This window comes from Clavelina lepadiformis, chromosome 8, assembly GCF_947623445.1.
Source record: "Clavelina lepadiformis chromosome 8, kaClaLepa1.1, whole genome shotgun sequence".
NCBI classification, from domain to species: domain Eukaryota; kingdom Metazoa; phylum Chordata; class Ascidiacea; order Aplousobranchia; family Clavelinidae; genus Clavelina; species Clavelina lepadiformis.
The window spans coordinates 13,504,975-13,626,503 of record NC_135247.1 but is presented as its reverse complement, the minus strand read 5'-3'; the positions used below and the strand labels follow the sequence as shown (position 1 = coordinate 13,626,503).

The window sequence follows — 121,529 nt, the reverse complement described above, 5'->3', positions numbered from 1 at the left end:
AAGCGGGTGAAAAGCTGATAGCACGATTGAGTTGCAGCAGTAATTGCAGTATGTCTTCAATAAATTGCCGCACTCAACCGATGTAATGTACGTATTTTTTTGCGACCGCGGAAGCGTTGTTTGTTACTGTTGATGAACAATTTATTTTTTCGTTTCTAAAATACTGTACAGTATTTCATAGTATGACTAAAAAGCTGTGCGGCTAAAATTTTTTACAAAGCGCAATGCTGTACACTGTACAGTACACTGTAATGTACTTTTTAATCAATAAAGACCGCAACGTTATTATGCGTAGATAATCGGCTATTGTTTCGTCAATTAACTACCCAGTGTACATAGTGTATTAGGACAATCGTGAATCATTTTCGCTTAACTGTTAATAATCCAGTTTATCGGATTTTATTGCTATTGATTTAGCACATTTGTTCCAAAACTTTTGTGTCGGAGTCGGACAACGGGGTTTCCGGATTAAAGGGGTAAAATGCATGGGAAGAAATCCGTTCCCGGCAGTTTTGTGTCGGATAGCGGGGAGTCCGGTTGTTCGGGATCCGGATTAACGAGGTCCCACTTGTATACGCATTCTGGGTTTGGTGGCTGTGCTAACCCTCCATTGTTGTAGCCCCACTGTAATTTTCATATTGCACGTCTCAATCCCTTAAGACTTTTTCTCTTTTTTCCGTTCGTTGGTTTCTTGTGAGCGTATTTCTTGTTTGACAAGTCTATAACGAGGTTAATATCATACGTACTTTTCCCTCGCCACAGTCAATACCGAAAAATAAACAATACAATACAATAGAGAAGATGTCTATGATACAATATAAGCTTATGGACTGTCTATGTTTACATCTTATTGTCATAGATATATTATGAACATCTATCTATTTTGCTTACTGACTGTACAGTACTTTATGTTCATGTACAGTCATACAGTTATATTATGGTCAGTTATAATACGAATCCATGAATAGATGCGGGTTAATACCGATAATACGGGTAAACATAATGTTGGCTACGTAATTAGTTTAAAAATAGTTGTTACAGTGGTAGCCAAACACTATGTTGTATGGACTAGGCCTAGTCAGGCCAAAAGGCCCTTTCCTAGTTACGGGAGCAAGATTATTTCGATCGCCTATACTTATACTGTGATCTTTATATCCTACTGTGATTGCAAACGCAAACGTTTTGAAAATTGTTTGCAATAATTTGCAAACAAATTGCAAACGTTCTGGGCATCGGCTTGCAAAGGTTTTGCTCAGATGGATATCATATGAATTTATTTACATGGTAAAGAATCAATATCGAAGAAACGTTTCTAGTTTTTATTTTACAGCTCTTTAAATGCTACGCATTGATTTTGTTCGACTTGAGATCACGTTCCGTGTTCAGCATAGCAGTACGTGATATACGTAAAAGTTTGCGTGGTATCTGTGGCACGTTACACATGTAATTCTGCCGTGTATTTCTAGCAAAGTTTAAAAAATAGACTAGCAGTAACACAAAACTGAATTACTTTCATACCTCACAAACTTTTTACACATTTCACGCCACATGCTTAGCTGACCACATATCTAGACGTCATATTGAACAAATCCCGTTCAAACCGCTGTAAAAAAACTAGGCAATATATTTTCAATGTTTCTTCTTTATCGAGTAAAGAAATTCATATGCTATTTACCTGAGCGAAATCTTTACAATCTGGTGCCTACAAAGTTTGTAATTTAAAAAGAATTAAATTTGGTTGGCAATTCTTCATTGCTAAGTGTAGGCGATTGAAAAAATCTTGCCACCCAGACGGTAACTTGGAAAGGGTCTAGCCTATCTACTCTATCATCAATCCAAATTACTTAGAATAATTAGACTTGTTTATATAGACTTCAGTTGCACACCCGGTTCTTTGCTCCTGGTTAGGCTATAGATTATCACACAAGCAAGAACCCTAGCTGTAGAAAAGATTTTCTTAACGTAGTAGTCTACCAGCTTTTACTTGGAGGTTCAGTTCTGTGGCAGTGTTAGCACTGTTCAACTTACTTGACTACTTCTGCACTCCATGCTTTGTTCTAGTTGTGTGAAAATGGTGAAATGCTTCAAGAAGCTTATTCAATAGAAGGTAAGAAGAGTAATTGTCGATTATTGCCGTCAGTCTGGAACATTATACCAAAAGGGCATAAACTTCCTTTTGAGGCAGTAACTTTCCAAAAAAGAAGCATATTGCGAATGATTTCATTTAAAACAATTAAAGAATTTGTGAAAAATCATTTCTTTCAACAGGATACACTTTTTTGTCCCGGTAATTGATGCAATGGATTCCTTGCCAAACGGAACGAATGAAAATGTTTCCTTTAATATTCCAAATTTCTAGCTGTTAAATTATTTCTCACATAAGACACTTATTGCTAGGTTAGGAAGAAATTTTGACCCAAAAGTTTTTTTGGAATAAACGTCTTGCCCTCTTCTCCACTTACCCTACCTTCGAAAGCATTGAAACTTTAACAGATCTGCATGACAATTCTGATAGGAATCAATGGTTAAGAAACGACAATTAGCATACTGTCTTATCCTTTGGGGTTTTCAAAAATATGAAAGGTTGATTGCTCATGGTAATGTCACATGTGACAACACTGTGGGCATGTCGTTAAATCGTAAACTTTTATGTAATACCCGATTGGTTATTTTAAAAATGTGTATGGAATAATAGTGGATTATATTATGTGTGGTTCCAGCTTTCACTGCTAGCTTAAATTCAAGGTCAAGTCCAAAAACAAGTTAGCCATAAATTATTAATTGCCTATCAATATACCGGAGAAAGGTTTTTTAGTATTTTGTGATGGTTAAGTAGCTCTTGCCCAAAACGTGTTGCAAATTTCAAATTTGGTATCTTATATAACAGAGATGGCGGCTCTCATAACTTAGCCATGTAAAAACTAAATGCTTGATGACTGAGGTTTTAATTAGGTATGGGAGTATAGGTTGGTGCTAGTGAATAATTAGTATTGGTGCTTGATGAATAAAACTGAGATGGTTAGTGGTACTGCATTTTGCTAAAACTAGTTTATGTGGTCGTGTTTCTTTTTTAAGATAATTCCCCTGAAGAAGATATTGCATCATTTGTTTTTGACGAAATACCAAGATATCAGCTGCGAGCAAACAAGGTAAATCTTATGATAGTAGGACACTGGCTATCCTTTTGTAGTAGTTAATATTGGTTCACCAGGAAATGCTACCATCTTGTTAACAAAAGTAGTACATGGTTTTTGTTGTATAAAGTTGCTGATAAAACTAATTAGAAGAAATTATTTAATGACAAATTGTATAAACAAATAAATGAATTAGAGAGAAAGAATTGCATGTTTTGTAATTTGCAGAAACTTCACGCCCTGCCCGTTTAAAGTAAAATCAGTCTTATCTCTTTTCAGATTGCATTTTGTAAGTTGGATGGATAAAGCACTAAAATCATAAATAAAACAAACATAAATCAACTTTCATAAAGACAGACACATAGATACATACTCTTTTATCACAACAAGAATTTCATTTGGATATCTTTTTTGTTAGTATGCTTTATGAGTGAGGGCTTAATATTAACTAAGACAGAAAATGAGTTACTTAAATATTGGTGCTTTGATGTGGTCCATGTTCAAATGGTCAAGAACATTAAGTATATACTGATCCTGTATGGAAAGCTTGAATGGTACACTGTACACAAGAGATTTCCGGTGTGGTGAAGAAGCAAATATCGTTATGCCGCTGGTGTAAATATCAACTTTGACCTTTCTGGCGTGGTGTCATCGTGCTACAACAAACTCACATACTAACATTGCAAGTGCAATGAAATTCATCTTTTGACTGTTATAGACTGTGGCAGTGGAACGGATAAACAGGGTCAAGCCAACGGCCTTAGAATCATCGCATTTAATAAAATAAAAATTAGTTATTATTAGCGGAAAATAATTTAATACTGGCGTGGCGTAAAACATAGACCCCAATTTTTGGCTTAAATCTCCCTGTGCAAGCTTTCCATAAAGGGTACTGATATGCTAGAAACGTGTGTAATCTCTAATAAATAGTACCTGTTAATATATGAGTACTTGTAAATGTATTTTCATTGTTTTTTGACAATCATTATTATAGCCCAACTTTCCCATGTATACTTGTTATGTGTAAACACGTTGTTTTGCATAGTGTACTTGATGGAGAGGTAGATTTAATTGCTACTCGGTTTATTGTTGTGGGCGGAGACATAGTACTACCATGTTTGTTGACCTGCGCACTGGATTAATTATAATTCCTTTTAAGGTTAAATCACAATTTTTTCCAGCAGTTAATTTTATTTCATTAGTTAAATGATTTGTAAATAAATCTTTTATTTCCATTTAGAACATTGAATGTAGTCAGTCATCGTGGATTGAAACTCCGGTTCTTTCCCCAAGTGTTAATACAGACTTGTCTCCTGAGCAGTGTGAAGAAACTTTTAAATTTTTTTGTGAGCTCCTTTATTTTTCCCTGATATTTTATATTTATATATGTGTATGTAACATTTTACTACCTCCAATATTTTATGCCCAGTCTGATCTAATGAAAATAAACGGAACTTATAAAATGAGTACATACATAAATTTCATATGTGTGCAGTTTTAGGTGGGCGCAATTCCAAGCGAACCATTTTGCTGGAAAAATTTTCTTTTAAACTTGACTAAACTAATAAATTCATCTTTGATTAATTCTCGCTTTAACTGAAGTAGTGAGTCATAAAAACCTAATCACTTTAATGTAAAGTGTTTTGAGGCACGGAATGTGTTTGCATAGAACTTTCATTATATAGAAGAAAGCAATTACTAGGTTACAATTCACAATATTTTATAGTACTAAGTGGAAAGCGTCTTAGTCAAATGACTCGGACATACCATGATATAGAAGCGGTTGTGCAATTGTTAGAAGAAAAAGAAAAGGATTTGGAACTGGCTGCACGTATTGGCCAAACCCTCCTGACTAAAAACAAGGAGGTAGCATTTCAAAATGACCTTCTGGAAGAGAAGTTAACCCATGCATTGGAAGAGGTAATTTACTTGTATGGCTAGTACCATCGTTTTTCTACATTTTAATCAAGAGATATTATATTTAATATATATATGCACAGATAAGTACATGTATTGCAGATGTAATACAAGTATATGCTGTTACTAAATTTTTGTTTTATTTACCAGTACACTTGTTTATAATGTTTGCTATAATTCTCATCTGCTCGTACTGTAGCAGGACATTTTTTGTTACAAATTTTTTTTCCAGCAGAAGTAGCATTAAACTGAAAACTAGACTTTGGCTTTAAAAATTTCTCATTCTATGCCAAATTTTGTACGGGAGTGAAATCTTTTTGCAATTTACTTTAATGCACTGTTGTACAGAGAATATGCTCCTTTTTGTTAGCGTAGTTTTTAAAATTGGTTTTCTTATTTCTACAGCTACAGCAGCTAGCATAGTAATAGATGTCATAAAGTACAGTGAAAGAAAGTTAACTTAAGTTTAAAGGGGTTGATTACTTCAAGAGTTATCTGAAGATAGTACAATTAGCAGCAAATAACCACAAAAGTATGGTTGTGGGATAATGGATTCACCTTTACACTTTTAGCAATCAATTAACTTGTATATTTATTGCGGATCCTTTTTGACAACTAACTGTTTCATCTGGCTTAGTTTAGTTGACTTAATCGTTCTCATAAAACTTTGTTTCTTTTTACTGTTGCCAGTATGTCTTTAACTTTCTTAATTACTGAGAGGTTCGGTTTGAACACCTGAAAAGCAATTTTATTTCTTTCTGTGTATGAGCCTAGAGAGGGTGCAACGTGCCAGTTATTAAGATTTTTTTCCATGAAGTGGAAAGTGGAAAATGGTGAAGTTCAGCTTAAATACCATGTGTCCTTGCAGTTAACATTTCAAGAACTGCTGAAGAAATTGAGTTGGTTATGACATTTATCTTTCAGTTTAATAGGAAAACCTTTGTTCTTGCTGCATACCTACATATAATTGCAGCGTAAACTTGAGCAAAAAATAAAACGTTTGCAAAATAACGGGAATGATTAATGTAATACATCAATACCGGTTAAATTAATACACCACCGTTGCTATAAATGATTTTTGGACTGGTGTTAAGATAAGTGGCACTAGTTACCTCCTGGGGACCAAAATACACTCCAAATTAAACGGAATTTTCTATTGAAAAGTTTGAGTTATCATTAATTGGTTATTTGCATTATAATAGGTGGTTTTCTAGCACTATTGAAGTTGCTCCAGTTTTTCAAAATTTTGAACTAGTCAAAATCGAGTTAATTAGGTTTGACTGTACTTAATCATTTTATTTGTTTTAGGCATCTCAGTTGCGTCATGAAGTGAGCAGAAAAGAAGATCTGCTCCATATATATGCTGATGATGAAACAGACTCCAGTGGCGCCACTTCACCCAGCAAAGGTTGGATTTATTTTGGATTTATGTAACTTGACAAATCAGACAAACGTTTATGTGTGTAATTGAAATTACAGCTTACTAGTAGTAGTTAATGATGTCAGTGAGTTCAAATGTTTCAGATTTAAGTGTACTTAATACATGAAAAACTGCTTGTTTGAATGTCTTTGTTTTTTTATGTTTTTAACTCATTATTGTATCGATCATTAGTGTCAGTTGTGTTGTAATTAGAACAACCCAAAAGCCAAATTTAAAATAAATTTAAATGAGTAGCAAGTTAGTTTGAATTATGGTGAAAATGTTACTAAGCTATTTACTTGAATTTTTTGTTAGATTTATTTAAGTTAACTGCCATTTTAAAAGTTTTTAACCTTCTAACTGCCCAATAGATTTTAATTTCATCCATTTTACATCCATGATGTCTTGATATCATATTAAATTCTTAAAAACGTTAAAAATTGTTTGCCCAAACTCATTTTGACAAATTTGGATCGTCTTGTAATACCATTAGCTTACTCAAAAAAGTAAAACATATGGATATGGGAGAAAATGATGGAAAACAAACTTATTAGCAAACAGTTTGGTTCAAACCATCACAATTCCCCGTGGTATGTTTTGGTGTTGCACATGAGGTATACTTCTAGGGGTTTTCTCCTCAAATTTGTGTATTGTTTCATGTCATTGTTTCATGTGCACCTATTGGATATTTTATGTTTTGGTTAGATTTGAAAGTGTATGGTCGATTGCAAACTCATGTTGACGGCTTGCACCACAAAATTCAGCTGCTTGAAAAAGATAAGGCTAGTTTATTGGAAGAGGTATGTGGTCAAAGATTAATTTCTGTACATAGATTGCGGTATTTATTGACACGGTTGTTTATTCATTTTGACCGAGGTAGAATTGTTGAAAACGGATAAAAATGCAGTTAGTATAAGTTAGTTAATTTTTAACCATAGGTGATTAAGTTACCAAGGTCACTTGTATGACTTGGAGGGGTTTGTTTATCTAGTCTTACCTGCTAAATGGTATTTAGCACAACCAAAAGTCACGTTAAACAATTGATTGGATATCTGTTTTGATAAATTAAAATCACTTTTCATAAGATTGAAATATTCTGTACTTTTTGCTTTCAGCGTTCTCTTCTTTTCGACAACTCTGGTGATAGAGAAACCAAGGAGCATGAGATGGTATCCGACACAGTTCGTCAACTCGGCTTTCTGCAGAGTGACTTGCGTAAGTTTTTGTCTAGAAGTATCTTAACTACTGTATTAATAATGTCACAGTCATACATTGCCAGAACATTTGCAATCAATGCTCTTGTATTATTATTATTATCATAGAAAAGGCCAATTCGCAAATTCTTGCTGTAACTGAAGAACTAACTCGGCGAAATGATGAAGCAGACAGACAGCAAGATGAAATATCTGGATTACTTGCCCACATTATGGATTTGCAACATAAACATAAGGAGGTAATTGTAAAAAATACATTTGGAGTTTCTCAAACACAAACATGCTGTCAGTGCCGACTAACAGTTTAACCTTAGCATTTTGTCACCATTGAAAACCTGTAAAATGTCATGTCAAAATAAAATGTCGTATATATATTTGGTATTTTTTCAGCAGAAATTTGTCGTAATGGAACATATTAAACCTCACCATGTCATTGTTTTTGTTTGCAGCTAGCTAATGAACACGAAGACCTTCAGCTGCATTTATCTGCTGCTAATAAGTCACAATACGAGTTGTCACAAGAGGTGATAAAGGACTGTCTTTCGATAATCCTCGGATAATGAGCAATTTTTAATTTATCTGAAATGTGATAGAATCTTTTAATGTTATTTAAAGAACTAAATTTTGCATTTTATGTCATATTATGACTTCGTGATTTTTTGTCATTTCATGGACATCATATATTTTTTACAGGTACAAAGCCTCGAAGAGCGTTATTGTAAAGTTTTGAACTCATTAGATGAAACTCGAGAAGAAAGTCGCCTAATGCGTGACTCTACCAGTGACAACATTTTTGATTATGACAACATGTTTGGGCCACAGATACCTTTCCAGCATTCACTGGCTGCAGAGTTAGAGATCAGTGATATTACATTTGATATAAATGAGGGTGTGAGGAAATCCCCGGAAGATTTGAAGTCTTGTTTTTCCAACAAGTTTGTAAAAGTTTATTTTTATTCCTGCAGTATGTTATTACAGTAATTTTCCAGTTTGTAATTTGTGCAAACTTAGCCAATTTTAAAACAATTATTGTTCTGTTTAACTTCACCAAAGCTACAGCCATACTTGAAAGGCTCCCTACCATAATCCAAACGCCGGAGTAATCCAAACACTGTTAAGAAAAATGTTATATAGCATTTTCCTACAATTGTACCGAAAATGCCTTAACTGCTATTACTGGTAAACCCATATAAAAATAAAATACTGTACAGCAAAAATGCAAATATTTATTGTATGTTAAGCTGCAAGATAATGTACTGTATAAGCTAATAAATCCTTAAACAACACAGAATGCGCTACAAAACTTGAAATTATTTCAAAATCAAAAGGTTTCTTTTCATGCTTGGTGTGTTCATTTCAAAATTTTAGTTTGTATGACACTACAATAACTGTGATGACAGAATTGTGAAGAGTTACAATTTTACATTAAGCACATACAGTAGTTTACTCTTCCAAATGGGCGTAATTCACTCAGTGTAAATAATACACGAGCGCACTTTAATAAGACTGGTTTTCCTTGTGATAAAATTGGTGTTGTGGTGAAGGTAACCATGCAAGATGTTTAAACTTGTGATTTTTTCCATTGGTATTTTACTAAAATGCATCTTATGTGCACTGCGCTTTTTATGAAACTTTCATAATATGGTTCTCTTGATATATGGTAATTGTAAATGATGTTTCAATTATTAGTAGAAGGTGGCAGCAATTGTGGTAGAGTTAAATTTAAATTAAAAAAGTGTACACTTCTTTGAAAGAAGGGAGGTAACAGACAGAACAAATTTTATTTTGTTGGTCATATATGGATGAGAATTGTCCCACCTGTCACCAATTGCTTTTTTAGGCTATGGCATTACCTGCAGTAACGAGTGCAAATTATAGAAAATTTAATAGATCCGCATCCTAAGAATTTAAACGAACCAGTCACCTTTCTCCAAATTTTCAGAACCATTCTTCCGTCACACATGGTGACAGATCAGCATAATTAAATTTTCTGTTTTTGTGCTCTGTAACACATACGTATGTAGTTGATCAAGTAATATCACATAGTATGAATTTAGTTGTATCATGTCAATATTACAATTCTTACCTTTCTGAAAGCACCAATAACTTCATAGTTTTGTTTTAGATGTGAAAAATAAGTAGCCTATTTGTAGGGTTTGCACAATTTTTGTTTAAACTATATAACAATAGGATTAAAAGTTTTTGTTTTGAAGAAACTATTCTGGAGTAATTAACTGTTCCGTAATATACCCAGCTGCAATGAAATGTAAATACATTTTGCTCTTTTTTTATTTAAACTGGGTATAACCAATTATAGTCTTGGTTTTCTGATTTAATGTTTTATTTTAGATACTCAGATGTAAGACCTCACAAACTAGAGGAGCGAGTGTTGCAGACGGCCCGATATGCAAACAAACATCTCACTAACTTTGCAAACAATGCAGTACAGGTATTGTTATGAAGTTCTTATTGTGTTTTAAATTTTGCTAAGGCTAATATATTTTGTTTAAAGTTAACCATACAAAGGATGTTGCACCAAAAATATTTAAATAACATTTATCGACTGATTGATTTTGGTATAAAATCCTTGTCAGAAAACTGAGTTAGAATCAATCTGTCATTGTTTAAAGTCGGAAAATCCATCACCTGCAGTGAATGTTTCGGTCTCGAAAGTTGCAAGAAATACAAGTACTCATAGTTCTGGGTATGAAATTAATTTAAAAAAGATCAGTAATACCTTGTCGATTTAATATGGAAAAAAATACAACATTGAAGAATTTGGAGTATTGTTTACTTTATGTCAAAGTTGTTTGGTTGAAAGCGCACTGGTTTAGTTCATTGTTATATTTAGATATTTGTTTGGATGTGAGCTTGCTCAATTATGCAGCTGCCAGAGTGTTGCAATTCACGTTAACCAATTTCTGAAGCTTTTCATTTCCACTTGTTCAAGCTTGCTTATGCTTTTTCCCTGTTAAAATTTCAGTCTTCTTTCTCCAAGCATGGGTAAGCCAGGGATTCCAGGCACAAGTGATTTGCAACAGGCATTAGAGAAGCTTGCAACTGTTGGTCGGGAAGGCTTGAAGGTTTTGCAAAAAGCTAAATCAAATGTTATGGTAATTGCTAGAATTAGTATAAGATCGCTTTTTGATAGCATCATGGACATGTTCAGTACTACTGCAATTTCACTTCATTCTGACTACACTGTTTTTGCTTTATCTAGCATAATATAAACAGGCCACTAAGTATGTGTTTTGTATGTATGTAAATATTGCATGATATGTTTTTTGCCTTTCATATTTCACAATCATGTAATCTGCGAGTATGATATGTCAGATTACATTTATATTTGAAACATGTATTCTTTTCATGTTTGTTTGTTAGAAAAATTCAAGTTAAATATCAGTAATTACTTTCTATCAGTTTATGGTATTTGATTTGAAAACTAGTTTAATTTCGAAGGATTTTCTGAGAAACAGGTTGTACTGTTGCATACAAATTGTTTTTGTCGATTCCATCCCTTTGTGGGGTGGGAATTTGCAGTTAATAGTAGTCTGGAGTCAGTTATGAAAGGAGTATAGACTACAATTGCATATCAAATGTGTCCTGCAACACTTATTTAAATTACTATGATATGATATTATATTTCCTATATGGCTCCTTAGTCTGTCAATAAGAAGTCGAAGTTACACAGATCAGATGTTAAACATCCAATCTTCTAAAGTGGTGATTTTATATTCTTATGTTTAGAGCCAGATGTGTGGAAGTAGGTTGGATGCAGATGAAAGTTCAACATCTGAGACATCATTTGAAATAAGATTGCCATCAAGTCTAAGGAAGAAATGCATGTCTGCACCAAAGTTACGTATTGTGAAATCTTTAGAAGGTAAATGTCTTCACTTGGCTGCTGAAACTTTTCTAAACTACACTAGTTCAAATTGCTTTTTATGCTCACTGTGATTAAAGGTTTTGCATTTTATTGTTTTGTGGTGGAGATTTTACTGTAGTTTATGTTAGTTGGTAAACCATTAATTTAATTTTTAATGAAGGGTCAACTACTTTGCACCAATGGAAAAAACTAGCAGACAAACGAAAACAATTTCAAAATGTAGACGATGTTGCAGATGATATGCCTGGAATTATCATAAGATGTAATGCAGCGGAGTTATTAAAGCCTAGACATGCAACTGATATTGAAAACCTGCATCCAACACGAACTGATTCAAAACAATATGATATTTTTAGTCGGTAACAATATTTTGTTTTAAATTTTTTATTCAACGTTTCACCCCGGTGACAACATGAGATAAATTATGTGCTTTTTCACCTGGTACTATGCAATATAGCATTGTGTTCATGTTATTTATAAACAGGTAGTTATGTTTACCTCTGAAATTTATCTATACTAATATTATTTTAATTCAGTGACTCCAGATCTTTGTATTTTCCTTTAAATGAAGACAGCATTCCTGTATCTTCGCTACCACAAAGTGGAAGTTCTGGTACTTTCATAACATCAGATTGTTTCTCACATAAGGTATATGCTCAGGGAAAACTTAATTTATCATGACATTTGTTAACTTTTCTGTTTGAAAAATCATTGCAAGATTACATGCTTAAAAATTAAGGCTGTCTGGATAATGGATATATACTGTATCAAGTATTTTCATGTATGTTAACATTGCAAATGTATTGACTTTTTATTAGTCAAATATTGACAATTTTTGGTAATAATCCTAATTTTTGAATAATTTTTATGGTATATATACTTTGTGGTAAATATTAATCATGTCTGCTAGATGCGGTGTTGCTTTTGCATGTGTTCTTTAATGTTAAACAAGCTCAGCAAACCATGCATTGTGGCAGTTAACATCATGCTGTTTTGTTACATGATTGAGCACAGCATAGATTTACGCAACCAAGTTGCCAACTATAATTTTATATGCTTTTTACCTGTTTTCTCTGTAGCCATATTATAATGACACAAGTTCAACGGTAAAAGTTCCTTTTTGTAATTCATCGTCTTTCAAAAGCAAGTGTTTGTATTCGAGAAGATCCTTCGAAGATTCTCCACTTGGGTAAGGCGATGTCATTGTCATTTGCTACAGCTGCAGTTTTAGGTCATTTTTTATAAACTACTTGTAGTATGACTAACACAACGGTCTACTCACTCATCTGGTTTTGCAGATATTCCGGTGTGCAGAGTTATCAAACAAGAGCTGGTTCTCCAGCTGCTTCATCGCAAAAGGTATTCAAATTCTGTTAAATATACGGATCACAATTTTCATCAGATTTCAAACCTTAATTTCTTACCTTGTTCAAGTATCTTTGCACAGGTTTCATATTTTGTTTCATATCTTTGCATAGGTTTTATTTTCCCATTTAAGTACATTACATCATGCCCCGCAGTCAATTGCTTTAAGCAAGCCATCACTGAGGTCTGTGAAGAGCAGTCCCCACTTACAGAGCCTTGCAATCGGTGAGACGATTTAATTAAATCTTATTATTGGAAGTAATATTACCTTTGCGCATTAAACCCAACGTAACCAGATTAATTTTGGACAAACAACTCTGAAATATGCTTTTGTTGGCATCTTGAATAAACTCAATCAGAATTGTTTTGAATGGTCACCAGATAATTAAGGGACCATTTATGAAATGTTCACAACCATGCTACAACTTCATATCGCATTTTTTCGTAAAATGGATCCAATATTTTTATTATTGTGCACTAACGTTCAATAGTCGTGGAGGATGGATGCCCTAAGAACACTTCTGACAGATATTTTGTGTTATTTGAAATGGTTGTAAAATTGCCATCCAACCATGTAATCAAACTTCAACTAATTATATATTTGAAATAATCAGCAGTCGATTCACGTAAAATTCTTTTAGTCTTGTTTGATGGTAAGTGCACTTGTATTAGTGCCAACTGTCAACTCAGCGTCTCACAGACCATGGTTGGGAGTATGTTTTGTTCAAAAACAGCCATAGTTGTTGTACTTGTTAAACAGTTTTATAGCAATTTGTGGTTACTATTCTTTGTATTGCCTTCATTCTCTCTGACTGTTTTACAGCGATTTTTGATAGCAAAAACGTTGATTTAGGAAACGCTAACTTTCATTATACTAGAACTGTCCTTGTGACATAGTGAGCGTTGCCTTCGAAAAACTTCTACATGATAAATATTGTCCAAACAGAGTCCGCATTAGCATATGGCAATACAATTAAGGAGTAATAACGCTTACTGAACTTCCAGCTCCTTCCAAAGAATGTTTTGACGGTCATACAAGTTCAACCACCGAAGCGCCCTGTCACTCCAGGAAAACGTCGGTGGATTTCGCCCATTTGCATGGACGCAACAACCGCTTCTCTAAACAATAAGAAATGTGAATGTGTTTAAGTGTATACTGCATCATGCAGTACGTTTGTTTGCATTGCATGTTTCACTTTTTGCGGCTATGTGATAGTGCAATTACCTATTAGGTTATTATTTACTGTTGCAGTGTTAATTTGTAATACGATGAGAGGTTTGAGGTATGTGCGCGCAGTTTTTTTTGCAGTAGTTGATGCGTATGAAATCGTGCGAATTTTTACAGTGTTTTTGTGCAGTCACTTCGGTAGCTAATTTTGTAAATCTCATTGCGTGCTACAAAAGTCATACAATAAAATGCATGTGGTTTAAATAGTGTGAGGAAATTTATATACCGTGTTTACCTCAATCAGTGGCGGTTCCAATGTAACGGTTTTTACTCATTAACTACTCATTGTCGTGTGGTCAGTAATCAGCGTGACCTTCAAAGTGTAATGAAAACCGATTACGTTGATACAAAAGTAGATATACTGTATGGTGAATAATATATACTTTCAGTTTATGACACATTTCCCCTGCTCGGAGCCACAGGAACGCTATTATTTTTTATTTTTAACAATGTTCAAAAATATAGCCTACAATACACTTCAATAAAGATAGGTTCAAATATTGAAATATAAAAATCAGTAAAAGTTCAAGGATTTTTGAGGCAATTCGCTACTAAGAGTTCGGTGTAGTTTTTCAATCCAACTCAACAACAGTATTTATTAACAAACCATATTTACCTATTTGTGAAAGTAGTAAACGAATTAAAGTGTTGTAAAGAAATTACAATAGGATGTACAAATGTAGCCAAATTTTTTTTTTGTTGGAATTGCAGTACACATATTCCACACAACGATGTGACCAATGGCTTGAATGTTCAATTTTTGCATTTTTCTATAAAAAGAGAACTTTTGAAAGCTAAGAAAAAGAAACTTTTTCGTAACCGAATAAGAGACAGCTAATGTTTAAAAATCCTACAAGAAACAAAAATAGATTTGGTAGTAGAGTAAAACTTATATGGGTTACTTTGGACAACAATCTTTGTCCTAGAATTGAGTAAAGTCATTAATTGCACAACTTGTACCCAACGATGCTCTAGACCCGGCTAACGAGCTAACCTCGGTGCAAGTTCCGACTGATACGTACAATTTTATTTTTTACAACTTACAATATTACCTCAGTTCTGAACTGTTCATTAGGACCACTGAATTGGAACAAGCGTCGTTAATGCCTTGCCGGACCACTTTACAATGTAGAGCCACTGGATGAAGAACACGGGCCGCATTATGCCAAACCTAGGTTATATATAGCGCCCTAACCCCTCGTCTATCAAACCGACAAGCATAATTAGTTTTAATCAAACTAATGATGTAACAATTAAGTGTAGCCAACTACAAGAACACATACATAAAAATAAAGTTTCTCTCTTTGTAAATTAAGATATTTATTACATGCTTAACCAAATTTTCTCCTCTTTTATCATTTTATGTGATGTTTAACTGTTGGCTTACCATAGGTGGGCAGTACCGCGGTATTATAGTAACGAATTACTGCACCGCGGTGCTTTTCCAGCACCGATACCCGTACCGTCGGTACTTTTGATAAAAAGGACTGAATCCCTGTACCGAATTACTTATTTCAACAAATTTCCGTCAGTCCTGGTACTCGATACTTTTCCCGTGAGTAGTTCAAAAATTTAACAAGTTGGCCAATGTGTTCAAAAACACATGTTAATTAATTCTTGATACCAATTTTAGCATCTGTTGATCTTTTTTAATCTAGAAATGTCAAGTAAAATTGCGCATGACTAACGTCACGTATGTTTTAATCTGGAGTTACCTTTACCGGGGCATAATAACGGCAAATATTGCATTCGCAGCAGCATCTTTACATGAAAAGTACCGGTACCGATTACTGATAAAGTACCGAACTACTTTTTTTAAATAGTACCGAATACCGGAACCGTCGGTACATTTTTTGCCAAGTACCGTTACCAACGGTACTTTCAAAGTATACCGACTTTACTCAATTAAAGCAGCACTGATTGGCTGTAATACGCACCATACACACTTACGCACCCCATTTATTCATTAAGGTTTTGGTGCCTGCTGGCGCTACATATCTTAGTACCATCAAAATGCTTTCAAAGACAAACTATTTTTGTAAAAATAACACAATTATTTTAGCAAAAAATATGATGGGTGTAAGAGATATATTAGGAGCATGAAAAACATTTTGAGAGAAGCAAAAATGTTTTTGCAGCGCAAAATTACTTTGTTGTTTTTTAAATAAAAATGGTGCACCGCATAGTTGTTTTGGGGTTTAAAATATATTTGCCGGTTTTCTTAAAATACTTTGCCCCTAAGAAAAGAAATTTGAGTGAGTCGAAGGATCCCTGGTACTTGGCGAAACGTGACTTGGCGAAACGTGGCTTGGCGATCCTAGCAAATCTATATATTTTGTTGGCACCCTGCTTGAACCAGGTGATTCGAGCCGGCAGTGCGGCATTTTACGCTTCATGTGTGGAATACATTTGCGTTTGATGTGTTAGTTCATTAAGCATTTCATTATCAATTGGCGTATAGTACTCTAGTGCAGAAGTGCACAACCAAATCATGTAACAATTTGGGTAGTAAGGGTTTAGTCTAATATAAAAATGCACAACAAATAAATGGTTAAAGAAAACCACACAAGAGAAACTCCATCCTAGGGACCGGAATTCCTAAGATGGAGATATAATATTGCCATTAGGAAATCATGCCTCTACATTCTCTTCAACTACGGTATTTGTGATGAATAGTGAATACACCGACTATGGCGTATACACACTACCGATTACGATAACTATGCTACAATAACATATTACGATACACAATAAACAGAAAAAAGCAATGGTTGTGCGCTTGTGCATTTGCAAACCAAAGGTTAAAGACCGTGAGACTGCTTTACATCGTCTTTCCCTGCTACTACGTTATAGCTCACTAGTATGGCCTCTGCTCGTGGCCCCTGGTTGAAAAAAACCTGCACTAGACCCTAAATTGTGTTGTAGGTAACTATGTCTATACGCAGTTATGTCTGTTATAGTTGACTCTATATGTACAGATATACACCTGTATAACTTATATTTGGCAAGAATCGAAGATTTTCCTTGTCTGTCAGTTGACCAGCAGAGTCGTAATGACTCGAGTCATTTTTTCCAAATACTTTACTTGACTTGAATGCCTTTCTAAAAAAGGACATAAGTGACTTAAGTTGATTCAATCTTTGAAATGACTCAACTTGGCGCGAGTCAGTTCATTTAGCGTTAAAATAAAACAAATCTCTATTTACTGGTCAGAAAACGTTAAAGGACAACTTAAAATGAATATAATTGTCTATGCATGCGTAGGGTCCCCGGACTGCTGAGTATGGCACATTTCGCCGAGATTTCAGATGTGCAGAAGCAAAATGCTGGTGACCCATGGCTACTCGGCATTTGTACAGACAAGCTATATATTTGTGCCCTATATGATAGAAATCGGGGAAAAAATCAGTGTTTCCTTTTTTTCATGGGAACACCCGTTTGCCCTGGTGTGCAATGCCATTTTAGAAAAAAAAATTGGGTGTGCTCGTACTGTACTCTGCAGCCTGGTATGGTGCAAATTTTGTAATAAACCTCACCATTTCTGGTTGGCAGAAATAGTATTTTTGCTTTTTGTTTGCTTGGTTTTGAGTATCAATTGATTTGACTTTACTTGAGTCTTATTTAACAAATGACTTAGTTACTGAGTCTTAAAAAGAGATATAACTTGACTTGGAAGCCAGCCTGGTTGTACATACCGATCTGGTCGTACCTTGTTATCAGGCTGTAGGGTATGGTTGTTTTCAGCAAGATCTTGGGTGCGCCAAACAACCAAAAATGCCAAGTGCGGTGGGAAAAAATTGCTCAGGCACAATGGAAGTGCACAATTACACAGTTATGTACACAGTTTGACTTATTCAATCTTTATATCAATTAAAAATTGAGTGCACAGAAGTTCTATCCAAACCGTAAGTGCAAAATAATGCACCTTAACTGTGGCACTGAATGAAAAGCAGTATTGAGTGGCTAAATGCGCCTATGATGCCAAACTCTGCAATCTGGCCCTGTTAGGTTGTTACCATAGTGGGAAGCATGGCAGCTGCAACCTTGACATTTTGAAGATTGTGTTTATTGCACCCGAACGTTGTACATTTTCCTCTGAAAAATCGAGCCCCATGGGCTCCGAATTTTGCCTAACAAACTGCAAAATGTACCTGGTGCACCATTTTGTAACCAGTGCTCCCCAATTTTAGCCATCATGGACCCAGTCACCCAGATTTTGGCCTGCGCCCCCGAGATCTCGTCGAAAAGTGCTATGCTTGCCGGTCTGTCCATGTTAGAGATCGAGAAAAAGTGCTATGCTACGACAGTACGTTGACCATTCTTTCAGCCATTGTTAACAACTTGTCTTTTATTTAATTTGCTTTGATGTGAAAAATAAGAATATATGCAGTATGTTCTGTTTAATGGTTGTGGTGTTGTGTATATAGCAAAAATATCTTAAACTTCTCACGCTCTTAATGAGTTACTAACAATGACATAACGGTCGGCACCCGTGGCGCTGTGCTTTTTCGATCTTTAACAGGATATGACCAGGCTGGCATCCACTAGATTTGACTTGTGACTCATGTTTCATGACATGGTTAAATCTGGGCCCCAGGAAAGTGGCCGTCGAAATTTCAAAAAAGGGTTATTATATCCATATACGTGACAATAAACCCTTTCTGATTTACTGTCTGAGTGGCAAGATTTTTTTGATCACTTATACTTAACAATGGAAATTGTCAACCCACTTTATTTCTTTTTTGAATTGCAAACATTGATTGTTGGTGTGGTACATAGGCTGATTTTGTTTGGCATGTCAAGCAAAGTTTAAAATAATCAACTACAAGTAATAACTAACTGAATTACTACATTCAAACATGCCGCAGGTACCACTTAAACTCTACTGTTACACAATATCGAGAAAAAGAAACTTGTCTGTTATTGTATTGTTGAACTATGAGTGCAATTGTGAAAAAACATGCTCAAACACTGTGGAGACTGTTTCGTCATGCATTTAGATGGGGATGGATTCCATTGATAATAACACTTGGTAGGTTTGTGATATTTAAGGGAAACTTGTATTTGGTATAGGCTACAACTGTTTTTTTGAGGATTTTTATGTCTTGCTCATGTGTCAGGTCAAAACAAAAGCTTGACATATCAGTAATGTGGTTTATTAGCTTGTTGTGAACTTGTGATGGATTGATAGCAACAATGTATTTTCAACAAGACCAGCCATTTTAACCCACTTGCAGTTACGTATAACTGATCAGTATGGCAGTGTTCACTAAGATCGCAGGTTTGCAAAATCAAAATTCTTTCATAGTAGGTGTGCACCCAACCAGCTGATATGCACCTTTGCCAAAGCACAGTCGGCAGCCGGTGGTCAGGGTGGCTTAAAACTGATGCCAGGCGATGTTGCGATTTTTAAGAAAGTTTTAACAGAAAAAGAACAGAAACTTTATTTTTGTTAGATAGACAGCTCATTTTAGCCAGTTATTGGTATCAGTGATTTCGCTTCATAGTGATATCGGTACGCTTTTTCAACATTGGTTTATGTTTTTCTCTCTCTCGTTTCCATTTTCGCTTGTATCTTTTTTTCCTCATGCACATTGTATGTAAAGTTGCTTTACTGTATAAATTTCCAAAGGTATTGCATATTGCTAGAACAGCAACGTATTGTGAAATTAACATTCCCATCAATCTGCAGTGAACGTAAAGAAATATGCAGTGGTTTTTGAGGAAACAAAACAATTAAGATAAAAAGAAAGAAATCTTGTACTGAAACCACTGTTAAAAAAGCATGCTGATATTACTATGCACTGATATCTCGCGTAACTGCTTCAGCCAGCTAGCATGTCAGTTTTCAATACTGTTTTGATAAAAAATTCTTGTGTGTGCTCCTGCTATACTTTACAGTCTAGCGGTCTAGCCTTTGTTTAACGTGTGATCAGTGAGAGGCATTGTCACTTCAGCAAGAACAAGAATTTCTATCAAAGAAAGCAAAGCAACATGTGTCGGTATTTTTTGTGTGGTGATTCTAGTAAGAGGTTGCCAAGTTAGGACACCGATTGCAACCTATGAATAAACATTGCTTTTTGGCGCCTGAAATGCTGACCAGCTGACCTATAACTGTCGCCCAAGTAAGGAAACAGAAATGTCTTTTAGCTTCGTGAACAACATGTTGCGCTACGCCGTCACTTGTACCACAAGATTGTCTCCATGCACTAATATCACAAGTGGACTAATGACGCTGCTCATCTGTGGAGGAAATAATAATATTAATATTTTGCTTGCCATGGTGAGGAAAACTGTTGTCAGCTCGACAAAAGCTACTATTTTAATCATTTCTCAAATTAACCTGGAAAATATGATTAACCATTTACCTGAGATTACAGTTTTTTTCTTGGGCATGCATTGGGATACGAGAGTCATTGACAGTGAGTGGTTTATGTTCCAAAAATAAAAGTTGTCTCTAGTTAGTTTTCTGGTGTCCTGTAGGAAAATTTAAAAAATGCAGAATATAACCTAATAAATACAATAGGTTAAGTGCTTATACCATAACTTACACTAACAATACTGTGTTCTCTATAAATCAAACTAGGTTTATCAGTTTTTGGTTCATAAACAGTCCTCTTCAGGGCCTATTCTTGGGTGGTGGCTCCAAATGCAGTTTTGTATATTCAATTGCAGATGCATTCATTTATTTATTGCAGAAGAATGGCATTTACTTCTTATAATACAATCATATTAACTTGCCCTTTGGTTTGTGGACAAATTTGAAAATTATTTGTAGTCAATGTACTTTGAAGTTCATATTCTTGAATAATTTCAACTTAGCATTTATAACAGAAATTGAGAAAGATTGAATTGCATGCGCATTTAGAATGACCCAGTACCATATAGATGTTTTAAAATGTTTTTATTTTAGCAAACAAGTTTTAATGTTATCGTTTAAAAGCTGAATCTCTGAAAATCGGATGGAAGGCACCATATTGGCAGGCTTCTGCCTTCCATCCTGTTATGAGGTTAGGATTTTATTTGAAAAAAAGCGCAGAAAGCCTGTTGTTTTTGGAGAACCACAGCAGTTAAAGTTGGTAGTTTAATCCAATGTTAATTAAATTATGTTTTTTAACTGATTTTTTTAGGCATGAGACGGGGAGCAGATCCTGGAATGCCTAATCCAAGTCTGATGGCGTGAGTTAACTTCATTAGCTTTTCTAAATTATACTAAAACTTAAGCTATTACATAAATTATAGGTTTAGTGTTGGCTATTCTGTTGTAACTTTTAATTAGGTTAAATGGATATCATGAAAAACAGCTTTGTACAATTTTCCAGAGAAACAGTAGCACTGTGACAGACTTATTTATTTGTTTTTCGTTTTTGACATGAACGTTGGAGACACAAGTAGCATTAGTTAAGAAAGTATCATGCACTAATACATGGAAAAAGTGTGGCCGTCCCTGTCGATTGACGTAGTTTACCGAAAAAAACTAGTCATCTGACTTTTCTCGAGGTTGCGTGCCGTTCTCGGTAGCACCTACGCGGAAACAGATCGGCCAACATGTAGAAAAATAAAACTGTATTGAATAGCCCATGAGCTTAACAAAAAATTACCATATGAATAAAATGTGACACAGTGGACAGAAGTAAAAGGCAATATAATTAATGCTAATTAACGAAAAAGAATTTTAAAAACCCGGCAAAGAAATTAAAGTGACTGTTCCATGGCGTTGTGGTAACATGGTACCAACCACCACAAAAAAAACGGAATAGGTGGTTCTGGTCTGCTAACCCTTCAATGCAGTATGGCGAAGGTAGCGCTAGCACGTTGTTGCGTTGCTATCACGATGCTGCGTTGTTGATCTGTTGCTGACTCCTGCTTCAGAAGGCTGCTACTCCGTTGTCTGTTACCTTCGCTCATATATTAAAGAAAAAACAAGCACGACCTTCTTACTTCAAGTCTTTAATCGAACTGATGTCCTGCGCTCAGACAGTGCAAAACGAAAAAGGAGGTCGGTAAACGAACTAACAGTGGTTAAATAAACATGTGCTGGGAGCATTGTGAGAGCGCCATCCAGCGACAAACAAACAAAACACCCAACGGCCGCTACAGCAGCATTTCTCAAAATGGGCTTCATGAGAGATCTCCTGGGTTTCTTCCTGCCTTTCTCTTTACCCACTAAAATGTTTTCTTTAGTTTATTACAATTTATAACTTTTTAATAACAATACGTTAGTAGTAATGTATTAATGAAATGCACACCTTTTATAATTAATGAATCAAAATTGAAATCTAAAAGATTCTAATCTGCAGAAATCTCTTGTGTAATAAGTTTGAAAAATAAACATTTAGGATGCAACAATGCTATGATGCACCATTCATTGTTCATTAGGAAGCTTAGCCTGAGTATGACCTTAGGAAAACGCAATATTTGAGGGAACTGTAATTGTTTCCAGTAAGTTCAATGGGATTTTTGTGAATTAAATTCTTTAAGCTGCTCAAAACATATTTTTTCATGGGCTTCATAACTTTGAGAAACATCGCTGTAAGGCATGAAGTATTTGATCAACATTTGTGCATGAAATGGGTTGGGTTAGTTTGCGTTGAAACAACTGCATTAGCTAAATTAAGTTTTGAAAAAAGTGCCATTTGTATGTAAGAGTGGCAGCAAATAAGATGGGTTCCGGGGACCCTGCTGGTAGTCACATGATAGAAGGCTGTCTAAGTTCATTTTTTGAATAAGTTCCAGGGCTAGAATATTATGATACCATACAGCATCTTTTGTCTGTGCAGTAAAAATAATTACAAGCAAACAAAGTGGTGGTGCTGTAAGAAAACTCATTCGTTGCTTTCCTCATTTGGAATTGTTTAACTCTTGGAGAAAGCTGTGCATGCAAGAATGATCTTCCTGGCTTCTGTATGAAAGTTCCTTACTCTATTCATATAGGCTTTTCAATTCTCTGATATTTTAGAAACTTGTTTATTCCACTACATGTGGACTTATGTACATGTTTTGTTGATGTTTTCATGCAAATTTGCTAAAATATTTTAAGAATAGAATTCAAAAAGCATTCTTACCAAGTCTAATAGAATACCAAATTGTTGCCACGCAAAACGGCTCAACCCAACAATCACCGTTAAGAATGCAATTTAAACTCACCCCAGTTAACACTAGAAAGACCGCCGCTATAAAACGACTTTTAATAGCAATGTACCAACTTATCTGCTGTAATTAGTTTCACAACATTTCCTGGCAGACCTCATTATGACATAATAAAGTAAAGTTTTGAGACAAAAGGGAGTAAAACAGTATTCTGCTACCTCACTAGCATTGTTTTGATAACGTCTGGTTGCCTGACACAGAGAAAGACAATATTGTCTTTCCATTATTGACCAGCAGTCAAAAATGACGGACTGGTCTTTCTTGTATTAGGTCTAATAAAAATTTCAGAATCAAACTAAACTTGGCACTATGGTTTTTAGTTATTACGCAGTAAAGTACATTCAGCAAGTGCCATATAACTAGCTAGATTGTTGTGCAGAAGAACAAGATTACATTAATTTGTCAGACTTTTATGCTACAGTTTGATTACACAGATTGTGCCATTTGGCTGCTACTAACCAATTATAAGCACTAAATGTGCAGCTCATTCAGAGCTTTTGCTTTTTTGAGCTATCATCCTCATCGTATACTGTATACCTGGGTAGTCCAAGACTGCAAGCATGAAGGGCCGCATTAAGGTTTGAAGAAAACATTGTGAGCAGCAAATAGGGAAACTCTATAGTCTAATGTAAGCAAAGGACTGAGTTTACTGATCTTAATAATCTAATGTTTTGCCCCACGACTAACAACACACTTCTTGATACTTCTACTTGTTTGTTACTGTGCTGCAACAAAGAGCAGAAATCATCATGTGTGTGTCGTCACACAATACTTTGACATGAGCTGTAAAGAAGCATTATTATTCCATAATAATCACATATTGACTTGCACTTCAATGGTGTACAACTTATCTCGGGCTGTGGGCTAATGTAATGCATTTATATAAAACGCAGTTGTATTTTAACATCTGCTGATTTTGCACTGGGAAATACGGTATGCTGAAAGTGTCCACGGGCTGCACAAAACCTGTCTATGGGCTGATGCAGCCCAGCGTGCCAGGGTTTGGACCACCCTGCTGTATAATAACAATTAGATAGCTTCGAAAGTATGGATTTTTGCAATTTACTGTATTTTCCTTAATTTTTATTGTGTTTTTGTAGGTTATTCTGGGGTTGAAGAATGCAGACATGATTTGTCAACATTTTTGTGAATATGCATTAACTGTCTTCAATATAACTTTGTTAAATGAAGTCAAGTTGCAATTAAATTCTTAGCTTTTGATTTATTGCTTCTAATTAAATTGAACTTTCAGTAATATTTTAGCATGACAGATTTCTTTGTACTGTATATCAACATATCTGAGTGCAAAACACAACTTATGACAAAAAACAACATGAAGTAAATCTTGTCACATAATTTTGTAATGTTGCAATGATGAGGTATCAATTAAAGCTGTTTCATGTAGGATGTTATTTTCCATCATTTATCAAACTAAGGGCATCAAGTGTGTGTAGTGATTTTCCTTGCTAAACCTATAACTATTTTCGATAAGTTATTTTATGGTTCCTTGTTAAACACCTGTTGATGGCGCTAAAGAGTTGTGTCTGTAAGTGAAATTTAAGAATAATCAAAATCAAATGTTTATATGTTTTTAAATGTTTATATCTTTTCAACCCTTACAAACCCCGTTTTTATATTGCAACTGTAACACATTTTCATACTGTGTTCCTTCAGAACTTTTATGCATTTCGTATCAATTTAAACCAAGGATATGTAAACAGTAGGTAGTCAAAACAAATGCGCAACGTCTAGTTACCATTGCTATATTACCTCTGCAGCAATGGACGGTATGTGTGAGGACAAGATCTTTTGCATGGTAACAAAAACTTCGCCTAACGGTTGCTTCCAAATTTCAGTATCATTCCCGACGTTATGCAAACCTTTAATCTTGTGGTTCTGTCGACGCTTATTTAGCCTACATTGTTCAACCGAAGTAGGCCTATCAGTGCCTACACTTGTCAAGCCCACGTCTATCTAAATGACGAAATATGACAACTTTTGTCCGGAAAACCGGAAAATGTTCGTTACTTTACTAAGTGCTGGAGAAAACTGGAATTTGATATGAGAGGATCTGGATAGCAATGCATAAAGTAATTCCCCGCTACCCTTGCTGGTAGTTGCATGTTTTTGAAGGTTCATATATAATTGCAAAGTTGGAGAATCCTTTAGCCCAAATAATATATGTTAATAACATTGACATGACACCGGCATAGTTTATCGACGTATGATAGAGAAAGATAGGCTGTATAAAAGCTATCGTTTACTGAGATTTTGTAAAGAAATTTATACCACTTTAGCATGACTAATCACAATGCAAATTTTGCAAAAAAAAAATTAAAATCCATGATAAATAAAATAATTTATTATCGGCTGGTGTTAAGTCCCTTACTTTACATGAAACTGTTCTGAACTAAGCAATTTTTTGAAGTTTTGTAATGCTCATACCAAGGCTTATAGATGCTTGTAAAACACACTTGAGACTTGTAAGCTGTCCAATTCTAACGCGTGAGGATTGCGGGGTTGGTCTACCGGCATCAGTTTTGCACAATTGAAAATGATATGTGATAACATTCTTTCAACACGATTTTTCAATCTCAGAAGATGTTTGAATTTAGTGAATAAATAGCAAATATTGTTATCAGTTAATTACCGTAACAACATCACCATTTCGTGCACGTTTTAAGCCTTCTTAGTTTCATCACTTTTTTTCGCTAGTTACGAATTAGCGCTGTTTTTCGAGGACGCCCCAACAATACCAAAAAATAAAGAAATAAATGCATTGATGGAATCATCCTCATTCGTGTAGTGTAAAACTTGTTACTTTTAATGTGCAGTAAAATAGTTTGCATTAGGTTAGAACAGGTTTTACAAGCACGTCAATTAAATAATTATATGTGAATTAAATGTATGCCTTAATTTACTGAATAACAATGCTATGCTAATGTTCAGATAATGTGCGCGGTAATTGTGGCAATCAGTTTATACTTTTGTACTCTATTGCACCTTATAATTTAGCAAATGCCTTAGGTTCTTCTTGACGCTTATTAAGCATTTGGTGCAAAATAACTAGCAAACTGCTGACTGAGTTTTGCTGAATATACTGCAGTTGAGCTTTACAACGAATTTGTGATTTCGCAATATTACTTTGCTGTTTTCATGAGTTGTGAGTGTTGGCCACAAAGATAGATCCGCTTGGAGGCCATTTTGATTTTTCTTGTCGGTATTACCCTATGCCAGGGCTTCCCAAACTTTTTTGCTCGCGACCCCTTTCAAACTTCTGAAGTTTTCCACGACCCTTCACGTTTAAATTGATTAAATTAGCAGTGCGAAACATACATTAGTCATTAGTGAAATTTATTGAGATGCAAAGAATAAAGACTGAATTCAAGAAACCAGTACTCAAAGTCTACTTACTACTTTACACATATATAGGCTACTGGAAACAAAAAAGCACACACATTTATTCAGTGTGATTGATGCGACTGGTTTCTGCTACAAAGCAAGTCCAGCCGTGGCTCAATATCTGTTAATGCTGGTCTCAAGGCGGTTTCAATGTTGATTAGGCTGGAACGATATTTTTTTTCGATTGTATTTTGTACTTCGTGTAAAATTGGTATACGCTCTGCGACCCCTGAAGTTCGTTACGCGACCCCCAGTTTGGGAAGCTCTGCCCTATGCCATTGTTAAAATACGGCCTATGTGTGAATAGACAAATTGGCGATTCAGGTGTACAAAAATTTTGTAAAGATGATGATTCCAATGACTAATGTATTTCAAAGGCTATTTGCTGCAGAAAAACCTAATGTAAATCTAGGTTAAAAGGCTATATGTACAATACCCCAACTCATAGTATTTCATTCCGCTTGGTCACAACGCGAAACGACTTTCCAGAGAAGTGTAGTTAATTATAAACAAGTTAATTACAATTATTGGATAAAAGTCACATAAAAAATTGTTGACGCAAATATGATTATGCAAAAATATTTACTGGATGTCTAAAATCTGTAGGAGTTAATATAGAAAATTGTTGTATATAGCTTACTTAGATAAACTTTTTAGAGAATTTCTAATAAAAAATAAGCCTATTAAAATTTCTATTATTCTTCTTTTTCCCGTTATTGCACTAGTAATCGTTAAATTGTTGAAAACCTTCTTTAATTACAGTAAATTGAGAATTTAATAACATAGATGAGGTGACGCGTATAGGCTACATTACCGCCTACAAAATCTGGAACAGAATAATACCACTACCAAATCTGTAAGAGGTAGTAACGGAAAAATTGGAAATTGTTAATAAACCTAATTGCAACATATAAATAACTTTTTTGTAGCTACAAATCTTTAATAAAATAGCAGGAAGTGACGTTACACGTGGAACACGTTTTGACAAGGAGAAGAACCCGTGGCCATGCTTTCATTCAACTTAAATTTATTTAAATTATACAAATGCAAAACAGAGGCTTCACGTCCTCATAATTAAACTCCAGCTAACCGTTTCTTTCCTTTGTCTTGAAGCAACTTGTGAATTTATTACTTTGCGCATCGACCTTAGTTAAGGTCATGGCCACACTCGACGTCATTAAAAGGTGTTTAAAGTCTTACATATTGCGAAAGAATCATTGAGCGCTGCCGCCTGTAACTTTGCAGGAACGCCAAACAAGAAAAACTTAAGTGAAAGGACGCATTCGATTTTCGGTGTTTGCTCTTTTAAATTTTTTTTTTTCCAGTTTATCATTTGTTCGTGAGCATATTCTTTTGTTAAGCTGTAATGGTTAGCATCATATTTTCCGTTTCGCACATTTAATGGCAAAAAATAGACGAAACGTCAAAAACTATGTCATTAGGCAATGACCATATACGTTTGAGTGAAATGAAATAAGTAAGCGAACGACAACAATTGCAAAATGAAGATCGTCGTTCTTTTTCTTAAAGAACACTAAATACCATTTTTGTAATCAAGCTACTTGTTGCTACAGTTGGCGATGTCAAGAACACATCAAGTGAGCAGCCCACATCTTGTATTTACGCAAGAGATAACGCCATTATCCAGCTGTTTGAAGTGCTTTTTGTCGGCGGTTAACGATGCTGTGGGCTACATGCCATTTGTCAATGCTTGCGATCTGATTTAAGATCAAAACGTAAAAGAAAACATTACAAGCACTTTGTGAAAACTGAAGTACATCTTGTCAGTTTGTGTAATGTTAATTTTGATTTGAGAAAAAAACTTAAAAATCCTTTTCAATAAGCGGTGAAAATGCATTGTTATTTGTTTGTTTTTAAAATTGGCTAAAATATGGCGCTACAAGAACGAGAAACTTTAGTTAAATTTATAGAACGATTTTCCACCATAACAACCGTGAATCGTTTGGCATACCTCCAAAGAAAATAAATGCATTTATATTTCGGAGCACTTTTATAGGTATATTATACATTTATTTCAGCACACTTCGCGTGACATAGTTGTTTTGAAAATGGATCGTCCCGCTTCTCACTAATATTGCCTTGTAAGGTTGATATAAATATGTAATACGGTCCCTTTAAGCTCTACTACCTGGAACATGTGAAATGATTAATCTGTTCAAAGTAGCCTTAGACTTAATTGCGCTTTTAGTCTTGCCAGACGCTCCCAGCTATGGACTCGTCACAGTTACCTTTGTACAGGCAATTATAACAAATCGGCTTAACGTCCACGTCTTGGCATCTTATTCAGACTGTCAGCGAGTGACGCAGACCTGAGCTTCCTTCTTTACTTATGTGGAATTACAACCTTCTTACAAGTAGATTAATGTGCTTTCCGTAGCGCTTTTGTATTTCAGTGTATGCTCGCGGGCACTGTACACCATCAGCAAATTAAGAGATCGTAAACGTATAAATAACCGCAAACGTATTCTCTGAACTAAAAGGTACATGAAAAATCAGCTCAAGCCTTTTCCACACTTCAATATTTGTTAACAAGAAACCATAACAACTCATTATGCTTTCCTATAAAAAAATTTTAGTCGATCATTTGCGTTGTGGTCCATGTGAATGTCAAAGTAACAGATAATAACCGGAATGGGATTCTTTGTAATTTTGGCGTCAAAGTTAACTCGTACCGTACGACGTTTAATTTAATTAATACAATAACGGATTTGCCCCAGTCCGACTAAATGAAATGCTTTCAGCTTTGAGAGATTGACTCGGATACACAAGGCGGCAATTATCAACGTCAGAATACGATAAGAATGCGGATGCTTAACTTTAATTGATGCTCGCTGAGCTTAATAACGAGGTATTGAAATGCGAAGCACGCGAGTTCGAATACTTTAATTGCATGGGAAAAACTTCACCACTTGTACCAATCAACAACTGTGCAATATTTCGTCAAGGTTCCTACATTCCTGATCACGTTCTGACATTTGCGATATCTTTTAATGCTTTGTCTTATCCTGTTTAGCCACTTGTTCAAAGGCATAAGCACTTAACAATTCTAACTCTGAGATTTTATTTTCAATTTAACGATATAATAGATTACGCAAAAAGCTCACTGTCACAATTCGCAGTACAAATGCATTTATACATGGGCGTATGATAAAAGATATAAGCGCCAAATCACTTCAAAAACGATATGCCAAGTATTAAGATTGGCGAAAATGTTCTTATCATTTGCTATTCTCGGCATGGTACTACCATGCGCTATTATAACAATTAACACTAGGCTTACATATTCGTCCACCCATCTCTATATAAAAACCGCATCAAAAAACCAAGACCTGTGACCGAGCACGTTGTCCCGGAATCCCCGTGAATTTGATTTAAATACCATCCGCGATCCACATCACGATATTTCAGTGAGTTCATGCTAAACGGGAGTCTCATTTTACCAACTGGTGCTTTCCTATCTTCGGTTTAATGTCGCCAACCAAAGGCAGCACTTTGTCGTTAATCATTTCTCCATTATCCGCAGTTTGGGAGGGAGGTGGCTCACCGTTTGCAGTATGGGCTTTGACGTGTTTGCTCAAATGGTCACTTCGTTGGAAGCGCTTGTTGCATACTGGGCACGCAAAACGTTTTTCACCTGAATAAAAAGCATCAATATAGCAACGAAATTCACACAAACATTTACCATACTAACACTAATATTTGAAGTACCTGTATGCCAACGTAAATGCGCCTTCAGGTGAGAGGTTTTGTTGTAAACTTTACCACATCCTGGTATATGACAGCTGTGAAGATTTGATTTGAAACCAGCCGGACCGATGCGCTCTGCTTCTTGGCAGTTGGGGCAGTTGCAGTTTGACCTTGAAAGCGAAATGCAAATGTTTTTACACAGCCATGCATTTTAAGAATGCGATGATAAGTAGCGTATTACCTGTAGGCTACTAATCGCACTGCCTAAATATATTGAACCACCAATAAAATTCTTGTTTTTCCGTTTAAGTTAAAATGATGTACAGACGTCATATATGGTAGGCTAAGGGCAGCGGGATATATATTCATATTTCTAGACAGGCGTATTATTAAAGCAATTTATTAAACAAAGGTAGGTATTTTTGATGATATATATTTACCTTATTAGACTCACCTGCTAGAATAACGACGAGAGCTTCGGGGCGCAGGTGGTATCGGTGGGGTGGTTAGCATTGGCTGCAGACTTGAACTGGCGTCTGGGTAAACTGCACTCGGCAAAACCGACTTGAATGAATCATATGGAGAATGTTGTGCTGTATATATCGATGGTTTTACGTAATTATTATTGATGCATTAACGTATGTTTTTGATATTTTATCATAAATACGAATAAGAAATTGAAGCCCTAAAACTATCGGGCAAACAAACAAGCAAAGCATAAACTCACCGACTGTGGACAATAAAGACGTGCTTGTTCCCAACGGGTTTAGTGAAGGGGCGGTAAAAGCATGATGATACTCAGGCGTATACGCAGCAGCCATCTACATAAGTTATAGAAAAATTAGAAATCAATCAACTTACCTTGCCTGCAAATGTTTTAGACTGCGCAAATACGATGCAACTTACTTGATTGTGATGGTGTTGCAATGTTTGCATTTCCCACCAAGTATTAGTAGAATGAAGGGCGGCTTCCAACGGACTTGGATGGTATGCGCTGCTCGTTACAAACCCGGGCGGGGAGTTGGGTGAAGTCCCGCTAAAGGATGTGCTGGTGCTTGATGAAGAACTTGCGCTCAAAACCTCAGCAGCCGGCGGTTTAGATGGCCACATGTCGTTGTAGTATCGCGTGTAGGGCGATGTTGGTAAGCTAGAACTGTAAATTTTTTTTTCAGAGTTATTTCATATACATATTTTTTGCCACTCAATTATATATTGTTATTTGTCGCATAAAATATGGCCTTACCTGCTTGGTAAGCTAGGTCTAGATAATGCCGGAGTACTTGACACAAGGTTGGAGTACATCATGCTGGGAGATGAAGCCGGGGGTGGCGTGATATGATAAGGCGACGACGCCGTTGAACATGCGCCGTCCGCAGGAGAACCTGTAAAATTTAAAATTTTTAAAAGTTTACATTGAAGCAATTGCCTTCATGTTTAAAGTTAGAGTTTTTGTCTGGTTTATTACTTTGCTAACTCGAAAATCTTAATAAAACTGAAACTTGCATTTTCGGGAAATGATCATTTCACTTATGTAATTAATTTGGTTCGAAATATTTACTGTATTTGATAATGAATGTCCGTAACGTATATAAGCATGTTGTGACAATAAAAAATACAGATCTGCACTCACTTTGGTTTGTTTGGGAATCTGCCGGCGACATCGGATCAGAAGCTTAAACAAAGTGTAAACGTCATCAATCAATTGATTTTATTATTTAAACACTGCGATATGTCTGAACAGCCATTCCGAAACTAAAAAAACAACTGTTTTCTGACAACATTTTCAATTTGTTTTCTTATGCGCTTACTTGTAGAGTGACTGTGTTGCAATTTTCCGACGAAAGCGCTTGCGTGATGATGTGACAACAAAGACCCACCAACGCCTGAATTAAAAAAACCTTGTGAGCACTGGTTAAAGTACAGAATAAATACTTCCTTATACCTCGTCAAACATATGAAAACTTTAATTCTAAAACTATAAAACAAGTTTCTTCAACTCAACTCACCTAATGTCGAACCAGGCACGGCTGACGAGGCAGCTTGTAACAGGGAGGCGACAGGTGCACTCATTAAATTTTTTATTAAAAACACGCTAAAACTATCTGATCACCTAAACCTATTATGACGCTTAAGACATATTATCGTATTAATTTGTTGCAAACACATTGTTTTAAATATTAAAACTGCGGGAGCACGACATATGGCCGCGGGAAAGTGGCCGCGAACAAACTCACCGGGGTCAACTGAACGTGACGTAAATTGACCGCAGACAAACTGACTGTGACATAAACTGGCCGGCGATCAAACTAACCGTCGATAAATTGGCCGGCGATCAAATTAACCGGCGACAAATTGGCCGTCAAAAGGTCAAAATTTTAAACTCGGTAGTATATGATATGTAAAGTAAATATTTGTTTGTAACTATTTCCTTTGTTTTTAACAAAATTGTTTTTTATTTCAATACACATTGAAACGTTTATTGAAATAAACAGAAGTGACTAGATAGTGAATTAGAATTTTGACCTTTTGACGGCCAATTTGTCGTCGGTTAATTTGATCGCCGGCCAATTTATCGACGGTTAATTTGATCGCCGGCCAGTTTATGTCACAGTCAGTTTGTCTGCGGTCAATTTACGTCACGTTCAGTTGACCCCGGTGAGTTTGTTCGCGGCCACTTTCCCGCGGCCATATGTCGTGGAACCTAAAACTGCAGTGTTTCCTGACATTTTATTCAGTAACGGTATGGAACTTTTTACCGCACATTTGTAACTACTTAACTTCCCACATTTGTAGCACACAAATGTACCATGATCTGACAAGACTAAAAATGTAAAAAGGAAAGGCGATTAACTGTTTTAATATCCTGTCATTGTAGCACCAGTCTAAAGCTTGTTAAACCAAGATTTCGTTTACAAATCTAAACTATTTTTCTGACAACGAAAGCTTTGTTAGGTGCACAACACTGCCCATACGACATACAGCTTCATACAAAGCTACTTTCTCTATGAACTTCAGTTTTGTAGGTGGTGAAAGCTCGAGCGCTTTTTTCGTATTTTACAGGCTACACTTGTCACCTCGAAAGCCATTATTCTTATCTGCATGATAAGTACGATAGTATACGAGTTGCAAACTTTGCGTCAGACAAAGATACACTTTGCTGCGACGCAACAATAACAATGGCCCGCATCTGAGGCTGTCGTACCTTACATTCTTTTTTCCTGCGAAGTGTGAGAGACAAAGCCAGAAAAAGACTCGCACTTCTCTTTTTGATTCATTCGAGCATCTATTCTTATCTAGTAGTCATTTTCTGTACAATTGTTCTGCGCACAACTATTAAATTCGCATCGGAATAACGTAGAACTGCAAATTGCAATTATCCAAAACTGAAAAGTACTGAAATTCTTTATACACTTATACAGTATAAGTTATACATCTCGACTTCAAATTGATCTACAAAAAAATTGTATATCGTTTTTCAATTCATACATCAAAACATCCTTATTTGGAGTTACAGCTTTATTTTTCAAAATCAGTTATAGATCAGCTATTTCCAGTCAACCTGTGTTAAATCAAACGAAGTTTCTAGCAATATCGAATATAATATACCGCAAAAAACTGCATTTCTTCCATAATGTATAAATATAGAAGTATATTTTCTGAAAGGATACTTTCGTACGAAATTGGTTTAGTATTATTTTAGAAACAACTTTGCTGATTTTCATGTTTTATGGGTATCATTCGTGCGGTCAAATACGATGTGAAATTTCCGTAAAGAACTATAGACCAAAACCTGCGGTTTTCGTGAGGATCTCACAAGACTACACACGCCTCGTTGCCCCCTTTGAGCCGTTAAACCCCGCAAATTTTCGCCAAGCCAAGTGGCTCTAAAATATTTCATTTCCAGGAGGAGACCAAAGATAATTTTGCAAGAAAATAGCTCTTCGGCCATACCATGAAGCTTGTAGTTTTAGCATGGCAATGTGTGAAAACTTGTCGAACAAAGGGCATCCGGAGAAAGATTAATGATGTGTAACTACCCAGGTGTCCGATGCGTACCTAGATCCTGTAATAACGTCCGCATAATCCGTTGGTCTTTCTCCGACAAAGCAAATAAGGGGCAGATGCTTAGAAAGATAGCAGCGAAATTAAACTCTTTTCATTGGCGAGTTTTATTGCGAACATTCAACGCATTGTCAGACTTCGAAAACACGGCAATTTAACGTCATTAGCCACAAATAAGCCAAAGTCTTTACAAAAGGCTAAGTCACGCACTAAAATACGAAGAAAAAAGTTCTTTGTGCAGTTATATTGTGATTTGGAATATGTCAGGTTTCGATGAAAAATATGGGTATAATGGGTTCTTATGAGGCCTTCGAGTATGTTTATCACTAAAGCGTCTTAAAAAGCTTTTCTCTTGTTGCTATACCTGGACCGAGTTATAGAAACTTTCCTGCACAACTCGTTTACTCACTTTATTAAACTTTCCTTTAAGAAAGTTACACAGGGATATGCGCCACGACTGAACGCAGGAAGTACAATGTCGGCAGGTTATAATTAGAAGAAACAATTAATGTCGCTAACCTGCTCAACTGTCTCTCCCACGAGAACAAGATTGCACATAGACAATAACAAGTGGTCGCGGTTAAAGTAATTGTTGCCTTTGGACATTCCATTAGTTCAAGTTGTCTTCCGGATATTAAAAGAGCTAGTTTGATGCACAAATTTTGAATGATAACCAAAAAGAAAATTAAACAAAAAAGAAGTTACCACATCCGCCTTGGACGAAAAAAATTGGCCTAAAAAGTCCCGGTCCCATTTAAAACTGCAATGTACAGATATAAGAGCTTAATGTAACACTTTCGCCAAACATTTATCTGCAAAGAAAGATGTTTAGCACTATGTCTATATACTAATAGATGAAGGATTTATGGATAAATATTTCACAACCATACCAAAATGGCGTCATCTTGTCATTGCCTATCTTCTAACAAGATAAAACAAAATAATACACATATACAATCAGACAAAAAAGTATTGCTTCTAACATAACTTTATACAATGCGGCTTCGCCGTTGCAGGACGTGAAAATGGTAAGTTAGGCGATGGAGGGCTTACATTATGGTTGTGAAATGATTATGATTTAGGCTACATTAAATGACATAACTGGACATGGCAGAATAGCCATATTGGGTAAAAGTATACATGGGTCTAAAAGTATCTTTAGCATTGCGATTTTGGAGTCTGACGCAAACGAAACGTTTCTTAGGTGATTGGATTGAATACCTAACGTAGTTATTATAGAATTGCAAAACCTACGTTATACAGTGCTTGTTGATGATAAGACAGAAGTTTCAAAAAGTTTTGAATGTGTTAAGCGCTGGAGCAAGTTGTTACGTTTTGGCTGCAGCACGTTGTAAAGTATTGAGCAGGTTTTTGACGTTGTTTGTTTTGCCATAAAGCTTTCAACAGAAGAAAATATAATGCGATTAAGTACAAACAAATATTTACCCAATACTAAAGCTCCTTTTCAAATAGTACAAAAACAAGAGTATTTTGTAATTTCGATGGAAACGGCACGAACAGCGCAAAGCAGTTGGTATCTAAATATAGTCGATAATTTTATAATCGTTACAACTGTTACCATTAATTTAGTACAATTTTTGTGACCACTTAGACATCAAATTATGTTAAGGTCAAAGCTGATTAGTGTACCAATTTCCTATGCGTAGTAACTTAATAAAAATAACAGAAACTAGCCTAATTTATCAGATTTTGCGTTTAAGTAGATGTAATTTATCCTGAAAATAACAGGCTTTGTCAAAAATTGCCACTTTCATCTCCAAAAATTGGAAAAAGCTTTTAATGATAGCGATACTTGAAGGAGATGCACAAACAGACGGATTTTATGTTTTACATTTACACCATGTCGCTGTCAAGAATGAACCACTTAACAACTTAATCAAATCAAATTGTCCTCTTCTACTACTCTGCTTCAATACCTGTAATTATAGATCAAGCTTTATTTTGACCAATATTGTCGTAAAGTGTCTTGTCTAAGCTATAATACAAGTTCCTTCTCAAACTATGGATCGCGACACAGTTTGGGGTCGCAAAATGTAATTTTGGGGTTGTGAAACATATTTAACTTTTATAAATGGAATTGTTTTTTATTTTTTTTAATCGCTTTACATTTTTATGATTTCGCTGTAGATAAAAGTATCACTTGAGATGTGCGATGATATCTTATTGATATCTTTCACGTGTAGGCATCAAGGAACCGCAGAGAAGTTTTTTTTCTAATTAGAGTGGCAGAACAAAAAGTTTGAGAAACCCTGCTATAGCAAACTCTTTTTTATGCTCAATTCGTCCTCCTTCCCCGAAGAACAAAAATTAGACAATAAGTGTGTGCCATTTATTTTAATCTTCGGTCAAGCATTTTGCATTTTCCATTGTTTAGCATAGTATCAACTGTTCTCATTATACATCATTTCGTTGTTGTAGTAATTTCGTCACATCGTGTTATACGTTAGGATGGTTTGTGTAAAGCACCTATACCCTATATACGGTAATGAGCAGTTTGCTTTTCCAGAGGATGTTTGTGTTTTGATGCGTTATCAAGCTTTTTTGGTTGGTTGTCGGCACTTCTGGCAAACATTACTTTTGCTTTTTTCGCTTACCACATTAGTAATTAATTATATTGCTACCATATATTCATCTATATATCCTTTACAAAACCGATGTAGCTATTTATCGACAGAGGACGTGGAAGCTTGCTTTTTATACGTTAGTATACTTGCACAATTACGCCTTCTGCTGCCAGCTTGTTAAAAACTATTAAATTACCTGGCTCGTGAGGGAAGAGAAATTTTTGCCCAGGCAACGGTGTCAACTATTAAAAAATGAAAGTATAGCGCAGGCTGAAAGTACAAAATTGGTAAAATTGTCCATGCCCTTTTGTATCCACTTGTTGTGTTTGTAAAATTGCTGAATACTCAAAACTAACAAAAAGCAAATAATCGTTAACAAATGTATACGTTAACGTTGTAGGACATTCAGCTTGCTTGTGGCAAGTAGCTGCTGGTAATACAGCCTACTGTTTCTAAATGGTCCTGGGAAAACATCTTCTGTCTACCGCAACTGGCTGTGGCGCTAAAAATATAAACAACGAGACTCTATCTCACATAGTGTGAATGCTGTTTGCAAATATCGTTTAGCTTTTCTTTGCAAATTTGAAGCTAAAGCTCAACGGATTTTAATTCTCGAAATTTTTGGAAACAAAGCTATCGGAAAAGTAAATCATTGCACAACTCAGTACAAAAAGTATAAAGTACATTCAATTTATGAATACTCTACTTTTCGTTTCTTTTGGTTTTGATTTCTTGAAGTTCATTCTGTTTACTTGCTTTGCTCGGATCTCCCACGGGTTGACGTTATGCTGTAGCCTAATAGTGTTTCTAAACCTGGAGCGTGCGCCCCACTGGTAAAGCCTGGCCGAATTTTGGCGGGATTTGGCAAAAATTTGGTAAAGTGTGTAATTTCAAATTTAACAAAGAATTACGTAATCAATTTTTGCAACTTTCGCTTTGAAATTTAGCGAGAATGCAACTGTACCTCTTCAATAGGCATGGGGTACTAAGGAGGAGGGCCTGTAGCGTTCGCCACTCTGTCCGCAAGGCAGCGGCAGGACACCACTTCCATTTTTTGTGTTTTCACAGATTCTATTTCAATCCAGTAAATATTAAGACATGGAGGCACAGACGCTCTTTTCAGACTTCTCTCTGCGTCAAGTTATGCCTGTGCTTCGGCACAGGTTATTTACCAATAAAATAAAACCAAGTTAGCCGCAGTTGTGGATCAGGAACATCTCAGCCTCAACAACGCATATGTAGTGTGATGACTTTCGTTACGCAGTGGGCCATCCTCCCACCCCTCATGAACTCAATTGTATTAAGTGCCCTCGTGAACCAAATGTTTGGGGGCCGTAGGCTTACATCTTTAATCCTTTTCGTTCATCGCATCCCCTTTGTTTGCGACTACTTATCGGCTACAACATAACTGAGGAAAACGTTCATTAAGCGGGTTTTTGGCGTTTCAAAATCGTTTTATTGTGCGTTTCAAAATTGTACATAATAAATAGCTAACTTTTGTACGAATAAATGAGAGATTTACATTTCATTTCGAGGCGTCCCAAAGCCGTTTTTGAGGCGTAAAAACCCAAAATGTTTGCACTTTGTTCATTTTGGGCGAGGTGGGAGGTGGTGAGATGCTAGAGGTGGGCTAGCGCTGGAATTTTAGACACAGCTTTTAAAAATGTTTGGCCGCCCCTGGGCTTGAACACAATCTCAAATAAACCAGTGATGGTTGGACGTACAATGTTTGTGAAAGCAAAAGTGGGACCTGGGACAAAAAATTTGAGAAACACTGCTGTAGCCTTTTTACAAATCGAACCAAAAAACATGTGCCCTATACCATTTTGTTGTACAAGATTGTATATAACTGTTTAATCATTGTACAGTGAGCCCACATATACGGACTGTTTCATAGATGCCTGCTGTAATTGTATATCACAAACAAATAGCGGTTAAACTCAGTCTTGAGGCAATCGGATGGACGCTAAAATTTCCTCTTTTTGTGGAATCAAAAACGCGATATAAAATTCACGTCGATGCCAGCACTGGCAGGATATCGACAATATGGCAAGATCACATACTTTGTATTATGGACTTCCAGCAGTTTCAAAGGTTATGGGCTTCACTTTATTACTAACTTTTTCATGTGCACACACGACAAATGCTTGTGTAGGCCTATTATATGAGCCCGGTATGTTTTTTCTCCATTTCCACAATGATAAATACTTGCCGCTTTAAACACTAGCAAGCAAAAAAACACAAGACTATAATAGGAATAAAAATAATAAACGTGGACGTATTGGACTTAAAATGTTTTGATTTTTACCACAAAAACTCTACCTTTCGACGAAATGAGTTCGGCATATACGCAAGATTCATGTAGGCTATGTACAGTTTGCTACGTTTAGAAAGTAATCGATGTGATCAAAGCACTTTTTGCAAATGTCCTACAAATTTTGTCCAGGTAATCAAGTGTTTTCATATTTTGAAACACATCCAAGTAACACTATAAAACATTGTCCTCAATAGGCCCTTTTCTTTCCAAGTAAAACCTGACTAGACTTCTACACAACGAAGGCCATGACCATCTTTAAGTTACTTTGCTAGTGAGAGTTCGCATATCTTCAATTTTTTCATCAAAATTGTTTTGAAATACGACTGTGATCGTGTTGAGGCGGGACGTTTCTTTCTGTTTGTCGAATATACTTTTTATTTACCTTTAATTTTTATTTCAGAATATCTTCTTTTCATAGTGCTATACATACTATAATACCGTATGTATAATACGTGCATGTATATTATGTATAATATGTACAATTCGTGTATATAATATAGACTTCATCAGATAACTAGGCATTACTTAAATGTTTTTAATTTTTTTTTTACAAAATAGGAAATGTTGAAAAGATTGCTATACACAACTGAACCCCTGTCATAGATATATCTACGTACTACATATGTTATTACCGTATAACACAATTTTAGTTAAAAGTTGCCCATTGCAATATAGCACGAGTTTTATTATTGCAAGTTCGTCGGTCGGAGGATGATGATGTTGAGTGTTTAGTTACTTTACTTAGTATTGTCACAGAAACGAAAATATCTCAATTTTTTAAAAGGGATGTTTTAAAACACAACATTAAAAGTGCGCTATACACTGGAACATATGAGGTCGTGAGGTCGTGGAACATATAAGATATGTTTAAAGCTTTAAATTTGTGACTTCAAAGCTGCATATTTTGCTCATTCATATCTACTTTGTGCTTTAAATTAGTTCTGAGAGAACATTCACTTATAGATCCTAATCTATACCGTAAAAATCTTTTTGCAGTGTAAGTTTGATATTTTGCGAATCTCATTGACTAGGTTAATTGGTAGATAAAATAATAAATAATCTAATTTTCTAGCGTTATATGTTTTATTAATTAGCTGTGCTTATTTTATAAATAATGAAGACATGCCTTCACACATCAGGATGTGAAAACGTATATGTAAAGTTAAATAAAATAACGCAAAGCGCTTTTGACTGCATTATTCATTGCATTTCTTATGTTAGAGTATTTCTCTTTGGTACTAAGGGAGAAGACGATGCTTAAAAGTAAGTTCAGTGGCTGTTTTGTCTGAAATCGGCAGAATAACTAAGTTCTAAGTCTAAGTCGTGTTGCTTAATGCATAGATTAAAGCCGCAATCCAGCCAAAACAATGAGTAAATAATTTTTTAGTTTCATATTTGCTTCGGGTGATCGTTGCACTCGATAATTCTGCAAATCTTGTGTAATGTGATAGGTTTTAAATTACAAGCCTAGTGTACCGGCAAATTTTTCTCGTCTAACTTACTTTGCCTTGACTTCTTATCCGAAATGCCAACGAACAAAATTTTGAAACGCCGTTCCAAAGAAAGACGACGGAAAAAACGTTTGTTTTCATGTAGCATTGTGTTTTCATCGTTTCTGGGCTTAGTCGGAATAGTAATTACAGCTGTGGAAATGCTCAAGTTACAAGATCACCTCAGTGGTCCTATCATCATTATTGGTAAGATCTTTGTCTTCGACTTGCATATACAAAATGCATGTGTGATTATGCAATGAGGTAATGATTTTTGTGCATTTCAAATTGGTTTATACATTGAATTATATGTTATGTGCAGAAAGTATACTAAATACCACTATATGCAAGTTTATATACATGTACTGTATATGTTTTAATACGTTATCTATACTTAAGAGAAGGGATGACCGCAGGGTTTTACAAGCCAATTGTTAATTTAGTCGATCTTTTCTCGAACTCATGGCTAAACTTCACCAAATGGATTTTGGAAAACTTTTTATGACTTTTAGATCTCAACTTCGAAGTATTAATTATTTGTACGATATAACTGGAAATTTTTTTTTCAAATTGTTTTAGGAAAGGTTCGACCATAAAATATCAATAATCAAATTGTTTAATTTTTTCTACTTTTTGTTATTTTACCTAATGTTTTGCTTTCAAATCTCCTGTTCTTCTAAATTAACGTTTTTTCTTGTATACCTTCTATGACTATATTATAATAGATAGGGCAAGTTAAAAAGTTTTTGATAGGATAAACACAAAAAAGCTGCCATTGCACGAAATTTTAAGCCTATAACAAGTCATGTAGTTTGTAAGGTCAAATGATAAAGATGTTAGTATAAACTATACATGTATCATAGACTATACACTTCGTCATCATTCGGTTTGTTTCCAACGAAACCTTATAATGTCAATTTTATTGAAAATATGAATAGCCGTAACCAGAAAGAGTTAAAGCACGACTTGGTCTTAATCAGCTTGATGTATGCATCACAACGTTATTAAGCAGAAAGTTTTCTTGTTTGCTTTACAAAGCACAGAATAACTTTCAGGGCTCAACTGACCGTTAAAGTATAGTATGCCATTCAATAAAATTGTCGGACCAAAACGTAGGCCTACTTGGTATTTATAGACGTAGCTGTAACGTTGACAAAAATAACGAGTTGTAGGTGAAGTTTGCAATATAACTTTATTAATAACAAACACAGTCCAACACGGAAAGCTAATTATTAAATCTGTTCAGCGTTTATAGATCTGTGGTACAGATCTTTTTTCAATTAATATCGAGAGTACTATCTTCCATGCCATTAATTTGGAAGGCTTCATACAAAACGCATTCTAAACATTGCTTTTAAAAAACGACAGAACGATGGGTATGTAGATGCTACAATCGCATTATATAAGATTGATTAACTTCAGGCATATATAAGTAACTACAAAAACGTTCTGTAATTTAAATCATTCTTTTCGTTAACTGAACAAGGTAGAGTTCTGTATGTTTAGACGATTAATTTCAAAACCAAAACGTAAGAAACGGTGCTTTTGAATGGTTGCTGTCAAACTAATAAAGTGACAGTTTTTGATTTAGATATCTTGATTCTTTTTATATGAATGAAGCCTTCACACTATATCTAAAATAAATTGTTTAGACTAATATTTGTTAGATCTGTAAAACACAGTACTGTAGCAGTGATATGCCTAATAATTTGTATTCTCTGCTTAAATGTGTTTAAGTACTCAGCAGATGCATTTTTAGGATTGACCCTTCTTTCTGTTGGGATAGCCTTAAAATATGGTCTGTTTAGCTATTCTGTGCATACAATTGGTCAACATTCTACAGCGTCAGTGATGATATGCAACAATTGCTTGTATCTTCTTATAGGCAAGTTTGCTGTAGTTTGCTAGTGTATTTTCTTTCATATGTTATAAAAAAAACTTTTTATGTGCTTGAATGAAATGTGTGTCATAAGCTAAATTGAGCAGTTTGTATTGGACATCTCAAATTATCAAGGAAATTTTATTTCTCGGGGCTGTTGATGCAGAAAAGTTAATTATGTTCCTACATAACTAATTCCCAGGACTTTCACTGATGGTTGTTGCCAATGTGCTACCTGCAACAAAAATGTTCAGTTTTCTGTTTGCTGATTTGAAGGAAGATAAGCTTAACGAATCCGAATACATCGAATTAACACAACGTGAGTATATGACCAAGTCTTATAGCCAGGATATGTTTTACAGCTTTGTGTTTTTACTTTGTGTTTATTCAAAGACAGAATGTGCGTAAAATATTTGAAAACATGCTTGACATATAGCAAATGAATAATAATCCATGCGCAACAAATGAGATTTCAACCCTTTAGCAAACCGAACATGTTGCACAAATAATAATCTTTAAAATGTATTATTGTATGCTGGCATATTTGACTCTACAGGGTTGGCGGTTGGGCCGTGGCTCCAAGCTTCAATGGCCAAAATTTTTTGTGCCATAAGCGTTTTTACGTTTCTGATGCTTTCAGTTTATCATATACCTTATTCACAACATTATTTTAAGAAATGACCACAAGAAATATTTGACTGATTCTCAGACACAGCGGGTTTCTAATCATTTTCGTTAACAGCTCTTTACCAACTGTTACAAAAGATGCCTATGACTTACTTTTGGATGAGGATATCGCGAGCTGCCCATTTTCAATGTTCATATTTACTTGCTTATTGTTCAATGGAAATGGATGTAAGCTTAATTCTTCCACGTTTTCCGAGCTATGGATCAAGAAAAAATATAACAGAACTCTTTATAACGTTAATATAAAACTACGGTCAGTACAAAAACGATAAAGATCAATCGTTGAAAAAGAGGTGATATATTGGGCTCTGTCATTAAATCAATGCTATTACTGTTTCACTATTTTCTAGCTAACCTAACTTAGTTGCTATGTACATTATTATAACACATATGATGAAACAAATCTTAACGGTTGTGACACAAATTATGTAACTAACGACACAAGTCCAGGTGAAGTTGAGCCAGTCACGTTCATCAAGTCAAGTCCAGGTCATAACACATATATTAAGTCACAAACAATTCACTTTTTACAGTTCACTGTAGGCTAGTTTTCGTTGCTAATAATATAAGTGGTATTTTTGATACTCGTGACGTAATAATAAGCCTAACATCTAGCTTTATCTATTTTTGACACTCAATAGAATAATATAATTTACGTAGTAATTTTGTAAAAAATCATTTCACAAATATAAATATGGCAATTTGAATTCTGACAATTCATGTGACATACATGAATTTATGGCAACTTAAATTTATTGAATGTATATGTCATACGTAGATGAACAAATAGCTGAAATAATCCAAGTATTTTATGCTATATTGTCATTTCTTTCTGTAGATTTAAATTGTCAATAAAAGCCCTTTCTGTATGCATTGCAGCTGGATTTAATAGAAAATATCGATTCATTGAACGTGAAATAAAGAATCGAACTATTATATTTGGAGTTGTGTTGTCCAGCTTGGGGTTCATTGGCTGCTTCTTATCGGCAGTAGTGCTTTGCAGGTTTGAATTTCATCTCTTTAAGTTTTTTATTGTTTAATTAGGATACGTAGAGAAATAATATGACAGACATTCTATAGGATGATTTGTGTAGTACATATTTTTGATGGCATATAAAACCTAAAGCATCCAGGCAACTGCACTACAAAGATGATTTAAAGTAAAGATGCAAGATTTAGCATATCTAAGGGCAAGACATATAAGAATTGTATTAAAGTGTTTGGTTAAAACCGTTTTCATACAACTTTTCAATTCATTGGAAATGCATTCATAGATTTGTTCAATATTGTTTTTGGTATTTTACAGCATGATGCTTATAATATGAATAAAATAACCGGAGAAATATTTATGTTAGATTATCTGCAAAAGATCGATTAATAAAAAAAAAGCAGCATCAATTCGAAGAAATTGCTCTCGAAACTGTCAAGCTAAAACTGTTGTTAATGCTAATACTTGGAAGTTACAACAATTTCCGAAGTAAGTGTTAGTTTGAAGTTTATTTTGTTTTAATGATTACTAGCTAGATAACTAAATATAATATGGTTTTGGTACAAATTTGAATTCATGATTATGTAAGCAACACTAAGCTGTTGAAACCAAAACTACTTCTTCTATTTTCTAATATTATACAAATCTATTTCTTGAATTGGCCACGACTCATTATTTACTATTATAAAAATTAGCTTTTTTCGTCACTAGATAGATGTCATAGTGTTCAAATTTAAATTATGAATTATTTGCTATTTTCATTACTATTTAAAAATCTTCCTTGATTTTTTCCCTCTGCAAGTCAGGGATCAGTGTACGACTACACAGCATGGGGTAATCGCACAAAAGATTTGTACAAAGAAAAGCCAAGTAAATATGCGGATGATGATGGGGCAGTTTGTCATGACTTTAATAAGAAAGGGTTAAAGAAGACTAGTTTTGGAAATAGCTTGAACAATCCGTTGGAAACCGCAGCGGCGTTAATAAAAGTATATATTCTGTGAATATTTAGTTTGCTGTAAATATAATGACCGTTGACTCTGCTGCTCTGTTATTGCATTATTTTGTATAAAAAAAAATAATTAAAAATTTACACAAACTTATAGTCTACTCTATAACATGCTTTTATGTTTTAATTTCTGCTTTTGCATCTTATATTATAGGGTGCTAAGAAAATAGCCAACATAGCAGCAATTACCGACACTGAAATGGGAGCATCAACTCATGGTAATACTCATGTGCAGTTATGTACTTTATCAGACGCATTATATCACATTGTGTTACCAACTTAAAAAGTTGCAATAATATTTTTCTAGAATTGAAATACTCGTTAATCTAGCCAAATCACAAACTTTTTTATGAAGTTTATGAACTTGATTGGGTGTAATGAAAAAAAGTTTGGTGTGACGGAAGCATTATAATGTGAGGCACTCGAGTGTCAGTTAATGTCACTCAAAGCTAATTTGCAAGTTTACAACACATCCTTAATAATCTTAAAACTGGTTCTGATTTGGCAAAAATGTGTGACTTTATTCAGATACTATTTTTAAAAGGCTCTCTGACGCCCAACAGCGCCCACTTTCTAATACAGTCTAAACCCGATAATTTCGTTCGTAGTACATCCATCTTGTTTTTAGTATGTGGTCTTGTGGAAAATACCGAAATTCTCTATAGAGCCATTTCAGTCAAATTCCGTCTTAAAATTCGCACACAGACCGTATTACGTTGCTATACTACGTCGATAGTTTGCTTACCAACAATTTTAGACCGTTAAGCTACAGATTTTTCGAGATTCAACAGGCATTTGTCGTGAAAGAAATTTATCAATGTGAGGAAATTATCCAGAAAACATTTCAAATAATCCTTTACAAAGTAAGCAGTCATTATTAATGTTTTGCTTTTTAGGAACAAGTGTTATGGCTTCAAAAGTTTCCAATGGGAATGTTGCTGACAAAGCGGGTTTAAAGTAAGAGTAAGCGTATTCTTAACGTTTTTAATTTAATGCTCTTAAGCATATATATGATCCAAACGCTAACCAAAGTCACAGTGTCTATATAGTGTACGCTTTATCGTTTCTTCATACATAATATGCAAGTTTTCACTCAAGTGTAATATCATTCATAGTGAAAAATTCAATAGGCTGACGAAACGAACATTTTTATAAATTTTACAGCAATTAACCGATCGAAATGTTAAATTGTTCCATAATACGCACCAACTATTTGTTTTACTGTAGATATACCTATTTGTTCCCTTCAATTTTTTATCAGTATGTTCACCTAAAAATCTTTGTTAATTTACGGTTTGCAAATAACAGCTCTTAACTCATCCGTAAAATCAGCAAAATTAATCTGCAGAGGATTAATTGATGCTAAAAGCTGTATTTTAGCCATATTGTTTTGTTGTTTTTAGCCAAGATGCAATTAACAGCTTTACCATTAAAAGAGAAAAGATCGATGAGTTATGTCCGTCAGTTTCCGTCTTATCTACAGTTGAACGTTGAATTGCACTTTTGGCGATTTCGACAGCATGTTAATGGAAAATTAATGCGAATGTCATTCGTTCAGAGTAAAGTGCATTTATGATTTCATACTTGCATAATCTTTGCCTTGTAAATTAATCTGTTCTCAGCTTTTGTCACATAATGCGCTAAACTCGCAACACAATTAATTCTATACACCTGCCGTTCAGGTTTTCTTACACGTAATGTTTTATAAAATTATTGAATGCTTTGTAACGTATACGTTTGATATTAATGTATGATCACTATTTGTTGTTGGTTTGGATCAAAAGTTATATGCTCGATATCTCATATACAAATTACATAAAACTTCTTTTTTGTATATAAATTTTGGTTACGTGTAATGAGCAGAAATGGAAACGTCATCTGCATTGTTGCAAGCTCGTCTATTTAATGAATATTAAATGCAGTCTTGCAGAATATGGTTGCCAAATAAACCATGGAGCATCTTGAAGCTGTATATATTTTATAAGCTATACCACATGATAACCAATTGCTTAACGGAATTTGACCAATGGCCTATTATACACTCATACTAATAAAAAAAATTATCATAAGTTTCTGTGCATGTAGACCGAAGAGGATTGTTCCAGGATAGGTATGAAACTTTATAGCAAAGGGTCAATTCAACGTTAAAAAGCTTTCTTTTCGATTTTGCAAATGTTACAGATTTTTTTTTGTCAGGTACGTTATCTACCGCTTTCCCGGCCTACTTGAAGTCAACAGACGTTGCATAAATGTGGTTAACTTGCATTCATAAAAAAGATTATAAACACATCTCCGATGAGAGGTTAAAGCCACGACCAGACTATTAAAATAAATATAAACATTAAAAATTGCAACGGAAGACCCACACAACAAAACTTTTGGAACAAACAATAGATTAAAATAAGTAACACTAACAAAACAAATAAAGCATTGGAAAACGCAAGTGAGACTAATAAACAATCGAGTCAAAATATTATCTTACCAAACAAAGTCGGTTCTTTGTTGTGTTAATTTGTTAGATGCGATATGTATAGAATTGTATATGACTTGTATTCAAAACATTGCAGTAAACTCCACTTCCGCTTTTTTTCTTACTGAAAACAGATTTTGTATTGTGACGGATTTATCGCGTCCATTGTCGCCAGACCGATTCTTCTTTCACGGTGAACGGCTGCATGCACCGAACATATCAGGTAGAGATAAGATTGTTGGTCATAATAACCTTTTGTTCCATACAGAAAACAACCACTCTCCTCAATGATTAACACGAACAAAGCTTATGATTGCTACCCGGCTACAACATTGGGATAAAAATAATTGATAAGATAAGAAGTGCAAAGTGATCACGCTACAACACACACAAGTAACACAAAGACAACTATAGTAGTTGGCCAGCCGACTTCAATACGGATCGAAATAAGAAGTGATAAATCTTCCCAGCCAGGTCCCGCTTCTTTATTCACAGATGGACGTAGTTGTCGGGAAAAGTTGCCAGCCAAGTCTTATCCGATATATGCTAGACACAAAGCTTCATAAGTACCATGAAGTTTGATCGTCTTGTTTTGTTGCTTGAATCTTGTGTTATTACTTTGTGTCGCGCATTAGTTCTTAAATGTTTGTTTGCAAAGTATTTTAAATAAACATTATTCTATGAAATGCGAGTAGGGTGAGCGCTCGAGCAGGACAAAGGAAAGAAAAGAAATGAAATATTAATTTAAAAGTTGAGTGCGTTTTTTAGGAAAATTTAATCGTGTTTGTAACACTTGTTCAAGTCTGTGCATTGTTGTTCCAATATCCCTTTAGCGGCCATTGAGGTATTATTTAAGCAACTATGCTGTAATTTAAATAAAACGGGAAGGAAGCCGTACATCAATATCATTTGCTCATTAAAAACAGATTTTTTACAAACGACACTTTTATAATATTGTTAAAGCAAAACGAAAACAAAAAAATAATTGATCTATATTTTCACAACTAACTCTATATAACTTTCTAAAACGGTACCATTAAAATTTTGTTTAATTTACAGACAAACGTTGCTTTGATCAGCCGTAACACCTCTTTATAGCACATGACATTTTGTAAACTTTGTGTCTTTACTGTTTGAAAAAATTCTTTGTAATACGTTTTTCATTTCATATCATAAAAGCTATAACTTAAATATTTTTAGGTTCTTAAATGAAGCTAACCGTTTGCTTAATGACTTTATTCTAAAATATGTTTATGTTTTCTTGCCTTTAAAAGGAAGTGAACTTATTAAGTATATTGTTGTTTGCTGTAATGACTTATTTTCGCCAATAGCCGGAACCAATCAGCAATAAATTACTTGTTCATTAAGTTAAGGCATATCAATTCAAAGCAAACCAAAAACACTTTTTTCTTTTATTATGTGTAAAACTTTGGATATTATTCCAAATATATAGGTATAATAGTTTTTTGTAACTACAATAACAAATTCATAAACATAAAAAGAAATGAAACAATTTACATCAAAACCAAGCTTGGTCTTTAATTAAGCAAGCTAAATTTTGACGTTATTTATATTTAGGCTTTATGACCAATGTCAAGGCGGTTGAACATGCTGCGATGTGATTCAAAGAAATACACCCGATGAAGCAAATCAAGTTAAAATATAAACAAGCAAAAGGTTTATGACTAAGCAACCTGTAGTATTTTGGAGTAAAAATTACAATAGCCCAGGGGTGGCCAATCAGTCAGAGACTAAGAGCCTCACTTCTTACTGTGTTAACCGCAAAGAGCCACATCATACACATTATGATTTATGACGCTTTTTCTTATTACGTCATAATACTGCATCAGATATTGTTTCAGTTTCATCATCTTTATTCTGGGTCGATTCTGATGTAATCAGTCATTATTTAGCAAATATCAATTGAACATTAGCCAGTAGAGATTACTTTTGCGTATTATTTATCTGCCTAAAATGGGTAAAATGTGCTTTCTTTCGGAGGTTCAATATGAACGAAAGAGCCGCATAATAACGGGTAAAGAGCCGCGGGTTGGCCAGTCCTGCAATAGCCTATATAGGGCTAGAGCCTAACCTCATCGGAAATATGAATGATTGCTAAGCTCATAGACCATACGATAGGCCTCGATAATTCATTTGTACCGCCATTGCACCAACTTTTTAGGCGATAACCCTGTACCATAAACTTGACATCAAACAGCGTATACACTTCTTGACGCATTCACTGTACCGACACGTGCAATTGCGAATGCGCGTAATATTTTAGATGGCACGTCGTTTATGCGTTTCCTTACGATTTTATTTTGCGGCTGCGTCACCGTGTGGCAGCAAAATGTCATCCTATATGTGCAGTCATCTCAAGTCTATTATAATCACAACCTGAAAGAGCTAATATATGTCTTGTGTGAGTCAATATGATACTCTTATTTTCTCTTTTGCGCAGGATGTGTAGTTAGCATAATGCTGCTTTTAGGAGCTACACGATCGTAATAAAAAGGATCGTTATCATTGAACGCAATTACGTAATAAAATTTAAAAACTGTGTAGCCAAAGAAAAATGAGCAATTTAGTAAACTACAAAATATTGTTTCACTCCATCAAATCGGCGGTACTTCTTGAATTTTCAATCACTGTGGTTTCATCTTCTGCCATCGCCTGCTTTTTCTTTTCGGCGTATTTGCTCTCGAAAAAGCCAGCCTGATTAGATTATTATTCTTAGTTGAAACTGTTTGAGAATGTAAAAATTTTTATCTAGAGTTAAATTAGTGCTACTACCTTCCACATTGCGAGTATTGTGATACTTAATAGAGCCACTCCGCCAAACACGCCACCAACAATTGCTCCAATGTCCAATTTAGCGTCAGATGTTGTAGTAGCAGGCGTATAAAAAGCGGATACAGTAAGTGACGCCTGAAAAAAATAGGAGTCAGTTTCATATCATAATTTAAAAAATACAAATGCAAACAAATGACGCTTTCGTTGTCTTAATAAATTGTGAATGTAGCCTCGTTTAACTTACTGTGCTGCTGTATGTGACGTTTCGTGGAATGATCGATGAGTTGGTAACATCAAGCTGAACGTAACTTGACATCACTGTCTTTAAGTTTGTCTGCAGATTGAAATCAACAAATACGTAAGCAATTACTAAACTAACAATGCAAGTATAATGAAAAATTTTTGTGGAAACTTGTTTGTCCCAGCGCTTATAAAAGAAAAAGGAAACAGAAAACTAAGAAAAATATGTTGACAAGTTAAAAACGATGTTGCATGCAGAAACAATGCAATGTGGATCGCAACATAATATATGTCAGATAAAGACTGATATTATGTAGTCTCCGCAACTTATTTCAAATTTCTAAACATTTGAATACCATCATACACTAGACTGCTATACCTGACGGGAGAGTGTTGGTATCCACACTTTTAAAGATAATAAAACGTTGATAGATGTATAGGATGCAAACGTTTTTATCGAACAGTCGATCGTTTCGCAGAAGCTGTTAGAGCATGTCTGAAAGGGTAGAAATATGATGCCATTGCTGCCCTGAAATCTTATGATATCAATGTTAACATACAGGAAGCTGTATTTTAAAGTTGTTGAACAATTTATAAGCGTTATTTCAACAAAAAACGTCATTGTTTTTTGTGTTTAATGTCAGCTTTCAGTTTGATCAACACTATTGTACTGAGTTGTCTTATTTTTGGCAGGATATACCAAATTCAAGATAAAAACCTTCGAACAACTTGTATAAAAGTTGTTCGAGTCAGTCTGCTGGTAAGTGCAACGTGCATCAAAAGACAATATGACCGGAAACAGACATTACGGTCTTTATAAGCTTTATTGATTGAAAAGGAATGTATGCTTGCATATGTTTTATCTTAAGAGTTTTTTTTGCTTCAGAAAACAGACATTGAACATTTTGGATATATTTTTCGGTGTAACTTCCTACTCGTGATACCTCTAACAAATTATACACAAACTAAACTTAGGTATAAAATGGTAGATAACAAAGGTCGCCCCAGGGACAATTCTCTCAAAAGATTTTACCGTTGCGGTGTCGAAATCGATGACTGTTGGAAAAGTAAGAGAAACGTTGGCAGAAGCATTGTTTGATTTCAGATTGAAACGATTTACTTTATTCTGAATGTTGCACTTGCAAACTTCTCTTGGCTGCGAAAACGTGCAAAACATATTTAGGTAGCCTTTCAAAAATATTGACCACATGATGAAAAATGAATTACAAAGCAGAAATTGCCCTATATACAGTATCACTACAGTAAATAAATAATATAATAATCAGCTTCAAATTTTAAAATTGATTAACATATAGCAAAATAAGCACAGTACACACCGTGCAACTGAAGTTATAAAGATATAAAATGGGTAACTTGTAGTCGGCAGTAGCTGCGGCTGGCCAGGATATTTTTAGCAATGCTTCAGAGAGTATATTTGGTCCCACATTGTAAACCTGTTGTAAAATCATATCTTCGTTCATTGCTTTAATGTGGCTCGTGATTATTTTTCTTATACATTGGTGAGAAATCAATAATATTCAACAGTGTTTGTATAGTATGTAACCATACAATACTTTGTATGACTGCCGCCTGATTAACGTACGCTGTGATGATGATTAATAGTTGACTCTTTGCCACCTAATACTGGGTCCATCAAACTCAAAGCATAACTTGGAAAGAAAGTATGATTGTAAGAAATCTGATCAGATGAAGAGGATCTACACAAATTTTGAAGGTTGACTATATGCATAAACAATAGTACTTTGATGTATGCATTCCGTTACTTCAAATAGCCCACAGGCTATTTACATAGTTTATATCTGCAGCTGCAATTCAATGATAACTGATAAATACGTGTACTTCTACTTTTACCCTCGTAGGAAATAGCGACCGCTGTAAGCAATCTTCCGTCTAAAAGCAAAGTTGTTATTATGAGGTGATGGGTCCAAAACCACGCTGCTGCCGGCACTGAAACAATTATGAAAAATACAACAATAACCATGTGCAATCGTCTTTGAAGTAACATATAGTACCTACTTTGAGTAAATTGTCCCATGAATATAGATCTCGTCCACAGAAGCGTTAAGAGTTAATGGCATGAGAGAGTACTGCAAACTTAAGTGACACTTGAAAATAAAGAACACGTAGAGAATTATTGCAATTGTATAGAAAAGGTTTTAAAAAGCGAAGTTGTTACTTTAAAAAAGTATAAATTCATTCATTTGATATAACATTCATCGATATACATTAGGGTGTACTGAAAGCATATGTAATGGGCGTATATCAAAAGATTCTATTTTTTGTGATGAAATATAAATTGTTTGTGTATGCATGTCATGTCATGGATTCGGAAACCTATAGCATGACCTGCACATAACAACCAAATAAGACAAAGATAAGTATGCTGTATGTACTATACATGGTATATCCATCCAACCAATTTATAAATTTAGCGTAGAATGTGCAGGAATACTTGTGAGTAGTTTTACGATGATTTTATAACTTCATAGTTGCACTCACCTTGTCGTCTGTATTCATTAGGTCACTAAAAGTAGATAATAAATTTTTGTAATTCAGCACAGTCTCGTCGTATGAGGTGTCAGGAGACGGTTGAAAAAAACAATCACCAGAAATCTAAGTCATAAATTTAAAAATAAAAGGTCACTCTTATAAAATTCAAGTGCTGTAGATTTATTTTTGTGTTTCGAAATAATTTTTTCCATATGTACCTTATTTAGAACAAGTGGGTGCGCTGAAACATTTAATCGGGTAGAATAGGAGTGGTCTGGTCCGTTATTTTTTAACAATAAGTTTACAGTAAATATTTCAGGATTTTCTCCTATAACAAAGGGTTGAGAAGATTCCTTTAACCTGTAAAAAATTCAAGAATACTCATTAAAATCAAAATAATCGTCTTCTATAGAATAGATTAATAGATGCTAACTTTACAAGATGTATTTTGTTATATATAAGATATTGTTTCGAATTTGTAATTTTTATAACAAGAATCAGGCTATGCGCAGTTTTTCTTGTGATGACTCTTTATTCGTTATTATTATTCGTAAACATTATTCGTAACATAATTGAGTTTTAATGCAATGTGACAAGCGGTTTTCAAATGTGGCTGGCAACACATAAAAAATAATCGATCCTCAAAAAATCTATCAAATATTTAAATTTTATGTTTGTTTATTAAACGTTCTTAAAACAGTGTTAAGGCACGCTTAATAAGAAATAAATAAAAAAAATGATCGTATAAGTTTCGGGGAGAACACAGAGTACTTCAAAATTCGGAATAGACAAAAAGTATAACGACGTAATGCATTTCGTAATTTTGGCCTGGGCCACGTTACAAATCAAGAAGGAACATAGAGGTTACACTCTTAGTTTACAGTTGAATTAAGATCGTCGGGGTTTGGTTCGTATATATATTCGCATGTTCCGCACTGGAAAGGCTTAAGTCTGTCTTTAATATGTAGGACCGAAAATTTGGTACAATTACATCGTAAAATAACTGCTGTACAACCTGCACAGTAAATCGGATGTGTAAAGTCTGGGAGTGAATTTCGTGGGTCCTTGCTTCTTTTGATTCGGAGGAAGTTTCCGCAGATATTTAAATTTTATGTGTATTTAAATTATTTATTTATTTATTATTTATTTAAATTATTTATTTATATTTGTGTATTTAAATTTTATATAGTGACGACAGAAAAAAACCAAAAACTTTTTCATTGTCATATACCATGTTCTTCTAAATGAGAACAAAAAAATACTTCAATTTGTTGGGAAAGAGCGTTTTTCTCAATATTTACAATGCAAAAAAAGGTTTTCTTGCTCCCAATAGTGAAAAAAACAAACTTTGCCAAGCTTGCCGGCCTAAAGGTTCAAAATCAGTCGGCCATAACCATTTTCTCTTTCGCATTCTAAATAGTGAGTAAAAAGCGCTACTTTACTATATTTGTATGCTAAAGACCTGCTAATAAGTAGAAAAATGTTTTGCTGAAAGCTTCATATCCAATGGAAATGTTTATTTACATTACACAGAGTAAACTCACGAGTATGAAGCCTGCGCGGAAAGATCGTGCTCACAAATCCCACCCATTCCTGAACAACCTGTTTGAAACGACCAATCCGAAAATAAACTTGCTGATGTCATAGAGCTAACCACTGGCGATAATATTTTGTCATCAGTTGTTGCAGAAGCTAGTTTGTAGTACATTTGAACGCGAAGCGGTATTTGAAAAAATTCCCCACCGATAGATGAAGAAAATGCATTGACCTTAAATTGTTAAACAGATTGCTGTTTTGTTTAAATGAACATCCCATAAAATCTTGCTATTCATGGAAATGATAGCATGTAACGTGTATTTCTCGATCAGAGGATTTCGTACATTGAGTTTGGCATCCAATGTATAACAAGTTAAAGTTTCATTAACAAATCTCCGTATGTTTGTTGTCGACGTGGTAGATTCTCCTCCAAATACTAATCTTTTCAACTCATTTGCTTTAACCAGGCTGTCAAGACTCAATTCAATATCCAACTCTGAAATTTCGGAGAGAGATTTTTAAGCGTTTTAACGTAAGTTAAGTCAATATACGTATGAAAACTAGTAACAGTGATCTCATAATTTTGAAGCTTACCAACATCTCCTTCGTCTTTATCTCGATATTTTGCGCTAAGACAAATTTCGAAAGTAGTGCAGGTGGAATCTTTATTGTTAGCGCATTGAATGATGTCAATCGGAACATCTGACGCTGAAATCTGAGCCTTGACATCAATCACTGGTCTGGATTGCAGCACAATGATGGCATCGCTAGATGGCGCCGACACAATAACATCAGGATACTGATTTCCATCAACATCAGTTGCTTGCTTACTTCCATCCATCGCCGCCATTCCAAAATAATGCAAAGGTGTTGAAAACGTGCTGCTTTGTATTCGCTAAAATACATTCGCAACTATTCATGTAAGACGAGCACAAATTACTCAAATGCGTAATTTGCAATTTGTTGATGACAGAGCTTTTATCTTTTACCTGTTTCCTAGACGAGCTAATGCCATCAGTCGAAGCATAATAAATATAAACTGCTCCGCTGACATCTTCCAACAAGTTTTCCATTGGAGCTCCAACAATTATGTCGTCAAACCCATTTTGATCAATGTCGCCCCCGTTAGTTATTGTCATTCCGAAACGTGCTCCACTGACATCTGAACCCGATAGCGCTTGCGGACGATAGTCAGGCAAAAGCTGTTACGTAAAAACTGATACGTGAAATAGTTATCTTTACAAATTCCGGAATATGTATAAGCATACAGGTGTAACTTAATTAAAATGTTCATATGAGAATTCCCCCGGAAAAAGTTCAAACATCTGTATACTAATTATCTCTTTCGATTTCTTTGATTCCTTAATTAATTAATCTCTTTATTTAATTATCAATTAATTATATGCTTGTTGAAGTTATTCTTCGAAACTTAGTAGATGTTTCCTTGAAGCTGAATTAACCTTGAAGCAAATTTGAACATTAGCCTTTACCCATACCGGTGGTCCAATTTTAGCTGGATTGTTCATAAAAATAAAAACTTTTCCTTGGTAGCAGACATTACCTCAAATCCTGGGTTAGTAGGATCGTTTAGGAAGACAAACACTCTTCCTTGGTCGTATCCTGTAGCATCTGAATAAAGAGGAGCTGATACGAGCAAATCATCGAATGAATCTTTGTTCAAGTCTACGCTGCAAAGTGAATGACCAAAATATGCTCCGAGTTGCCATAATCCTGTGGCTTTGTTTGGATGAAGCAGAACAAACTCAGAACTCAAATCTTGTGGATTGTAAATAAAAACCTGTAAACAACACAAACGCTTTGTAACTTATCGAAATATACAAAATCTATGTCCACATCCGCTTTTGAATAGTTATAAATTTAAAAAAAAGTTACCGCTCCCTTGGAATGGTAACGAGGAGCTCCACTTGCCACATATTCAGGGGAAGAATTTCCAAAAAAATATCCACTTGCCACTGAATATCCTGAATAAAATAATTATCTACACATTGTTGGATCAAATTATCTTATGTCTTAAATTGACGGATTTATCATATTTTATTATCTATTTTTGAAATAGTATTAATAGTAATAATATTTTTGAAATAGTATTAATAGTAATAATATTTTTGAAATTGAGTAATGAATGTTTGGACTTCCAGCTGCCTACTCATGATTATACATTATATTAATACAGTTGGCCAGCAGTTCTTAACCGGTGGGAAATTTCTCACCAGTGCAAAATTTCAGTCCAGGTTTATGGGAAATAATGAACCTATGCTATTCCTTAGAAACGAAAATAATATACGTGAAAAAATGTTTGTTGTAAATGAATATGTATTATATAGGCTACAGCCTACCATTTTATTTGCACTTTGTAGTTACTGTACTGTTTACTGTACAGTGTGTAGTGATTGTCCAACCGCTTAATACACCTCAACAGGTGTGGCCAATTCACACCTCATTTGATGTTAAAGGTATTATAGAGTATTATACGATTATTGAGGTATATTGAGTATCATATATAAATATGACAGAGGTTTTTCTATAGTTAAATGAAAATTTTCCACAATGTTTTGTTTTTGCCTTGTGTTTGTATCTTTTGTTTCCCTTTGTTTCTCTGATAACGTGCTACAATTTCCTGATATAATTTGGACGCTGCTCTTCCACGTCTGTCTGCCGTTTAATCTGTTGATTGTTCCTAGATTTTTTCCCGACATTTTAAACTACGCATTTATACCTACTGATCTTTATTTAGATTTTGTTCAGTCTGACCTAGATGCTCTGAAGAAAAATGATATGATTATCCAAAACTAGTTAGCATTGTAAATAAAATAGGTATTTCACAACATTTGTCGTAGCTATTGCTATTTCGTGGTATTTAAAAGCAATTTCATTTCTATCCACCTTATTTTGACACTTCCAAGTTACCGCCGCCATTTTTTGGGATGGCAAGATTTTTTCGATCGGAAATTGTCAATCAATTCTGATTCTCTTTTTAATTACAAGTGTTGTGGACATTGGGTTGAAAATATTTCGCTCAGGCGAGTTGCATATGAATTCGTTTACGCGATAAACAAAAAAAATTTGAAAATATGTTGCCTATAGTTCTTATTTTACTGTGATTTCAATCCTACGCACTGGACTTATCCGATATGACGTCTAGATGTATGACCAGCAAAGATTGCGACGTAAAATGCGAAATAGTTTGCGTGTAATCTGCGGCGCGTTATACAGGCCAATTTTGTTTAGCATGTCAAGCAAAGCTTAAAATAATCAACTAGAAGTAAATACAAACTTAGTTATTACATTCAAACGCGCCGCAGATAGCACGCTAATTCTTACGAATTTTACGTCGCATGCTACGTTGACCACGTAACGTGACGTGGTATCAAATTGGTCCAAATTCAAACCACTGCGAAATAAAAACTAGGCAACATAAATTTTTTTTATTGCGTAAAGGAATACATATGCAACTCAACTAAACGAAATCTTTGCAATCCAATGGCCAGAACGTTTGTAATGTAAAGGAATCAAAGTAGGTCGACATTTTCCATTGTTAAGTATAGGCGATTGAAACAATCTTGCCACCCAGATAGTAATTCGGAAAGGGTCTTTTATTGTATATTGGTGAGTTGCGTAGACTGCGTTTGTGGTATGTTTCAAAAATAAAGGGGCAAACGAGTCGCTGCCACAGCAACAAATTATGATCAAGTTGTGGTGGCAAGTGCCACATTTTGGACATTTTTCTTTAAGTTCTCGTTTTCATTCTTAATTTACATTCCTTCGTTTATTGCTTTTCTTTATATATCCTTGCGTTTTCAACTTTGTTTAGTATCCTACGTTACGTTTAGCCTATCAGTTTGCAAATAAACTTTTATCAGCTTTTGTTCATTAGCATTAGCCAAAATACTTCCTCGAGAAGTAACTCAGCTATGCTTCCCGACAAGAACATGCAATTTTATAAGGAATCAGATGAAGCCACATCGTTTACTGACATCCCGTTTAGCCACTATGGTACTAGGGGTGTGCCGCTAGGACGATTATTGGGGCTGGGTATTCGGGTTTATGCAAATCTGAATATCTTAAAGGTCAACCCAAACGAATCCCGAATCTATACGAGTCAGTACCAAATGATAAAATTCAATCAAAAAGTTGCCAAATCTTGCTTGTATCGTGACGTAATTACTAAACATTAATGATTAAATGGCGATTATTTGAAAAGCAAAATCCTTAAGTGAATGATATCCGGTAAGAAATGTTGATTCTAGTTTAGCTTAGCCAGGAAAATAGATCATTATTTCATGTTAAAGTTGATAAATTTGTAAGTAGTATAGTATTCGGGTTCGCCATTGTTAGTATTCGTGTTCGCCCGAATTTCTCACAGAGGCAATCTTTAGCGAATCTATTCTGGTTTGGGTTCGTGTTGGCCCATCCCTAATGCGTACGTTATTACGCGTTATCCGTATATCTTTGCCGTGTGTGGTCAGAACAAATTCTTAAATTGAGGTATTTGATTGGTTACGTTCATCTGTATATAGAAGAATGGCTTACTATGTTATCTTATCTTGCACCGCAATTTTTTCCACCTCCGGCCAGAAGCACAGATTAATTTAACTATGCCTTGCCTGGTTTCGTTAGTAATCTGAATTAATTTGCAATTTTGAATAATTTGTTGCCTGGTTTTAGAGTAATCTGAAGCGGTCCGAGTACTGCTGTGAATGTACCATGTTTTACTTTTTAGATGAATGCAATCAGTAATATAGGTAACTGCAGATTTGTTCAAACCAGCACCTAAAATGCGGTAATGCTTTAGCCAAAAACTTCTAGAAAGCAAAGGGGCAGATTTTGGTTTGATGGTATACTATAGACTTTAATGGGAAAACAGATGAAAAAGGTTCAGAACCACTGCAGAAGGCTATGCTCGTCATACTTCCATAACTTCCAGTTAATATAAGTTTTAACATAACAGTAGTTTCTTCGTCTATGTAAACATGCCTCAAATTTTTACGCATATTTTCACTTCTCACCGAGATATGAATCACGCAAAGTGATAATATTGTCATTACTGATTTTCTCAATATCTGCTTCATTCAGAATGCTTGTAACCGCGGTTGGAACACTCCCGTCTCTGCTGGTATAACTTGCGACTGAACCCATTCTGTCAAAAGATCCAACCGCACCCACGAATAGATTATCACTCTGCGTTAAAATTTGATGCAGAATTAATGATCACGGAAAAATAAAACAATACAAAATGCCATGGCATATAGTAACATGCACTGATGCAGCTTTTATTATTATATTAATGTCGTTGCTATGCAGAAGCTAAAACCTTCAATAACGACGTTACTTACGATTTCGATTTGTTATATAAAAAAATAACGTCTGCCCATATAGGCCTATACTAATGCACTAGTAGGAACAACATTTACAAAATGACTCGTGAAACCTGTTGTATGCAAAAATAAACGCTTCAAAAAACTTCAAAATGTATTCTAGCAATTTTGACGCTAGCTGGAAACTCGCTATTTCACACTTTTTATTTGAACGTGGATGTTTTCGTGTATGACTGTCATCGGTGATGTGACAATAGGTTTTGCAAAGTGTGCAATAATTAAGAACATATTGAGTCAGGCACAGATTTTATATCAGAAGACAAAACAGTATTAATTTAAATCAAAACACAGAGATACCTTAGACCCCAGATTACCCTGAACTCTTTAATTGACTTGAGTTTTAAAAAGTAAATGACTTGACTTGCGACTCGGGTTTGATGACTTGGCCACGACTCTGCCTTAGCCATTTTCGTTCTACGTCATTATTATGGGTATGCTGACATTGTCCGACAGCATAGCATCTTCGGCATAAAAATGGAATCTAGACTCTTGATAGGTTCTAACTTTCGTGGTACAAAGAAACATTCTGGTGGATTGCAAGCAATATATTTGCCACCACAAATTCATCCGTACAGGACCTGTACAGATAAAGTATTCGACATCTTTGTGAGAGTTTCTGCGTTTTCTTATAGGCAAACTTTAGATAGTTTTTCTTTGCATAAGCTCATTTATTTTATTATCGTTATCGTGTGAGCCAGATGTTATTCAGCCACCTAGGCTACTAAATGTAAGAGCCAGTTTCGAGCAGCAGCTGTGTTGTGCTGTCATTCAAAATCAGTAGGCAATGAACTCCGTTGAGAATGTGGTAGATGGAACATTCGAATATAACATGGTCTACGGTTTGTTCCTCCACTCCACACTCACAGACCGCGAACTTTGGCACTTACCACTTTTACAGAGTTGAGCGGAGGCGCCCGGTGCAGGTTCACAGGTGGTTAAACCGTACCCAGATCAGCCTGGGCAGCGATATGCCGATGCGGTTGGAGTTGGCGTCGATGGAGAAGTTATGAAGTCTGGCAGGGCTTTCCTGCCACTTAGCGTTCCATTTTGATGGTCCGTTTCATGAGCAGCACAGAAGCCTGAGTTCTCGATTTGTCCTGGCAAGTAAAGTGGCGCAGGTATAATTGGTGCCTAGTTATTAGTCACCGGGCTTGCTTATTTGCTATGGCAGAAATGTTCCGACGGAAAGAAGGGGAAAAGAGGAGCTCTATCGCGGCGAAGCTGGGCAGGTTGTATGACTGCAATGATGTGAATATTGCCCAATGACGTGGGACGCAGACATCCAGTCACCGTACGCAAGACGCCTATTGTCAGAAGAGCTATAAGAGTCGTCTTTTATAGTTGCTTTTACACTCAGCAAGCAGTTTTATCGAGGAAAACTTTTTTGACCCTGTTAGCCAACCCACTACTTTACACGTAATGATTTTAAGTTTCGTCAAGTATATGGCTTGTCATAACAGAAGACTTAAACGCGTAAGTGGAACTAGCGTCAAACATACGAGCATGCCTGAAAATATGTTCATAATTGTTGAAGATTGAATTGGAGTAATACTTTTGGTTACTTAAAGCCACCGATATATTCCTCGTGATATATTCCATATTCATATATTCCATCTATCTACTGTATAATAAACTAATAAATAATAAAACTAAAAGTAACGAAGCTTTAACTTTTAATGAAAATTTTTTTGTCCAAAAAACTCAAAAATATAGATAACAGTTAATTCACACATAAATGCAACCTACCACTGACAAATGGGTCGAAGTACCTAGCTGACATTGAGTCAGGGAGTTGCTTGAGTTACTGCCTGTCTCTGCAAAACAGTTAAAACAGTTTCTTTTGATTACAATAAAGGAGTAATTACAATATCATCACAGCATACGCAAGTTTATTTAAGTCAAAATAATTTAAGACAAAATATTTAAGTCAACGCGCATAGGACATCAAAAACATATAAATGACGTGTTAGTGAATGCGAGGTAACCCTTTATTGATCACACACATAAACTGACCTTCCAGAACGACTGAAGCAGCATCGTTTATTACTTGTCCCAGGCCTTTTGTAACCGAATCCAGGTCGTCAAAATCGGTCGCTTTGAATACTCGAGCCTTATCCCCTGCAATCTTGTCCAATGCATCACCTGAAACCAATGTTCCCACGCCAACTGACAGTGTAATTATTCCTAATGACCTGCAATAATGAAACTTGATGAACACGATTCATACATCTTTGCCGCTTAAACAATTCGTCTTAGCTATAATTGGTAATGTTGTAGCTGATTTGAAGAATAAATGAAAGGGCACACCAGCTCATGATGAAATGGTGAAAGTAACTTATTAACACTATACTTTGTTGTCTTTCTAAAGTCAGTAAGAAGCTATAAAATATAACCCATAAACCTAAAGCAAATTATCCCAACATCGACAGGAAATAGCAGGACAACCTTAAATGTCCAGTGTTTTATTGATGATTTTGGGTTAGTTTATGAACTATTCAAGCTAGTTTGATTTTCTACACCTCGCGTTTATCGCTTCCATTTCATATGTTTCTTCGTCGGAAGGATATCCATCAGTGAGTAGGATCATTTGTGCAGGTACTCTTTCTCGTCCTCTGTTTCGGATTTCTTCAACTGTTTTTTTTATAGCTTTTCCAATATAAGTTCCTCCTCTTCCTTTTCTAATCGATCCAATGAGGTCTAAACCAAACCATTTTGTCCAATTAAAATAAATTGTTATACACTGTTGCATACGTATCATAAAACTAAGTGTTAATAATGTTAATAATGTTAAGTCAAGATTCAATGTATTTGCAGCTTATAAATGTAGCTTTAAGCAGCATATCATGAAACAATAATCACCTTCTAAGCCTTCATATGAATACCGCGCCAACGCAATTTGTATGTAAGGGTCATCTGCAAAACTGATCACACCTACGCGAACATTTCCTCGGTCGATATCGTCACTGGAGTAAAATTTAAAAAAAGTTGCTGAATAATGTGACAAAAAGTTTTCAAACGTGTAACGACCGCTTACGAAATAATGTAATGGATAAGATTATAGAATATAGATTAAAATAATGTTGGCGTTTGAAAAGCATTATATTTAGTGCCGATAGGGCAGTTGTTATATGCCTATAGCAAACAATTATTTGTATATTTGTAACTTACATATCTCGATTTATATTATTTGTAGAATTTACCATTTCCAAAGTGATATAGGAAAATTAATAATATTTATTTACTCAATTCAACGATCGAATATATATATTTATATTTTTCTCAGATAAAATTTATGTTTTTCGACGTATTGCAGTAAATGAAATAAATAGCAAATGTTCGTTCGTAGCACATTTCTCCATTTGGCGACATACAGTATAAGCACGGCCGTGCATTGTATTTAGTTATATACATACCGCAATGACGCAAGGACTTTAATGACCCAATCCAAGGCCGTACCATACTCTATCACATTCACACTTCCTGACTCGTCCAAAACAAAAATTATATCTGCGCGCAATGTGAGTCCGGGACACTCTTCAAAGCATATAACATTATAGCAGCAGCAGTTAACCAAATTGTCACAACTACAGAGTTAACTCAAAGTTAAAATTATATTTATGCAAGCCACTAAAGTTATACTTAATGGCATATCCGGTTATACCGTCAGTGCAGGGTGAACTTAGTAAAGTGCCTTTTGCCTGCTCGATGTCATGTTTGTAGCAAACGCCGATGTAACGTTGTTGTGCAACAGCGTCAGGACAAATAAAGCTGTGTCGATTGCCACACACCTAAATTTATCCTTTCAGTTGTGTAAGAATTAAAGTAGGATTTATTTTCATACGCATTAAAATAAATGCGTGAAGCTGTTTATTGGTTCCCTGGTTACTTATTCAGTTATTTATGCAAAACGTGAAATTGGTTACCGGTTATCTGATTACTTATTTATTTATTTATTTATTCATAGTTGAAGTTGATTACCGGTTCCCTGGATACTTGGGTAGTTATTTCTTTGCAGTTGAAATTGGTTATCTATTCAGTTATTTATTTGCAGTTGAAGTAGTTTACCTATAAAATTACTTGCTACTTGTTGTAAACACCATAATTTAAAATAAAATCATATAAATTCAGTTAAATTTAAAAACATTATTCCAATTTAATTGGATTAATTTAAATTTATGTTAATTAAACAGAAATATATAAAAAGAAACAAATTTTAGAAATTTAAGAGAAAAATTAATGTTAAAGACTTTTTTGATGATTAATTGGTGTCTGTTTTGGCAATCTATGAGTTTAATCAAAATTTATATGTAATAATAATTGTGCAGCGACCGATTTTTAACCTATTGATCGGCCAAAAACCTGGCACCACAATTGAACGGCCGAAATATTACCAATTTTTTTGAATTTATATTGATTAATTAGAACTTTTAAAATGTGTGTGCAATTTTTTAGAGAATATTTGGTTTGATACAAATTAATTCGAATTTATTTTGAACTTTTCTTAATTCTTTAAAAGGTATTGGTTTGTTTTATAATTTTTTTCAATGTAAATGAATTTAAATAAACAAAAATGAATTGATATAAGTTTATTTCAATTTATCTTAATTTTTATGGTTTTATTTTAAATCATGGTTTTTGAATTACTTACACTGCTAGTAAATAGGCTAACTAAACAAGTAGCTAGGAAGCCAACTTTCGTAACCGAAGAATTAACCAGAAAATCGATAACCAGCTTTACACAAATACATTAAAATATACTTTATCCTGCGGTTATATTCAACAAAAAATTTGAAGCGCGAGGTCTACATTGAAATATGAGGTATATATGAAAGTGAATCACCAGCATTATTTATATACAACTGTTGTTTCGTTGAAAATTTTACTCAAACTTTTAAAAGAAAGATATTTTATTAAACACATTGAATTTTTTATTAAACACTTGTAAAAAAATGTTCCTATTGAAAAAAAATTTGGTACACAATAAGCTTAGGCCACTCACCACAAATTCTTTTCCATTTTGATCAGCATCCATCGAAATTCCAATCTTTCCCGATTTTTCTAAACAAGAAATGAAGTTTTCTGATACAATATCACTGAAGTTATATGTGAGATCGTCGTGTTGATAGGTTATACAGGGTGATTGAAAAGTAACTTCCAACGTTAAAATACTTACAACTCTTTTATAGATTGTAATAATCTTTTCAATTTTTGTGAATGTTCCATGATGTATATGGCAAGTACATCTAATTCTAAAACATGAAACCTGCCTACTTATATATAAGTTATAGACACTTGGAGAAAATTGTAGAGTTGATTTTTACGCAAAAAGGCGCTCCACAATAACTTGCTATTGTTGTTCGTGATTGGTTGAATGCCCACTTCCCTTGGAGATGAATGGGTCGTCGACACGTCGTGGTCTGCAAGACTGGCCAGAAGCCCTGACTTAACACTCTGCAACTTTTTTCTCGGAGTTTGGTTAAAAGAGCAAATCTGTGGTGTTATTTGGGCACTTTTGCTTTAACACATTCCGTGCCACATTCTTTACGTTCATTACGTTGGTTGTATATAACCGTAGGACGTCCTGTACTTCATCACTTCAGTCTACACTTATCCCAGTTCAGTTCTCTCAATAAAAGGTGTATTTTTGTTAAATGCTTTACTACCGTTAGCCGCCTACGAGCCAGCATACGTGACCCCAAAACTCTATTCTATTAAATTAACGGCTTTGAAAGAACTTGAAAAGCAAATACGAGAAATTATGTCAGTCATTCCACAAAAGTTTATTGTGAAATCAGCTAATGTTATTCGGAGGCCATACCGAATTTTAAATAAAAATTTATGCTAGTATATATTTCTTGAAAGAATTGTAGTTCAGAAATAAGTTAATAGTGTTTAAAAATAAGTAGGTGTTTTTCAATCAACATGTTTATGTACAGGAACATCGTTCGTTATTCGACTGATACAAAATGTTCTATCTTTGTAACGTTTATATAAAAAGTTGATAAACAAGAAGAATGATTGAATGAGTGCGGTGTGTTAAAATCGTTTGTTGTTGCCAGTTTCATCGCAGTTTGCGATTTATAACGTTCGACCACAGGAGGTCTTAACGTGTAAATTGAAAATATCATCGTTAAGAACACGTGATTTTGTAATTTGTATCTAGATTCTATGGCGTATTGGGATAGCGCATTTGGCTGTACAGAACTAATGTATTTGAAAGTTAATTTAATTTTTTGGTAATTACCATATCGAATTGTTGAACTGCAGGTAACACCATCTTTGTCCCTCTTTATATTCACAGGGCAAATATAAACAATTCCTTCCTCGTTGGTGTCATTGTAAGGTGGAGCATCGTAGGATGGTGCTCCAACATATAAGTTATAAGTGCTTTCTGACCTGATTGGTTTGGATTATGGTTATTTTTTAGTCAGTGCTGATTACTCAATTTTTGCTATATCTGCATCTTTGTCATGAAAAGTAAATTGAATTGAATAAACAGATAAAACAGAAATTGTCCACAAATAAAGTGTGAAATCCATGAATAAGTTCACTCACTCTTTTGAAATGGTCATAGATGTTCCAAAGTAGTAAACTTTTGTTCCACTTTTGTTCGGTCGAACAGTCAGATGAGATCTTGTTTCCACATTGTATGCTTTTACTTCCAATATGTTCACTTGAACAAATATTATTGTCGTAATGAATACATCGACAAAACTTGCTGTACTCTTCATGCTTGCATTCTATTTTTAATCTCTCCCAAAAAGAATATAAAAACACAGGCAGCTGTTGGTTCAAAGCCCATAAAAAATAAAATGAACACCTATCCTGGAGTCTAGCCTATATACTCTGGAATCCTTTGAACGGCAACGGTCATAAAAGAAATTTTTTCCAAAAACGTTGATACCTGTAGGTCATAAATAAACGAATGTGCTGTGGTTGTTTATGTTCTTTGTCTAAAATTTTATATTCTAACCGCTGACTTTAGAAGGAAGTGCTTGCAGTAATAGCCGATATAGGCTATAGAACGGAATTACGCGGGTGAAGTTTTGTGTAGGCAAAATTAAAGCGGAAACTATTTATCATATCTCCGTATAAAACGTTAGACAGATTGTAGGTATTGTGTAGGCAAAAGTATAGCGGAAACTATTTATCATGTCTCCATACAAAACGTTAGACAGATTGCAGGTATATGAATTCACATTATATCTTAACACCTTACATCATTTAAATTTTATTGCTCTTTTTAGCAAACGTTGTAGCATAATATGGAGTAATTTGTTATGGACACGGAAGTTCTTTAGCAGGCATTCGTCGCCCAGCATCGAAGCTTTGTTTTTGAAAACACAGTTGCGTCGGGCAGGTCATGTCTCTAGGATGTACATTGTACAGTATATGTATGAACATAGACTATACCCCAAAGCTTACAAAGACCTGAATACGTACTGAAGAAATCCTTCACTGCTCATGATTTGGACGACCCTTGCTGCCCACTGCGAGAAGTGAAAAGACGCCATACATCGAGCCATCTTCTACTTTGAAGAGTCACGTATCCAGACAAGACAGGAAATACGTTGTAAAAAAACAAGACAAAACGATACACAATCAACAACACACTTTACTTGAAAAACCACTAGGGCCGTGACTGCTAATCACTCGTCGGACTTTCCAGTCACCAGCGCGTTCGCAAACCACGTGATGAGTGATGACCCATCGTCAGCAAAAAACTGCCATGAAATAGCAGTAATATGTTACAATATGAAAAAGGCTAGTATTGATTTTCATCATTAAATAAGAATTACCGGTGCCGGTTGCAGGCTGTTTGCACAGTCTCAGTCATTTACAATTAGACGTAGGCCTAATTTGGTTTGGACACGCAATTGCCACACAAGGTTTATTTCATTAGAACCAGATAAACTTGCCATTACATTCGTCCATTCGTCTGCAGACGACCACCCATTAAATGTGTCATTAGTGTTTATCGTGCATTTGCATTTGAGTCGTTTTGCTTTGTACCATAGCACTACTGTATACTCGTATGTCATTTCACTTGGTTGGTTGACAAAGGAACAGCTCGTTGGTAATTATGCAACGATTCAAACGAAAAAGCAGTCACAGATCATGCAAAGCTTTATACCCGCAAGTTTGCCTAAATACAGTACTACTGTAAATGCTGTTTTGTGTATGTTGATGGTATACTATATAATGTACAGTATTAAGTTTGGTCATGTATCAATAAAGAAGTTTGGGGAAAAAGCAACCTTTGCTTGTTTTAGACTCAATTTCGAAAAGGTTCTAAACTTTTTGCCGGTACTGTATGTAAATATGTGGATTAGGTTAGATTAGTTGGACGTGGCCATCAATCATAGCACCACCTAACACAATTGTGCCTATTTGATCAAAGCCTATTAAAAGGTGGAACTTGCGCGAACTCAGGTGGGATGAATTTACCAATCTGATTGAACTTGAATCCGCCAATTTGCCAGCCCTGGCCTAAGTTAAAGAAGACCTGCAAAGCCTTTTGCTGCCTGCTAAATACAAGAAAACCATCTCCCGAAAATGTCGCCTAGAATATGACAATGAATGTGAGTCCTATATATGAGGATTTTATCAACACCAATACAAAAGATGAGAACCTCAAGACCATAAATTACCGATATGTCGGGGTAAAAAGCGTAAGGAGTGGTGGGAGGAAACCATACAAGAAGTAGTCTTTACTCATTTCAGCAGAAGAGGGTGAAGAGCTTCTGTAGCTTAACAGGACACATCTCAAACTCAAAACGCTGTCCAGTCCCCATCACAAACAGCTGCTATTAAACGAAAGATATAAAAATCCAGACGAATAATTGTTGAATTCGCTTGCGTTAAAAGATATTATAAAAGAAAAAGGATTTTTGTGTCGTTTTGCCCAACGCACAGGTGGGCGAGATCTGGCCACTCATATTGTGTCCAGCTGGTTTACATTTAAAGTATACTCCCATTCTGCAATGTATAAAGAATGCAAGCTTTTAAAACACAACAGAAAACCTATTAATAAAACTATTTACTCAATGTGCAGGTCAAAGATTGTCTCAACGTTCTCCAAACAAGATGCATAGCAGAATGTAGTTTTTTTAGTTTAGTTCCTCCAGCATATTTTTACACGTCGGGCAGTTTTAAGAGCCTTCAGTTATCTCGGCTTCTTGCAGAATATTCAACAGTTTCCCAGTTCACCCGATTCGTCAAGGATTGGCGCATAAGAAGAGTAAAAGGTATTGCACGGATTAGCCATTCGTATGGGGTAAAGGTAATATTTCAATCTCTTGTGGTAATTGAGCTAAGGCTAATCGTATGCCGAATGGGTAATTCTATTGTGTCGTTGTTGCTGGTCAGTTTACTTATATTGCAGTATAGGCTAGGTATACCAGTATTTGAGTTAGGCCAGTAACACCCATAAGCCATAAACCGGAAATGTGGTTTACTCATTCGACATACGATTAGCCTTAGCAATACCTTGTAGTATCCCTATGGGCTCATCTTTGACGACTGGGGTGCCCAGTTCGTACTGACATTGAATTCTTCTTGCGTTTTTTTAAATCTTTTTTAAAGGTTATTCTCCAGTTATTTCTTGGTCAGCCTCCTTTTCTTTTCCCAGCTTAGGGTACCCAAATCATTGCTGTTTTTGCATGGCGGATGTTAAATAGTCGCAAGATGTATCCTTTCAAGACATCGCTGATGGAAAACGTCTAACTTTTTATCTAGTTTTACGGAGCTCTTCCACGCTTCACCAGCGTATAGAGCAGCAGGATAGCAGAATACAGGTTAAATGGGAAATGATGTCTCAAACTTTGGAAGGTATTAATAAAAAATTCTCAATGTTTTACGTTAATAACAGAAAACTTAGCTTGTAAAAATAATTTTCTGTATGTCATAAAAATTTAAGATTTCTTGATGAAATATCCTAAAGCATTACATGACCTAAAACAGTTGTTTTTTGTTTTTTCTATAACCATTTTTAGTCTGTTTTATTCACTGCCTTAGGTATTTTACATATGCTTGTTTTATTTTTAATTACTTTTGGCGTTTTTCGCTGCCTTAAGTATTTTACACTTTCGTGTTTATTCTTTTATTGCTTTGCCATACTTAATAGAGTCTTGTCTGCGCCTCGCCTATATATAAGAGTGGTGTCGTTTGCGCAAGCGGGTTCAGTTTTTAATTTGGTTGTGCTCGTGTACTGCGGTGGCTAAGAATAAAAGAATGACGAATCTTTCCTAAAAGTGTAGTTGATGTCGCGGTTCACCGTTATTGCGGCACAGAACCTGGCTGAAATTAGAGAAAGGCTATTCTCGTTACACTTCATTCGGCAAAAAGGTCGTTTTTGCCTATTTTGGAGCTAAATCTATAAAACTTAGACCAATTGTTTAAAATTTAATTTCTTTAAGTTTATCAAATATTTGAAATAGAAGACTTATGTTGTGAAGATCTTGAATAAAAAATTTCTAGAACTTTCCAAATTTAAATATCTAGTGAAAATAAATTATATGATTATGTGAAGCTAATAAAATAGAACTAAAACTAACCCTCCTGAATAATAGAATTTTTTATTTTCACTGTTATTAACTTCAAATGTTGTCAGAGCGTTCTTCAAACAAAATTTTGTGAAAGAGTTACCGCAATTTATTAATATACAGCCAAAAAAGTTTAGACTATATTATAGTGAGCAAACGTATGATCTTTCAATTTTTTGTTTAGTTGCTTGCATTGAAATAAAGGCAGTGTGATTAAAGCCTGTATAGTGTGTAAATTTACAGTAGTGGAAACTGGCCGTTTATGGGTTAGTATTTAGCAATTACGAGCTTATACAATTTTCGCTGGAGCCTAAATTTACTTTCTGACCCACATTGCACTCCACACGGCCCTAATGCCACTCACCAATATAATGGTTGCAGGTTGATTCGTCCCGGGAGGATTCAGCCATTATCTGTGAGTTGGTTACTCCATGGGTTGAATTGTCCTGGATTTATTCGTACGTTGGTTGAATTTTCCGTGGGTTTAATTGACCGACCACCGCCAATACCCAAAGAGATGTGGTTAACTCGCCCCTCAACCGGTAGTTAAGCTAAAACTTTCAAGTATGATACACTGATTAGCTACGTAGACTTCGTGATACTTACTACAATTGTAGGAGCAAGTGAGCCGTTTCACTATACTTTTGAAGAGCATGCTGGTGACCAGCATATATCGTAAAAAATTCCTGGCCTTGGTTCCTGGTTGCGTTACGTGGACTATTGAGAGATGGCAGCTTTAGATGAGCGCCAGAAAAGAGCTTATTTTCAAAACCATTAATTTATTTTCAATATTTTTGTTGTAGTTTCCAATTAACTGAAAGCGCGTGGTAAAATCAAGTCACCAATATTGGCGCTCATGATTTGAGGTATATGTGAGCGGACATCGCTACTAAAAATGTTATGTTGGCTTTTTGATCTGGACTTGAATAACTTAATTCAAGTTTATGATCGAAACCCTTAGTTTCTTAATCACGATCAATTCATATTGATGCGTTGTACTTGTTGCATTCAAATGACCGATTGATTTACGTTGCATTGTTTGTGCATATCCGTGGAGTAAGCAATACTTATATTTGGAATGGTTGCTTGTGCCGATGACAAAGTCGTTACGATGACATACATCATCTGATTAGTGCGTTAACTAAATTTATCTTGTTTTTCTAATACCTTACAGCAGGGGTGGCCAACCAGTCAGAGACTAAGAGCCTCACTTCTTACTGTGTTAACCGCAAAGAGCCACATCATACACATTATGATTTATGACGTTTTTTCTTATTACGTCATAATACTTCAATAATAATACATCAGATATTGTTTCAGTTGCATAATCTTTATTCTGGGTCAAAGTCTGATACAATCACTAATCAGTCATTATTTAGCAAATATCAATTGAACATTAGCCAGTAGAGATTACTTTTCTGTATTATTTATCTGCCTAAAATGGGTAAAATGTGCTTTCTTTCGGAGGTTCAATATGAACGAAAGAGCCGCATAATACCGGGCAAAGAGCCGCGGGTTGGCCAGGCCTGCCTTATAGCACCACATTTATATGAGATACGTTACATGGGCTTATCCAAACATGGCGTGATGAAAAATATGTTTTGAATCGTTTTTTGGGCAAAAAATGTCTGATGCGAAAATAATTACCGAACGATAAAACTATATGCGGAAATAACTAAAAATCTGACTCAATTTCTAAACTTCTTTTTGCTCGACTTGTTCTCATATAGTTTATGCACAGAGATAGGTTATAAGTAATTAAATTTATTTTTAATTTTAAGGGTTGTTAATTGATAATAATTACTGCAAAACAAACCTTATTATAAGCAAAGGCTATGAACAGCCGCACGTAAGAATAGGATCATATGCGTCATACTGGCATCATATGGATCATACTATATGCATAACATCAACACATGTATGTGGGCGTCTACAGCCGGCAAAGATTGCGTAGACACTAAACAACCAGAAACGCTCAGCTGTGATTCGTATACCCGTAGCGATATTTGTTGGTTATTCAGAAGGTGAAAGCAAAAACCTCTGAATGCAAATGGTTGGTCATATTTGCTTGCTTCGCATTATTTACCGATTAATGTATAAACGTCATAATATGACGTATTGTACATAATAATAATAATAGGATATTACAAATTAACTGTGATTGATCATCGAAGTTACCGGAACTAGATGCCTATACCCTTCTATTTACTTTTTGTGTCTGACACGGTATATACGTTGCAGTAATCGCTGGTGATTAATACACATACGCATTTCTCAATTAACCAGTTACTACTTTGCATTACATAAAGAACTAAATTGTAACAAACGTTATCTGGATTTAATATTTGCAATATGATCAGCTGTAAATTGGCCGTGTGATTTGATTGTTTTACTCAGAGTATGGTTATAAACGTATTTCAGTTAGTAGACTACTGTAAAGGTGTTTTTCGTCATAGACAACCTCGTTCTATATAATATATATACCGTATCAAACAGGATTTTCGTAAATATATTTCACCTGCATGTAAAAATATAAGGAAAGAGTTCTAAAATATAATTCGACTAACTTTATTAGCCTATAATACAAGTACTTTAAGTTGAAAGCAAATTTAAAACAAGTTGCAGTGTTTTTTGCATAAAGTAACTTTAGGCATTTTGGTAATGTATAGAGGGTTTGAAAACAAAAGAGAAATGTTTCTGGAAACTATATTCAGAATGCAATGTAAAATTTGAAGCTGACAAGCATTTATGTGAGAAATGCGCCTGGCGCAAAACTAGGCATGTCTTCGGAAATTCTTTCACTGTTCAAATCGCTCTCCGAGGACAAGTAGAAAAAAAAACTTGACCGGTTTATTTGAGAAAACCTTCAATTCTCTACCCTCTTACCTAGATAAAGTTATTTAGCTTAATAAAATTAAAGTAACTACTGCATACGCATGCTTGCAAATACCAGTTTTTATTTCCCTAAGATGATTAACTTGAAATCCAACATTGCGTTGTTAGCATTTTAACCTGAAAGGTGTCAATGCTTTGATATTATATTAAATAGAGAGCCCACAGTCAAACATTCTGTGGGCACCTTTGCTCCTAACGTAGATTGTAGAGATCTGAAGCATGCGAACGTTAAAGAAATATTTTAAGCATTTAATTTGTACTTGGTAACTTAAAAATGACTTGTACGCTAAACAAAGCTACAATAGAGTATTAAATCTTTTGCAGATCGTAACTTTAACGGCCTCATGCTGAATTTAAAAGAAACACGATTGTTTCTTGTTGTTGTAATAACATTTTTTATCTCAACTTCATCTCAAAATATCGAAACAAGAAATTACATAAGCATAAAACCGAATAACGCTGGAATATCGAGTTACTTTGGAAAAGATATCGCCATTACAAGTATTGGAAAGTAAGTAAGGCCATTGGTACCTTTTGAATGGATCATCCAAATACATATTCTTTACGTAACTTACCGTATCAGTATCGAATGTTTGTTGGCGTTGAGACAGGTTTGATCACATTCATCGGACCGAATAACTCATGTACATACTGTCCTAAAATTTGAGCTTTTTGCTGATTTTATCGATAGTCACATCGTTCTTATAACGGTGACGAGTGTTTGGAATTACTACAACTTTTCGGTTCAAAGGATGTTAGTAAATATTCCTTCTACATTTTTCAACTAGAAGCTCTTACAGCATCTTAATCAAAAGAGAGGAAGGAAATGTTTTATTTCGTTAACTCCACCTGACATTAACACAGTGGAAATAATCATTACAGGAATATAAGCCCAGATTTTATTAGCACCTTACCTCAAACAAACTTCAGTTAAAAGCCAACTTCACTTGGTATTTGACATGACTTTGTTTACAATTTTTCATATCGGTAGCAAAGTAGCTAGAGCCCTGGGTTGGCAATAACGCGATCCCTGTTTGACACCCAGTGGTGCTATACCGTAATTGCAATGTCTTTGGGCAAGGAATTGATGACGCTTAATTGCTCCTGTTCAGTGGTGCTTGTGAACAGTTTCAAGTTCGGGTAAAACAGCATAAAATAAAGAAGCATAAAAAGGTGTGTATGTCTGTCGAACTTACACAAGACGAACTCGGTAATCGAGACCCAACAAGTAAGAAATCATCGCCGAGCTCCCTCTTTCCGAGAATATAAATTTACGATACACACCATGCCAATAAAAAATGATTTTTGATATCAGCGCATATAGATGATATAGCAAGTTTAAAGTAATAGATCAGAAGTTGTTTTACGTTTGAAATTGTTATTATGCGTTATAACATAGCTAAATGCAATTGCTTTGGGCTCAAAACAGATTAATTTTTTAGTAATGACAACGTGGTTTACATCGGAGCACCTCTAATGGGAGTTTCTGCATCTGAGAACGAAGCAAAACCCGGAGCCATGTACCGTTGTGAAGTAATAGCAAATGGATGGGAAAAAATTACTTGCAGCAACGTTGTAAATGTCGGTAAGAATATTATTTTTCACAGATAAAAATTGGAAACCACAGCGTCTTTTTTTAAATTAATTGACTAGGTAGAATCTCAATTTAATGTAGCCTAACTGTTCGTGGGACCAGGCATGTGGGTTATTATTAAAATCTTTAAAATTTGGTTTCACACTTCAGAATGAAGAGCATTACAAAACATTGAAATAAACCAACAGTTATTCAATATCAAAATTTTTTGTCTATGTGTAACATTCGCATAAATATATAGAAAAAACAACCGGTATTGACAGATAAAGACAGAATACTTAATCCAAACATTACGACTATTGAAACAACGCTTTTGGAAATGTTTTTGAGATTAACTCGTAATATATATTGGTTTTGCAAAAGGCCTTTGTTTAGTAAAGTTAGCAAGTAATGTTTAGCCTCAGTTTGACTTCAGGTTTTTTGTGTAACAGAAAACTTTGATTTAGGTGAGACTAGCGGTGCGATTGGCATGACGCTGTCAAAACAACGAACAAGTTTAAATGCTGTGGTAGGTGTATTTCGATCTTGTCGTTGTCGGTGACGGAATATATGACATTATTGCATTTTGTTGGTTGCACAGTAAATTGATAATAAATGCACTTTTATCATGTATATAGTGAAGATATCAAGAACTGAATTTATTACAAGTATCCTACAAAGCTATAGTCTGTAGATTATTCTCACTGAAGATTTGATTTAAACTCGATTGCAATAATTTACATATTTTTAGCTTTGTGGACCACAGTACTATTTTTCTTGCCCAAATTCGAATGTCGACCAGAGAGTGATTGGTGTTTGTTATGAATATTATGAAAATGGGGATCGTTTTCTGCTGCCTTCTCCGGCGCCTACCGGTAAACTGATTCTCGTTCTGCATATTTTAAAACACTTGTGGTACAAGTGGGCAAACGCTGACGTAAAGTTGCTTATCTTTTCAACACATTTTGTTGTTTGAGTCAGTGATGTAGCAGTAAGCGAAAACTTTAAAAACCATTGAAAAGTACTGCCAAATATCTATGTCATGTAAGTGTTGAAACGTAATGATAATTACAGATTGTCCAACGGGAAACGGTGAATTAGTCATAGACATCATATTTGTTGTCGACGAATCTGGCAGTGTGGGCACTAGCAATTTCAACAGCGGTCTTACCTGGATAGAGAACGTCTTATTGGGCTTTGTGTAAGTATATAGGCTACATCTAATGTAGAATATCTCAAAAAATATAAGCACTCAAGGTTTATGATGGGTTTTCAAAGATGGACATAGGTTTAGTCTAACATGCACAATGGTACACTGAAACAGAAAGGTACCCTGCTATGAGTAAAATAAAAGCATTGCGTAAAACAATCAATGAACGAAAAAAATTTCAAAAACATTAAATGTTTAAAACTTGCAAGATAATTAAATATATATTGATGCGTGAGATGTTAGCTGGTTAGCGCGATCCAAAAAAACAGAAACCCATAAAAACCTATATGAAAATAAGACATATAGCAATAAAAGATAATTAAGAATACTTGCACAAATATACAAACAACATATATGAACAAACAACCAAAGTTCTTATTTATTTTTTTTACCTGCTACTTCTTAAATTTCTTGTTGCTACACATTCAAACAATGGCTGAATAAACGGTTTTGCCAAATTCTCAAATTAAAACACGTGACCACAATAATGGCCTTTCCCACAAAAGAATAAGTAGTAAATGTTCATGAAGCTGTAATCGTAATTGAATCAAAAAAGTATACCCGTTATATAGCCCACTTTATTTAGCAAATAAGTAATGAATACGTAAAGAAGTAACTTATACGATTTCACGTCGGTATACCGAGCAAAGTAAAATAACATAAAAGCCGAAAGAGTGTACTTAAAAATGGTATTTCTTGCATTTATGCAAACTTGCTATATTCCAAGCTTTCGAAGATGGAAACAAATATTTAATTTAATTTATGGTAGGGATGACATCAATGATGGTCGTGTCCATGTTGGTCTTATCACGTTTAGCGACTTCAGTACTCTTGAAATTTCTCTTGCATCAAGAAGTTTTGCAGTTTTGAGAAGTATGTACTGCGGTAGTTTCGGATATAGTTACATGTAGAAAAATTTACTATTTTATTCTTTGCGCCTTTATCGGCATTACTGTAGTTAATATAAATATTCTTGGATCACAGCATTAGTCGGGTTCGTTAACAATTGTGTTTGACAAAAATACGTCATTAAGATAAAAAGCATGAAAATTGTCGAAATCTTAAAATTATCGCTTTTTCTTAAAGTTTGAAATAAACATATTTGACTAAAAACGCAGCTTGAAAAGCTTTGTAACTAGTTAATTTAGTAAACACTAAATTTTAATAGTTACACGTTTTTCATTGCAGACGAAATGAGTGCTATCAGGTATTCCAGAGGTATAACCAGGACAGACCTTGGAATCAACAGAGCAATAGGCCAATTCAATGGAGCAGGGAGAAGCAACGTTCCACAGCTCATGATTGTTATAACTGATGGCAAAGCCAGTGCTCCTCGAGACCTTTCGATAGCTGTCGGCACTGCTAGGTATTACTTAACAAGCTTTGACTTTTTTGGTTCAAGGCGTAACTTGTAATGTTTCTATGTGAGCAGTGTTTTGTGTGACATAAAAATTTATAACATATCTTTTCATTGTTTAGGATGTTTTTATTCTTTTAGTTAAAAACATTCAAAATTTCCACGCAAACTATCATTTTTCCAGCGTTTGGTCATGCACTCTTGTTCACACCTTGGTCAATATCATTGATGCTTAATCGTTATAATTTTAAAGGCTACAGTGCATCGTCAGAGGACGCGATAATCAGGAGCATAATATTTTTAAATAATGACGATAAAATTTGCATATAGAGATGCCGGTATATTGATGGCCGCCGTTGGTGTTGGGAGTGATAGCGATATAGATGAAGGCGAACTGATGGAAATTGCTGGAAGCAATGACCGCGTTTTTCGAGCAAACGGCTTCGGTGATCTTGATTCTATTTTAAGTGGATTACAAGGAGTTATCACTGATTCGGCCCAGCAATCTCTAGAAGGTATAAGATTTATATATTTGTGAGCAACAGCTTCTAACATCACTGATTGTGCGATTTAACTTTAGATACTTAATATTGCAATCTATTTTATTCCTATTAGTAGATTACGTTTAATATCATTTTCTTGTTGCTGCACACTATGTAGGACAAATATCCAATACAACAACTGAGCTAACTGCAGCCCAGATGGGCATGTCAGGCCATTTTTCTGAGGTAAGCTGTTATACAGGTATTGTGTTTTATATGCGATTGGATTTATTACACACCTGCAATAGGACATTGAATCTTTCTTGGAAAGTACTACCTTTAACTATAACTTAATAAGGCATTAATTACTGGCATTATAATTCCAAAATATAGCAGTTAAGCAAAGTTTACATATTACGTAATTAATTTAACCGCAAAATAATTTATTTTTATAAAAAGATTATCCGTATAATTCGGAGATCATCGGATCTTGTATGCAGTTAATCCAGTATGGGGGAAGCCCAAAAAAAGTTGACTTTAAATCAAAAAATAGTAGTCGGTAACAGTGTCGGTAAAAAAATATTTCAATAACATTTTGAGGTTAAGTTATGGTCAAAAATGTGTCATAAAAACAACAATTTCATATTTATTGTGACGGATGTGGCGGCCATTATAACGTCATCATGTAAAAACAATGTGCATGGCTGAGGTGTTAGGATGAAACATGATTAGAACGTTGCCTGTGGACCATAAGAAATAGGTAAGGGCATATGTTAACGGTACTGGTGCGTAGCCGTGGTCAGCTCAGTTTTGGCTGTTGGCGCTATAGCCCAGTCCGATACCGGAAATTGCCGTAAAGACACAGATGTTTTTATGCTGGTGTAACTTTGATTTCCCAAAGGTGCCGGATATCCCGTTTTAACTGCCAAACGTTAGACCGAAAGACTGTCTCTTCGATATTAAGTCACCTCATTAGCCACTTCCCACAACTTCAGCGTGAGGCTACAGCAGGAAGAAAATTCCGACCGTCTCGTATGGAGTCGTATTCCTTCCAAAACGCATAAATTAGCCTGCCGTTGTGACGTTATAATTACCGCCTTCTTCGTCATCATTAGCAACAAATGTGCGATAAATTTCGGTAATAACTGTTTTACGATGTTACATTGTTAAAAATGTTTTTTTCTGGGATAAATACTAACTTTACTGATTTAAGGCTATTTTTTTCGGACTTGCCCCTCACTTAGAGTAAATTCTTCCTTTCACGATCGCACATAGGTCATATATTGCAATGTTACGTTCAGCGAAATGATATTAATCAATGATTTAGCCCAGGGATGTCTAACCTTTTATTATAGTGGGCCGCATTGTCACTAGAAATAATTCAATGGGCCGCAGAACCAATTACATTTCAAGAAAAAAGGGTACATAAAATACATTTTTTGGAGTGAAAATGACTAGCGGGCCGCACAAAAATCTCAGGCGGGCCGCACTGTGGCCCGCCGGCCGCAGGTTGGACATCCCTGATTTACCCTACAAAGCAACCACGAACGTTTAACCAACTTTAACGTTTGGTTTTATTAGGCGGGTAATTTGTATATTGGAGCTGTTGGCGCCTACGACAGAGCAGGATCTGTTTTTCATTATCGTTCCAACAACGACAATTTGCAATTTGTGGAAAATCTTAATGATAACGATTTAGAAAACCTATTCCAGCTTAATATATCTTCTGGTCTGAAAGAAGCGTATTTAGGTGAGCAAACTTCTATGTTTACAGAGTATACTTGCAACTCGACTCATAACTAAATAGGCTAAATACATAGACTATATTTATATTCTCCAGCACTGTGTAATATGCAATCACAACTGACCCTTATCTTAGGCTTTTACAGCCTACACTATGTCGGTATGAACACTTATTTCGTGTAATAATAACACACTGTTAAAGTTATCTGATATGATGTCTTATAGTTTTAAATTTTCAGTTCGTCAGTTCAACCATCAAAACTTTTTTAATTCTGTGATTTAAGGTTACTCGGTGACAAGTGGTAAATTCTTTGGCGGGTCCACAGAATATGTAGCGACCGGATCTCCACGTTATCAGTTAAAAGGAGTTGTACGTTTTTGTCTTTACTATAAATGACGTTACAAACTAAACTAAATTTACTATTTAAAGGTTGTTGCTTTAAACAAACTTTGTATGAAGGGCCCACTTTATAAGCACGCCCATATGAAGGTCTGAATAGAAAGACGTTATGATATTATCATTATTTATCGATGCTCAAATCTGTATATGGGCGTGCGTAAGTGAACTTTTGACCCCAAGAAAGTAGATTCCCGTTGTTTCAATGGAATGCATATAACATTCTCACAAAGTATAAAATCATGAAAAATCTACTGGCAGGAATCAAATATATATGTGGCGATTTATTTTAACAGGTTGTCATTTACGCAAAGGATGCTTTTGGAGTTCGATCACCACTTTCTCCTTTGCATCCCGCATCGCATGAATTGTGGCAACTCGGAGCATATTTTGGTCATTCACTTTGCAGCATAGACCTGAACAAAGATTCATTCGATGATTTGCTCGTATCAGCTCCTCTTTATTCAGATGCTACAGGATACGACCAAGGAAGAGTGTTTGTCTTCCTAAACGATCCTACCAATCCAGGATTTGAAGTAATGTCTGCTTTCCTATGTTAAAATCAGTAAATAAAAAAGTAAAAATACATTAGTTTTAAAAAAATATCAGCCATCATTCTTATATAGCAAATATACAAACTTGTCCCAGTCACTATGCAAATTGTCGCTGAAAAGTCTGGCATAGATGATTTAATTTATAACTATATTTTGCAGTTGGGAAGAAATCCCGTAGTTTTGCGAGGCTCAAACGCAAACGAAGCACGATTCGGCATGTCTGTAGTTAGAGCGGGTGATATCGACTTGAATGGATATGAAGATGTTATTGTGGGTGCTCCACTGGAAGAGCTGGCGACAGGTGGCAGTGGCGCAGTATACCTTTACCTAGGCTCGGAAAAGGGGCTAAGTGAAACTAACAAGCAGGTAAATGTGCTGCAGGTCTGAATATCTAAACTTAAATTTGATACCTAAACAAAATGTATGTAAATTTTACGGCGATAAGTGGCAGTTAACCTTGAATGAGTGCTCATACAAGTATATGTTCACATGTTTGAGTTTTTTATGAGCTTTTGAAATTTGGAAATAAAGATCGCGTTATGCTTAACAGTTTGTTATTATGAGGCTCAAGTTATGCATGCCTTTAACCTATACTAACATATGCTCAAATTAATTATTATCAATGCAAAAAAAGTAAAATTATTAAAAATCGCAACCGAAAAAGATGTAAAATAATTGGCTGACAGATTTGTGTATTTTAATAAATAGAGATACCTATTAGTGCGCGTTTGAATAATCATGGCTGTCTATTATGCTTAACATGATTATGCTTAGAACTTCACAAACAATCAGGTTTTTGTATGTACTTGATACAAGTAATTTCACTGACGAAAAGCTGCACAGGTGAAAAATGAGAAGGAAAAGTTTAAAATTATCGCAATAGACCAATTATAAAATTCGTTTTCATGTTTATGTGCAAGTTACATTTAATTTCAGAGAATTCTTGGATCATCTATTGCATCTTCGTTGCATCATTTTGGTGCTAGTATTGCAAATACCGACGTTGATGGAAATGGATATACAGACACGGCAATAGGAGCGCCATCCAGTGACACTGTTATAATACTACGAACTCGACCTGTTGTCGACATTGAAGTCGCACTTACTATTTTGGGCTTACCGGTTATTGACGTCGAATCTTGTGTTATCAACCGAAATCAAGCTTGCATCTCATTCCAGTATTGCATAAGAGGTTTTCGACGATCAGGGGGAACAACGGGAAGATTTGGTAAGGCGTTTTTGGCTTTTGTATCTATCAGTGAAGTTAACTTTATCGTTTAAGATGACATTTCAGGTATTTTTTTAAACCTTTTATAGTAATTTGATAGGATTGATAAAAGCACTTCGGTTGGTTAAAGGTGATTATAAGCTTAATGATATATGCATTACCTTTTTACCCTTGAACAGATGTGGACGTATACTTGGATCTCGATTCGGTTTTCTCAGACCCGACTTTGAAACGGTTTACATTTTTTCGGGAAACGAGCTACTCAAGACAGGACATGCTTTCAGTCTCTTTCGATCAAACATGCTTAACTTATTCTGCTGAACTTAATGTAAGTGTGTCACCTTCGGCATTATTTATAACAATATCATAACCAAATTCTTGGAAACACAATAGTATATATTATATAACTTATACATTTTCAATGCCCGTTGTTTGCGATTTACAGAGTTAGTTAAACTATTATTAGAGTTGTATGGGTTTACAAGTGTTACTGGTATATTATTTTACATTATTTTAATTATATTACTTTATCAATCTATATTATTTTATCTTCTTGCTTAGATTGATACTCTTGGCTCACTTGCGGCTGGAGGAGCTTTTGATGTAACTCCAAATGTTCAGCTTTCTTATGAACTCAACAAAGCTTCTACTACTGCACTTTTATCTCATGTGCTTGATCCCATCGCGTCACATTTCAAATCTGCAAACTGGAATTTTCTCACCGGATGCTCTGGACTGAATGGACGCTGCGAACACGACTTAACCGTAGAAGCTTCATTTTCGTAAGTTTAAACCGGGCTCGTACCACTCATCCAAATATATGTATTTATATTTATTTCTTTTAATTTCTGGCTGGTACTTTATACACTTAGCTACAACATTCTGGTATTATGGCATACTTTTGTAAACTTGTTTTACTGCTGGAAAGGATAGCAGCAGCCATTAAAAAAACTAAGATGAATGTACCAACGTGAATACTATGTTGTAGATTACCGGAAAGTGGAACGCCCTATGTGCTTAGACCAGCACCGGGTTTGTTGTCTGTTTCCGTAAAGATAACAAATCAAGGACCGCATAACTCTTACTTTACCAAAATCAATATCACTTCAGGAGCATTATCTTTGAGTCGGGTAATCAAATTGTAATTAATTTTTGTTATAAATTTGTTAATGACTAACAACAAAATTAGGTATAAGTTTTTCCACTTCATCTACTGTACATACCAAAAATAGGCCTAATATGTTCGGTTCAGCAGCCTACCAAACAAACTTCACCAGTGGTATAACCAAAATGTCAAATCAGGCTACTTACGTAGTAAATACCAACGAAATACATGGACTTTGCTTGTATTTTCTGCTTTTCTTTTCGGTCTATAGAAGAGTGCCTTTTTCTTTAATCATATCTGGTTTATTCTCTATAGTCTATATTCTAACTATAACATACATGGCTATGCTACTACTATGCATGTATGCTTATTATACATAAATTGTATTGAAGGTAACTGGATCATGCGTGACCGTTTCGGAGGAAGATTCGACGCCTACCGTCACAGTGCTGAGATACGCGGGTACGACTGCCATATTAAATGACCTAATGCCTTCGGGAAATACGGTAAGTAGAGATTAAATGTCGCAAGTTGGCGATCAATTAAATTTTCTAAATCTAAAGTAATAAACCGAAAGGTTCTTTTAATCTATTTACAAAAAATACTTAAATTGATCTAATTTAAAATTGGTTATTAATTTCTGTGATTTTTGCTTATTTTTCAGTGTAATTTCACTCTTGAATTCGACTTAGCATCATTAACTAGCACAGCAAGATCTCCTGAAATTTCTATTGCCGGCGTTTTATATTCCAAGTATGCTACTCGTAAGATTTATCAACGTTTAAACAAAACACTAAACGAACACACATAAGGCCATAACTGCTTTGCATTAAGTTATTATTGTATGAGAATTAAATAATAACAACTAACAGCGTTCCGGAATATAGCCTAGTAATATATAAGACTTTTATTGTCCGTCTGGATATTGTTAAATGGATATTGTTTGTTACATGAGCATACAGTATAGGTTATAGCGAACTAAAATAGCCATATTATCTTGCAGTTATGGTATATCTTGAGGCCCTGGCATCGAATGTTGCTAAAAAATACCTTGAAACAAACCTAATGTTTAAAAGTTGGAAATAAATTATATATTGGTCATTAAATATACCGCTCACTGAATTTTCTCAATTCAGCGCTGGGGATTCTCAGATTGCTTATGATGAAAACTTAGAAAACAACATATTTCAATTTAATCGGCCTGTGTTATACGACGCATCGCTTTCTATAACCAGGTAAGCGTAAATGCAGCTCACCATCTGGCATCTAAGCCAACAAAGCTGGCAGTTGTGAAGAAAACTTTGTAAGAAAACTTGAATAAATTACATGTTGTTAGCTCTTCTGATCCGACTGCAGTGTTTTATCCACCTGTAGCCATTGGAAATTCTATCAACAGTTTAAATGATGCATCTTTGGGCGGAGAATCTACAAACATAAAACATATACATACCGTAAGTATTATTGTATTAATTATATATATCCTGTACCTTGTATAACAAGAACCCTTTGGTATAAACTATAAAGGACAGTACGATTAAGTACATTTAAATTATCACAATCTACACCAGCGCATATGACAGATCCTGTTTCTTAAAAACATCTCCATGCTTAGTGATATATTAATTTCTTGTTTTGTAATAAGGTTTACAGCGTTGGTCCACTTCGCGTACCGGATTTAACGATGACATTTAGCTGGCCCAAAGCAACCAAACAAGGCCACCCGCTTTTCTATCTTTATGATTTCGGTTGTTTTGTAAGTAGCCTATATGAAGGTGGCGAAAAATAATTGCAAAGTAAATTAAAAAATTACAGCCTGTATAAAAATTCTGGAAAATTCATTACATTTGGCATAAAATATTGCATGAGGGGTTCCTTACACTTTCAAAAACGTACTGCGCAATTCAATACAATTTTGTCAAAATTTTCATAGATCTAGTCTTCAATTAGTTTACTGCAAAGTAAGCCTTCGCGATTTTAATCGTAGTCACCAAACATTCCACAAAACTGTAGCTCTTATAACATGTTTTGTTTGAAAGCACTTCCTACCATAGCCTACTATAGTATACCTTGTTCTACTTGGTAACAGCCTTCTGAAAAATGTCAATGTTACACGAGAAACAAGATCAATGTCTATAACTTGCCGCTAAGAAATGATACAGAAGCAGTAAATTTTCCGGTCGTTGTTCCCGAAGTCAACCTTGACAATCCGAGGCCGGTGAGTTATATAACATTAGGTCTGCATTAAAAAAAGAATATGACAAACTCGAAAAAACAGGTACAAAGTACAACTTCCTTTTAGACATGCGAGGACACAGCTTGTGATTCGATTACATGTGAAGTAATTGATTTGAATCCTTTTGTTACAATAACTGTCGACGCTTCTCTAAAAGTTTGGCTGCCTACGTTTTATCAGGTGACATTTAATTGTTTTCTATAACATCAAAACTAGAGGATACCGCTATTTGAATGTCTCAATTATGATATTGTATATTTAATGTGATTTTCCTATTAATCCATAATTATATTTTGAAATTGATTAGCCTAAGTGCTAAACTAAACCTGATGCAAATCTGCTTTTTAATGCGTCCCTTCATTCCAGTTTAACCCTAGTATAGGCTATAACTCAGACTAACAAATTTCAAACTTCTGCATATCTTTGTTTCTGATTTATATAGCTGTCTGTTTTTAACAGTAACCTATAGGCTATACGAGAACTATACTGTCGTTAAAATGCCACTTTCTAAAAACTGAATGAGGAAGTGAAATAACCACAGTTATTAATGCCCCATACTATTCTACTGCAATTGCAAGGATGCAACTTTTTCAACCAACATTCAAAGTTTCAACAAAATTTTTTACCTATCAAAATCGATCCGTTTTTAGAACACTGAGCTTGTACAAGTATAACCAGGGTTGCCATCAGTCTCAACTCAAAAATAAGAACGACTAGAAAATGAACGAGGAATACCACCTTAAACAGTGTACAACAAGAGAAAGCAACCAATGTTCCTAAAAAAAAAAAACAAGACACTATCTGCATGTTCATAATTTTGGTATCTCTTTGGTACAAAATGGTATCGTAAAGGTGACAAAATGCCCAAAATAACGACAAAAGTGTCCACCTCCGCCCTAAAAATAAGGACGAAAGTGAAAATAATGACAAATCTTAGAAATAAGGACGGTATGGCAACCCTGACTATAACTAACATTTTAAACGCAATTTTATTAAGCCTCCTGAGCAGTATTCTGGTCCTGTCAAGATGTTCAGTGAGGTGACTTTCGATGCAACTGATCTTCCGCTGCATCCACAAGCAGCTTTTTTCAGTAACAAGGTGATTGGCAATCCAAAAGCTAATTAGGGAATTTATCCGTAAATAGCCAACTATACTGTACAAGAAATAGGGCCTAATAACTTAATATATAAAACGAAAATTGATTCGACCAAAACTTTCAATAATTAAATTAGGCTGAAACAACGGTATCTCTTCACGTCCCTCCGATCCAAAAACCTAATCCTAATTATGTAAACATCGGTGCGATAATTGGTGGAATTCTTGCTGGTGTTGCTCTACTCAGTATTGCAGTGCTGGTGATGTGGAAAGTAAGTTGCTTTTACAATAAAATTTAAAAAGAAACACGCCCGTTCTGCCCCGAATAGCCTATGTAGGCCTATTGAATCTTATACTCTTCAATCCAATTCAGAATTAAGTTATACAAAGATGTTGTACAGCAAATGAAGTAACTTACACTATATATAGCTTACAGTAAAATGTAACCAATTTTAAAGTTGTCATTTTGGATAGGAATTTTTCTTTGAAACCTATAGTTTTAACAATCTACCTGTAACCCTGTGTTTACAGCTTGGATTTTTCAAAAGTAAATACCGCGAGCGCATGAGGAGATCAATTCGTGAAAGAGATCATCAGTATGAAGTGATTCAGTAATAATACTGAACCAAGCTAAAAGTTTTGCCAATGTAAATTCCGCCATGTTTCCCAATGTAGGCTATGTACCATGGGATACTATATAGTAATAGGCTATACTGTACCGTGATATTGATCGAATAGCATATATAGTTTACCATAGCTTGTAACTTATATTTTTGTAAAAAGATCATTGTGTATAGAGTGTTTTAATAAACACTTTTGCTGTCTGCACACATATTTGTCGTGTTTTCGATAGCCCAACGGTGTGTTTAATACATATTCTGGTAAAAATGGGTATACGGGTCTGAAAAAAGAGCTATTTTCTAAGTTGTTTCCTTTACGTATAGTAAAACCATTGCCAGGTAATGGGTTTAAAAACAGCCTCTACTAAAATTGCCATTACGTATAAATTCTCGATATTTCCGTAAAACACTGATTGAATTAAATGGCAGCCAATTAATCAAAACTTGTATGTATCAATAATTCTAGCAGAGGCCGATTTACAAAGCCCCTTATTCGGCCAGAAATCCGACACAAATTAAACCCAAAAAGTTAGGCCAAACCGATTATTTATTATTGCAAGCATAGTTTACATAAACTATTTATTGTTATAAATATACAACTAGTTCCAATTTGCTTGAATTTACAAGTTGATACAGGTAGACCCTATTTGAATTTTTAAAGTTTTATTTAATTTTTGTAAACGTTATTTGGTTTCATACAAACTATTTCGAATTTACGTTAATTTTTAAAAATTTTTTATCAATTGACATAAATTAAACTGAAGATAAACAATGCGAATTTACTTAACTTTATCTTAATTCTATGCCCTCTATATTAGTTTTAAAACAAAAATGCATTGACAATCTTAACTTTATATAAAACCTAAGTTATTTTACTTCCATGCGACTTGCCATTTCTAAACATGTCAACAGTGAAAGTAATTCCCATGCTAAAAGTATGACACCTATGATAATGCCTTCTGAATGGTTTAACTTTTAACAGTCTTCAAGATCTAGGAATGAGTCTAACTTTGTCCTAGAAATACTGATTTTTGACGCAAACGCCTCCGTATATATCTCGAAGAAATATCGTACAATCCAAAGATATTCTTATGTATCGACTTTTGAGATACATATACTGTATACAGCAGTTATGTCAAACCCTGCAACTTATCGTTCCTCACCAAGTTCTACTCCGCATTCTTTGTTCTCGGCGGACTACGTAAACATATCTACAAAGGAATAACCTCACTACATACGACGTATAATCGTAGTAATAAGAATTTGTTCGTAGTTCTCGTGTGTGTGGATAATTTTAAGTTGGGACTAGTTTTAAATTAGTAGCCTATTAATTAAAATTCACTAAATTGCGTCAGCTGTACAGATGTGTTTTTAATTGCACGGTATGGATTTATGTAATTTTTCGATTAAGATTTCATCTATCTTTGTTTAGGTCATAGCACCTAAAATCTATGTAATGTTGGGATCTTTTTTCAATTGCATCTTGCATACATTTCAAGAGTACAAATGGGAACATAAGTTAAATGTGTTGGCAATGCACACACCCACCATTACAAAATTACCCACAAATACACTTTATGAGGAAAACTGCAATAAAACTTTGACTGACATTGTTTTAGTAGAATACATCAGCAAAGAATTCTATACCCCAAAAAATTACATTTACATGGATACAGAACCATAGCGCAGTTTTTGCAGGCATTTCACTAAAAACAATCTTCCATTTTCTAGGAGCCATGCTTAGTTCTTTTTAAAAATGTAAGTGCACATTTTCATTTAGGATTTAAAACCCGGGAGTAAGTTTCCGTTTTTTCTTTTTGAATTCTTTTTTATGTGCCTTTTTCATGTCAATGTTTTTATTTCGTTTGTCCTGTTGCTTTTTCATGTTTTCTTCCATTTTGTTCACTCTTTCTTTCCACTTTTTAGCACTCTGTCGCTTAATTGATTGTTTCCGCTTTAACGTCTTTTTCAGCAGCTCAGGGTCATCCTTGAGTTTTATTCCTTCAGCTTTGGCTGCAGCTTTTTCCCATGAAACTTTATTAACCAGATGCAACGCTTTTTCTGGGTTGGTTGCCTTCAGTTCTTCTATTTTTTGTTTGTCTTTCACAGCTTTGTTCAACAGTACTTTGTAATTTTTGCTGCCTGACAAATGTTTCTTTAAATATTTTGGCGTTGCTTCAGTTTTATCCACGCAGCCAACCATTCTTCCAAAATCGAATTTGCTGTACACCACTTTTCCATCCCTGTTGATAATATTGTCAGACCTCTGTTGTTTGTTGAAAGAAGCAGGACTGTCAGTTTCTGTTTTTGATCTTTCAACAACATGTCCCGCAAATTTTCCATTCATTTTCTATAAAAAAGCAAACAATAAACATAAACAATTATTTTTAAACATAAAAAAACAAAACGGTTTATATTGTAAATGATGATATGGTTCTGGTGGCAGGAATAAACAAATTCAGACAAATTCAAGTAGGCATGGCCACACAATCAACAAAGTTTGATCCATAGCAGAAGCCTCACAGGAGATTTTGCAAAGTTAAAAGAAATGCTAAAAGTTATGAAATATTATCCCAAAGGAAGAGAGTTTTTTAACAAAATAAATTTTTCCAAATGTGTTTACTGCAAATGTCTAATGGCTAGTACAACGAGTATTAACCTTTAATAAAATGTAACCTTAAACAAAAGTCTTCAAAACCCTAACTATCGTCTAATTCAACATAAAACGTAAAAAAATAATATTAAGAGATAGAGCTACAACGTAAGATGGCACTCATATTCAGATCCAGTGCTAAAATGCGAAAGAGGTAATGCTGATATCTCACAGTGTGGTCAACTGAAAGCAATTAGTATACTTCATTTTTTCACTATTTTTAGATTTAAAATAGCCTGGGTTTTCCCTGGGTGATATTTTGGGGTAAGCAAAATGAAAACATTTGAAACCTTTCGATTAGTGACAATATTCCGAGGTTACATTCGTTTGTTAAAGTTTTCGCAGAGATGCATTTTACAAGTTGGGCGACATCTTGGTACTTGATTGACCTGGTGAACACAATGTTTGACACTCTATCCTAGCTCAATTTGTTACTGACATGCTGCCAAACTAGTAAAATGCACCGGACTTTAACAAAAGTGTAACCTCATAAGGAACATAACAACATAAATAAATCAACAAACATAAAATGTAACAACATAAATCAAAAAAACTACCTTTGATTATTATCATCAATTACAAAGCAAGCATTAAGTGATGAATAAAAAATGCAGATATTTTCAGAATTTATCCATACCTTAAATGCTTTCTTTTCTTTTGGCTGTTGTTTTTTCCTTCTTTTAGTTAACTGAGCAGGTGAACCAGAATCGTCACCTTTAGCTTGGCGATTTTTTTTAATGTCAGCAATTTTCACTTTTAATCTGTAAACAATGTTACCAAAATGCATGCAATCAAAATTTTAGGAAAAGCAAATGCAAGTCCACATATTCTGTTTGAAGTTTCCTCTTTTTATTAACATCATTTTGTAAGCCAAAGCAGTAATACTGATATGAAATTACCTTTCTTGAAGTTCAGTGATAGAATTGCTCACATTATTGCTTTGAAATGAAGATTCTGCTTTCTTACTTAACTTATCTGTGAAAATAAAAACAATTCTTGCATTAAACATAACATGACATAAACTTTAAATCTATGGAACTTACATTAAATGTATTTACATAAAATTGAGAGGATCTGGTGGACAGTTCTAAATTTGGACAATACCATACTACAAAAAAATTCTAAAAAAAAATGTGTGGCAATTGGAACTTGCACAAAAGCTAGTTCAGTAACCGGGGATCGAGCGATGAGGAATCATCGCTGGGTTTAAGTCGTGCAAAGACTTTCTTCAGTCCAAGGGTCGAAGATCACCTTACCATAGGCCTACCAAATTAGCAGTAGATATAGTTGACATGTGATAACCAGGCTATGCATATTCATATGATATATGTGCCCAATCCCTGTTTGACCCAAAACGTCTGATTTGTAGCTAAATTTACTCGATAGTTGGGGTAAAATCAGCCACTTTTGGCAATCCTTCTGTCTAGTAAAATAAAATATTTCTACTATGCGCAAATATCCGAAGCAAAGTGTGCCACCCCAGAGCATCTTAGCAAAACATTCAGCAGGTGGTTAAAAACCCGCCTTTTGTACTTGGGCAAAGCATCACTGATGCCAATAATAAATACCATAGTCCAAAAACAATATCGTTTAAATTTTTTAGTGACTCCTAATTTCCTAGTGATTCCTGTTTGAAAAAAGCTTGTCTTTTATTACAATGATATAAATTTCTCTTTTGGAGACCACAAAGATTTATAGTCAACAGATAACAACTAACACTCTGTGCAACAAACCAAAACCTATAGGAGTAAGGTTCTGCTTATTTCATTATTTTCTTTTTATAGCTTAACTCAAAGAAGTATTCGGATTAGCGAATTCATAATAATATTACAAAGTAGCTCTTTACAGAGCACTACGAGCGGAAGCAGAGCTCGTCTTAATCAAAAACTAATTGGGATGGGATGACATGAAATTTCCGATTTAAAGAAGCTGATGTCAAAAGTAAAGAAATGAAACACTGTCCTTTACACATCACACAATTAGTTCCAGTTCTAACATTTCCTGCAATAAATTACAGGATTCCCAAATATAATCAACGAATTGAAGAAAAAAAGCAGAAAAGAACGGTGACGTGAAGTACACTTTTGATGCATGCAACTGAGGGCACAAATATTCAACACTTGTCGCAATCTAAATAAGCGTTTTTTTATTATTGGATCAGCATAGTTGTTACAAGGTAAATTGTCATGTTGGAATTGTACAGTGAGGTTTATGGGTAAAGACGTAAAATACAAGAAAAGAAATCGGTTCCTAACAATTTTACATTGAATAGCGAGGATTTTAGTTCTCCGGGGTTGAGATTAACAGGGTCTGACTGTACATAATTTTATCTTTTGTATTGCGTTCTTTAAACTCTAAACATTCATAAGGCTAGCACTTGCTAGAATAAAGTTAGATACCATTTGGACCATTATCACAATTTTCTGTCTAACTGGGACATATTTGCATGCAGCTGATGTGAAACTTCAACTTAGTTTTATCTTGCAGACAGAAAAAAGAGCATTTTTTATATGCATCTAAAGTTGCATGAAAGTCCTTAAATCTTCAATGGTCAACTGGTGCAGTTTCCTCTAAAGATGTTAAATTAATCCCTTTTCTTTATGCCTTGAGCAAAGCATGGTCTAGCAGAGAGAAAACTTAAAACAATGACATTATCCAAACATTGGCAATGTGACTAACCCATTGCGTGGTAAAGTACTGAATATGAAAATCATCATAAAAACAATGAATGTCCAGCGAGCAACCATATAAATTAACTCTGAATGCCCAAGATTTTGGATGTCATGGCACTCAAGCACTGTTAAAATCCCACCTTGGGCAATAGGGCAGCCGATCATTGGGCACAAAACTATGTGTAAGCTCACTGTCATGGAGCATCTGGCCAACAATCATCGGAATCCTTGTTATCCTCAACCAAGAGACTCAGTGCACTTTCAGAGATTACATGAGCGCAAGCATGCTCATATTTTTCAAGAGTGTGGGTATATTAACATATTTAAGCCAGAGCTTCACTGGAAGCAGCACTCGATTTATCATCGAAAAGCGTGAGCACCACTATTTTTAAATGAGCAATGCCCAGCCGTGTGGTTTGCACTGCAATATGTTATTTGTGCTCAGGAACCAAAAAATCAAAGTAAACCAAAATGGTGTTAGAGATTCAACATAAGTATCGGGCATTCTCAAGCATAAGCTCATTCGCAAGCTGAAATTTTCACAGTACACTAAATCTTCGCTGGTGTCGAAAAACGTAAAGTTAACCTTAAGAGTGCTTAACTATATCCTCTTTCTTATATTACTTTAAAATTTGGTTAACATGGTTCAGACAACATCAACATAAGTATCGCAATTGTTTAAATGCATTTTAATTTAAATTTGTTGAAACTAGCAGGGTAAGAGCTGTCTAGGTGCCAAGGCAACCAAATTTTGTTTTGGGTATCCAACATTAAGCTGTAAGTTTGCACACTGGGCACTCACTGTTATTTTTAATGATCGGCCTTCATGACATCATGACATAATGAGCTTCTGATATGACAGATGTCTGAATAAGCCATTGTTCAAGGCTTGATTTGTGCCAGACCAAACCATGCTCACAAAATGAGTAATAAAAGAGATCATGACTCATGAGTAATAAAAATGTATTCACGGGAAAGACTCTGGCAATTGTGACAAGGGATGGGCCGATACGAACCCAAACCCGAATAGATTCGCCGAATATCGTCTTTATGGAAGATTCGGGCGAACACGAATACCAACAATGGCGAACCCGAATACAATATTACTTATAAATTTACTGACTTTTGTTAAAAATGATGATCTAGTTTCCCGACAATGTTAAACTTGAGTCAGCAGTACTTACAGTGAAGGTCGTTTTCCTGACGATTTTGCTTTTTCGATCGTTTTTTAAACACCATTTTTCAAAAGAAAGCGATTTGTTTATCGATTACGTCATTTTAGAAGCAAGACTTGACAACTTTTGGAGGAAATTTTATTGTTTGGTTCTAATACGAATAGATTCGTTCGTGACGACCTTCATGATATTCGGGTTCGCACGAACCCGAATAATCTTCCTCGCGGCACATCCCTAATTGTGACCACACAATTGGAGTTGGAAAAACAGAGTTTCTATGAAACCATAAAGTTAAAAACATTGGATTGTCTGATAGCATCTGTCGGCAGATTAAGCTTTGTTTGCCAGAGTTGAACAACCAACTTTTTTGATGGAGACCCATTTTTACAGAGTCAGTATGCCCAAAGGTATCCACTTAAAAAATAAAAGGGTACTTACTACAACCAGTAAAGTTCAATTGAGTTTTGAATTAGAGTTAACAAGATTTTGCTTGCATTAACAATACAAAAAATAACAAGTGATGAGTGTATTAAACTTTAAGTACCGTACCTTCATCGCTATCTTCATCCAGCTTTTCATCATTTCTATTCAGATAGTTAGGATTTAATTTCCTACGCTTTACTGAAGCTTTGCGACCACTAGATGTCAGTGTTTCTTCTGAAGGTACATGAAATTAATAAGAAAAAAATTTATAAAATTTGTTGAGATACCATACTCAAATAATAACAAACCTTTTATCCAGGTAAGGGGTGGGCTAACTACAGCCTGCGGGCCACATTAGCTGATATGACATTCTTATAAGGCATATCGTGACGGGACAGTTAATCGAAAGACAGTTAATCGAACGACACTTTATCGAACGACACTTTATCGAACGACAGCTGATCGAACCGACAATTAATCGAACCGACAATTGATCAAACCGACAGTTGATCAAACCGACAGTTGATCGAATCGACTGTTAAAAGAACTACAGGAATACAACAATTTTGTGTGGGTTTAAACTTTTGGTATGTTGGAGTATTTGTCCAAAAATTTTAAGCTAAAAACTTGTTGTAAAGTTTAGGCAGTTGTTATAGAAAACTGAGTACATGGATTTTGTTCAAATTAAGACTGTAGGCAGTCATAACCTAGATCTCGTTGCAAGCCAAAATTCAGGGTAGGTTCTAACTAGGCCTTGCTTCTCCTGCACACAGTCATAGCAAAACGTGGCGTATAGTTGCATTGTTTGCTGTAGAAAATTGAAATTTGGTGACTTTTCATAAAAATGTTCAGCTATCTGTCCATGTTTGTTTGATAAAGCTGGATTTTGTAATTTTTGAGATATTGTGATATTTATATAATTGTGCTCTCTCTCCGCATTGAAGCGTATTACTCATTTATGCACCAATAACTTGACAACTATTCTCTTTCGTTCTCTTCTCGCGGTCAGCTGGTTTTCCGCACAGCGGGGGCGCGGCGTAACAAGAAGAATTTCTAGAAATGTGTCACTTTTAGAAATACCTAATTTACACTAAATTCACTTTTTTTAGTTTTACAATTATGATGTATACAGGAAGCCAGATGATTTTTCTACTAACCTGTAAAAATCTGATCAGTCTACGACGTATAGTTTTCTAGTAATTAACAATTGAAAATGTGTGTGCGGGGTCGGCCACACCTAGTTTTTTAGTAAACTCGCGAGCCTGGTTAGGATAGGGTTAAAAGAACCACAATTAACGAAACAACTGACGATATGCACTGTTAAAAGTCAATATGTTTCGGGCCGGACGATTTCATGGCGGCCGGCCCGCCATGCGAAATCGTCAACTTTATGATACAAATATAAAATATAAATCGTCAACTTTATGATATAAATATAAAATATAGATATAAAATATAAACCGTCAACTTTATGATATATACATCACAATTCATTTACACTAGAACGGCCGAGGTGTCGAAATCGACACTTTTTGGATTTTGATGTCCTTTTTTTTTTAGCAAATAAAGTTGCAGCGGTATAAAATTTTCAGTAGCTTCCTAACTTTCTTAAAGGAGTATGGCTAAGTAACATTTACCGAAATTTGACTTTCGGTTAATTTTTTACAACCTGTTATACCTTCAACGGCCCATGATCCCCATAAAAACACATACAATAAGAGAAACTACCAGAATTAAGCCCAATTTCCTTTTTCCCATGGAAAAGCTGGAAGCCTTCATTTCCTTATAGCACGCAAGAGGGATTTACGGTAACAGCCACTCTATCGACTTTTTGTAGAGTGAAAAGTTCGGCCCTCCTATCTTCAGGGAAACTATGTCATGAGCTGACTTTGTAGAAGTAAAAAGATATATTAGATTTGATAACAAAAATTGCCGAAGTCAGAGATTGTTGGCCGATAAATTTATACACATTCGTGAGCCTATCGAAGCATTGGTCTCTAATTGCATAAGAAACTACAGGCCGGATTGGATTTTAACAGTGGATGAGCAGTTGTTTCCGATGAAGAACGTCCTTTCATTGTTTTCATGCCAAACAAACCGATTAATTTGGGATGAAGTTTTGGGTACTAGCTGAGGTGAGCTTCAAATACGTTAGTAAAATCTTACCATACCTCGGCGCTCTGGAAAAAGATCAGCGAAATGGCAGACCTCTTGCCGAAGATATTGTGATGAGACTTACCAGACACTTGGATAGAAATAGCGGATACAACATCACTACAGATAACTTTTTTACTAGTGTGCATCTTGCTGGTTTGCTAAACCAAAGAAATATGACAATTGTGGGAACGGTTCCACCTAACAGCAAAGGACTTCCAAAAGAGATAACCAACGGAGAGGAAGAAAAGTTTTCTAACAATTCTTCAGCAATATACCGAAAAACTGTATGCTTGTGAATTACCAGTGCAAACAAAAGAAAAATGTTAACGTTTTATCGACAATGCACAACAGCCCAAGCACTGGTGCAACAGAAAAAAAGAAACCTGCGGTTATACAATTGTACAACCAAAACAAGGTAGGCGTGGACGTTTTCGACCAAATGGCAAGAAAATACACAACCCATGCAGCAAGTAGACGATGGCCTTTGGCTGTTTGGACAAACCTACTGGACATAGCAGCGCTAAATTTCTGGATTCTTTACAGAAAAAGTTCCGGTAGCAAAATCAACCGACGAAGCTTCGTACTCCAGCTTATGGAGAAGTTGAGGGATGATTACGTGGTGAAGCGAAAGCAAGTGGTCCAGAGAGAAGTGAACCCAGCACAGAAAAGACCATCTGGAAAGCGAAGGAAATGTGCGGGACAACGTTGCAAAAATAATACAGTTACAATTTGCAGTCACTGCAGAAGGCCAACTTGCGAAGTGTGTGGTAACAGCAACTGGACGCTTACAGAATGCAAAACTGCACGACGTAAATTGATCAACATGCGTCCTGCTGTAAACTCTAAAGACTTATCATATTGTGTGTAGGAATCATATCAGATTTATCTACAATAGTTTACGCTTTGTTAAGATACCTACCATCAGAATAGCGTTTTTTTTTTTAAATCATAAATGTTGTTTTTTTTTCGTTCCTTACAAATCTGACAACGTCATAAAAGATTGATTTCCTGTAGCTATGTTAGTTTTTGTTTCAACTGAACAAGCAAAATACATGCTAGATTCATTACGGATGTATTTAGTTTTGAGATTTTCCATAAATTTAATCAAAAAGTACATTTTTTAGGATGGTGTCGTTTTCGACACCACCGGCTGTTGGAGGTAAACTTGTTTTCCGGCCGTTCTAGTGTTAATGCACACCATTACAAAGACCGCACATCACAATGGCTTATTGTCTCAATGTTTGAGAAACACGCAATTAAGATCCGAGGCTTAAAATGACACCGAGGCTTAAGATGTTACACCTATAATATAATTCATCAGTGTGATATCATAAATCTTGCTTGAAGCTATTGTCAAAGTTTGTCGTTCGATTAATTGTCGTTCGATCAACTGTCGGTTTGATCAACTGTCGGTTCGATTAAGTGTCGTTCGATAAAGTGTCATAGTACCAAGCATATACTTGTGTTTCATGAACTTTTTTATCCTAGACGGCCCTATTTTCACCTTCAAAAAATCATACACCCCAGCATCAGTGGCATATTTTTAGGATTGCGGTGAAGGGGAAGCCAGTCGTTTTTAAAGCTTGTTCTACAATTTCTGCGTTTGTCTGCTTTTCCCAAGATGTGCGTAGCCCAAAAATTTTAAAATTTTATGCCTCAAAAACTAGGTTAGAACACATTTAAATGAAACATATTCTCATGTTTATACATAAGTCTACAATAGCTTTCCATTCGTGATGAACAATTTTTAAATGCCATATAACCACCTATATATATTATACTGTTTTTTGATTATTATCGATACGTGGTCACAAATAAGGAAATGTGATGAACAAAAAGAAATGAAGTTATAAAAAATATGTGAAGAGACCATGGCCTTATGCCCTCTCTCCGCTAAATACATTTCTGAGTAGGCAACAGTTATATTCTCGCTCAATTTCAAAGTAAAAGTTGCGAAAAGTGACTACATACATGCAATTGGAACTGTTATTGTACGTGCAAACTTATTTGTAAGTTGATTTATGTTTTTTAAAATGCTAACATAAGCTAAATTTTTTCAACAAAACAATAATAAATATGTAACGTGATCATGATTAAATTTCTATAAATAAAAGGATAAGTAGTAAACAGTTACAGTTTTGATTAAACAAACTTCTAATAGCCTATGTTCGATATCATTTTATGTGAAACATTAACCCTTTCCCTGGCTTATTATCTGAAACCGCAATACTTTATAACCAAATAATCAAGTTCTGTCAATCTGATAACAGCTAATGCTGCTTCTCACTCCACCAAATACCTTAAAAACATCTCAATCACACAATAGATTCTATGACACCAGATCTATGGTAAAGGTCGCTAAAGGTTGGCGACTTAATCTAATCAGTATCCAACAATTAAATAATTTACCTGTGCTAATACCATCCACTTTACTGGTGGAGTATGCTTCAACTGGAACCATATTAATAACATCTTTAAAATATTGATTTAGGGATACAAGTATATTTAAATCGGCCATTTTAAAAAAACTGCTTCACATTATTTAGTAAAGTAATTGGTTGATCATCTGTAAAACAATTTAGAATTTAGAAAAATCAATTTTGATATCTAAATGTTGTTCTTGAAATTCAAAATAAAGTCCTTTTAAGTTACAAAGAATAAAACATTTTTGCTTGTAAGCATTTTTTGCCACACTGACACAATCTTTCTTTCCCGGCATAACTCGAGTGTACTTATGATACTTATGCGTCCATCATACAAACTTTCTAGTAGAAGACCGGAATCAATGACTTTCAAAGATTTGGTCAACACTTCTGTGCATTCATTTTTAAATTGATTTACAGACTCTGAATAAGTTACAGTGTAATTGTGCACTTTCATTGTGTCTGAGCCTTTTTGCGCACCATACTGGTTATTTTTGTTTCGCGCACCCAAGATTTAGCGGAAAACAACAGTATTCTGCAGTGCAAGCGTTAGCTGCTACCAGTTAGTCAGGGTGCTACTCATAGTAGTCGGTGTGGCACTTGCTCGCACAAGTTTTGTCAACGTGCACAAAACGTTTTACCTTAGCGTTAATTTAAACAAAGTTATGCGGAAAAACTCTGCAAATTATGCACAAAACGTGCAGCATTCTTTCTGGATTTATAGAGGTCATTTTTTCATCTTGTTGCACAGGGGATTTATCAGCTAAAAACAGCAAACTTTTCAATCTGGAGTGCCTTTTTGTTCGTGTATTATAAACTAGCATTAATAAAACAAAGTTTGGTGTGCACGACCGCACGTTGATGAATCTCGTGCCAATCGTGGATTAGGGCCAGACTGCAGAAACCAAAGTGGAATTGGCAAACTTTGTCCACAGAAGATTTACACCAGCAGTGAAAATGGTTTACACCAACAAAGATATTAAATCAAGATATTTTATTTAAAAGATCTGTATGCTTAAAAATATATATGAACGTCCAAAATTTTCATATAAAAAAATCCGCCATACATCTTCTGACCATTTCTACACACCGCACTTTTCATTATTGGTTGTTTGGCGCACCCAAAACAGGAAAATCTGGCTGAAGCTGCAGTTCGGCATGAGGGTGCCACTCCCGTAAAGAAAGAAAGCGTTGTGGCAACATTAGACAACATCGTTAGGCTATCTGGTACATAAAATGGGTCAAAAAAGCTACTTTGTAAGCTAAGTAATTCCCAAACAGCAATATTTGTTGCACACTCGCGCATACCGGTGCACACTTTTTGTTGCCTACTGGTCCACACTAGTCTTAGAAAATTACGCTGTCCAATGCACAAAAAAACTTACATTTGATAGTGCAGTGCCACTGAACTACTGCCACAATTTCCACTATGGGAGTGAGCAGTGCTGTAGTAGCAAGTCTATGTTATCATAATATTTGTCTTCAAATCTAGGAAAATTTTTTCACTTCTTGACGATCGCGAGCCTATCATGCAACACAAATTTAGCCCAAATGTTTAGGCCTGAGTGCATTTCTGCACATGTCTAGGCTATACATTAATTTACTGTCAGAAGTACTTCCAAATTATAGCCTATTTTTTTAGATCCCTGACTACTACGTAACTTAGTGACACCAAGCTTAACAGTACCATTTGCCGTAGCCTATATCTGGCATCCAAGCCAATTCACATTCATAGACCGATCACTGACCACGCACAAGCCCACGTGCAAGACACCAGATTCAAAAGGGGATTTCCCTATAAATAAGGTAAGAGGTGGAGCGCCATTAAGTTATGTCAAAAGTATAAGGCGCGTAAGGGAATATGCTCGGCAGATATATAATTTACAAACCACCCGGTGTTATTAATTTTGGTTAACGTAGGAGAAATTTGAAAAAATTGCAATTATAATAAAATGTGTTTTCACACATACGGCGTAACACTTATACGTTAATCATACACGCGCAACCACCCGATTCGTCTGCTTTCCGCCCATTGAAATGGGTGGAAATCATAGATATCCTATAAAACACTAGATCGCTCATCTTATAGTTTTCGACCAACCAAAAATGAAGCCAATTGAACAGATTTGGCGGGAACAGTAAGGGACCCAAGCTGGGCTTTGAACACGATTTTATAAGGCTTTTAAGCTGTTAGGTCCAACGTTAAATTGTGAGATTTCTTCGTCAATTTGTAATCTATATAAAACATGGATAAAAGGGGAACTCAATGCTGTGCTTACGGTTGTGGAAAAAGGAAAAAGAGAGTTAATTGCGCTACAGTAAGCGATAAGTTAATGGACAGAAGTGCCAGTGAAGGGAGTTCGGATGATGAGACAAGAAAGAAAATTTGTCATCCAAGAACCTTCCATGCGTAAGCATTTTTTGTGTATAATAATAATTACCTACAACTAATGTTTTTCTTGGTTTAACGTTAATACCAGTACTGTATGTAAACTGTAGCGTAGCCTAGCCTACTGGCACTGACATAAAGTCCTGTAACTGAAAGCTCTTTTCTCATTGCTTAAGGTGTTAAATATGCTACTTATGTCTATATGTATACGGTCTATAGTCTAACTGTATCTCTTATTCAACTTCATGCTTCTTAGAGGCATATTGGCTGTATTGTGCCTTTTCAAGCTGACTAACTCCATTCTTCACCATAACCATCACCAATAATGCACGCCAAAAGTAACTACTCTCTTACTACTAACATAGAAGTTGATAAGTGATCAATTTTTTTCCAAAGTCGTCTATTTATTAAATATCTCAGTGGCCCATTGACAGGAAATTCCTCGAAAAGAGTGGTGCTAATGTTGTTATACCTTGCTAAAACAAGACCACAAGCAGCAAAATGGCCCCCATATGAAACTTTAAAACCTGCAGATGTTAAACAACTACAGCGGTGCGGTAACCACAGCCTTTATATGCCAGGTATATAGGCTACAGGTTAGTTGCAAAGAGCAATAGTGTAGTAGTACAGGCAGGTGTTTTTGTGCAACAGGAATTATTAATTAATCGTGTCTTTGCACCAGTCGTTCAATTTAATGAGCTGTAAGTTCTGACCATCTCATTAACATTGCAGCTGTTGTGTATTGGCATGGCGTTCAACCAATAACTTACCTCAGCTAAAAGTGCACCCGAACAGTCACAGCTACATTCGATAACATATTTTTATTAAAACATATATTTATAGTACCAAGTATATGTACAATAGATTTCCATCAGACTCAGACCGAAAGAAAGAATGGCTTGTGGCAATGCGTAGAGATTGTTGGATTCCCAGCAAACACTCAAAAATTTGCTCAGACCATTTTCTTGAGAAATATTTTGATAGAACAGGGCAACGAAACAGGCTTAAAGATGGTGCTGTACCAACTCGTTTTAAGAAATTTCCACAGCATCTCAAAAAAGTAAGGTTATAAATTCCAGTAATTATTGGCAGTTAATAAGTTATTTTATTATTATTAAGACAGTTATTTTAATAATTATTGGAAATTATTGGCTATAATATACTGGCAAGTATACAGACACTGATATAATATACTAATATATATACTGGCAGTATAACTTTGAATTGATTCACTGCAGGCTGGTCATGAAAGGAAGAAACCATATACACGAAATATGAAAACTGGTTTGCAGTCACAATGCAGTTCCGGTAGTAAAGATAAAACAAGTGATTGCCTTGTTGAAAGAAGCTCCTGGGATAAAGTAAAGTCTGACCATACATACAGCATAAGCAATTCACCCACTAAATTGAATACGAAAATCCAGTCACGAAGAAAACAAATTGCAGCAATTCGAAAAAATTTAAAACTCAGTTAGCAAAAGTCACGCAGATTTAAACAGAAAATAGTTTCAATGAAAACTTTAATTCAATGTTTGTATAAAAATCAACTCCTATCTTCAAATTGTGAAGAAGTGTTGAAGGCATCATTTACAGGTGTGCCATTGCATGTCATGAAAAAAGCAGCAAAACAACTGCATTCCTCTAAAGGTTGCAAGTATTCCACGGAATTGAAGGCATTTGCACTAACCCTTCAGTTTTACTCTTCCAAGGCATATGAGTATGTCAGAAAAACCTTCAACTTAGCTTTGCCAGCACAATCAACCATTAGAAAATGGTACACCAAAGTGTCGGCTGAACCTGGTTTTACAGAACCTGCATTCAGAGTACTTTCAGCCAGAGTTGAAGAAGAAAAGAAGAAAAACAAGCAGGTAATTTGTGCTTTAATGCTGGATGAAATGGCCATTAAGAAGCATGTTTCTTGGGATGGCCATCGTTTCCGCGGTTTTGTTGATATTGGTGTGGAAATGCCAGCAGATGATTCCTCACCTGTTGCAAAAGATGCTTTAGTGCTAATGGTTGTTTCGTTAAACAATTCATGGAAAATTCCTTGTGGCTATTTTTTTACTGACAGTCTGACTGGTAAAGAGAAAGCTAACCTTGTAAATGTTTGTATTGGGCGGCTCCATGATATAGGAGTAGTAGTTTCTTCTGTGACATGTGATGGTCCTTCCAGTCATCTTGCTATGATGAATGAACTTGGTTTGTCTTTAGACATAGATAACTTCCAAACTTATTTTAACCATCCTGCAGATGAAAATTCCAAAATATATATGTTGTTAGATGTGTGCCATATGCTTAAACTTATACGCAATACCTTTGGTGAAGGTGGCATACTTGTAGATTTTGAAGGAAAGAAAGTGAAATGGGAATACTTGGTTCAGCTGCAGAAACTTCAAAAAGAAGAAGGGTTACGCCTTGCAAACAAACTTAAGTTGGCCCATATAAACTGGAAACAACAAAAAATGAAGGTTAACTTGGCAGCTCAAGCAATAAGTGCAAGTGTAGCTGATGCCATTGAGTACTGCAGCAACACATTGAAACTACAACAGTTCCAAAGTTCGGCGGCAACTGTTAGGTTTTTACGTATTTTTGATCGCTTATTTGATATATGCAATTCCAGAAATCCATGTGCTAAAGGATTCAAATCACCTTTGAAAAGAAGCAATGAGTCCAGCTGGAGGCCATTTCTTGATTTTTCTTTTGATTACATTATCAAGTTGAAGGACACTGCTGGGGTACAAATGCTTAAAACAAGACGGAAAACAGGCTTTCTGGGATTCTTGATGGCAATAAGAAGTATAAAAGGGTTGTTTGAAGATTTAGTTGGGCAAAATCAATCTCCACTAAGATATATCTTAACTTACAAGCTTAGCCAAGACCACCTTGAGTTGTTTTTTGGAGCCATAAGATCAGCAGGAGGTTTCAACAACAACCCGACAACCCAGCAGTTTACAGCAGCTTATAAGCGCTTACTTCTAAGAAGTGATATCAAAGGTGGAGTGGGTAACTGTGAACAAAAGTTACCAATTGAAATTTTGCATATATTCAATGGTGCTTCAACTAGTAACCCTCAGCTGACAGAATCAGGTGCTCATATTATAAGAAAATATGACCTACTTGGACGGGATCTAGAAGTCGACGAAGATCATAGCCTCAGTGAAATTCCAAACATTCTTGGTTTGTCTGAATACAAAAAAGCTGCCATTTCATATATAGCTGGCTATGTTAGCAAAATGGTTGATAAGCAAATTTTGTGCAGTCACTGTAGTCAAGCTCTTGGTTCAACAACCAATTTTCCAGTGTCTGACTTCCTGCAAATGAAAGATAAAGGCAAATTATTTAAACCTTCCGAAAGTGTAGTAGTAGTTTGCGAGGAAACTGAAAAACAGTTTCAACGTCTTCTTAAAACTACAAGAGGAAAACTTTCCCAAGGTAAAATGTAGCAAAATAATTTATATTTATCTGATGATTATTATATTTATCTGATATATATGTAAACACAGCTTAGTTGCATAATTACAAAAAATATAGAAGATTATATACAGTATCAAATATACCTTGAATTTGTTATGTCGGTTTAGAAAAAGGAGTATCAGAAGGTATTGCAACATCTGTTCTGGCTAATATCAACCTATCCTTAGCATTCTGCAATCTTCAATATCATATGTTAGACACAAGTGTCACCAACAACCATATCTTTGACCTTATAAAGTTAGTTTCAAAAGCATACTGCAAAATTCGACTTTACCACCTTGGAAAAGAGTACAATGAAGAAATTACCTGCAAAAAGATAAGAAAAAAGTTTAACAAACTTGTACTATTCAGCCATCAATAATGACAAGTGGATGACTCGTTACTGTTTAATTTCAAATGTCAGTCATTGACATAGTAATGTATGTAGTAGTGATTAGTGAATGGTTTTGTTTTATCTCTTTTGTTTTGTAAAATTGTACATGTAAATAAATTTGGCTAAATGTTTATGTCCTTTTTTACCAAATTTTACACGTTTTACAATAGGGTCCAACAAATCAGATTCTTATTTGTAGTTAAAGTGTGGCACAATAGAAAACTAGGCCTATAGACTACAGTTAACTGAACATATTTCCAGATGTGGGCAGTCAATACTTTGACTTTGAAAGTACTGGCATAGCACCAAAACTAGCCTAGGCATAAATCTCTCAAAATCTTGAAACTATCACTATAAAAGTACCGATGGCGACTAGCCTAGCTGTTGAGACGACTAAAAGAAAAAATTAATCCGGTATTGACGGCATAGCTTACAATGTAACACATTCCTGTCTGGGATTCGGAACATGGTATTACAAAGTAATGTACGAAGGTACTGTATCAATGCCTATCTCCGATTATTCCAGTAGCCTATCTCTAAAATAATATCGTGCTAAAGCTATGAATTTTCAAAATATACGGTAGTCCAGGCTACATACGGCATCGGCGTATCCTACGATATATAAAGAGTCCTAGCCCGTATAAGTTCTGTATAACGTTACAACTAGGCTATTTTTACAAATATACCGTACTGGAGACAAGACAATTGTCGATACAACTCCATCACAATTCAGCACCACTGTTGGGACTGACTGACTGGGTCCCTTAATGGCGGATTCGCAAAGTTTCAATTTGGCTTCAATTCCAGAGGCGAGTTGAGCGATCTAGTGTTTTATACGATATCTATGGTGGAAATGCGGTAATATTTTCCCATTTGAATGGCAGGAAGTATGCCTTTCTTACCCTAGAGTAAGAAATATGCATTTGGAATGGGGAGATGTTTACTTCGGCCAAAATATAGTTTGTGGGAAACCCCATTCTTGAAAGCAGGTCCATTTTAATGGGCGGAGAAATAGACGAATTGGGTTCAAAAACCATACTTGTGCCGAAGTAAAATTCTCCCCATTCCAAAAGCATATATTTTACTCTAGGAGTCTAGGGTAAGAAATGCATACTTTCAACCATTACAATGGGAAAAAATTCCCGTACTCTGGACCATTTTAATGGGGGGAAAGTAGACGAATGGGGTGGCGCAACAATAACAGTGCCAGAATGGAGATCCAAAACCTAACTCAAGTTCTGAGTGGCGATATCTAACCGTGTATCCTGAGTCACCGATTTTGCTGAATTGAATGCCTGTGTTCAGCATAATTCAAATGAAAATTTGTTTAATCACTTTGACACATAAAATAAATTGAAGATCAACGATTGCTTTTAAAAATAACCGGTTTAGATACTGTAGACTCAAAAGAAATTTGTGCCTACTGGCTGATTTTGTTCTAACTATCTTTTTAACCAGATAGTATGTTTTATGTTGCGGAAAGTTATGGGCTCCAGATGAAGAGTAAGGAAGGTTATGTTTCTTCCCAGTGAGTACGGGTTGTCCCGAACGTAGCCTACTTGAAAAACATATTCTTATGGAACTGTATGCTACTCCCAAGGATCCTGCCTGCCTGTAGGCATGACAAACCTATCGAAAATGTTCCCGGAAAAAAACGGTTTTGTAGCTGTTGCATTCTTCCTGAGAAGGAAACGGTGGCGACAAAGGCAAGAGAAAGTTCGTTGCAGAAACCGTTGTACACAGGGCTTAACGGGGTCACCAATTCGGCGCTCGGAACGTTGTGGGCTCCAGATGAAAGTAAGGAAGGTTGCGTTTCTTCCCAGTGAGCACGAGCTGTCCCAAGCGTAGCCTAGTTGAACAAACCCAACTTATATAGTTGATCTCGTCTGCCCGAACAAAAAGTACGCACAATATATATATATATCAAGAAAGTATCACGAAAATCACTTAAATCAGCGAGGACGCAATTTGGAGTGCTATGTCCAAACGACAGAATCACCGCGTGGTGGCACCGTGGCCGACACAATTTCAATTGAAAAACAAAAAAGGCCCCGTACCACCAGTGTATTTAACGGAAGTGCCATTAGGCCCATTCCTCTCCTCATGAACGCAATTTAGGATGCCATAGGCATTTTATTTAACGTCTTCATTCCTTTTTCGTTCATCACATTTTCTTGTTTGCGATTATCAGGTAATGCTTCCGATTAATGCTTCCATATAAACTGCGTTTTTGTATACATAAAAGCAAAATATTTGCGATTTTCTCATTTTAGGCAGTGTGGAAGAACACTAACTCGAGAATTGTTGCTTCCATCACCCAGCCGGATCACTATTCTGCGAATAGTAACCCGGCCTGCCGGGTCATGTCCTTGACCCTGCTGGGTCATGTCAAACCGAACAAAAAAACAATAGAAGAAAAAAATAACACAATACTAATAACACAATTCTTCAAAAGTATATGCCAAATATAATATATTCAAAGAAGGCTGTAGGATATTTTCCTTTTTGACTCAAGATATGTGGTAGGCTACCATACGGGAAGGCCTACGAACGTCTTACTTTCACCGTTCGAAACAATAGACAACCGTGCTGCAATATAAAGTGAGGGGTAAGTCCACAAACTAATTCGCCTAAAGTCACAAAGAGTAGTTGTCAGTAAATGTACTGATGAAAGAATTTCAAATAATACATGTAGTGGTTAAACCAACGATATAAGTTCTTTATATCGTTGGTTAAACAGTTATTGCCAAAATTATATTGCAAATTTGGCCTCCTATAATGACGTCACATTGTGAAAACAATATGCCTGATGACTATATTAGATATAGTAGGCTAGCTAACGCGGGTTGAATGGAATAGGCTACGTCTTCATAGGTAAGTGATTAGTAGTAATATGGAAATGTTTATTTTCAGCATAGGAATGTCACAGACGACTGTACATAAACTGGTAAAGCCTTTTTGTTTTTACCGCAGTTACCGTGTGTTGATAGGTATAAAGTGCTTGTTAAGATTTCTATGTTGGCCATTCTACCGCCATGTGCTTTCTTGGTTGCGCATTGTGATTCGATTGTGGAGTATTACGTTCAAGTTTATGGCTTTCTAAAATACAAGAGATTCTGCCGAACATCTGATCGACTTGTATTCATTATTCTTATTCATTAATTAATGCGTACTGACGTTCTTTTACACTTTACAGATTACTTCGCTGCGTTTTGCTATTTAAACGCGTAAGTCGAGGCGTTTCGACATTTGCAATCATTTGGTTTACGCTTGAGTCGGTTAAGAGGTTTACTGTTTTTTTTTACCAGATCGCAGGTAATACAAGGTGGAATTTGCTTTTAACTATGTTTGGTTTCTGTGCTACCAGAGAAGAACACGCATGTATGAAATCTGTTACGAATACAAACATTATCTAAACTAAGTCAAAAGTTATAAAAATAAATCAGCCTCAACACCAATTGATGCTTAACGCTAGTTTCCAAGCCGGGACAATGAGTCCCATCTTGAGTAACAGTTCTACTGTCAATAAACCGTTGCTGCATGATTAACCACTATATTTGCATGTACGTTGTCACATACTGATACATCAACTGCAACGTCAAACCAAAACCTAGTTATCAAGCAGCAAAATCCTAGCAGAATCTAAAATTTGGGTTTTGTTTTTTTACGATTAAAATATTTCAAAATACAATGTAATTCCGTCTTTTGTTTATATATGAAAAAGAAGGTGTCAATGTAATGAACATAAAACAAAAGCCATTATTGTGCCATATAGTGTCAGTGAAATTCTTTACAGAGCGTTACAATGAGCTGATTAAAGCAGAACCCGCTTCAGTCGACAACTCAAATCGAACAGAAAAATTGTCGACTTGGACAAACTGTTAACTTAAAAAAACGCAGTTTTTTGTTGTAGGGAATAGCGTGCATTTTGGGCTTCGCTAGATTGAAACGCAAAAACCAACTGTATTGAAAACACAATTTTGTCAAAAGCTCTTATTGAAGTAACTGAAATTAGAAAACTGGTCAATGATTGCGCCTAAAACAAACACTGAAGTGTGACGAATATGATAATTTTACGTGTAAATATGTAGCAGAAACACTCGTCGTATCCGGATTAGGGAGTGTTTTTCTATTGATTTAGGACATTCGTTTTTAAAATGTCATGTCGGAAACCTTGGTTTCCGGATTCACAGGGTAAAAATTTATGGGAAGGAATTCGTTCCAGCAGTTTAGTGTCAGACAGCGGGATTCCAGTTTTTTAGGTGTTTGGATATACTTGGCCAGGCCGAAGTGACATACATGCCAAACTTTTAAATAAATGAGTCATATGTTATTGTGTCATTTTTGGTAAAGATCATTTTCGTTTTTACCTTTCTTTAAAAAATAGACGAAAAAACCACTGCCACTTTATTAGACTTTATCTGTTACAAAATAAACAGGAGTTAGAAATGGAGTGTATCAATCTTTTCCATTCTCAGGAAACTCCCATGATCCAATTTTCCGACACCGCTGCTCAAGCCTAAATTAATTCATTTTCAGCTTGTTCCTGCTGGGGTGGAAGGCCTGAAAAAGTAATGCAGACAAAATCCTTCCTAAGTTTAGCAACACTGAATCAATGTGCTCAAACATTCTACCATTTCTGCGCACTTACTTGGCCCATTCCACATTAAGAATGAGATGGTCATATCCAAAACCGCAAACAGACTTGATAGCTTTGGCTGCATCATCTCGATTGTAAAAATTTATGAATGCAAATCCCTATTAAAAACAAGTACAAATGTTGAATACTTTTAGTTATGATAATAGCTAACCAGATGACATAGTCTTAAAGGCAAACCCTTAGGCAAGCACACACATGAAAACAAATGACTAAAAAGCTTCTGATAGATGGAAAACTAAGAGGAATGAGGCTTGCCAGTTTAACAGTGTTGTAATAACTCCAGTCACTGACTTGACTCTATTTGAGTCATATTTTCTCATAACTCGACTAGTCTCTAGTCAAATATCCTAAATGAACTGACTTGACTGGAGAGTCCTAAATTAATCAAGACACGTTATGACACTCTAGAGTCTAGAGGACCAAAAATGGCGCTTTAGGAAAAAATCGAATGCTTTTCTAAAACATACACTTCTCTGAAAAAAAAATCAACCAGATTAATTTGCAGACAGCCATGGCGTTATAATAACAAATTTACCGTAAGGCATTGTGTGACATCATCAAATTTCTTAATATAAATGCATTGACTTATGTCACTTGAGTCACAGCTTAAATTGACTTGACTCGAGTCACAAATCAAATAGACTCCACCTGACTCGAATCAGAAAAAAACGACTTCATTACAGCACTGCACTTTAATAACAAACGCACTTGAAAAGTCGGAAGTACATGTGCATGCTCTATGATGGGGTTCAACTTTTGTGTAGTATAAGACACAAATTCAAGTTGAATGCAGAGTTTTGTAAAGGATAGAACATAAGCCAACAGGCAAAGAAATCCAATGAACAATGTTACATTAAAAAATACAATGTTTAACAAGATATACATATAATCGCTACTTGTAAAATTGCAGAAATTCTTCTGAAACCAGAAAAAACGTATGTTGTAAAACCATATTTTACCTTAGACTGTTGGGTATGCTTGTCTTTAGCAAGATAAATTCGTTGAATAGGCCCAAATGGTTTAAACAACTCCTGCAAATCAGATTCCTTGGTTTCTTCTGAAAGATTGGTAACTCGAATGGTAGCTTGTTCGTCTGCAAAAATAAAGGTTTACGCAATGGTAAAGTTCACACACATCTGAAACAATTTAGTTTTCACATTTTCAAGCAATACTTGCAACCTAGGAGGGGAGTTTTGTCATTTCAACATGTCCACAAAAATATTGCTAACTTCGCAGCTTTGCAGCAGCACTTAGATAGCACTGCTAAGATAGGTCATATTTGAAAATATGGCAAAACATACCAAGAAATATTAAACAATACATCAGGGGTCCTCAAGCTTTTTTAACGCAACCCAATTTTTCATTTTTAGTGCTCGCAAACCAACCTTTTGCTGTACCATATTACAAATTAATGGATTGTAATTAATCGCAATTCCCCAAACACTCAGAAAATGCAACTTAGTTTTCAGCACTAAATCACACAAATCATAATACATGATATGTAGCAAGTAAAATATAAAATACTAATGATACGTAATAATGACATATATACACACCAAACCTGCATGAGTGAGCAAAACCTTTTATGAATGCCCTGCCATTCTTCAAAAAAGGGCACATTTTTTAATGTTTCCTCATAAAACATACGCAAAAAACGCTTAATAAAAACGCCAGGATTGTTTAACAATGGTTATGGCTTTGTAGGTTCATGACTATAAGAAACGTATATGAACAGTTTCAAGCATGCTACATCAAAAAAAAGAACCGATTAGTTATGTAAGAAATGTGACCCAAATATGGGCCACAACGAAGATTAAACAACCAATTTTGGGTTGAGAACCCATGCAATATATAGTTAAGCTACTGGATTACAATTTGTCTCTCACCTCTGTTGCCTCTACCCATAGGCATGGAAGATCCAGCTGTATTGCCTCCACTTCTCATGCTTGGAGGAACATATTTTCCTGGAGCAGCAGGCGCAGTGGTAGTCGTGTCATCAGTTTCTGGCTTATCGCCTTCATCTGCCCGATCTTCAAAGATAAAAATTAAGTGAATATTGTTTGATGTCAATTACAACTCAGTTTCCATTAAAGAATAACTTGGGTCCAAAAGAAACATATCACTACACATTTGGCAGCAAACTTCAACTTGCAAAAAAAGTTACTCAATTTAAGTCAAAATTTCATTCATAATCTTGTGAAAAAACTCGTAAAGAACACAAAAGAACCATAAATCCTTCTTGATTTTGAAATAAAAGACAGACACTGATTGTGGTTTGATTAAACCCAATTGAGTGAACTCTGATCGTTGTTGTTTATTCTACAAACCTTTCTGAGCAGTCCCTTTGAAATTTTTGAAAAACATGTAATATTGCAATTGATGTTTAAATTTTGATAAAGTTGGATCCTCCTGCTCTTGTAGCATTTCTTCTTCACGATTCGTAACAAACTGCATCTGCACATCCTGAGACAGAGTAAAAGACATCTTTAATCATCTGAGCATGCCCACAATGACCAAGTCACCAAACGAAATACATATTAAACAAGTATTCTTTTCCAAATAATGTATTTTAATTTTCGTTTATTATCCTTCATAATAGTAACACATAAATATTACTTAACTTCAAAACCACCAGTATTTGCATTACAAAAGTATCCACAAGTGAACAAACATCAGTAAAGCGCTTAGAAAAAAATTGTTATCTACCTCAGACACCATAGTAGTAGCTCTCTGGGGTCCAGACGAATCATTCACTGACAATCCAAATTTTTTTAAAAGCTTTCTTCTAGCTACAGACTTTGAAGTTTTCTTTGTTTCAATTTTATACTTTCGTATAACCTAAACACAGATGAAAAAACATATTAAGTTCAAGTACACTGGGGTGCAAGAGTTAAAGAAAGCTAAACTAGATAAAAAAAATTCCTATATAGAGTATAGTAGAAACCAAAAATGTCATCATAGGAAACAGGGAACCACCTTCTTTCCTCAAAGACATGTTTCCAGATGAAAAATGCCGATAGTATCCTTACACAACCACCAGAATTACATAAGTTCTGGATTGTTGCAGAATTTGTGGCGTTTCAAAACATCATGCAAAATTTTGTTTCATTATGTGATTGGTTTTTGAAGAAGAGTAATAGATTGAAGAAAGGAGACCTTAGTCGCGTAACTTATTGCTGTCATGAAGCATTCTCAAAAAAAGTATTCCAGAACTTTTGTTATGATCCATATGGTACAACTCAATGTTCAAGTTTTGCTAGAACGCTTTCATTGCTTTTTATTGACAAAAGAGGTGATAAGTAACCTTTAGATTTTTTTGAAGTGAAAAAGTGTGCAACAAAAATAAGTAAAAAACATTTTTAAAGGGAAACTAATGAAAACATGGTTATGAAAAGAATTATAAACTTGACAATGCACAGTAAGCACCAAGTTTATTTATAAATTAAAATGCTACATTTTGTAAAACACTTTTTAATTAAGCTAAGTAAATTTGGTACTGGTGCCAGTTTAATAAACTAATAATTTTAAGACGAAAACTTACACAGAAAATTTACAATCCTCTTCTGACGACAGGTAAAATATTGCAAAATTGGCCCAAGTCAAGCAGGGTCAGTTTTGAAATATAGCATAATCTCACAATCACAACATATATATATACTGCATGTCTATGTCTATATATATATATAATATCCCTTGTTTTAAGAATGTTCTCTTAGAGAAACACTGGACCTACTTCGCAAACAAGTGATTATTTCTTAATTAACGACAAATACATATATTATAACTGTTCAAACAATGAATTTTATTGAAAAATATTTTTTCTCTTATTTGTTAATATACCACTTGCTGTTAACTTGTCTTGATTTAGGATCAGCTTCTTTTAGCAATTGCCCCTAACTTTGAAGGTGAATGGTATGTTAAAGGGCTACACTTCAATTTTTCACCAATTACCAATGAGTAAGGAGTTTTTGTACTGTCTAGATTAACTTATATTAAATATAGAAAGGATGCCAAACATTACACACCTTAACCTTCTTGTCATCGTCGTTATATTTGTACTCTATTACAGTTTTAATATTGCCAACAATCTTTTGTGAACTGGGAGGTAAATCCCCTTCTTTGCTGAACTCCACAGTTTCTTCCTCTTCTACTTGATCTGCCCAGCTTGTCTTTTCATTTTCAGATGCATCAGCCCAACTCACCATGTTTATGTTTTGTATTAAAACAAACTACGCTATATATATCTACAAACTTTAAAAAAGTATCAAATCAATAATACATACACATATATATTATATTTATTCAAATTTCAGATATGGTTTAGCGATAGAACTATTTCCTTCCCATAGTGATAGAAACATTTATCACAGACTATTTTAAATTTATTTCGGTAAATTTTATTTTTCTGTGGTTCATTTCGTGTTAATATCAAATAAGTCCTTGCTATATTTTTTGCTTTTTCCAGATGACGTATGCATGAAAGCATTTGGTAAGTTCAACAAGACATCAGAAGTCAAATTTAATTTTGTGACCGTCCCCGAGAGTTGACAAAGTGAACTCTCTATAGGTCCTCCTGCATAAAAGCTTTTCTATTTGGAAATCCGATTTGAACAACGCCTGTCAGAGCTTTAGGAAATTTTTCTTGCAGTTGCTGTTTATTTGCTTACCTAATTTACATTCTTTCATTGAGTGCTATACTTCAAACACTCTTTGCGTTTGTTAATTTGATTTATTAACTAACATATCATTTGGTTTAAACTTGTTAACAGTTAAATAATTTTATTAGTTTCATGTTTTGTCTCGGTCTGCGTTGAAAAGTGCTTCCTAAGAAAGAATTGCAATACACAGCCTTTGTCTTCAAACCAAACCATTGCCACAATCGCTCCCGTTGGCTTTCAGCGAAACCAGGTCAGTCGTCTTCGAAGTCTGTTGTCACAGTATAAATGTAGGATGGATTATGCAGAGGCCCAAAGTGTCAACATCATACCTACAGACGACCACAGTTTGATGATCGTCAACAGGAAGAGAGAGACAGTGGTAAAACAAACGTGATTGTACGCTTAAAAGCAATTGTCAGAGTAGCAAATGGCTAAGCGGTAGACCTATTATCAAAGTTAAGCTAACTAAACCAACTTAAGTTTTCGCAGGTAGCAAGCATGATTCTTCTTGTACCTGTATACCAAATTTCCGGTCCCTGACTTGCTAAACCATCAAAACCGTACCTGACAGCTTGTGACAGCGCACTCAAGTGTGCTTATAGACCAGCTCTGTCCAATCTTTTTGAAAGTTTTGTGCGGCCCTGGTGTTGGTATCATATTACATATACAGTATTTTATCTTATAATTAACAACTAACATACAGTTGTCGGAAAATATCGTGCCGTTAGAAATTAACCAAAATAAATCGATTTCACCTATAAAAGACGGAAAGAAATACTTGGCTTCTCACATTCTGTTTTTCTGCAAGAACCAAACCAATTACAGAACAGTTACGTTGTGCAGTATGAAAATTACCTGTAAATATTTCAAAGTTGGGCAATAAAATTTTTATTTTTTATTTTCTTCTGTCTGTTTGACGTTTCTTGAAAGTGTGGTATTGATTATTATTTTATTTATGTACAAATTGCTTGAGTGTTATAACATCTGTTACTGTGCGTGTTGTCAGTACTGCATTTGTGTGGTTAGTAGTGTAAATTATTTATGGTGGTAATGTGCGGCCCAAATTAAACTAGTGACATAATTTTTGACCCACTAAGGTATTTCAGTTGGACATCGCTGTTGTGTGCCTTTTGCGCACCGAAGATCTTGTCAAAAAAGGCCAAAAATGCAATCTGTTGGCCTACTGAGCCGACAAAGCCAGGTATAAAATTAAGAGTATTCACTGAAATAATGTACTACCAGTAAATATGAACTGAATTAATAGCCCAGAGTTTCACAACCAGCAATAGTGTAGTAGAAGATGAGGCAAATGGGGAAACAATTTCCTCATGTTTTGGTGTTTGTGCTTGCTGTGCAAAGTTAGCAGCACAATGGCTACTGCACATGCAGTAGTAAAGTAAAACATGTTTTACAATCAACAATCTTACAATTTTTATTGATGAGTAGGGATCACAGATTTTAAGGGTCTCTGTAAGGGGGCCACAAACTGTGAAAGGTTGAGAACCACTGTACTAGCCTGTAGGAATCCGGGGAGGGGGGGGGGGTAAAAAGCAAATTTCCAATGTGTACGTGTGCAACTCAAGGCATTTGCTTAGGCCAGGTATAGGTTATATTTGTGGTTTGGCCTTTTATAATAGGAAGACGGAGAAAAAAGGACTGTCTGTTAGAAAGATCACTCTTCTCCCGGTGTGAAATGCCGTTTCGGCCAAACAATTTTGGGTGTGCTCATGCCATACTCTGCAGTCTGCCCCATTAAGGCTACTTGTTGCAAACAAAAACAGAGTGGTTATTTTGTCCTAAGAAAGTCACACAGCCCATAATCAAAGAAAAAAGGTTAGGTTAGCCCGACTGCAGAATTTGGCATATGGGCACTCAATAATACTTTTTATTCTGTTCCACACTAAGGTGCGTTATTTTGTGCACTTAATGACTTGGATAGAACTTCTACACTCAATTTTCAATTAATTTAAAGGTTGGTTGAATAAGTAAAACTGTGTAAATTACTGTGGAATTGTTCACCTAAGTGCACTCTTCCATTGCGTCTGAGAATTTTTGCGCACCACACTTTTCATTTTTGCTTGATTGGCGCACCCAAGGCCTTGCTGAAAACGGCCATACTCTGCAGTCTGGTAGTTTGGGAGAATAAGTCAAAGGTAAAAAGTAGATTTAAGTTATTTAGGGTTTAATGTAATTGAAGTTAGGGGTCTAGTACAAAAGTGCATAACCGCAGGATGCATTTGTATAGCTTAGCAAACTCCAGCTACATAAATTGCAACGTCATCTGCTTGTGCACTTCACCCGGTTAGACTTAGATTGGATGGAAAGATTTAGTTAGGTTAATCTTACTATTTAGAAATATTAATTCTTAGATTAATATTTTTAAATAATACGGTAACTATCATATAAAAATAGCAATTTATAACAATTAATGCTTAGAATAAAACAAAACGCATCTTTTCCTGTCATCACAGCAAAAATTCTACTGGCTGCTGCTGAGTGCTGACACATGTCGCCTTTCTTCACGTTGACTCACTTAAGAACAAAACTAATTTCCGGAATGTGAAAAAGTGAGGAATTGCGGATCATCTTACAAAAGTTTAAACTTTATTGTGATCAAAAAACGGATATAAAATATTACATCTTTCACTGAATTCACCACCAGTCCATGTACCACGAAATTCAGATTTTGGAGATTTACAAACTTAAAAATAAACATTTTAGCTCTCATGAGAAACTTAAGAATAGTCTAAAACTTAACATTCATTCATTCATTTTATTTTTCGTCTTCAATGTGGGGAACGAAAAAATTGTGCTGACGCAAATGGTCGCAAACATCTTAGTAGTTATCGACATTTTCCACAAATTGAACGGGAAAAATGTGACAAGGCCTTGAGGGCAAAAACTTGCATTACGGACCAATCAGAGAATGTAAAAAAGTTATTAGCGTTAGCACGTCCACCAAACCCAAATTATAAACACATTATTAAAACATAATTTAACACAAAAACACGTAACTTAAACACATTTAATATAAAACAAAAATTACGGTGATAATTTGGCAGGACATAAGCGTTGTGTCACCGTCAAGATGGAACCGACCTGTGTGTCTGTATGGAAGAAGAAAAACCCCAGTAAAATGAACTCCATCCATGGGACTAGTTTCCCGTTAAGGTGACCTGTTTACGCGATAAGAATATTTACACAGGTCTGTTGTGAACGGAAGTAGAAAATGGTCAGCTGTGTCACTCATGTCCAGCCAGATGGTTTGATCAGCTTGTTTGAATATGCATACAGTACATCAAGCAGTGATGTATTGTAAGTGCCAAGAAGAGATGAACATATCTGATGCCCGGTTTGATCTTGGAGCAAGCGATCTTGAAAATTTATTTTTCATGGTTCAACGGAAGTAGAAAATGGTCAGCTCCGTCACTCATGTCCAGCCAGATGGTTTAATCAGTTTGCTTGAATATGCATAGGCCTACATCAAACAGTGATGTACTGTAAGTGCCAGGAAGAGATGAACATATCTGATGCCCGGTTTGATCTTTTGAAAATCCATTTTTCATGGTTGGGTCTTCTTTGCCAGGGTGTGAGTAAGTCACTTTTATTCAATCCAAAGTCTTTTTATTTGTGTTCTGAAAAACAGTATTTACAACGCAGGAGAGAGTAGCCTACTGGACTTTGATTTTTCAACAGCGGTTATTTAGAGAATAATCGACATGAAAAAAGAAGAAAAAATATAAAAAATAGATGGAGAGTGGCATATGATGCAAGAGAGAGAGAGCAATAACACTAATTTTGATAGAAACAAACGAGGTAGTGTGGGTGTGTGAAGTAGGCTAGCCCTTATACTAAATCAATTTATGTCAATATTGTTTTCTGTTAGCTTATGCTTGTGCTAACTCATAGGTCAAAGAGATTGGAATCTCTTTGCTTAGATTAAATATCTGTTTAACCAATCAAAAATATTATACAATGTAAAACCATAAAACTACATCCACCAGAATTATGTTGATCTAGTTTTTAGCCAGTTTGCCAGAATTTAGTTAGCTTTCGCGCACCCTTTTGGTTACGTTAGGTTAAACCATAGTCATTACAAACGGATATGTGGAGACTAGGGATGTGCCGCGAGGAAGATTATTCGGGTTCGTGCGAACCCGAATATCATGAAGATCGACACGAACGAATCCCGAATCTATTCGTATTAGAACCAAACAATAAAATTTCATCCAAAAGTTGTCAAGTCTTGTTTGTAACATGATGTAATCGATAAACAAACCGCTTTCTTTCGAAAAATAGTGTTTAGAAAACGATTGAAAAAGCAAAATCGTCAGGAAAACGAACTTCATTGTAAGTACTGCTGACTCTAGTTTAATGTTGTCAGGAAACTAGATCATCATTTTTAACAAAAGTCAGTAAATTTATAAGTAATATTGTATTCGGGTTCGCCATTGTTGGTATTATGACGTTTAAGATGGTTGCCTAGTCGTATTTGACGTAATTATGGTGTCACTATTATTTATTAACTTAAGGTGGACACGACTTAAGCAATGTCCACCAATCGCCACAATTGATAGCTGTCTTTGATTTGGCTATCCTCTTTGTTGGCTGATGAGTCTCTCTCTTCTAACCATGAAAGTCGATTGTTCCGTTTGGATCAATATGTAAATGTAATTTAGCGCACACTTACTTATTGATTTAATTGCCTGCAAGGAAATGAACACAACAGCAACAAACAGAATACACTTTTATTTACAGCTTCCAATCGCCCGATATTATAATCGTGGTAATGACGTTTTGCTTTGAATGAACTTGTTTCACGATATAAAATTAACTTTTCATTTCTCGACTTTTTCTATCTGCTTAAAAAATGGAATTCATCGCTTATTTATATGATGACGTAACTTCTTTGTGATGCATAAATCCTTCTTCTGTTCATTGTGTTGTTGACTTCGAAAGTTGCACCATCTTGGCTAATTTTGGCCTCTCAATTCCCACGTGTGTGTTTACCAATCGTTGTGCCAGTTCAATTGAGGTAAGATCTTTTCTCTTCGCTTCTGATCACGCGGTCTTCACATGATCATTTCCGATGCGGATGTTTTCCACACGTAGGCTTATGACATAACATAGAATCACGTCGTTGCGGTTCGGTTGTCACAGTATTCGTGTTCGTCCGAATCTTCCATAAAGGCGATATTCGGCGAATCTATTTGGGTTTGGGTTCGTATCGGCCCATCCCTAGTGGAGACTATGGTTAAAAAAACGCAACATCCGCAAAATTTTGTCGTTGTTCAAGTCCAACTAAAGATATTCAAACACAGAAAGTGTTTTATTCTTTTTGAGTCCAGCCTAAGATATTCCCTAATTACTTATATTCTATCATTCCGCAATAAAAGGCAAATCAGATCAAAATCTACTTTTTATTAGCCCTATATTTTATGCACACAAAACATCGATAACTACCTTTTTATCTGTTTGCATTTACTGTGTAAAGTTGAAACTCGTGCAACATCTTCATTCGGTTCTTGGTCCACATTGCGGTTTTGTGAAATTAAACAATAGCAAAACAATGTGACGTGGCGTTATAACCGTCCTTTGATAACTATTGCTACGTCCATAAATCGAATCGAGTATAAAAAGTATGGCAGTGACACCGCTAGCGTGTTGAAGTGATATCACACAGCAGGAAGTCTGCGAGAATTATTGCTTTCGTATCTTTTGCAAATGGAGATCACCTACTACGTCGATAAAGTTCCGATTCGCAATTAAGTTTGAGAAAATGTTTGTCAGAAAATAAGCCCGATTAGTAACGACTATATAATCAATAACTTTTGTTTACATTTCAACTTGGCTTTAACATAAAACAAGACAAAAAAAGATTGTTTCTGAGAATATCTATTGACTGCCATCAAAAAGAAAGGCATATTTTGCGAAACTGAAACTCAATATTTACCTGTTACTTGCATAAGCTACAAACTTGCTTTGCCAATAAACTAAAATCATATCACTACATACCATAAAGCAACGCGTACAGTAGCAAGGAAAATGACTTTTTTAAATTCCGAATTGCGTACAACATTACTTTCAAAGCATAAAAGCTATACCGATTAAATTATAATAATAACGAAAATTCCGCCAGCATGATGACAACTTGGCTGATTGTTATCAGTTTAAAAAACAAAGTGTTTATATCGAACCGTCATAACATGATTTTCACGTGCTTAGTGTTGCTTATTATCTTAGGAAATTAGTCTTAAGCAGTCATTTTTTTATTCATTACATAACATTACAGTCTTACTGCAATCCAGAAACCTAAAACTTTTTTCAATCCAACCATTTGTATCCATTTGCTGCGTTCACAGCGTTGTTAAGCAAAAAAATCCTTACGAGCGAACAAACCTTAAAAAGGAGTGCGGTCGTGGTTCCGTTCGCACTTAAAAAAAAGTGTTGTTCTCGAGATCGCTTCTAATTCAATCAATTCTATCCTTTTCAATGATTTTATTTTTTTTTTCGTCAAAAGCGCGGTGGGGACGAAAAATCAAGCCAGTTGACAATAACACGAGCCAATGAGCAGGAAAAAGTGACAAAGCCGAAAAGGCTTAAAACGTGCTCGAAAGAAATAACGTTGATATTTGCTGGTAACAACTAACACGGCCACTAAACCTATAATTAGTTAAATCCATAAACATAAGTTGAAAAAGCGAAAATTAAGCAGACGAGCAGAAGGTGTATTCAAGAAACTGCGTTAACGCGCTCGTACCCATCTCTGACATCACGTACAAGTGAATAAGAACACTCCTAAGAATTTTACATTAGTACAAATTTTTCTCATCATAAATTTTGTTCTATTATTTATTCTTTCATTAAGCTTTATTAATTTAAATTTTAAAAGATACATAATAGAATCTAGTGTTATAATAGGGGCATTCCCTAGATTGGTTCGTTGAAATATTTTGCTTTGGGTAATGGGAATAAAACAGGGGCGGGCAACTTCTTCGGTCGGCGGGCCTGATATGAGAAAATGAAGTACTTGGCGGGCCGGATTCCT

The 121,529-nt window shown here is 35.2% G+C and overlaps 6 protein-coding genes and 1 long non-coding RNA gene across 10 annotated transcripts; 3 read left to right on the top strand and 4 right to left on the bottom strand.

Annotated features, from left to right (window-relative positions):
* Window positions 1–1,219: 1,219 nt before the first annotated feature.
* Window positions 1,220–14,368, top strand: LOC143468988 (trafficking kinesin-binding protein 1-like). Of its 3 annotated transcripts, none has more exons than XM_076966493.1 (20): window positions 1,220–2,107; window positions 3,076–3,149; window positions 4,375–4,480; window positions 4,861–5,054; window positions 6,360–6,459; window positions 7,177–7,271; window positions 7,587–7,686; window positions 7,794–7,924; window positions 8,135–8,209; window positions 8,379–8,620; window positions 10,035–10,134; window positions 10,316–10,389; window positions 10,669–10,798; window positions 11,433–11,568; window positions 11,732–11,930; window positions 12,108–12,219; window positions 12,651–12,760; window positions 12,870–12,930; window positions 13,050–13,161; window positions 13,942–14,368. In XM_076966493.1, the coding sequence occupies exons 1-20, from the start codon at window positions 2,080–2,082 to the stop codon at window positions 14,064–14,066; spliced, it is 2,304 nt and encodes a 767-aa protein (XP_076822608.1). In that variant the 5' UTR covers window positions 1,220–2,079; the 3' UTR covers window positions 14,067–14,368. The 3 variants fall into 3 exon arrangements, with proteins under 3 accessions (XP_076822608.1, XP_076822607.1, XP_076822609.1); XM_076966492.1 differs by having other exon boundaries at window positions 10,280–10,389; XM_076966494.1 differs by lacking the exons at window positions 10,316–10,389; window positions 10,669–10,798.
* Window positions 14,369–29,781: 15,413 nt separating this feature from the next.
* On the bottom strand, window positions 29,782–32,581 carry LOC143469672 (uncharacterized). Its single transcript, XM_076967435.1, has 9 exons — window positions 32,431–32,581; window positions 32,233–32,307; window positions 32,055–32,096; window positions 31,668–31,806; window positions 31,331–31,577; window positions 31,152–31,245; window positions 30,879–31,017; window positions 30,446–30,594; window positions 29,782–30,371 (listed from the first exon to the last, which is right to left on the bottom strand). Exons 1-9 carry the CDS (start codon window positions 32,492–32,494, stop codon window positions 30,169–30,171), a joined length of 1,152 nt encoding a protein of 383 aa, XP_076823550.1. The 5' UTR covers window positions 32,495–32,581; the 3' UTR covers window positions 29,782–30,168.
* A 12,244-nt stretch (window positions 32,582–44,825) lies between these two features.
* Window positions 44,826–45,658, top strand: LOC143469882 (uncharacterized). Its single transcript, XR_013119231.1, has 3 exons — window positions 44,826–44,921; window positions 45,235–45,421; window positions 45,596–45,658. It is a non-coding gene; the product is annotated as an uncharacterized LOC143469882 (long non-coding RNA).
* Window positions 45,659–49,309: 3,651 nt separating this feature from the next.
* LOC143469342 (integrin alpha-1-like) lies at window positions 49,310–67,303 on the bottom strand. The gene is made up of 27 exons (XM_076967004.1): window positions 66,943–67,303; window positions 66,632–66,783; window positions 65,387–65,445; window positions 64,049–64,175; window positions 63,801–63,921; window positions 63,247–63,350; window positions 62,907–63,084; window positions 62,401–62,579; window positions 62,134–62,201; window positions 60,019–60,190; window positions 56,885–56,973; window positions 56,553–56,789; window positions 55,981–56,193; window positions 55,586–55,886; window positions 55,336–55,487; window positions 55,000–55,223; window positions 53,674–53,815; window positions 53,465–53,578; window positions 52,982–53,070; window positions 52,817–52,912; window positions 52,548–52,662; window positions 52,282–52,398; window positions 51,978–52,100; window positions 51,324–51,440; window positions 50,949–51,038; window positions 50,705–50,839; window positions 49,310–50,626 (listed from the first exon to the last, which is right to left on the bottom strand). Exons 1-27 carry the CDS (start codon window positions 67,116–67,118, stop codon window positions 50,519–50,521), a joined length of 3,798 nt encoding a protein of 1,265 aa, XP_076823119.1. The 5' UTR covers window positions 67,119–67,303; the 3' UTR covers window positions 49,310–50,518.
* A 6,851-nt stretch (window positions 67,304–74,154) lies between these two features.
* Window positions 74,155–87,648, top strand: LOC143469673 (integrin alpha-2-like). 2 transcript variants are annotated; one of them, XM_076967438.1, is made up of 27 exons: window positions 74,155–74,337; window positions 75,269–75,411; window positions 75,867–75,928; window positions 76,151–76,274; window positions 76,474–76,600; window positions 77,379–77,482; window positions 77,798–77,975; window positions 78,297–78,481; window positions 78,627–78,694; window positions 80,030–80,198; window positions 80,476–80,561; window positions 80,885–81,124; window positions 81,302–81,508; window positions 82,079–82,370; window positions 82,550–82,698; window positions 82,932–83,152; window positions 83,359–83,500; window positions 83,868–83,981; window positions 84,140–84,228; window positions 84,612–84,710; window positions 84,812–84,926; window positions 85,118–85,228; window positions 85,562–85,690; window positions 85,775–85,888; window positions 86,718–86,807; window positions 86,942–87,076; window positions 87,336–87,648. In XM_076967438.1, the coding sequence occupies exons 1-27, from the start codon at window positions 74,171–74,173 to the stop codon at window positions 87,417–87,419; spliced, it is 3,744 nt and encodes a 1,247-aa protein (XP_076823553.1). In that variant the 5' UTR covers window positions 74,155–74,170; the 3' UTR covers window positions 87,420–87,648. The 2 variants fall into 2 exon arrangements, with proteins under 2 accessions (XP_076823553.1, XP_076823552.1); XM_076967437.1 differs by having other exon boundaries at window positions 86,706–86,807; window positions 87,336–87,647.
* Window positions 87,649–88,775: 1,127 nt separating this feature from the next.
* Window positions 88,776–99,066, bottom strand: LOC143469696 (uncharacterized). The gene is made up of 5 exons (XM_076967480.1): window positions 98,914–99,066; window positions 94,474–94,581; window positions 90,977–91,052; window positions 90,715–90,838; window positions 88,776–89,774 (listed from the first exon to the last, which is right to left on the bottom strand). The coding sequence occupies exons 1-5, from the start codon at window positions 99,020–99,022 to the stop codon at window positions 89,208–89,210; spliced, it is 984 nt and encodes a 327-aa protein (XP_076823595.1). The 5' UTR covers window positions 99,023–99,066; the 3' UTR covers window positions 88,776–89,207.
* A 10,490-nt stretch (window positions 99,067–109,556) lies between these two features.
* LOC143469576 (eukaryotic translation initiation factor 3 subunit G-like) lies at window positions 109,557–114,093 on the bottom strand. Its single transcript, XM_076967324.1, has 7 exons — window positions 113,849–114,093; window positions 112,530–112,661; window positions 112,151–112,286; window positions 111,710–111,853; window positions 110,783–110,916; window positions 109,815–109,921; window positions 109,557–109,726 (listed from the first exon to the last, which is right to left on the bottom strand). Exons 1-7 carry the CDS (start codon window positions 114,026–114,028, stop codon window positions 109,699–109,701), a joined length of 861 nt encoding a protein of 286 aa, XP_076823439.1. The 5' UTR covers window positions 114,029–114,093; the 3' UTR covers window positions 109,557–109,698.
* Window positions 114,094–121,529: the final 7,436 nt, after the last annotated feature.

What these genes read in the sequence shown, in the direction of transcription:
- LOC143468988 (XM_076966492.1), top strand. Translation starts at nt 2,080, where the DNA reads ATGCTTCAAGAAGCTTATTCAATAGAAG. An exon ending in CGCCACTTCACCCAGCAAAG is followed by an intron (nt 6,460 to 7,176) that starts GTTGGATTTATT and finishes TGTTTTGGTTAG; the next exon opens with ATTTGAAAGTGTATGGTCGA. An exon ending in ACAAGTACTCATAGTTCTGG is followed by an intron (nt 10,390 to 10,668) that starts GTATGAAATTAA and finishes TTAAAATTTCAG; the next exon opens with TCTTCTTTCTCCAAGCATGG.
- LOC143469672 (XM_076967435.1), bottom strand. Translation starts at nt 32,494, where the DNA reads ATGAGTGCACCTGTCGCCTCCCTGTTACAAGCTGCCTCGTCAGCCGTG. An exon ending in AGACCTAGCTTACCAAGCAG is followed by an intron (nt 31,578 to 31,667) that starts GTAAGGCCATAT and finishes AAAAATTTACAG; the next exon opens with TTCTAGCTTACCAACATCGC. An exon ending in GCATTTACGTTGGCATACAG is followed by an intron (nt 30,372 to 30,445) that starts GTACTTCAAATA and finishes CTTTTTATTCAG; the next exon opens with GTGAAAAACGTTTTGCGTGC.
- LOC143469342 (XM_076967004.1), bottom strand. Translation starts at nt 67,118, where the DNA reads ATGAAGAGTACAGCAAGTTTTGTCGATGTATTCATTACGACAATAATA. An exon ending in AAGTTCACCCTGCACTGACG is followed by an intron (nt 63,922 to 64,048) that starts GTATAACCGGAT and finishes TATGCTTTGAAG; the next exon opens with AGTGTCCCGGACTCACATTG. An exon ending in CATTGGATGCCAAACTCAAT is followed by an intron (nt 55,224 to 55,335) that starts GTACGAAATCCT and finishes TAACAATTTAAG; the next exon opens with GTCAATGCATTTTCTTCATC.
- LOC143469673 (XM_076967437.1), top strand. Translation starts at nt 74,171, where the DNA reads ATGCTGAATTTAAAAGAAACACGATTGTTTCTTGTTGTTGTAATAACA. An exon ending in GGGAACAACGGGAAGATTTG is followed by an intron (nt 82,371 to 82,549) that starts GTAAGGCGTTTT and finishes ACCCTTGAACAG; the next exon opens with ATGTGGACGTATACTTGGAT. An exon ending in ACCTTGACAATCCGAGGCCG is followed by an intron (nt 85,691 to 85,774) that starts GTGAGTTATATA and finishes ACTTCCTTTTAG; the next exon opens with ACATGCGAGGACACAGCTTG.
- LOC143469696 (XM_076967480.1), bottom strand. Translation starts at nt 99,022, where the DNA reads ATGGCCGATTTAAATATACTTGTATCCCTAAATCAATATTTTAAAGAT. An exon ending in AGTGGATGGTATTAGCACAG is followed by an intron (nt 94,582 to 98,913) that starts GTAAATTATTTA and finishes ATGTACCTTCAG; the next exon opens with AAGAAACACTGACATCTAGT. An exon ending in AAGAAAAGAAAGCATTTAAG is followed by an intron (nt 89,775 to 90,714) that starts GTATGGATAAAT and finishes GCTTTTTTATAG; the next exon opens with AAAATGAATGGAAAATTTGC.
- LOC143469576 (XM_076967324.1), bottom strand. Translation starts at nt 114,028, where the DNA reads ATGGTGAGTTGGGCTGATGCATCTGAAAATGAAAAGACAAGCTGGGCA. An exon ending in AGCATACCCAACAGTCTAAG is followed by an intron (nt 109,922 to 110,782) that starts GTAAAATATGGT and finishes TGTTTTTAATAG; the next exon opens with GGATTTGCATTCATAAATTT. An exon ending in CTTAATGTGGAATGGGCCAA is followed by an intron (nt 109,727 to 109,814) that starts GTAAGTGCGCAG and finishes TTACTTTTTCAG; the next exon opens with GCCTTCCACCCCAGCAGGAA.